Here is a 132,739-nt window from a genome sequence, read left to right as displayed (position 1 = left end):
ACCCATTTGAGGACCGATGCAGTGAAGTGCATGAATTCTCACCCACTTAGCCAACCTCGCTTCTCAAGTCTTATCACCCCTTCGAGATTGATTGTCTCTTTCGTTGAATTTTTTTGGTTGCAAGATTGCTGGACGGAGGGTGCCATCTGTCGATCGCTCGATGAGGAGGTGTGACGCAGCGCTTTCACTATTTTATAATCACAAAGAAGGCTATCACAATTTTTATACATTTACTTCGCTTGAGACGTCTTGGCACGTGAAAACACGTGATAACGCAACTTGCCTGCGTTGATATTAAAAAAAAATTGTGACGTTTCATTTCGGGAACGCGGTCTATGCGCAATCGTACGGGTACCATTTCAAAAAAATTGCCATAACAATTAGATGGACACACCTGCCGTCGTTGTCGCCGCGATGTACTGTATAAAGTGCAAGGGCAGTAACATTGTCACACCGCGCCACATGCTGTCTGCGCTTGCGGAAGCGTGCGACGGCGAGCCTTAAGCCTATTTCACAAATGTGGAAGTGCGATTTCCGCCGCATGCGACGAAAATCGCAGACGCAGACCCCCCCCCCCCCCCCCCCCCCCCCGCATCCTTCCTTTCTCGCTGGTCAGGTTGGTCAGGTCGGATTCGCTGGACAGGTTGGTCGCAGCGAGCGCTCCGATTTTCCGTCGAAATTGCGCCGAGAACGATTTCGCGGTTTGTTTCGAGGAATGGCATCACGCACCCGAGGTATCATGCGCGAGACGTGGACAGTCGAATTCGGTACGAAAGCGAAGAGAGAATAAAAAACTTGTACCGCATATTCCGTTCTCCCATCTCTATGCATTCGTAGGCACGCTACGTAGAAAATGAAGGGCATTTCTCATGTTTGATTCGCAGACCTTTCCGAGTTAATGCTACGATGTGTTCCATCCCCAGGAGACGACATGGCTTTTGGGGGTCGTCATAGTTTTGTTTGTTGAGTAGCATAGAAAAATCACGCATACAAAGCAGTTTAAATAATTGCAGCCTCGGTAAGGGCAGATGACAACACACCCAAATACCCGAAGCTTGATCGTTGTGCCGAACGCCGGGACTAGTTACATGTTTTTCTTGTAGGTTTTCAAGCGGAATTTTCTGATGCGTCTTGAAATGTTATGTTACCTCAGTAGCTTATTAGATTTGACGTCTAAAATTGGCAGACTACCGTTATTTGCTAGGATAGTATTACCTTGAATAATTCAACAGCGTCGTCAATTTGGTTTCCAATATTTCATGCACATTAAGTTGCATCTCGTTTCTGATGGAGAATCTTTTTTTTCCTGCACAGATACCAATGAACCTTGAATATGTTGCGGACTTTGCATTTTTACTGCAGCTATATGTATTACGCCCTGCTGAAGAGAAATTAACTGTACAGTTAGTAAATTATTGGCTTCCTATTCGCGGCACAGTGACAACACCGAGGGATCAATACACCTTCCGCCCAAAATATACATATATATTTCAGACCAACCCCCCTTCCCTTTTACAGACAGGCACCCATCCTAGGAAAAAATTACGCTGATCCCATCCGCTGTGGTAATCGCTTTAAGAAATCTTTACTATTTGCAAAGGTGGATGTTACGTGGCCCTAATTTTGAAGCCCAATTTTCATGTTCAGCTCGCAGACTACAGCGCGCAGACGACATTGCTACACTGCGACCTGCACGAAGTGGAAAAACCTTGGTGGCACGGTAAACGAACGACACGTGCCTGTGTTTTTATCTATGCAACTTCTGGTGCTCAGAGTAGCACGCCGCACTATATGCATGGTTAATACACATCCAAAGGCATTTCACTGCCGTCACGGGTATACCCATCTTCGGCAATACACGGAGCGTGTACTGCCTGAGCTCAGTGAGCATGCATTGCAATTGGTCCCCCTGAGTTACTAAGCAAGGCAATATCATCAGCGAATCGCCACTTACTAAGGTATTCTCCTTTAACTCTTATCCCCAATTCTTCCCAATCCAGGTTTCTGAATGCCTCCTGTAAACACGTTGTGAATAACATTGGAGAGATGGTATCTTCTGCCTGACGCCTTTCTTTATTGGTATTTTGTTGCTTTCTTTATTGAGGACTACTGTGGCTGTGGAGCCGCTATAGATATCTTTCAGTATTTTTACATACGGCTCGTGTACATCTTGATTCCATAATGCCTCCATGCAGTGGCGTAGCAACAGGGGGGGCCGGGGGGCCGTGGGCCCCGGGTGCAAGGGGCCAGTGGGGGGGGGGGGGGGGTGTCATATACGCCTGACGACACCCTTTCCGCCGGCTACACCTGGGGGGGGGGGGGGTGACAGAAGACCTATGGGCCCCGGGTGCCAGACGACCTAGCTACGCCACTGCCTCCATGACTGCTGAGGTTTCCACTGAATCAAACGCTTTATCGTCATCAATTAAAGCTATATATAAGGGTTGATTATATTCCGCACATTTGTCTATCACCTGATTGATAGTGGAATATGTTCTATTGTTGAGTAGCCTTTATGGAATCCTGCCTGGTCCTTTGGTTGACAGAAGTATAAGGTGTTCCTGATTCTACTTGCGATTACCTTAGTAAATACTTTGTAGGCAACGGACAGTAAGCTGATCGGTCTATGGCGAGTCTTTGGCGTCCCCTTTCTTATGGATTAGGAATATGTTAGCGTTCTTCCAAGATTTCGGTACGCTCGAGGTCATAAGGCATTGCGTATACAGGGTGGCCAGTTTTTCTAGAACAGCCTGCCCACCATCCTTCAACAAATCTGCTGTTACCTGATCCTTCCCAACTCCCTTCACCCTCTGCATAGCTCCCAAGGCTTTCTTTACTTCTTCCAGCGTTACTTATGGGATGTCAAATTCCCCTAGACTATTCCATCTTCCATTAACGTCGTGGGTGTCACTGGTACTGTATAAATCTGTATAGAACTACCCAGCCGCGTGAACTATCTTATCCATATTAGTAGTGATATTGCCGGCTTTGTCTCTTAACGCATACATTTGATTCTTGCCCATTCCTAGTTTCTTTACTGCTTTTAGGCTTCCTGCGTTCCTGTGAGCATGTTCAATTCTATCCATATTATACTTCCATATGTCAGCTGTCTTACGCTTGTTGGTTAATTTGGAAACTTCTGCCAGTTATATTCTAGCTTTAGGGTGAGAGGCTTTCATACATTGGCGTTTCTTGATCAGATCTTTCGTCTCCTACGATAGCTTACTGGTATCCTGTCTAGCGGAGTTACCACCGCCTGCACACTCCTTAATGAGGCCTTAAATAAGCATTATCAGCACAGATTAATAACTTTTCCGTCACCATTTGTTGAAAAATAAAACGTTCAGCCTTAATTAAATAGGTGGTAAAAACAGCACGAGCCTCTTAACCTCTCCCTCTTCCCAACCCCGCATATCGCAGAAACAAAAAAAAGATATAAGCAATAATTTTGTAGTCCCCCCCCCCCCCCGCTTTCTTGTAAGACTCCTCCTCGCGAAATTGAGGTTTTGGTTAAACCCCTGCAGCGCACCCTGCTGCACCGTCACGCAAAACTCGTGCAACACTGCGAAAAGGAGGCAAACACCCTGTTCTTATGTAGATGAAACAGTAGAAGACAACACCTTAACAAATTAAACCAATGCTGTGCAATGAGGTCAGCCAGTTTCGTCCATTCCTGTGAATATTTTCATCTTGAAAGTGTAAAGGGTTCTTGCACGTCCGCAGCTAACCAAGCTTGCAGAAAAATTCATGCTTTGCATGTTTCTAATAGTTTGCTGAGAGCATGTTCAATTCTATCCATATTATACTTCCTTATGTCAGCTGTCTTACGCTTGTTGATTAACTTGGAAACTTCTGCCAGTTCTATTCTAGCCTTAGGGTTAGAGGCTTTCATACATTGGCGTGTGAGTGATCACATCTATTTTGTGTAAACTCTAATAACGGCGTCTTCAGTGATTGCTATATTTAAAGTAATGAAGTACAATGCTACTTGCAAGAACATTTCGCGATGGGATGTAAAAAAAAATTCTGCATTTCAACTATACACAATATGCTGTTTATTGAGCCACAAGGAGCACTTTTACAATGACACTCATTGCAATTTTTACCTATATACAAGCGAGAAAAAAAACACAAATATGTTGACAACAAAACTGTCCTCTAATTTATTCACCTGCCGCTGTGGCTGTGACATCTTGCTGCTAACACAATGTGAGGGGTTGAATTGCCAGTCGTGGCAGTCTCATTTCGATGGGAGTCAAAGGTTCAAATAAAAAGCTCTTGCACTTCGTTCACGATCATTAATTAAGCCCTAAACTTCCAAAAGCGACTGCATAAGGGGGACATGCGTATGCAAAATCTAGCAAGCAATACCGCCACCAGCTGAAACCAAAGGGCACAACTGTAAAAAGCCTCTCTTCTGATAATTCAAATGTGTAAACATTCGGTGCATCAATATGTATTCTTCAACACCACTGCACAAATAAGCGTGATCAGGCATAATACGTAGTGTATCAGGTAGTTGATTTTACAGATCTGTAAATGTCAAAAGAAATGAAAGGCAAATCATGCACACAGCAGAAAATTTTTTTTTCAAGAGTTGTCGCTTCTGGCAGATGTGAGTGGACCATAAGCAGCGGAAATTTTATTATAGTGCAATGTGTAATACCACCTATTAATGAATGAAGAGAGTAAATAGGCTTTTAATACAGTATCTCATACAACTCTATTAGGAAGCACGCTGAGCAAGAAAATTCGTGGTAGAGCGCTTAAGTTCAACCGTAACGTTTTGGTAGTACAGAAATTTGCAGGTGAGAGTAGGGGGTTCATTTGGCCCACCTACACCTACGATACAGGCATACTGCAAGAAGTACTAAAGTCTGTGGAGTAGTACACTTTGTGGGAAAGCAGTCTTATACAGAAATCGGGAGCAATGCTACAAGCTCTCGACAGCATTGCAGACCTTTTTTGCCGCTGTGGCCTCTCGCTTTCTGATAAGTAAGCTAACATCGGCGTCGGCAATAAGACTACAATCAAGAACTACCCCAAATGCCACATTGTGCTTCACATGGTTGGACAAATATATCCGCAAGTCAACATCCCCAATAGATCAGCTAATGTAAAACCAAGATGGCAGAGCCAGCACGTAGGTAAAACAATTATGCCATACCTGGACACAAAGTCTACAGCTGGTGAAAGAAGAGCCTCAAAATCATTGGGGATGGACGAGTGGATACTATGGAAAATCGCAGACGCCGCACTTGTGTCCTAGGTACGGTATTGTACGGTATGGATTACCAGCAGCGCACAAAAAAGTTTACTCATCGGACACATGCATATGGGCCCTTACTGCTCTTTTCAACATTACTATGCTTGAAAACCTCTACAAAAAAGAGCAAACGAACAACCACCTAGACAGAGTAGAGGTGCAGCCTCCGCCACAAATTATTTCCTTCGGGAGCTCTGAACCGGGTCGCCAGACACTATGCCAGCCAGCATACGAGCTGCAAAGACGACAACCACTCCCTTCAGAAACACAACCTCAGGATAACCTGAACTCGACACAGAACAGGCCCATAGCGTGCAATATGGAGGTAAACATTTAGGCAAGGGGACTATATGCAACTCCCAAAGACAACGCAAAAGCTGCTAATTATGAAGACACAAACAGAGATCAGGCACTTATAGCATAGTGATGTGGCAATAACAGTGTAATAATGGTATGGCAGTGCGTAAAATTATATGCCATATAAGTGGGGACGATTCCAGGACATCCTACACCCAGAGAAGTTGAACTGAAACTGCAGTTGCCGTGCAAATGTGCTGACTCCTGCAGACTAACTCCTGACTCCTCCTGAATCCTGCATGCCTGCATGGATTGACCAGAAGCTCTTAGGGCCTCCACATATCGCACAAGATCGTCATAGAAATCGGGAGGCTGACACAAGACTTGCAAGCACATGGCAAATACATTAAATTACAGGATATGTAGCCATATAGATATTCCATGACACAAGCGGGCTCATGAGCCCGACATACCTGAGAACTGGACGAGTTGGTGTGTATTCATTGTTAACTACAGCGCAGCAGATAGACAAAGGACAAGAACGAAGCACTCTGTGTGTTCCTTTCATTCTTCTCTATTGCCTTTCTGTTGCGCTGGAATTACTGAATTCACGAGGCTGCACAACAAAAGAACGACGTCCACATACACATAAATGTTGCAAGGGCGCCTGGAATGAGGCAGTGTCAACAAAACGACGTCAAAGAGGGATGAGGACTTTGTGTTTATTGTGAAAATGAGGTTCTTTATAGAGCCTACCGGAAAAAATACCGCAATAAGGCCAGATAAAGATTTTTCGTTTGATGGAACCAACCAAACATAAATAGAAACGTTACAGAAAGTATATACAGATAAAAAATCAGTGATGGAAATAAAACAATCCATACTATTGCCAATCATCTATGCCAGCACCTTTCAATAAATACGGTCTTTTCTCCACTAATCAGAAGGGCAGCTTGTAAATGAAAGCACGCTCTTCTACTTCCGTGCGATCTGAAAAAAAGAAATAACTGAGTTTCTTGCATGGTTTGGGATCGCATGGTTGCGTGAGTGCATGGTTTTGGTATATGCACTTTGTGATCGCAATGCATTTTTCCCCTTGGACCTGCATATTTATTTTTATTTTCTCTCTTTTCTGTTTTTGATCGTGTATTTTATTTTCACAATAAACATTATAATTAGTTCGAAGTTAGCGTACCATTTTCTTACTGCTTTGAATTATACGCGCTTGCAACATTGCACAAATAAAGAAATACAATGTACCCAGAAGCACCCTAAGGGTTATTAAAGTCACTTGTTGCAGTCCGAAAAATCACCGCCAGACACTCCGTACAAATGCTTAACCAGCGAAGCTGAAAGGTGCCGCCCCGGTGTTTATCACTGTTTTAATCCCGACGGCTCATTAAACGATGGCTTAGGTAGAGGCAGCCGTTACGGAGACACTTGCTGTGGGCAACACATTTCGAATGACCACAGAACGGCACCATGAAGTGGCCACTACAGGTCATTCTAAGCATTAGCAATTGCTTACCACGTGTATGCGAGAACGTTGATGAAGTTAATGCAACGTCTTCGTAACACCCTTTCGTAAACAATAATTCATAGTTGTCACGTTCGAAGCTTACCCCCGTATTCTAGAATGTTCCGCCATTCAACACTCCACCTCTATGAAAGTTCGCGGCAGCGTCGACCATCCACAGAAATTGACATTGCGCTTCAATTAGACTCCGCGGCAGTTATTGAGAAGGGTAGTGTCTTTATCAGTCAAAAGCTGGCGATGTTCTCAACTAGGCGGAGTGGAGGAAGAACTTTGAGGTGTAAATTTTCGGAGAATATGGGGGTTAGATTCGGGGATCTTGCAATCGAGAAAAGAAATGGGACGCTGGTACATTTTTTTTTGTATTTTGATAGAAGCAGCCTTTCACAGTTTTATTATAGTAATAGTATTTTACGACTGTAGGTTTTGTCGCTGTTTGCGGAAAGCGGCAAAAATACGTATTCCCCTTCTATCATATTTTTCGGATTGAGAAGGCATTTCGAAATGATACTTTTATCCCACGATTGTTACATGATGCACTCTAAGCTTTGCTTCGCCACCGTGTGTAATCATTCAGCATTTGGACATTCTGATGCCTTAAACTTTCCTAAATCGCGTTTAGTGTAGAGTAGTCACATTGCCTTAGCAATTAAGTGTCAATAAGATCCGCTTTTATTGATTTCCATAAGTTTCACAACCGCATTCAACAGAATTATTGCAAAAATAGTTCAATTTGAGAACGTTTTTTCTTTGGGTGAGCAGGAGGCGGCTTGGGTATACAGGTTTTTAGCAATCGTGGTACTGTTGCCGTACCAATCATCATTTAAGGGTGTTTAAATGGTTGTGCAGAAAAAGCTTAGCTGTTCAAGACAAACAGCACCTAAATAGCGCTCAATATTTCACGTACAACGCACTTTTGTCCTGCTGCGTGGAAATAGCGATAACGTTAAAATAAACACATTCCCAAAAGCAGTCATGTGGTGAGGAATTTCGAGACGGTGCCCCTTTCCAATGATCGGCTTTACCGCATAGTCTGACTGATGCATTTCATGGCATGGCGCATAAATGAGCCTTACACTTTTTTAACTGTTAAACATTTAGACAGGCAAATGTCTTTCCAGCATCAAAATGAAAAAAAAAATTGTTTTGTCAGGTGCAGCTCTCATATATACGTAAGGGAATGGTCTGCAATGTTTATGCCCGTAACGAACGTGCACGAAAAAGAAAGACACCGAATACAGGGCATCTGGTTCATGCACCGTGTCTTGAGAAAGCATCTTTGGCCGCACTCACGAGCGTGAGCTCGGAGATCGAGCAGCACGCGTGTTAACTAGGAGCTGCTCCATTTCGTACTCATTCGAAGTGGCCGAAACAAAGACAGCTTTTATTGCGTGGATGGTGATTGGTTGCATTTGTAACGGCGACAACCGAGAATTCGTTTTCCACGGCTGTGTTGACGCGTGCAGCTGCGTCGTACGAGCTACGCTTCTCGCTGAGCGACAAGACGATCCGGGAGTCCTTCTCGAGCAGCGCCCTGGTCAACCCGGCGAGTGACGTGCTCGACGGGTCCCTCGTGCCTGGTGTTCCTTTCACGAAGCAGCAGGCGAAAATTGCGTTGCCGTCTGGCCTGTTCACGCAGTTACCCGATGGACAGAAAGAGGCGACCGTGTTCGCGGCCATCGTTTCCATCAACAATGAACAGCTGCGGTGGGTGCACAGTGGAAAATTAAATTTAATGTTACGTGCATGCGACTCGACAGCGGAACTTATTGGCAGCTGAAGCTTTAACAGGCAGATGATTAGAAGTGAGTTCTAGATAGACATATCAAGTCGAATTAAACTTAAGGAACGAAGCATATATATCTCGGGAATTTTCGCCACGAACAACCTGCGTTTGTGTACTCACCTCAGATTTCAGATATGTTCTCTCCAATTTTTAATAATTATTAGGCCAGGCATAAAAGGCACGGAGGCACCGGCGAAACAATGCACTGTCTACTAAAGAGAATATACGAGAACAGTAAATTCGGCTAGTTGGTGTTGTAACGTAATCACTCAAGCGCAAACAACGCAGACGAAGCGAAGACACGAAATCAGACCATTCGCTGTAAAGTAAAGAGAATTCACAAGCCTGAGCCACATGCAGCTTGAAGCGTCACTATTCTTCGGGAACGAAAGTGAGCTATGCACGAAAAGTTCGAACTCCACGTCAAAAAATTTAAAATTTAATGTGCGTTTGCGGTTGTCTTAATACGTTCATTTATTTAGTTAATTAACTTGAGGGTCCTGTAGATGACATTACCTAGGGGAGAACAGATGAAGACAAGCATCTGAATACAGAAAAAGCACAAGCGCATAAAACACACTGCACAGTACTTAACCGAACATGAAAGCACTTGGTGTTTGCGCAGGAGCATTCCAGTTGGGTACAAAAACACTAAAGAAAAGGCCTTACCAAGCTAGGAATAATATCATACTTTACCTACTATAACCCAGCAGGTTAAAAATGAAAGTGCAGAAAATAAATAATGAATACATTAGGAAACGAATGAAAGCCTACCATCTCCTAGATAGTTTTGAATGGACCGAAGGAACTGGCTCTTTCATGATGGCAACGCCGGATGGAAATTAGTTCCTCTCTGTAATCGATTGATCTAACGGTGAGCTTGAATATTTATTCGCGCTTGCAAATATCGGGCCAGCTTTATAGGAATGATCGAAGTGTGATGAGGTGTGAGGTGCTGGTATACAATATGTGGAAGGGGGCGCAAACGGGGAGTTAGTATGGAATGGTAAATTAAAGAAAATGGACGAGAGAAGTTTCTCCTCATGGCTAGCGTGTTTAGATTAAGGGGTTGTGTCAAGCGGATATACTTTGATAGCGTGAAACTCATGGTACAATCAAATTGGGTGATTTCGTCTGCACTAATTTGAGCACGTTTGCAAAGTGAGCATGGTGAGGATGCAACATAAGAGACGCATTTTACAAAAACAGGAATTTTGAAGTATGATATACGCATGGAGTTTATTACCAAGAAAAAAAACCTAGTGTCGGAGGTCCCAGCTTTTTTTAGAGGCCATAGAAGTGGTGTGCCCTATACAGGACGTCCAGTTCAGATTCGCAGTAAAAATGAGTGCGAAAACTTCGATTGCTTCCGAACTGACACCATCTATCCCATATAGTCAATTGTCATTTTTACACAATTCCCAAAGCAAAAAGAGATCTACATGTAGGACATTTACGTCCGTGTAGTTAGTTGCTGTTTTATGTACTACATAGCCGTCGGCTACAAGAAAGATTGAACAGGTTACGTTTGAACCGATATCTTTATTAGATATCGATAATTATATATTAATACATATTACATATTAGATAAAAATTGTATATATCGTGTTTCGTTTAAATATAGCTGTAATTTGCATTTGAGCATTAAACGTTTATGTTGAACCTTAACAGAACCTTTCCCAAGATATGAAGGTTGTGCGGAAGGCCTTATGGTTGTGCTCAGACCAATGAAGGTCGGGTACAAGTTATGGGGTAATAGTAGTGTGTCAGTAGCATCGTCATTCTTGAATATTTTTTTTACCGGATGATTTTATCAGCGCATTGAATAACGATTTGAAAGTAAAACTTCTAAAACACGATCGTGGAATTATCGCAGCTACAAATGCTCATGTAGTAGTGACGACAAAGAACCAGAGAGTAGAAAAACTGTGAGTCGCTCATTTATTGCTGGCAATGTCGTTCTTGAACATGAATGTGACAAACGGTAGAGCGAAGTCCCAGTCAGTGTGGTCTGAAGGGACATATTTCGCGAGCATGTCTGTGAGAGTGCGGTTGCGACGCTCCGTGACGCCATTTGTTTGCGGATGGTATGGCGGGAATAGCTTGTGCCTCGTGGCACAGGACTGCAGGATGTCCGCGATAACTTTTGATAGGAATGTCCGGCCACGGTCTGTGAGCAGTTGTCACGGAGCTCCATGTTATAAAATACCCGCCGTGGTTGCTCAGTGGCTATGGTGTTGGGCTGCTGAGCACGAGGTCGCGGGATCGAATCCCGGCTACGGCGGCCGCATTTCGATGGGGGGCGAAATGCGAAAACACCCGTGTACTTAGATTTAGGTGCACGTTAAAGAACCCCAGGTGGTCCAAATTTCCGGAGTCCTCCACTACGGCGTGCCTCATAATCAGAAAGTGGTTTGGGCACGTAAAACCCCATAATTAATTAAATTATGTTATAAAATCACGTCGCGTAGAAGAAAATCGGCGACATCTGTGGCGCACCTTGTAGGAGGCGCTCGGGTGATGGCGTAGGGCGTGGCGTAATCCGTGGCCACAGCTATTCACCTGTTCCCAGAGCTAGAAAGAAGAAAAGGGCCAAGTAATTCCAAACCAACCTGAAAAAATAGTTCCGCGGGAATGTCGAGTGGTTGGAGGTAACCAGCAGGGAGCGTCGCTGGCATCGCTTGGCGTCGCTTGCGTCGCTGGCATTTCTCACACGCAGCTACGTATTTTCGAACGGAGCGAGCAAGCCCTGACCAAAAGAAGCGTCGGCGGATCCGGTCGTAGGTACGTGACAAACCCAGGTGACTGGCAGTGGGAAGGTCGTGAAGTTCGTGGAGAACAGCCGAGCGAAGGTGTTTAGGAAAGAGAAAAGCAGAAGGCAAGGAGGTTAACCAGAATAGCATCCCGTTTCTGCTTTGGGATCACAAGGAGTAATGCAGGGTCATCGGGGTGAAGGTTGTGGCGGTAGAGTACGCCATCTTGAAGTGTGAATAAGCGAAGGGAACTTTCCGCGAGTGACGATTTCAGACGGTCAATGATGATACCGAATTATGGGCCACGACGCCGCTCGTCGACGACATGCAGCAGTGGAAAATCAGAGAGAATACAGGCGTCGGTGTCAGTATCAGACGTAGAGGTCGCGTCTTCGACTGGGTAGCAAGAGACGCAATCTGCGTCCTGGTGCTGGCGTCCCGACTTGTAAGTCACTGTGTAGGGGTACCCTTGTAGTCGGAGGGCCCAACGACCGAGCCGGCCAGTAGGATCCTTGAGCGACGAAAGCCAACAGAGCGCATGATGGTCTCTGATTACTGAGAAGGGCTTGCCATTAAATATGGGCGGAACTCTCTACCTCCAGTAGCATACTTGGTTGGCAAGCAGGTTGAGTTATCCTAATCAAAATATCATATACCTGCCAGAAGCTATCATATGACTATATCACAGGAGAAACCACAATTTTACATTTTTAAAGCAATTTTCAATTCCAAGTGACTCTCCGGCTTCTAAGACGTAAAGTGTGCACCACGGTGTACACAGTTAAAGGCCTTATTTGCTCCTTGATTTCGCTTCGGAAGGCACGAGTGGTTCTAATGAACTGGTTTCGTGAGCATGCACGTAAACGATAATGACTTCTTAAACATGGCATTCTCTTCCCCCAATGCTTCCCCTTTCTGGAACCTAAAAGGAAGCCATACTTTTAAAATTAGGTGTAAAAAGTAGATAAAAGGGAATACATGAAAATCTGTCTGCTTTACGTCGGCATTTCAAATACAGAATCACACTTGCATTCACGTGCTGCTAAATGCAAGCTATTACAGCTGTTAAATGTATGTAAGTAGCATAACCAAGCATAAGCTGTTCCTTTTTATAGTGAACGCAAGCACCGTGCTCATTGCAAGTATGTATCATGTCACTAAGCAAAGATGCAGTTTCATTGTAGCACTAGTTTTTATCACATGGGAATATCTCTTGAGAGGCCAGACAAAATGCAGTCACTTCTCACAAAACTAATCAGCTTTTTTTAAACATATTTCTAACTTTTCAATGGCACTTGCTCCTATGTGTTTGTCCTCAGAGAGCATACTTGATTTTGACTTCCCCATCAGAGACATTACATAAATATACGATGTTGTGATGACTGCCTAGAGCACGTGAGCATTTTCATCTTGGTGTGACATACTGTATTTTGCTTTTGTTGACATTTAGTCCAATGGTACAGCCAATATACCCATATTATAGTTTTTTCGTCAAAATTGCATGGCAATGTATTTTGATTACTTGGCGTGCGCTCCTTTGCACTACGTAGAGTCGCGCTGGGCTGGCTCTTTGACATCCTTGTTTCCTTGGAGCTGCCTTCTTACGCTATATAAAACGGGTGCATGAAAAATATTGCGTGCAAAAGTCAACACCAGGACATGGCGTAAAACATCAAGACAGTCAAGGTCATGGCACAAAAAGAAATTCTTAGCTCTTAGTCTTCCTATTGAAATGCACGCGAAACATATAAATGACTGCAACAGTCAACTGCTAAAATAACTTCAATTTTTAGATTTAAACAAAAAAAAAAGAAAGCACCGTCAGTTCATTCTCGTTAATCACCAAAGTTAAAATACTCCTGCTAATAAATATAATATTGGTCAATTTCAGATGTCATAAGTCTCATTATTCTAGTGTGTCGCAAACGCCACTTGTGACACATCCTAACTACGTGCCCAGCGTTCACCCCGCACCATCCCTGGTTGTGCCACTGCTCAAGCCGTAATTTAAGTATCATATGTGCAAACATGATGCTCGGTAGGGGTGAATATATGGTCCGCCACTTCAATGGATATGACTCGATGTGCCTAAAGGAAAGGGCCACAAATGTTGTTATGCACGCTGACCCAGATTTCAATACTAACAAGTAAGTTCACTGCGGCCTGCATCTAAGCTTAATAAAAGGCATGAACTTATTTTGTTTTATGAGGTGCGTAATGGAGTTCATTTTTGACATACTCGACAACTGCTGCAGTTTGAAATCTAATATTTTACATTGTTGAAGGCATGTGAAAGTTGCAATTAAACAGCAGATATTGTTTATTAGAGCAGCTCTGTTTTGTATACGACAGACGACTGGTAACACGGAGTTAAAGCAACGTTCTATTTTGATACTTTATTTCTCCACTAAAAATATTGAAGCGATAAACACATTTTGATCTGCCATGCAGTAGCAAAGCACACACATTACGCTTGTAACCCTCAGAGGAAGGGTGATTTAGCTGTTCATATGAGATAACTCTGAAACGCCAACTCATATTAGCAAATGCACTGGCATGTCCAAAACAATGAGCGTATGCAAAGCGCCCCTGCAATTGTAATTCCACACAGCAGCCGTTATATTCGATGCCGATCCATAACTCGCTCCTTGACCATTCACCGAGTTCGTAGACATAAGAACCCTTTCAGATTCGCACCGTGCTCGAAAACCGCGACAAGAGACATAAAAGCAGGCATGTAATCACACCATTTCAATACATGAGCAAAAACAGTTCAGTCTTAGGACTAAACCCCATGAGAGCGATTTAGTGCTCTCATAAATGCTCTCACGGCGACGAGCCACAAAACGGGCCCTCGCTTGAACAGATCGCTTGGTTCTAGAAGTCTAGAATTTGTCGCTCGTCTCCCAGATGTGCTATGAGCGACTAGCCAATAGCGCGAAGCCGGAACTGGATGTACATCGCTCAAACACTACCTATTGCCCCACGGAACGAGCATACAGCTGAATTTTTAGACGCGCAAGAATAAGAACCTACTGCAAGACCTTCGAAAATATTTTATGCTACTTTTTACAGTAAAATACATCAACTTAATTTACTAAAGCACGCGTAATGGTAGTTTCGACACGTATTTGCAGCCCTCATACCGCCAACACCGGGGACACGTCGCTCAATATAGTCGCTCGCACGGAGTACTTGTAGGCGATGAGCGAACGTAACAACCATCTCCATCGCATCGCTTGTAGCTGTTGCGTGCAAGATTGCTTATATAGGGTTTGTACGTTATTCAGCATAAAACATGGATTCCTCATGCGTTTTCAGTAAGTTCAAAATAACGCGCCCAATTCACCTCTCGCAGCATGCAGCTGAATGCCTGAGGCTATGTTTCTAACCAGCACTGGCGCTGCACGTAACTTCAGGGGTCGCAGATTACCCGTGGGCGAGACACCGTCAAGCGCGCGGCTTATTTATTATGAAAGCATCCCGCCAACAAAACGACGCCTTCTGTTACGTGGGTCCTTGTTTCAACAGCGTTCCGTACACAGTAGACTGCCAAACTGAATAAATTCAAACATACAAAACGCACGCTAAGCCCGCTCCGCATAGGTTTGAAACATGGGCTGGTGAACAAACCATTTTAAGCATCCTTTCGCCTCACGTCTTATTGAATATACGGTGGTCCTGGCAGCGTTTGCCATTTTCAAAGCTCTTACGGATAGCGGCAAGTGATAAAATCACTTGCAGTTATCGCGACGACTGGCTTTTTCGATTGACATCGAGAGACAGAGCGCACTTGCCTAGTCCGTCGTCAATCACGTCGGCTAAGCGCCGCGACGACTTCCTGGCGATAGCATGTCATACGCATAATGTGCACCTAAGTTAGAATTCACGTACCGTGGAGGATTTGTCGTTATATCCAACGAATGACGAGCGGCTGTCTTGTTTTCGAGACGACGCGAGATGGCTGACACACGATCTCCCTTGGATGGTCTTCACTGCTGCTTGCTGGACGCATCACCTTTCTTCTGTGCTGTGCTGTTCCGCGACGTTGAGCGCGCCCGGTGGAGCAACTACGAGTGAAAAAGTAGAGCGCTCGCACCGCGTACCTTTAAACTGTGGTTGCCCGTTCTCTTAGAAGCAAGACGGTGTGTTCTTTGCTGAGCGTGCTTGAGTGATACATCGCCATGTTCGGGGCCTGCCTCCTACAGTTGAAGCAGAACATTACACTAAGTTTTGTTTTCTATTGCCGCAAGAGTAGAACGGACATTCTACTCTCAAAAGCGCAGAGCGAAAAGCACATTTCCTTCTCTCCTTGGTGACGGAGTGAACAATGCCTTTCACTCCACTCGACATTTTGCGAGAGTAAAACAGCGCTTTGAATAGTAAATCGGGCACTTCACTCCAGCGATACCCTCTCCCTAGTTTTTAGAGTATAGGGGGCCATCCTCTTTAGCTCTTTATAGGGGGTCAAGCTCTCCAACGCTGTTCTCAGGGAATGCCACTCGTGTTGAGAGTCCGTGCAGCGCTCTGGCGGTCGGTCCAACCACTGGTGGCTAATAAGGACGTTTACAAGTGGTGGAGGTGCGGCGTACGGACTCTGGACACAAGCGGCGTTCCCTGATAACAGCGCTGGAGAGCTTGACTTACTAGAAGGTGCTTGAGAGGATGGCCCCCTATAAGGTTCTATGTCTTCGCTACACTACAAAGGAAGGTCATACGCCTTCCTTGAAAGAAAAGCCTCGCAGTTGAAGAAAAATTCGTCCTGCTCCGGGACTCGAATCTGGGACCACCGCCTTTCCAGGGCAGCCGCTCTCCCATCTGAGCTCAAAAGGCGGCTAGCAGATAGCAGGGCGAAGTCGAACTTAGGAATAACATTAAGCAAAGGCAAGAGTTTGATATAATAGTTCCGCTGAAACCTCACGTTGGAGAAAAGTAATTATTAAAGGAAAAATGTTACATCCGCCAAATCGTAACATTTGCTACAAAGGAAAGCGATACCAGTTCCTCGAAAGAATAGCCTCGCAGTTGGACAAAAATTTCCTCCTTGTACGGGACTGGAACCCGGGACCGCCGCCTTACCGGGGCAGCCGCTCTACCATCTTACCTAACCAGGCGGCAAGCAGATAGCAGGGCGAAGTCGAACTTAGGAACAACTCCAAGCAAAGGCAAGAGTTTGACATAATAGTTCCGCAGAAACCCGCAAGTTGGAGAGAAATAATTAAAAATGCAAAATGCGACATCCACCAAATCATTGCATTTGCTACAAAGAAAAGCCATACCACTTCCTTGGAAGAGAAGCCTCGCAGTTGAAGATAAATTTTCTCCTTGTACGGGACTGGAACGCGGGACCACCGTATTACCGGGGCAGCCGCTATACCATGCGAGCTGACCAGGCGGCTAGCAGATAGCAGGGCCGGTGAAGTGGAACTTATCAACTACATGAAGCAAAGGCAAGAAATGGACACAATAGCTCTGCGGAAGACCGCAAGGTGGAGAGAAATATTTAATAAAGCGAAAATTTGAAATCCACCAAATCGTAGCACTTGCTACAAAGGAAAGCTATGCGGGTTACTCGAAAGGAAAGCCTCGCAGCTGAAGGAAAATTCTTCCTGGTCCGGCATTCGAACTCGAGTTCACCATCTCTCCAGGCCAGCCATTGTATCTGAGCTAACCAGGCGACTAGTAGATACCAGGGTGAAGAAGTTATCAACAACTCGAAGCAACGGCAAGAGTTGCGGGTTTATTTCCTACCAATTGCTACGATTGTGTGTAAGTCTCATTTTCCGCTTAATTACTTCTGTCCACCTTGCGGGTTTCCGCAGAACCAGTATGTCAAAGTCTTGCCTGTGCTTTGAGTTGTTGATAAGTTTGACTTCGCTCTGCTGTCTGGTAGCCGCCTGCTTAGCGCAGATGATAGAGTGGCTGCCCTGGAAGGGCAGTGGTCCCGGTTTCGCATCCCGGACCACGACGAATGTTGCTTCAAATGCGAGGCTTTTATTTCGACTAACCCGTATGGGTTTCCTTCGTAGCGATTGGTACGATTGGGTGGATGTCTCATTTTCTCTTTATTAATGTGGTAGAAAGCGTGCAAGTTATGCCTGGCAAATTGGTTCGCATAGTATGTAGTAACAATTTTATTGCGATAACAACCATTCGGATACTCCCAGCGCATTTCTGCCGTCGTCGTCACCGTGATGTACGGTACGCCACACAGAAACGATAATAGGCGCGTGCCGTACGATGTATGTGTGAGTGGAAATCTGCTTGGTCAGCCGACGGTCGCGGCTCATTGGGGCACGCACGAGGGAAGAAGGCGGGGCGGAAGGGCGCCAGCTTCCTTCCGCTGATTACGGCGCGGCCGCACGGGCTCTGTATCTTGCAAGAAATCTATGACATGGACAAGATGTGCGCCCGCGCGGGCCTCATCTTCAAAGCCATCTGCGATGGGGACTAATTATGCGGAGTGCCGGCCTTTTCGTATGCGCTGTGCTTTCGACGCTTATTCCACGTTGCAGCGAGAGACAGCACGAAGGTCAACTCGCTCGCTGCTGCTGCCATGATTCTTCACTCCAGCGCTTCGACAGCGATTTTCCGCGGTGACCGAGTGATGTGTGTTAGTTTACCTGTGCGCCTGTGACACCGTGCTTGTTAATTTAGTTCGTGAGCGAATGTTGGCAAGTCTTGAGGGCCGATAAAACTAAGATTCTTCGTTCGTATAGCTCTTTACTAACTTCCTATCGTAATCGATGATTTGCCTTTCGGGCGATACTGTGACTTAGTTTATTTTTACTATACCCTCACACTTGATTGCTTGCTGCCATTCTCTTCTTTTTCTGTAGGTCTGCGATGTCGAACGTGGCCAATGTTACCGTGACCGTGCCGCTGCGGACGCGAACGAAGCCTAGGCCTGCGCCTCGCAAACAGACCCTGATGATCAAGTTCATAACAGAAAACTGGTGGATAGCGGTGATTGTTGTCGCCGTCTTGTTTGCCCTGGTGGTATGCGTGATACACGCGTATACATTTTACTGGAGGCGTGCTGTCGTCCAACACGCGGAATAGTTGTCATGAACCATTGCTAGACTGCGCTCGTGCAGCGAGCATGTATTACAACTTGCCTCTTCGTGGTAAACTATGAACACTACGCATGCAGAGGCTCCAACGTCATCGGGCACTAACCTTGTGCTGCCTCGGACGATCAGGCTGTTGTGAAATTCCAACACTAGTTCGACCTACCACATCTACTTGACGCATGCCGCTGGTATCCTGTTATGTCATCTTGTTATCTTTCCTGTTGGGTATCTTGATGGAAATGTGTAAATGACACGTCAGCGTTCACGTAGTGCCAGAGCCACTGATTGTGGCTCTGGATCTGGTTTTTGATTAATAAATTAATGATTTTATGGCATACAGTGCTAATAAATTCTGATTCATTATACAATTCTTTTCCTAAATATATCACTATTATTCTTAGATACTAGAAAGTATGAAATTATTGCTTAATCAATTATCAAAGAGTACAGAAGCATGCGTAAATATCTTAGCATGTAACTATATATAAAACCTCATAGGTACCTTAACTTTCCACAAGAAAATCAAGATGAACAAATAGATCAGGCAAAGACACACAATCTCTCCCACGCTATATTCACTACCTGCTTAGAAGTACTCAAGCTGTTAGAGTTCGATCACTTAGGAGTGAGGATGAAATACGATATCTTCACATACTTCGGTTTGCAGATGACATTATCCTGTTCAGCAATGTTCTTGATGATTTGTATCAAATGATGAAGGGCCTTAGCTGAGAAAGTGTAAGAGTATAGTGGAAGAATATAATTCAGAAGAAAAAGGGAATGTTCCATGGCCTGCAAGAGGACAAGAATTCTTTACTTCTTGTCAGTCTCTGCATTATGAGCGCAATACGTTTATCTGGGTCATTTACTCACAGGGGACACTCATTATGAGAAGTAAAATTACAGAATAAAATTCGATGGGAGCGCATTCGGCATGAATAGTCAAATCACTGCCGGCACCTTAACGCTGTCCTTGACAAGAAATGTGTAGAGCCATTGTATTCCACCAGAGCTAACACATGGAGTTAACATAGAAGCTTGAGACGAAGTTAGCGACTGTGCAACGAGCGATGGAATAAAAAAATGTTAGACGTAAAATTTTTTTCGGCTTTCGACATCTAACGTTTGTTATGGGCTAGCTAATGGAGGTAGCCGATATACCAGTTAATATTAAGAGGTCAAGTGCAACTCAGTAGACCAAGTAATGCGCAGAGCAGGTAACTGGCGGTCTCCTAGCGGTACAGAATGGGTCTTAAGTGAAGGGAAGCGAAAGGGAAGACGCCGAAAAATTTGGTGGTGTGAACAGAGGTGGAAATTTGCAGGCTTAATTTCGAATCAGTTGGCGAAAGAGAGGCGTTATTGGTGATCGCTGATAGAGGCCTATTGGAGATCGCAGACCTGCCAGTGAAATCGTGCTAGGTTGCGCCGAGACTTGTGGCTTGATCTGGCGCAAGAGAGGAAGCGCGCCGTCTGTCATCGCACGCAAGTCCCCCACCCCTACGAGCAGCGTAAAAGTACAGAAGCTTTGCAGTGATTAAAAGATGTGCGATGCGTGCTGAAGTGGCGAAACAAAAGTAAATGTTGCTGGGCTAGTCGGTTCATATTTCTCAATAGACCATAAATATTTATGATCACTCAGCGCAAACAAGGAAAGATGAAAGTGAACAAGGGGACCGCAAACTTTCGACCATTTATTCTATTTGGTGTTACATTCAATATATATACGCAAGCGAATGCGAAACATACCGAACAGCTCCAATAGCGCAAAACCCCAATCACAGCCGGCTATCAAAAAAATTTTTGATAGCCGGCTAAGCGCAGGTAAGCGCGAGACGTGGACGCGTACTTTCAAAAGCACTTCGTCGAAGACGAACTTCGTGCGGCGTCTAGCGCGAGCGATCGCTTCGGGTTCCGATCGTACGCCGTCAGGATGTCGCGGCCCGCATAGGTTGCAGTCCTTGAGAGAGCGCTTCGCCGGACTTTGCGCCACGTGAAACTGAGAAATACTTCGCATTGACTTAGATGGCCATCAGGGATGGTTCCTACCGTATTTTCTTAGTGCATGTGCCAAAAACGAACAAAGAGACGAACGTACCCGCCCACCACAATGTGGCTTGTATGTGGGGAACAGTCTCTTGTAATTGAAAACAACAGACGCTAAGCATATTCCTAAATGCAACGACATGCATATATATGCATGCTAAGTTTCTTCTTCAATATTTTCTTGCATTTTTTTTTCTTCCTACGAGATCGTACAGCTGGTTTCCATGAGCGCCTGTCTTATTTACTTAGCACAATTTTGGGAGTTGTGAAGACGAAATATGAAGAAAAACAGTCAAAGTGAAAAGCTCTGCGATAGTCATCTATTCCTTCTTGTGGTTGTGCCTTGGTACTCAGCATATTTATGCATAAAATGTTCAGGGAAGTTATGCTAAAGCATAATATTTCAGAATACGATACCCATTAAAAAGAAACATCAAATACGCCATCTCATGGCTGCAATATCTGGATCACAAGGGTCTGCATGCGTTTTCTTGATGTCATTTTGTTCCCTTGAAGCGTAAAGGTTTTGCATACTTCGCGCAGATGGGACCCTTTTTCCGCTAGCGCATCGGGCTACTGTTCAGAGCTAACAGGGTTCGAAACCAAGCATCGGATCAGCTTAGATCACTGAGTATGAACGAGTGTGTGCATGCATGGCGCTCATCATGGAGCCTCTATCATGCCGTGATTAGTCACTGTTTATTCGGGATGGGGTAGGCACTGCTGCTCGAAGAAACTCTTTGATGCCGACTTGGAATACTGGGTATGTGCTGTGCTGGTTTTCAATGAACCTCGTTGGTGCCAATTTAGGTCACTGGGTAAAGGCCCAGAGGTATGTGCCGCGCTTCAATTAACGTATTTGACGCCAGCTTGGGTAATTAGATATGAGGCATTGTAGAAACATCACTCTTCAACGAAATTTTTTTTACATCGACATGGGTCGCTGTAGATGCGAGACTCGATGGCGGCGCAGTTTTAAGAAACCCTTTCATGCCAATTTGGGTCGCTCAGCATGAGCTAGTAGGTGTGTGGCGATCTTGAATGAACATCTTTGACATCACCAACTTGGGTAATTAAGTATTTGCCACTGGGAATGTGTCACTCTAGAAGGAGAAAAAAGATCTCTTAAGTTTATCCGATGTTGAGCGGACCCAAACGCATGTCCAAAGGGTTCTTCAAGGACAGCAATCTGGCGCATCCGCAGGCTGTGTCACAAATGCAGTAGCTATGGGCCACCTGTCAATGAAAGCCTTGCACGCCAAAGCTTTAGCGAGCTCCACCACGAATGCACTGAGTATGGGCCGCTCATTACCGAGCCTCTTTCCAACTCGGGTCACTGAGTCTGTGCCATTGAGTATTCGGCAAACGAGCGAACAATTCTTGGTGTCCGCTTGTACCGCCGCACCATGCATTTCAGAGGCCACCCGGAAGGGCGCCGAGTGTTCCTAGGGAAGTGCTAAAGAAGAGTCTTGCTGCATTACACTCCTCATACATACAGACTTACAGTGACAAAGTTCGCAAAGACCACCGTCGCCCGCTGGTTACACTGAAGCAGAGCGTGCCGGATTACTCTCGTGATGATGTGGCAGCAGTTTACACTCAAATTGCCTGCCTTTTAGCGGAAGTTTTCAAGATCCAACAGCACCCTGAAGTACTTGCGTGTCGCCGACGTGCAGTTGAATCTGACACCACTACAACTATCAATTCCGCTGCGTCATTGTCTCTGTCACGTCCTGCTGTATCGTTCACAGAGTCGGCCAGGTCTTCTGCTCCGTTGCCGGATAACTCTACAACATCCCTTTTGCGGTTCATAGTCAGCCGGTTATCCAACCTGACATCTGTGATTTTAGAACGCCTGGACTCGTAATCAAAATAGCGGGTACAGGTGTTTGTGGTGTGCTAAAATGGAACTGTAGAGGTCTCTCCACGAAAGTGGGGGAGCGTAAATGCCGTCTACGTATGAAATAGCTCCAGGTGTGGGCCCTGTTACTACAGGAGACCAACGCCTTGCCTGCCATTCCGGGCTTGAGTGGACACGTGTCTCCTTCGATGAGTGACCGTCGCTAGCACGCAGCTGCCCCTCCAGGAAAAACGGCAGTGTATGTTGATATGCGTATCCTCAGGTCTGCCTTTTTCTATAGAAAACTGGTGTAACTCATATAAGGAGGTAGTGGCAGCAGCTGTGAAGTTACCCAAAACAAATGTTGTGGTAGTGTCATACTGCCTAAGACCAGCCGGTGGCTCTTCTTCAAGAATTAATCTGGGGTTGTGATTGAATGTCCGTCGACAGTACCCAGCGTGTCCTATATTAGTTGGTGGTGATTTCAACGCCTCTCACCCAGATTGGGGGTACTCTACTTCTAGCCCCCGAGGTTGGCGTGTGCGCACGCCTTCGCGGATGCGTTGTTTGTACTACTCAACCATCCCGATTCATAAACGTGGGCTGTGCCTCAAGCTAGACGTACAACATACGCACCGGATCTTACGTGGTGGTCGGGTCCCGGCACTCCCACTTGTCACCTGGAGCCCGACTGCTGGGGTTGTTGCCACCACCCTATCAGCATCGGCCACCATCAGTCGCAGGCCTGCCGTTTGCGCCGCAAGTGTACTGTGGTCAACTGGGACGCCTTTCACCCTGTTCTCCAAAATACCTCTGTGGACTCGTCATCACTACTTCTTGACCGCATACAAAGCGCACTCAATGAAGCTGCTATCATCTGCCGGGTAGACGTCGATCGACCAGCATCGGATATCGGCCTGCTCAACTTGTGGGCTGCTCGCAGACAAGCTGAGCTGGCAGCATCCCGAGACCCCTCTTCTGCACGCACAAGCACACACAAGACTGAATTTGCTTACTGCTAAGGCGCGAAGATATCAACGCGACCTCTCGCGGTGGCATTGTCATACGTGGTGTGAGCGGTTTTCATCCACGACATCGAATGCTTCTCTCTGACGAACGTTCCGTGCCATGGAACACGGTTTCCGCCGTCCAGACGTGGCGGCAACAGCCTGCTTGGCTGCTGGTTTGTCGGCGAATGATTTCGCCAGAGAAGCACCCCGGAAGTTTTTCCCTCAGTACGACGTGCTGCCTCAAACAGCCACTGGTGCTTCCTGGGCAGGCATTCCGGCACAGATCGACAAGTTACCATCTACAGCAGACTCCAAGGAGATTGCAAGCTCTTTGACCATGCCTGAGTTGCTTGCAGCGATAGATGGTACCAGTCGCAAGATGGCACTCGGTCCAGACTATGGGCGTTATGGGCGACGCTATGGGCGTCGAAAAGGGATCAGTCATGCTGCCATCATGGCTTCAATTGACATGCTGCATTTTCCCCCTAGAGTACGGAATTTTCTCAAATCTTTCCTTGAAGATCGACATTTTGCAATTCGCCGAAGTACTGACACCGTCGACTCATTTGTACCTCTTCACGGCGTGCCCAAGGGATCGGTATTGTCACCCACATTATTCAATATTGCATTCATCCCGCTTACGTGGCGCTTACACGATGTACCCTACATAAAGTTTTTGTACGCTGATGACATAACGTTTTGTAGCACTCATAATGACCTGCAGACTCAAGCCGCTGCCCTTCGATCAGCTTTAGATATGACATCGACTTACGCTTTTTCAGTCGGTTTTAGGTTGCCGTCAGCAAATTTGCTTATCTGTCCGTCGCCAATCGCTGGAGCCGGAGTAACTCTCTGCAACACCTATTCATCTTCATCTATCCGGAACCCCCTTTTCAGCAATATTACACTTTAAAAATTCTGGGTCTGACTGTCCACAAGTCCGGAACCGGAACCGCTTGGCTCGCCAGCACTAAAAAGCAGGTGATAGAGACGTTGGGTCTGATTGGGCGTATTGCTCCTAAAACGGGCGGCGCCCGCTCTATATTGCGCGACAGTTGGTGAAGGCGGTAGTGGAACCACGCCTTATTAAGCCCAATTTCAGCATTTGACGAGGGCACAATGGAATTGGCTTGAGGCTGTTAGTCGCGAGGCAATGAGGGTCATCACTTGCCTTCCCCGCATCTCCCTGATCGTGGCTCTCCAAGAAAATGCACAGCTGAACACTAGATTAGCTGGTGCAGCAGCGACGTGATGCTCGCAGGCTTAACACCAGCCTTCACACGTAATGTGTGCTCTCAGGGCTTACGTTTCTCGTACTGCCTTCTACCACCACCGTCGCCAGTTCTTCCTCCCTGGAGTTTTGCACAGCTGAGCGATAACAAACCAACTGATATACGCCGCCCGACATAAACTAACGCGGCGGCGTCGCTTCGTGACCGAAATATAGCTCAAGATGCCCACTTGCCGCTTGGCTCCATCGGGCTTTACGTTGATGCAAGCATTCAGGGCTGTGAAACGACCACTGCAATTTATTGCCCTTGCGCACCTGCTCTTAATAAGAGGACCCGGTTTCAAATCCAAGAGCCCGCTTCCTCCTTTTGTGCTGAGCTCCTTGCTGTTGGAGAAGCGTTGTGCTTTGTGGCCACCTTTCCCATGGACCCCACGACCCGCATCGTCATTCGCACTGATGCCTTCTAGGAAACGCGGCTTTTGCAACGCGTCAGTCGCAGCCCTGAAATATGTCAAGAGATCCATCTTCTGGCGGCACGCATCCCGCAGCTAATATATATCGAGGGGATCCCACGCGACCTAAGTTTCCGAAGCCGCGCGGATTCTGTGACCCGTCTAGCGACCTCTCCATCGTCACTGCTTCAGCTCTTTCCCCTAGATGATACCAAACTTCTTTTAACAAGGCAGGAGCACCTCCGCCACCGCACACGTGCTCTCATACCTCCGTGTGCGGCAAACCTCCTCCGCGGTCTTACCTGTGCAGAGGAGGTTGCGCGTCGGAGGACCCAAGTCGGGGATGTCCTCACTCCTGTCGTGACTCGGAAATGGCCGCACTTTCGCACGTTATATCGTAGCCCTGGGTGTCCACTTTGCAAGTCGCGAAATGCTGAAGCCGACATCCACCACCTGCTGTGGGTTTGCCCTGCACTGAAACCGGCGAGGCTCCGGCACCTCGCAGCAGTGGGACTTTCACCGCATTATCCAAGCGATTACGCTGCGTGGACTCAGGGACCTCATTATCAATATCTAATGATCTTCATTAGATCCCCAAACCATTTTTCATTCATTTAATCATTCTTATTCATCCCCATCCAATACCCCTGTATATGCCCTGAGGCATTTAACCTCACATTAAAAAAAAAACTGTGGCAATACGTTGCCTTGGTATCTTGACTCAATGCTCACGCATTGCCATCGACAGTCATCGTGAGGTGGTTTCTTCCGGAATCTTTTCACATACGCCTTTATTAGAAAAGATTAAATAAATCAAATAATTTGGGCACACCCAAATATGAAATGACAACGTTAATGCAATTTGCATTGTCCTTTCGAAAAATTCAATTATCATAACATCGTGATAGCATTGACATATCCAATTGTCTGCTTTGAATGAGTTCATGGATGCCGTTTACATAACCGTAATATCCGCCCTTGATGCAGAGCTCTTACTTTATAACTTCGGGCATCTATGTTTCTCAAACTTGCGAATTCTTTAAATTTTTTTATCAGAATGTACGCCCTCAATTGGAGTTCCGCTTCAAACAGTCATTCTAATTTAACTTTCTCTCTGAAATGCAACAAATTTCATTAAAACCGGTCCGGCGGTTATCTGAGAAAACAATTTTTGCGTGTTACTTGTATTTGAATGGGCTGCATCGAAGTTGTGCCCGAGGTTAAGCTTCCTCTTAAAGAATCATTGTGTGTGCCCCATATCATCGCATTTTGCAGTTCAGTGGGAAGCAAGTTACGAGAACCCATAGCTCCTGATATCCCAAGTGAATATTACAGGTCGCTGGTTCCCGGGTTAGCCTGGTTCTGCTGCCATGGTAAAACGAGTGCGCCAAAAGCACATTTGCACCCGTGGAGACAACGCGAGGACTGTCGAATTCTCTGTTGCCTAAGCACAAGCATGCCTCCAAAAGAAAACAACGTTCTCGATATAGAACCTTAACACGACAGAATACGAAGGTGATCAGGAAATTAAGAGAACTACAAATTTTCCCTGGAGGATTGCATCTGTCATGTCTTCAAGATCATCCTTGCGTGATGCTGCGTCATAGTCTTGCACACCGCTACGTGAAAAGGTCAGTGACCAAGTGCAGCACGTCCCTTGGAGAAAGGCAACAACTAACGGGAATTACGATGCCATATTCTCAGTTTTAAACTATGTTTATTTTTTTTCTGTTTTTCTGTTCTGCAGGAATAAATATACGCCATATCAATTTAGCCAGTAGGGTGACAGAACTGGCACAATTTCAGGCAGCATCAGTTCCAATTTGTTGCTCAACGTCGTTGCAAAAGTAAGAAAGCAAGGTGTGTACAAGTAGAAATCATTGAAGGCCTAAAAAATGAATGATTTGCATGACAAGCAACGGAAAACATTTCGTAAATAGTTTACCTGCTTCCTACGCTGTCATGCGCAGCTGAAAGCACACGAGGCGGGGCAGAGGAAAGACAGATTTCGTGTGGTGCAGCAAGTGGACAGACGGGGGAAGAAAAGGCTCAAGAACCTCGACCAACAATGTTTGTCCAATGGTCTGCGTCACTTTCCTACTGTAGAGGAAGTTGCTGCCGGAAGCAAACGAAACAGGAAGGTGCTTCGTATTTAGCCGTTTCTTGTCCACTCGTTCAACTATGCATGAATCAATGCAAGTGGAGGTGAGCAAATCGCCATATTTACAGGCACGTGCAAACGGATAAAATTAGAATCATTAGGCAGAGACGCAACCGGCACATTGTTAACAACAGCGCGAATGCAGGCCGGACGCAATGATTTTTATAGGAAGCTACGAAAGTGTTACAGCGTATTCTGCACGAGCTCAGCAACAGGTCGTTAGCCGCACGCCTCACGCAGTCCTAAAGAGCAAGAAAAATACGTTACACAGAAACGAAGCAGGTCAGCCAGAGTAGCGAAGATTACTTGAAATTCCTGACACCTTTAAACCTATTTGTTTATGCAATGCTACACTCGGCGTGTCAGTAGCAGTTCGATATATCCATACAGAGAAGAGCAAATTATTCTGAAGGTTAACCTCCCTGCCTATCTCTTATGACCTCTCTCTTTCTATCCTGAAGGAGTTGGTGGCATGAGAATGCAAGAAAAGGGGAGGGGGGGGGGAAGAGTTTCAGCAAGAAATGTAAAAGAACGACTCTTCTTACTATACCTTCACTATTTCAAAAACCCATGGCGAAGCAGCCGTGCGCATAATGTTTATTTACTCGTTTATTCATTTAGTCTAAAAGCTTATAGGCGCATTACATAAGGGTGGGAAGGACTGTACATGAAACGTGATACAGCATAAATATCGCTAAAAGTTTAAAAAAGCGCATGTATATCTATATTCATTTTTCGTCAATGCCACTGCTTTCGTTCGAGGGCGTGACAGGTGGGCAATACAGGGTTACAAGGCAAATAATCCAGAGAGTAAAGAAAGGCAAGCGTAATTACTTATACAATGAGAGAGGAACAAAAATAGCTGACGAATGAAACAAGGCAACGAAGCCATACTTAATCGTACGGCTAGGCTTTACAAAAATAATATAGGTAACTGTTCACTCAAAAGAAGAAAAAGAATAGAAAGAAATCTACATCTTCATGTATATATGAAGATATAGCCAAGTAAGAAGTTAAAATATTTGAAACCAGGCTTTAGAAATCTCATAATAGAAGAGGTGCCATACCATCATTGTACAAGCTTTACACGCGTATAGCACAAAAAAAGGAAAGCACGAAAGGAGAAGGCGGACACGAAAAACTTCAAACGCCTCGAAGTTACATTATTTCTCAATGAATGAATCGCGATTGACGTCGGGTGTAATGTTTTCTTAGGGTTTATTCCAATGGCTAATAGCAAGGAAGAGGGATGAGAATAGAAATCGGTGAAACTAAGTGCTGATCGAACTTTCAACCTATGATGCGGTGAATGGAAAACGCGATGGGTGGCTCTATGTGCAAGAGAGCTAAGGAAGACTGCCTGTGATACAGATTATGAAAACAAGATGGAAGACTAAGTAAGCAACGTTTGTTCTAGAGAAGATCAGTTTAGGGATGCTTTCTGTTTTATTATTCTTGTAGCCGGTTTCTTTAACTGTAAGGCGGACAAGGAAGTTTCTGTTTTCGTTCCTGCATGACTCGAAAATAGGCCAACGGTTCTGGTTGGGTCTCCGTCTAATGTACATAAGTACTCACTCCTTTTCTCACCGTAATCAGTTCATGCACTTTAACTCTCTTTGCCTGTTCCCTAGTCTAGAGTATTAGACTAGAACGCACCAGCTCAGGTTGACCTGTCGGCCTTACCTGTATATTAGAGACTCTTTCTCTTGTTACCGCTAGAAGACGCAACCGCTTATTGGAGTAAAGAGAAAGCCTTTAACGCTTGCTCATTTTAGTTTTGGGGGGAATATTCGAAGTAAACATTGATGGGCAACCCAACGGGGCTTGTTGACGCACCCAAAGGAGACCAAACAGTTTCGCGTGATAATGACTGTACTTAGTATAACCGTCCTTACTGGCTAGCTGACTATTTTGCAGTTGCGGAACCACAACATGTCTTGCAGTTCCAGTATCAGATTCTAGCGGTTTCAGAAGTAATTTCTTTTTCTGAAGTTAATTACCACGTTGCGTCCCTCGACGTTGCATGTTTTTGCCGGTTGCAAAGGAGCAAAGTTTGCAAAGATTACGTTACTTATCGTGTGCGGAGAGAAAATTATACCTCAATTCTTGCCCTTCGCTTAAAAGCATTATGTGTAAGAGGGCCTTATGTAGCAATTGCGAAGGCTCGACTGTAGTTAGAGTCCGGTTGCTTTGTCATAGTAGTATTCTTTATCATAATATTCGTTATTTTCGGTGCCATCAAATGCAGCTCCGCACCTTCCAAGCCAGCGTCCAACGACATATCAAGCTGACAGAAAAAAAGCGGTTGTCTCTTTCCAGAGTAAACACTGACCATTTCATCAAAGTCAAGGGTCGTCAATATCCTTGTCTTTCATAAAATAGTTCCGACTTCGACATAACTACACTACAAGACTACAAATTGCGACCGTAAATGCGAAGTCAACATATCCATTCTCAGCGGTGGACCTTTCTTGGACCGGCCCTGCTTTATGTGCCGGTAGCTCAGCGTCGAGACGCCGCTGTCAATTGTTGAATATGGCGGTTGTGCTTCACACGTCCGCGGCGTAGACGCAACGAAGTGTGATTCGTTTCCTATGGCGAAACGGGACAAACGCCCACCCAAACCCACAGGGAAATGCTACCCACGTCGAGAGAAAGGTGTCTCGCTTTGGGAAGTGTGAGGTGATAGTGTTGTATGTTCACAAAAGGCCGTGAAGACTTGCAAGACAATGAGCTTTCGGGGATACCACGTTCGCTGCTGACTGACAACATTCGTCAAATTTAGTGCTGTGATAGGACATATGTCTGAATTGGTGTGGGGACTATGTGGGAAAACATAGTGAGCTATGTAGAATAGTACGTGCATTTGTAGTTACATCTATGTAATCTTGGTTAATAAATATACGGACGAAGGCTTTCTGATTCGCTCACGTACAAGCACGAAAGAATCACTGTAACACGAAGTTTCTTAGTGTTTGTAATAATCCATTCGAAACGAAACTGCAAAACGCTGTCTATAAACTGCTGTGAGAGGGCCAGAGAAGAAAACAAATAACAAATAAACTAGATTGGTCAGACCAGGACGTGAAAGCAGAAATGCGCAGCCGCGCTCGACGTCAGCGAGATCGCATAAATGTGCAGCACACAAAATGACTTTTGCCGCGCTTTTTTTTTCAGCGCCATCACTGGAGTATGTCGGTGTGCCCAGCCCACCGTGACAGCAATGGTCGCGTGCCATAAGGATGCTTGCTCGAAAGCACGCACCGGCAAGTTTGGCGATCTCGGCCGAGATCTACGCATTCATGGCAAGGAAGAAGCACAAGCCAGTTGCCTGGCATTACCCAGCCGAGTGCAATGCAAAAGTTCTAGTTAACCGACCTGTCCGCAATCTGTATTTATCATCGATGTTCGATTTACATACGCACTGTAACCGTTACGAAGCTTCTATAATTTATTTCTTGGCCATTAGCCGCTATTAACAATGCGTATCATGACCACACCGACAGGCTTTTGCTATTCTACAAGCCGTTGCTCCAAATACAAGAACTATGAGATTATTCTCCGAGGGTTCTTTGTGTGCGCGACAAGTTTCTTTGCAAGAGGACATGTTTTGGTCAAATTACTTCTGAATTTATTTCCTGTTGACTGAGACAAGATTTCGATTTGTAGTGAAAGGATTGGTTCGGACATTCCTGACGGCCTTCTTTTTTCGATACTGGAGAAATTTTCTCAGCATCACTTGTGAGGCGTGGTTGATCCATATTGCTCTTTTGTTTACGGGTCATTTTGATATTACTCTTACCAAATGATTTTGGAACATGGCTTAATCATGTAAAGCCTCTTTACACGGCAAATTAACGATGTCTATAAAATATCCCCGCAAATGTGTCCAAGCTTCTTAAAGGGATAATGGCCTGTTTCATTATATCAACGTCACTCCCGCGCAGCTGTAGGGGGGGGGGGGGGGGGGGGGCAGGAGTGTGCCACAATCTTCTGTCGCTGGACAGACGTTATGAAACGAAACAGACGTTATTTTATGAAACAGACGTTATGAGTTCCTGCAACGTGCCCAGGGCTCCGACGGGACAGTACACAAACGTGCTCTTGAGCGGAGACATCAGCGAACCCGTCAAAATTATTAAGCGCGTAACTAACGGCCCTTGTTGTTTCAAACTGTATATCCTTAACTGTAACTGTATATTCTGGCACCCACGACAATAATGGAAGAGAGAATAGTCTAGAGGAATTCGAAATCCCACAGGTAACACCGGAAGAAGTAAAGAAAGCCTTGGGAGCTATGCAAAGGGGGAAGGCAGCTGGGGAGGATCAGGTAACAGCAGATTTGTTGAAGGATGGTAGGCAGATTGTTCTAGAGAAACTGGCCACCCTGTATACGCAATGCTTCAGGACTTCGAGCGTACCGGAATCTTGGAAAAACGCTAACATAATCCTAATCCATAAGAAAGGGGACGTCAAAGACGCCAAAATTATACACCGATCAGTTTACTGTCCGTTGCATACAAAGTATTTACTAAGGCAATTGCAAATAGTATCAGGAACACCTTAGACTTCCGTCAACCAAAGGACCAGGCAGGATTCCGTAAAGGCTACTCAACAATAGACCATATTCACACTATCAATCAGGTGATAGAAAAATGTGCGCAATATAACCAACCTTTATATATAGCTTTCATTGATTACAAGAAAGCGTTTGATTCAGTCGAAACCTCAGCAGTCATGGAGGCATTGCGGAATCAGGGTGTAGACGAGCCGTATGTAAAAATACTGAAAGATATCTATAGCGGCTCCACAGCCACCGTAGTCCTCCATAAAGAAAGCAACACAATCCCAATAAAGAAAGGCGTCAGGCAGGGAGATAAAATCTCTCCGATGCTATTCACAGCGTGTTTACAGGAGGTATTCAGAGACCTGGATTGGGAAGAATTCGGGATAAGAGTTAATGGAGAATACCTTAGTAACTTGCGATTCGCTGATGATATTGCCTTGCTTAGTAACTCAGGGGACCAACTGCAATGCATGCTCACTGACCTGGAGAGGCAAAGCCGAAGGGTGGGTCTAAAAATTAATCTGCAGAAAACTAAAGTAATGTTTAACAGTCTCGGAAGGGAACAGCAGTTTACAATAGGTAGTGAGGCACTGGAAGTGGTAAGGGAATACATCTACTTAGGGCAGGTAGTGACTGCGGATCCGGATCATGAGACGGAAATAATCAGAAGAATAAGAATGGGCTGGGGTGCGCTAGGCAGGCATTCTCAGATCATGAACAGCAGGTTGCCATTATCTCTGAAGAGAAAAGTTTATAACAGCTGTGTCTTACCAGTACTCACGTACGGGGCAGAAACCTGGAGGCTTACGAGAAGAGTTCTACTTAAATTGAGGACGACGCAACGAGCTATGGAAAGAATGATAGGTGTAACGTTAAGGGATAAGAAAAGAGCAGATTGGGTGAGGGAACAAACGCGAGTTAATGATATCTTAATTGAAATCAAGAAAACGAAATGGGCATGGGCAGGACACGTAATGAAGAGGGAAGATAACCGATGGTCATTAAGAGTTACGGAATGGATTCCAAGGGAAGGAAAGCGTAGCAGAGGGCGGCAGAAAGTTAGGTGGGCGGATGAGATTAAGAAGTTTGCAGGGACAACATGGCCACAATTAGTACATGACCAGGGTTGTTGGAGAAGTATGGGAGAGCCCTTTGCCCTGCAGTGGGCGTAACCAGGCTGCTGCTGCTGCTGATGATGATGATATCCTTCACGAAACTAGACTACTGCTTGGTTATGCGGGACACCGTAGTGCAAAGTACTGGGTTAATTTACACCACCTTGGGTCTTTTATCACGCACGTAAGTCTAAGTGGAAATCGAACAAACGATTTCGTGCTGAGCCCTAGAACCCCATGTATCAGTCAGCGAGCCACCACGGTGGTCCCTCATTGGGTACAGCGTTTTGCGGCTGAAGTCGCGGGTTTGGTTTTCAACCGTGCCAACTATATTTTCTATGAAGAATGAGTGCTAAAATGCCCGCTTACTTAGATTTACGCGCGTGATATAATACACAAAGGGGGTAAAAATTGATCCAGTGCTTACGACTATTGTATTTTTCATAACCAACTGTGCATTTTAGGAATGGTAAACCATGGAATACTATTATGATGTTTGTTTTATGCATGAATTGACACAGAAGCTGTGTGAATTATTCTTCGGTCAGAGATAGATAAATAGAATAAATGGCAGTGGCTTAGCTAAGGTTAAGCCCAGGATGCGAAGCATACTAGAGTAGAAGTACTCCCAGATACACTCGCAACTTCATCCTTTACCTCGGACTCTGTGGAGGAACGCTGCTGTTTAGCCGCGTACTGTGCACGTCGCTTGGCAAGCCGAACTTCTCGTCCTTCGGCCGTTTCCGTGGCTCTTTGTAACTTGCGCTTTGCGGTCTGACGAGCGGCCCTTTCCTTTCCCGCCATCGCGCTATACAACTGGCCTTGACGAGAGCGCGCCGCACTTTTATACAGCTGTTATGACGCCAGTGCCCTAGCGGGAGGAACGGGAGTTAGGCCGCAGCACCGGCTGTGCGACCGCAGGCGAGCGCAAGATTTGAGCCCGCTTGCAGCTGTTGTGTCGTCAGTGCCCTAGCGGGAGGAGCGGGAGTTAGGCCGCAGTACCATCTGTGCGACCGCAGGCGAGCGCACGAGCTGAGACCCGGCTATGTAGCTACGCGGCCGCAAGGGGGCGCACGAGTTGAGCCTCCACTTTTGCAGCTGTTATGACGTCATATGGTAGCTACGCGGCCGCGCGCGGCGCAGCAAGGAAGAGCGTGATTGTGCGGCTAGTATGCTTCGCATAAAACTTTATTTTCCAACGGATAGAGTGAACTACCCACCCCCCAACATGCAGGTCAGGGGGCGGGTGCCGCCGCCTCAGATGCAGGCTGGGTGGTCTTGGGCCCCAGCAGCCTCTTCAGCCAGTTGGACTAGCCGAAGCTGGAGCTCAGAGTCCGAGCTGCGCAGCATGGTCTCTCAGGTGTCTCTGCTACCTATATTGTCCGTTCACCCGGGAGAGTACGGGAATTCCCATATGTGGTCGAGGGTCTCTCTCGCCCCGCAAAGATTACACCTATCGCTCCTGGCCTCGGGGAACATGTGGTTCGCCGTAAACGGGTGCGGATATGTATAAGTTTGCAGTCTCCTCCACGCGACTGCTCGTCTGTTTAATTTCGGGTCTGGCGGGGATGCCAATCTACGATCCGATCCAATGCTGCGCGATCTCCCCACATTTTAGCAAGCGCTCTCCGCTCCCTCGGTCATTGAGGGGCCCCGTAGCGGCTCGGCGGTAGAGCTCTCGAGCCAGCTCGTGGGCCGCCTCGTTGCCAGGGACGGCTTCGTACACCGGACTCCAAATTCTTTGAATTTTTCTATTTAACTTTTTCTGGCCTAGGATTTTGGCCGCTAAGGGTGAGATTCTTCCCTTGCTAAAATTGTGTATGGCAGTTTTGCTGTTACTGATCACAAATTTCGGGTTCGTTCCAGCGTAAGCTAACGCGATCGCAATTTCCTCGGCGACTTCCATGCTCTGCCCGCGCAGAGAGGAAGCTGTCACGGGATTACCTCGGCCCCTGAAGGCCGTTGCCACCGTAAAACCGCCGCCACTTCCCGCGGCGTCTACATAGGCCACCTCATGTTTCGAAATTTCGCCGAATCTAACTTGTAATGCTTCGGATCTTTTTGACTGCTGTCTTTGTTATGTTCAGGGCGCATGTTTCTTCGCGTGGGGGGGGGGGGGATAATCAGGTTTTTTCTGACTTCCCTATGTACCTCCACCTTATGGGTGGGACCTCTATCCGGATTTATTCCAACTTTGGTTAATATGTCTCTTCCTGTCCTCGTGGTGCTAAGTCTCTCAATTTAAGAGGTTCGCACCGCTTCCGCCAGTTCTGCCCATGTGTTGTGCAACCCTACAGCCATCAGTCTGTCTGTAGATGTGCACATGGGCAGTCCCAGCGCTCTTTTTACGCATTTTCTCATTAGAGAATGAATCTTTTCTCTTTCTACCACTTTCAAATCGAGATATGGCGTTGCGTAGCTCATCTGGCTGAAGATGAACGCCTGTATTAGTTTCATCAATATTTTCTCCTTTAACCCTCAGCCTTTGCTGGCCACCCGCCAGCGTGATACTGCAGCCTCTTGACGGTCTCGCCATTTTGGCTGTGTGACTGGAGAATCAGGCCCAAGGTTCTGATTTGCTCCACTATTAATATCTCCTTACCCTGCACTTTAATTATGATCTCCGACGGTGCCTTGCACCGCAAGTGCTTCGGATTGTATATAAACAATTCTGATTACTGCGGTGAGCACGCTAGGCCTCTCTCGGCCGCCTAAATGACTGTGATGTCGGTGGCGGCCTGGAGCAGGCTTGCCGAATCACTTCTCCGGTTGACCCATAGGGTGATAGCATCCGCATATATAGTAAATTTTAATCCCTCGAGCTTTGCCAATTGCTCGGGGAGTCCCTCATAGCTACGTTGAATAGTAGGGGAGACAGGACTGATCCCTGGAGCGTACCCTTACTCCCTGGCTCAATTGTGGAGGATTCCAGTGTTTGAAACTTCATGCAGGTAGTTGTTCCCGTCAGGAAGTCTCTGATGTATCGATATGTCCTGGTACCTATACATTAATCTTGTTCAGCCCTTCCAGGACCGCCTCATGCTTTACGTTGTCGAAAGCCTTCGTGAGTTCCAGCCCCAAAATTGCTTTTGCATCTTTAGACCTTGAGTCTATTATATCATGTTTGATTTGGAGCATAACGTCCTGCGTACGCAAGTGAGGTCGGAACCCAACCATCTCATGTGGCCACCGATTGCTCTGCTCCATGAAGCCCATCAGTCTGGTCTGGACGACGTGCTCCATCAATTCCCCCCCGCATGAAGTTAATGAAATTGGCCGTAAGCTTGCCAATTGCGGAGGCCTCCCGGGTTTCGGTATTAAAATAATGCTTGCCGTATTCCACTGTTCTGGGTGCTCGCATTTATCCCAACATTCCTGCATGTACTCCATCAGATACCTAATGGAGTCATCGTCTAAGTTCCTGAGCATTTTGTTCGTTACCCCGTCAGGGCCCGGAGCCGACTTCGTTTTAAGTCTTAGAATTTTTACCCTCACTTCCGCTTCTGTGATGGGGGCGTCCAACGCCTCGTTAGGCGCTCCACCACAGTCGGAAAGTGGAGTTCGCGATGTTTCTCCCCCACGTATGTCTCAATTAATTTCTTCATGAAATAATCGTCGTTCCCTTCGAACGCGTGCCTGGCCTTTATCAATCTTATACTCTATTGAGTATTCGAGCTTTCGGAGTCCAACAAGTGCCGGAGGATGCTCCACGTCTTGGAGAGGTTCATGCTCCCCTCCATTTCGTCACACTTGTTGCCCCAATTTTGTTCGTATAATTTGAAAGTATAACCTTCGATTTGCTTATTAGGCCTCGCAATCCTCCATCTGAGGTTGCGGTTTCATTACTATTTTTTGACAGGACGCTCAATGCTTTGCTTAGCTTCCCACATGTGCAGAAGACGGCTGTCCGCAATCTCCAGGGCGTTATCCCCTTCGAGCGTTGTTGTCGTCTCTTTAAAGTCCGATTTGAGCTCTGTCGTCCATTCTTCAATGTTTTTGATGGGCCTCAGTTCCGGCGCCCTCCTGATATCTCTAAACATATCCCACTCGTAGTGGTCGCTGCCAAAATTTTGATCCGAATTAACCCGTTCTAGACCTTTTACGTTTTTCGAGAATGTCAGATCTGGAGGTGTATCCTTACTAACGCTACTGCTCACCCTCGTTGGACTTTCGGAGTCTGTGTGCAGAGTGAGCCCTAGGTCATGCGTATCTTCTCACAGCTGTTTGCCTTTCGGGCTTTGGTGCGGGTACCCCCTTTCCTGGCGATGTGCATTAAAGTCCCCCACTATGAACAGTGGCTGGTTGCTTGAAATTTCAGGTGAGCTGTATAAATTTAGAAGGAATAGACTAGAGTCCTTCTGTTTTGCAGTTAGAACTTTGACAAACACGTTCTCGATCTCTCTCGACTCTAGATCGCGTTCAATGGCCGCGATATTTCTTTTCACGAGCGTTGTCACCGAGGATTTCTTCACCTTGCCACTATGGAATGCCTGATAGCAAGACAGTTTTTTCGGGCCCCCCAGTTTCCTGGAGGGCCATTGCCAAAGGAGTCTCATTTAATAGCGGAAGATACTGTAGCAGAAACGGCCGCTTGCGCCGGAAGCCGCGACAGTTACAGTGCCGGATTTGATTTTCATTTGCGCGCCTGGCCATTTTGCAGTTGCGTGATGATCTGCTCCATATTATGTTGCCAGCCTTTCATGGCGACCTGTTTCTGAACTGCCCCGAGGACAGCTTGAATTTTGATGTTGATATGGTTCATAAATTCATTCATCTTGGCCTCTAAATATTCCAAATTTTGCACCCTTTTTTCTATAGCCTGAAAAAGGTTGGCGTCTTAAGTTTTTACGTTCCATCGGTGGCGGGAGGGACGCCTCTGTGACCATCTTATCTTCTTCTTGCGGCTGTGAACCTGCCGCTGGGGCGTCGTGTGTCTAATGGGTTGTCGCGGAGGAGGCATTGCCTACTTCTTTGGTTTCTTTAGGGTTTTGGATTTCGGGCCGTTGTGATGCGAATATTCCCGTTAATTTCCTGGTCTTGTTTATCTCTATGACTACATTTCTGGGAGGCCTTGCCTGCAAAATTCGGTCAGAGAAAATCATCGCAGGCTGACTCTCAAGCCGTATTTTCCCGCATTTCCCCCTTTATTTATTTATACCATTTCAGTATTTTCCTTTTGCTCTTCTTTCTACGAGCACCGGCTTCTGCAGCTCCTTCTATTATCTCTTTCAGAGACGGGATAGCCCACGACCACCAGCAAAACCGGTAATAGAGGGCTGCTGTGGACGCCGTTGATACGCCGGCTGAGCCGCGGGTGTTGACAAGTGATTTAAATATGGCCGCGTCCCTGGCCTTGTGCACAGCACTCCTTTATTCTTAATTCGACACCCTCGCCGCCAACACACATTCGCTCGTTTCCGTACACACCCGCCTTACTGCCCTCTCCCCTTTAGAAGAACCCCACCTATATATACTGCGGCGAGGAAAGCATATGTCGCCTTGAAGAAGACAAGTCCACTTGTCGAAACGTTGGCTCCTGCTTTCACCTTCTTTTCATTTTGCTCATCGTTTTGAATTTCCATCTCCCGCCTTCCCCGTGTTTTCTCTTGATGCATAAACGTGTGTATCTTATTTCTCTGTCTGCAGATTTATATTATGTGGTATGTCAAACAATATTTTTAAGTGCCCCTGTTTACCCAATGGTTGTTAATTGCAGTTCAACGTTTTATGTTTTGCATTTTTTTCACCATCTATTTATTAAAGACGAAAATCGTGAGGTTGTTACGTATCCTCCTTATGAAAGCGTTCAGTTTGTGCGCGCTTTATGTGAAATAAGGAAGTGAAAAGAAATTCATTAAATTACGTGCACTTGTGGCTTAGTCTAGGAAAATCGGTACGTTAAGGTTTGCTTTAGTAAAAAAATTGTGGCGCCGCTACATTCATATGTGGACGGAGAAATAGCGAAGCTGTTTAGTGGGCACACATGGGCTGCATACATTAAGAAATCGTACATTTTTTTTTTCAAACGGAGCCACACTATGCCGACACAAGCGCCGCCGCGGTCAACGCACCTCCCATGCATCGGCCGCAACCAGTGCTGCGGCAGCGCGAGCTCATCCTAGGCGCGTGACGTTATTGACACAGAAGCGCAGGCCACGTGCGCAGGCGCCATTGCCGCACTTCCTCCCCATTAGTCAAACATGATTTAAAACAAATAAAGCGCATGAAGGCCAACTTGATACACTGAATGAACTTTCTTATACATACATACATACATACATACATACATACATACATACATACACACACATACATACATACATACATACATACATACATACATACATACATACATACATACATACATACATACATACATACATACATACATACATAGTGTTTCTCTGAGAACACCGAATTTATGTAGTACTATTTTGACCAGAGATATTCAACTTATTTTTGTAGGTTGGTGGAATGCTTGCAGCGTGTTTCACCTCCGCGGTACGTCGGCCCGGTATTTCACTATCTCCCGGATAAGACCCAAGGCATTCCTGCATACGCGCCATGATACGGCCGTAAGCCGGGAAGGGTACTGCCTCCCCCCCCTCCCTGGAAACGCATGCGGGGGATGCAAACGGGGAATAGAGGTACGCAGCTTCGCAGTAAAAGAATTGGGCTCCTGATGACCTACATTTCTTGCAATCAGCATATTTAGGTGTCGTTGGCTTTATCACTGAGTGATCCCGTAGAAAACAAAGGCAGCAGCCTGGACTCCTTTAAAGGGACACTAAAGTGAAAATCGATTTTTTCTGCGTCAGTAAATTACCTTCCTACAACACCAAAAACACCAATCTTACAACGATAAGACGTTTGGTAAGCCAGGAAAAGCGCATGAACAAAATACGGGTGGCGACGCCTACTTAAGTTCCCGCACCTGGTGGCTGTGACGTCTTGTATTTTGATGGCATTTTCTAGGGCCTACTAATTATATCTAGCGGTACAGATTGACTACATTGTGTTCTAAAGGAACCAAATATTAAACATGACAAGTTTCGGGAACCTTTACTCAGCCAACGCGGCCCAAATGCGAAAACATACTTTGGAATCCCTGACGTCACGCTGACGTACCGGCGCTGGGGTTTTGGCGCGAAATTCAAATACTGGTACTTCGACCTTCATTTTCTCATCTAATAATCAAACTATTTTTTTGGAATGACTACCTGCAGGGTTCTCAAACAATACTTCATTAGTCTAAACTGATTTATTGTTTCGCTTTATTGTCCCTTTAAGGGTAATGAAAATGCTAGGGCTGCCCTGCGTGCGAGCGCTTCGGCCCGACAGCATCAGCACTCACCCAGCCAGTCATCGAGGGTTCGCATAAAATATCCATTTCATGAGAGTCGTATATCTAAAGTGTAGCGATAGCGTTGCGATAGCGATGTAGCGATTTCAGCGATAGAGTTGAGTCTACAAACTCGATGCTCTTTGTTTGTAGAGCACACGCAAGTGTCATATCTTCTCTTTGTATTACGGAAAATGCTTTTCAGTTCTGTAATAACCTCAAGTTCTGGACCCGCCATTTCAGCATCGAATGCACCGAAATGAGCAGCGTGTAAGCAACCGCTGCCTATTAAACCTCGTCAAACGAATAAACGCCGATTCCTTGTCTTGCACCAGCCACTGCTGTTTCTTTAAGTACGGTTGCTCAGCTGCCATTCGCTACTAGGTTTACTGGGGACGAGGAGAGGATCAGGGCGGCTTGCCACTTGCTTCTTCTGTTGCTGCTGAATACAACTGCCTGGCCGACGCTAAAATGGCGAAGGTACGAAAAATATATACTTTTGATAAAATAAAAGTTTTGTTACGCTAGCCAGTTACCTCTCCATGATGACCGACCAACATTCCAATATGGCTACCTTCGTCGAGAGGTTCGAGTCCTACTTGGAAAGATTTGAGCTTTACGTCTTGGCAAATAATGTGGCTGAAGATAAGAAACTAGCTGTATTCCGGACTATAGTAGGCCCTATGTGTATGAAGTATTCAAGAACCTGCTCATACCACACTAAGACGAGGTCACGGCTCTGCTGAAAGCCCACTACAGTCCCCGAAAGGCCGTGGTCACGGAGAGGTGGCGATTTAGCTGAAGAGTGTATCTTGAGCACAGACTGTAGCTGAATTTATTGTTTAATTGAAGCACCTGGCCAGAAGTGGTGAGTTTGGCGAATTTCACGAAGAAGCGCTTACAGACATGCTAGTCACTGGGCTACGCTGCGCCGACACTGAACTTGAGCTGTTTGCAGCTGAACAGCTGACATTCGAAGACACGTGCAAAATCACGGTAAATCGGGAACAAGCCTCCGCACAGACCCAGCAGATGAAGTTAGAGGAGTAGCTAGGTAGATCGCAAAGGCGCACAGGTTTTCAGCCGACTGTGCTAAGGACAGTTGTCTAATCGAGACTGCTCCCCTAGAGTGCTTTGGTTGCGGTAAATGTCATAAGCCCGAAAGTTGCCGGTGTCGCATGCACAATGCCATAATTGCGGCGAGCAGGTTCACTTGAGAAAAACGTGCATACAGAGCAGAGACAGAACGAAGGCGCTGAATGTAATCGATAGCCCGGCAGACAATTCAGACGAAGATCAAGAGACATACATTATTGTAATAAGTATGTCTCCATGCTATGTCACTTCTTGTGTTCAAAATGAAGCTGTAAGGATGCAAATAAGCACACGGGCATCCGTCACCCTCATGCCGAAGTCGATTTTCAGCACAAGTTTCTACACTTGACAGTAAATAAAGCGAATGTTTTTTGAGGACATTGACGAGGAACTGGTGCCGATCGTATGATCGATGAACGTGCTAGTCAAGTGCGGTGAACACACTGATATTTTATCTGGGCTGATAGTTCGTAGATGGCGGCGGAAGAGAGTTGTCATGTCTGATTGGTCGTAATTGGATAAGAGAGCTTAAATTGAACTGGCAAGAACTTCAAGCTCTACAGCAAAAAGATACCACGGATGGAATAAAGAAAAAAATTTGAGAACGTGTTTTCACCGCAGGTGGGGTTGATAACGGGCTGCAAAGCACAAGTTCAATTGGAAACAAACAGCAAGCCAGTATTTTGCAAAGTCTGTCCCTTGTCTTTTGCGTTGAAGTAAGCGGTGTCCGAAGAACTGGACACCGTAAAACGGACGAGAGTATTGAAAAAGATCACCAGAAGTGAATGGGCAACTCCTTTGGAGGTAATAACAAAAGAAGGAGGATAAAAAGTGCGACTGTACGGTGACTACAAGGTCACGGTGAACCCTGTGCTCGAAACGTTAACAGGCTCAATAATATTGTGTGTTCTTGACCTTGATAGTGGTTACCATGAAATAGAACCTAACGAAGATGCCAAGGCGATTTTAAATGTAACACACGCCAAGTTCTTTAATAATACCAGCGGCTCCCTTACGGCATCGCTAGTGCTCCTGCCATGTTCCAGTCGCTCGTGGACGGGCTTTTCAAAGGTATTCCAAAAGTAGGGTGCTAAATTAACGTTATCAGAGTAGGTTGTAGTGCGAATGAATATTGGCGAAATCTGGAAGAGGTATTGGCACAGTTACAAGACCACAATGTGACGCTGCACATGGAAAACACAATTCGTATGCAGTGAAGTCCGCTACCTAGGCCACGCAATTTTAGCGCAGGGAATCCGGCGACCGGATTTGAAAGTAAGGGCGATAAAGGATGCACCCTAGGTCCCGAATGGTACAAAGTTGAAGTCTTTCTTTGGAATTGTAACATTCTGCTCTAAATTCCTGTCGAACACACCAATCCTGGTTACGCCACTCTATGAGCTCCTGAAGAAGGGCAAGAGTTGGAAATGGACGGCAAGTGGGCTCTCGCGTTTCGAAAGCGAATAACTTGGTCACTTTGTTTCCGGGTACTTCCTTACTATGATCCGAAGCAGGCCTTGGTAGTAACCTCTCATGCGTCGCCGTACGCGGTCTCATACTTCCAAATGGCATAGAAAAAGTTGTTTTTCGTTTTGCGTCCACGACACTATCGCAATGTGAGCGTGGCTATACCCATATCTAACGGGAAGTGCTGGCGATAACCTTTGCCCTCAAAAAGTTTCATCGCTATCTATATGGGTGGGCATTCACGTTGTCCACGGACTATTAACCATCAATAGACATCTTATGGACACGGAAACAGGTTCGATCTTTGGCGGCTGCTCGAATGCAACGGTGCGCTTTAATTTTCGCTACTTATCGCTACAGCTTGACATATCGAAAGGGTTCTCAAATGCAAGTTGCATATGCGCTTTCCAGACCGCCTATTTGAAGTGAAACAAGCATTGATGAGGCAGATACCTTCGTGTTTTACAGCGGAGCTATTATACGTTAGGTTCAGGCAGTTTATGTGCGTAGGCAGAAAGGATGGCGGCCACCCCAGTGCTAAAAGCGCTAAAGCACCAAAAAGATCTTCTCGCCGGGTGTGCCCCAGCTGCGTTTAATCGCGAGAAGTGTCAAAACGTATTGTGATAAAAAATATTTGCAATAAAAAAAGTAAAACGAGAACAGACACCTTTTAGTATGGATTGCGGTTCGACGTCACGGGCTCTATAGGCAAGTCACGTGAACTTATTTCAATTCATTTCCAGCCGTGCAATAAGTAGGAGGCACGCGGTGAGTACTGCGGGACTACCGCGCCCCCACGAAGAACACTGTCGTGAAGAGAAGCGGGGATGTGCGCGGCGAGGGCGGTCGTCACGTAATACGGACGAAGATCGTGCCGCAAACGGCTAGTGTATGCACCTTTGGTTGGATTACACGTACGGACTCCACTCGCGTCGTAATTGTGGGAGATTTCAACATGGACGTGCCCGGCGGAAAGTGGTTCGTGGCGTTTCTACTGAAAAGGTTTGGCATTGAAAGTTGTACAAACATCAGTGTGCCCACAACACGTCATTGGTCGTGTATAGACCTCACATTGGCTAATAATATTTCCAATGTTGCCGCACAACCAGTGGCCGTATATCATAGCGATTATAAAGTGATTATCATCTTGGTGACCAAATAACAAATCTTAAAAAGGAAACAAAAAAGCTAAAAACTAGAAAAGGGTTGAGCATCCAATTTAATAAAACCACAAAAAATCGTCACTTAGCGAATTTCATTGTGGTATGTGTTTTTGGTTTTCAATCAACCTATTTATTGTGAACGTATTTATCACCACATATACAGCTCCGCTGGTCATTCACTTTCACAGTGTGAAATGGCTTTGAATTTTCTGAAACTAAGCCACTGACGGCTAAGGATGTTGCTAAAGCGAGCATGTATGACGGCACGCTCAGCAAGGATGGCCAGCACAAGTCAAAGACGCTCAACTTGTACCGTACTACAACCGACGTGCACATCCATGACTGGAAGAAAGATGCGTCACATGGGGAAGTCGCGTTATTGTGCGAACAAAGTTGCAAGACCCGTTGTTGCAAGTGTTGCACGCAGAACGCCCTGAGGCGTCACGCATGAAGATAGTCGCACGTAACCTCTTATGGTGGCCAGGCCTAGACGCACATAGCTGTAAAACGTGCGGCGTTTGCCAAGAGGTGCCAAACAGTGCTCTTCGTTTCCGCTCTTGCCATGGCCATTTCCGCCCGCTGCTTGCAGCGAGTGCATGCAGATTTTTTTTTTACTTTTAAAAAAGGACATTACTCTTGTCCGTTGACTCGTTTTCAACGTGGGTGGAAGTGTTTTCTATATGCTCAGCTACAGCAACGAATACTATTTAACGCTTGCGGAGGCTATATGCTGCTTACAGATTCCTTGAACAACTTATTTCTGATAATGGCCCACAGTTTTTATAGCAGCAGTTGCAGGACTTCCTCGATGCCTGCGGCATTTGACGCACGTACTACCTGCCATATCATCCGGAATTCAACGGGACTGCCGAAAGGTCGGTGGAAACTGTTAAGATGAGTCTTAGCAAGCAGCTGATGCGCAACAATAATTAAGGGACATAACATCATACAAATGCGCAGGAGACTGGACGACTTCTTCTTGGAGTATTGGACAACACCTGACACAGCAACAGGCAAGTGTCCGGCGGAACTTTTTCTGTAGCTACCGCCGCGCACGAAACTGTCATTCCTAAGGCCATCGTGTCGGGATGACATACAGAGCCGAGAAGCAGCGGCAAAACAGCAGCATGGCCAACGAAGATTGACTTTACATTCATTCAAAGAAGGATACTGGGTATACATGAAGACTGTCAGGCAAGGGAATGGGTTATGGAGGGAATGTCGTATGGGGCAAAACTTGTCATCCCAGTGACCTATTTGGTAGAGACACATAACGCAGTCCGTTATGTTCTTGTTGACAATTTGTGCTCGCGCAGTTGTTTCCAGCATGCAGGATTAGACACCGTGGCAGAGGGACCGGGATCGCGGATTTCGTACGTCATCGAGAGGCCCCCATTGCACTCCAGCAGGCGCATCATGAGGTGGACATGGCAGTACCTCCTCTCCCCATTGATGCAACAATCTCGGACCCGTCACCACAAGACGGGCAGTAATTGCAAGTACGAACTTCTCACAAACATGGCCTCCCAACAGCTTCTTTGCCTGCCGGATGACCGTAAAACGGCTGTCGTGTATGGAAACACCACTTACGTAGGGTTTGAGTCACCATATATATATAGGTAGCGACAACCAAAGAGCTTCGCACTCTATTACCTAGAGGCGCTGTGGTATGCATTGGAAGGCAGGTATATTGTAACTTCGGACTGGCATCGTTATCGGCGAGCCAGGACACCTTGAAGACGCGCCTGGCAAGCACCGTTGCGCCGGTCACAGTGATTCATTTTCTACTAAAACAGCACGTAAAAAGGTGTTTTAGCTTCATTCTTACGCAAGAGCATGTTATTCTTAACTATGAGAACTTGTTATTGCATATACAATTGTATGATACGTAAAAAGTATCAGCGGGCCGCTAAAGTTGGAAGACAGATCACAAGATTCTAGCTCGCTTTGAAACAGTTTGTCCTCTGTTCTTGCTTTTCTTCTCTTGATCATGCATTGTAGGTAAGTAAAGATGTAATATGCGTGAATGGAAACATTTTATGAATATAATACTTTAAGAACGCGTTATTTCTGTAGCCATATCCACGTTTTACACGAAGCTTCTTACAACACCAGCCAACAAAAGCCTCGCAGACACATATTCCATCATTCCCATGACGGCACGGCGCCCCTTAGGAAACTCGCATATACGGTGGCGCTGATTTCCCCCTAGGTGTTATAGTGAGAAACTCTATGGCGACAACCCTCAACAGACACTAGGCGGTTATGGTACGGCGTTGTCCACGCGTTGCCGCAGAGTAGCGGCAGAAGACGACCAAGGTTGTTTGCACTCTTCACATAATGGTTATGAATGGCGGTGGGCAGTTCAAATAGCGCGGCTGAGTACAGTGACCCAACCGAAGACCCCAACGTAAGTGGAGCCCTCGCCCTCTCCCCTCCCCCCCCCCCCCCCCCCCCGCAACAGAAGTTCAAAAAGGGACTGCCTTCTGCTGCTTCGCTATAGCTTCGCTAATAATTCGGCAAGCAAAAGTGGGCTGCTGCTCTGTTATCGACCCACATACCTTTTTTTTGTTGGTAGCGAGCACCACAAACGCAAATGTGAGTTCGAGACCACCAAACGCAAGTAGCCCAACCGCCATAGCTCAAACAACGACCACTTCCCATTGGTTGACTAATGAACCGGCAGCCACAGAAATTGTTTAGTAGAGTCTAGAGTAGAGGTGTGCGCCGTGTCGGTTTCGACGGGCGGCGGCGTGGTGGTCGTTTCTAGTCGGCGGCGGTGGCGTCATCGGCGCGGCGGTGGCGTCATCGGCGCGGCGCCGGCTTATTCATCGGGGGCGGCGAGCGGCCATTTTTTGTTGGCGGCGCGGCGCCGGTGGCGTGGAAACCGAAACCCCAAATTTATAAAGCAGTTTCGCTACATCGTTCTTTGGGAATTCTGGCCTTTTCATACTGAGGGACGAGATACCGATTACAGAGGTGCTGACAGTGAAAGAAATAAAAAACGTTTTTTTTTTAAGTGTTCTGCTCTTTAGCCCACATATTTAAAAAAATTTGGGCACATATCTAAAAGCGTCCATGTTCAGTGTTTGTATATTTGTTTCTCAACAAATATGCAGAGCCTTGCTGTTTCGTCGTAGCCGCAATTGTGTGTGTGTGTGTGTGTGTGTTTTTTTTTTTTTTGCTATGGCTCGGTTTACATGATATATTTTCCCATTGCGCAAAAGTCAGTGAACTCGTCTGGAATTGCTAAGCCTGCACCTACGCCCGTGACACTCCCTAGGTATGCTAACCTTGCTTCCACTTGTTCTGAATGAGATTGTAATTCTACAGTATCTCTAGGAAAAAAAAAGACCTCTGTATGACCAACTTTTCTGGGTTCAGGGCTTCAGCTGTCAAACAATCAGCAGATGTTATAATGCGCCTAAGAGCCTGGACTATAAGTGAAATCACTTGTTCTGAATATTAAGCAGCCATTTCTTATGTAAATTTTTTTATAGCGTCCTTTTTCCCTGAAGAAAAAAATCAAAGTACTTTTCTTGTACAGCAGCTGAAGATATTTTTTTTCGGGTGAGACATGGTGTGGTAGAAAACAAATCTTCTCAATTTGTAAACTTGTCATGAACAGGTTGAGTGATCGAAGTGTGAATTAGTAGAAATGTAGGCATTGCTCGGATGCACAATTATTTCACAAAAAAAATAATACGTTTTTTAACCTGCACGCCGAATCTGTTTTATAGTTCATTGCAGCTGTCGGTGAGTGAGTGAGTGAGTGAGTGAGTGAGTGAGTGAGTGAGTGAGTGAGTGAGTGAGTGAGTGAGTGAGTGAGTGAGTGAGTGAGTGAGTGAGTGAGTGAAACAACTTTATTTGGTCCACTTTAGACGCGAGCAAACAACGTCACCTGGCTAGGCCCATTCGGAGACCATCAGGTGTCGGCGTCAATTTTGTATATGAAAGCTAAAAAGAAACATCATCATGCAGTAGACATGTAAAAATAATTTTTTACACTTAATAAGGTAGAAAAACTCCTTCGGATGCAACGGCCGGAATAATGCGAAAACTTCCAACCGGCATCTTAGAACACATCAGGGCCAGAAATTTCTATCTTACTACAAGTTACATCTCTAGCATTGATGCCGCTGTCAGATATATCGCCTATCTACCCGCAACTACAGTGCCCACGACCCCTAAGCCATTATTCCGATTTTCCGAAGCCGCTGTTTCTAGAAGTTTCGGAATCCCACGTTGTGCTGACTGCTGACGACACGCATGCGCAGACGCGTGGATAGCAGGGTTGATTTCGTTTGTAATGTGTTGTTTCATTTATCCTCTACTTGATAAGATGCTATGCCTGAGACAAGCAAAATATTTAAACTAGACAACAAAAAATCTGAAATGAAGCTGGATTAACTTAAAACAGAAATATTTACACCTATTTAAATGGCGCGCCGATCTGGCCGACAATAGAGTACCGACCAAAAACAACGGCGGCGTGCCGACGCCTCGGCGCGCACCTCTATCGAGGAGGCTATGCCACAACGAACACCCTCAGACGCAAGCCGAATCGCCTTCAGACTCTCTACCAACCGTGCGCAGAAGCCAGCGTGCCTAAAAAGCACCAGACCGATATGCCTCCCTCAATTTTCGTCACGCTAGCCATTTATTGAAGGCGATCTTGGGGGAAGGAATGTGGTAAGGGCAACTGCATCACGTGCCACTACGGCATCGCGTGCACTAAGGTCCGCAGCGGATAAGGACCCACTGCCTATAATATCACGTATAAAGAATAAACGCAGATTTCTTGTCCTGAAGAGGCCATGGCTGTTTCTTTGAGTACGGCTGCTCGGCAAATTTATTTTGGAAACACATGTACAGTTGTTAGTGGGATTGATGTGCAGGCAAAGAAATGCTTGACAAAGCATGAGAACTTCTCAATCCAGGCAGCACTCCAGTTGGCACCGTCAAGAAGAAAAAAAGTAAAGAGAGAAATGAACATATCTCATTTAATCTGCAATGGCGTATAATAGAAGCATTTCACATAGGCTCGTTTCCTATGAAAAGTCATATTAATATAAACACAGCGTAACAAAGAATAGAAGTGTTACTGGTCATACGTTTATTGAAGACATCCAAATACATCTTAAATTGTTCAAAAACCAGTTCAAATTAGCACGAAGCAGCTAAACCTGCATGCTCAAATGGGGAGCCACAGCGGCCACATGTTGACATTCTGTTCCATAGTGTGAAGGAAGATGCTCTCGACAATCGTAGTAATAGCATAATTAAAATACTGGAGTCAATCCAAAATAGAGCCGCACGTTTCATATCCCGGAATTAGGACTACTAGTCTAACCTAACTCAAATAAAGATTCACCTTTCTCTTCAGCTACGAGGTAATCGTCGCGACATAGCCCAATTGCACGATAAGTTTGCCCACCACAATAATAGACGCAACCTATGCCTTGAAACGTCATCGCACACGTCCCACAGATTACTCAATCATCTTATTTTCACGCTCATCTGCAATACAACTAAAACATTTAACTCGTCTGCGGTTCCACGTGCCATTCTGTCTCTGGAACAGCCTCCACAATAAACATAGATGCAAAAACTTACCGTGAAAAATACAGGCGATCACTCAATTCGCTTAACACTGCTAACCCGTGCCGTCCTACTTACTGTTTGGTTTTCTTTTTCCTAGTTTTTCCTCACACTGTAATACATTCGGTACAAACATACAAAGTTGTGCTTTATTGTTCAGATACACAGCTGCATGACGCTAATACATTCCTGTAATTTTTAAGTTACGCACCTGACTGTTGTTCTTTTACCTTTATGATGTCATGACATTGCTACTTTTATGTGCATGTTTAATTCTGTGCGCCATTTACTCAATGCCCCATGTAAGGGCCTCTTAAGGTATCCTACAAATAAAAATACGTAAATGGAGTTAAGGAACTCTAGAATTTTGTAGGTAAATGGTAAGAGATTTTTCAAGTGTGTTTACTTCAGTAAATTGTCATCATTATATGATTGCACAGTGTGCATTTATGAAGCGTTAGCGTGTGATGCTGTCCAGTCTTTGGCTGGTGCGGTGAACCCACCACGGTAGTTCAGTGGTTTTGGCATTGCGCTGCTGAGCCCGAAGTCGCAGGCTCGATCCCGGCCACAGTGGTTGTGTTGCGACGGGACCAGAATGCGAATACGCTCATGTAACATGCTTTGCCTGCACACGAAAGGTGCCAAGGTGATCAAAATTATTCGGTAGCCCTCCAATAAAACGTGGCTCATAACTGGGTCATGAATTTCGAGCGTAAATCCCAAAGAATTTCTTTTTGCTTTTACTGAAAGAGATTAGTGTATACGAATGAAGAATAATTGCCTTTAATCTTATACTGCTCGGTGTACTTTTGCACGATGCCTTACTTCAGCTTTACAGTGAATGATGATGACGATTACATGCTGTCGAGATCAGAGACAGTCCGTCAGTGTTTCATGAAAAGCACGCGTCCACTAAAGCTTGTACTGCATGATTGCGACGATAGCAGCCAGTGCCTCATCTCACCCGCGACTCGGCCAGTATCACACTTGCGCACCAGTGTCCGTAATATGTCGCAGCAGTGGTAGCAGCAGACGGCCGGCAGACGGTCGGGTAAGCGTGGCAGACGCGTGCGCGAGGCATGTGCCGCGCCAACGGCAAGGCTAGCCGCTTGTGCGCATGAACAGCCTGCACACGTCTTCCGCTATCTGGAGGAAGCTCGGAAAACCAGCCCACAAAAGCCGTTGTGCTAGGCCTTCAAAGGCCTCTTCAATCTCGTATATGTATGATTTTTGGAGTGCATTTAGCAAGGTGGCTTTCTATGATTCCCCTCTTCACTAATCTTCACTGAGCCGACGAAAAGGGCATGAGAGGTTTTTGTTTGCTGAGCGTGGTGCATACCTACAGCATACTTATTTCTAGAACAAAAGGCAAAGTGCAGAAAATGCAAGCTGTTGTCCTCCGGTAGCTTCTTTGTGAGCGTTAGAGTTTTCATGGCATCTACAAAGGTCTTGTAGATGACTTGTGCTACTGAAGAAAGATCGTCTTCAGTTGCCTCAATGAAGACGACGTAGTTGACGTACCTGAACACTTTCTTGCCATGGACTGTTGGGATGTTCCTTTCGATGTCAGGGTCGTAGCGGGCTAGCAAGAGGTCACTCAATACAGATGCCCCCCAGAGGGGCGTCTGCGTTAGCAGACGTTTGGTGTGTTCCAACACCACGTACCCGCATACATGAGGGTGGGCCCTTCCGCGTGTAGCCGTGCGCGGCTCAGCCGTGTCTGGGAGAAGGGGGATCCTGGGGTTGAAGCCGATACTGGGTGCTCGGACCTTCAAGGTCCCCGGTAGAGGCAACACACCTCTTTGGCCTCTGTTCCACATAGACGGCGCCTCCAGACTGACCCACCTGGAGGAAATCGGCAGTCGTTGTTGTTGTTGTTGTAGCCTGTCGTCCTCAATCTTCGTCTTTCTTCCTTACATTTAATCTTTTCTTTTTTTTTTCTATAATTTACTTCCAACATTCCTGGTGGCAAAAATTAACCTTGTAGGTGAAAACCACCCTTTGTTATACGTGTGTTGTTATAGCGGGAACTTCAAGCTGACGGTTGTAGGGAGTGAGTTTCCCGGTCCTACAGCGTCGCCTTCTTGGGCTCCATGGCGGGGGGCTGACGTTCCTGCGGAAAGGATATAATTTTCATGGCTTGTGCTTTCCCCGCGTTACCCGATCGCTCGCAGAAAAGGGGGTGCACCAAAGAATTTTTCAGATTTTTGATCTCAAAACCGTGATTTTCCGCCACTATCATATGATTCACTGTAAAAAAGTTGAAGTAACAGTGAGAGCCCTCCAACCATTCCTTGTGGCGAAATGTCGGACAGATGATATAGGCCCAGTTTATAAAGTTACGAAATTGGCCAGCGGTGACCTGCTGTTGGAACTCCGCGACAAGAAGCAACACGAAAAGCTGTCAAATCTAGTCTGTTTTGGGGACATTCTACTATCACCCCACACCACGGACTGAATACCACGCATGGTGTTATTTCGGACGATGACTTGCTGGAACTCACCAACACTGAATTTCTGGAGCGTTGGAGCCACCACTGGAGGGATCAATGTCAACAGAATCATGTTGAGGCGCGATAGCAAAGAAATACCTATAAAGCAGCTTATTCTTACCTTCGGTTCAAGTTTGTGTCCCTAAACTATCGAAGCAGGCAGATCCGTGTCAGGCCATATGTGCCAAACCCCCTGAAATGTTTAAAATGCGAAAGATTTAGCCATAGTTTCCAGAAATGTCGAAGGTCGAGTGAGCTTTGATAACTTCAGCACACATAAACACCCATCTGGAACTTGCAAGAATGATCCGCGCTATGTGAACTGTGATGAGGAGCACGCTGTATACTTCCGGGTGTGCCCTAGCTGGAAAAAAGGAAAAGAAATTGTTGCAAATAAAGTGAAGGATAACATATCCTTTAAAGGGGCATGCGGGCGGGTGTCCTACCTGTCAAAGAATACCTTTGCTGATGTGGTATGTCAAGGGGCAGCGTTACAACGGCTTCTGGTGGCTGTCTGGCCCGTTCACAGCGAACTGACGGCAACGCCCAACCGACTTCTCGGCGGTTGCAGTTAACGCTGCTCCGCCATCTGGTAGAGGCCCATCAAGCTCCGGGTTGGTGGCCTCAAGGGATTCGCCTCGGGGGAGGAGGCCCTTGCGTCAAACACAGCGCTCACAAGAGCACGTGTCCAGCGCCCCGCAAGAGACAATGGACCTAACTAGTCAGACGGCACCGCCAGCGCATAGGGAGAGGCGAGATTCTACTGATTGCTCCAGAAAATTCAAACCTCGCATCACACTGCCTGGGAAGCGCCCATGAGGTAATCTTCATTTCTGAAACACACAGCAAAAACACATTTATCTTCATGGAGACACAAATACTACAATGGAATGTCAGAGGACCTCTTCATAACCTCGACAGCATTACAGAACTCCTGCACAAACACAATTCAATCTCAAACCTACACGCGGGCTTGTGCGACCATCTCTGACTTTTAATGCAATTGCTGTTGGACCACACACGTCAGCGAACTCACCACGATTTCCTTCTTTCCTTTCCTCCTCTCTCTCTCTCCCTGTTATCTTTGTTTCCCCTTTCCCATTCCCCCGGTGTAGGGTAGCCAACGGGACGTTATTCTGGTTCACCTCCCTGCCTTCTACTTATCTCTTTCCCTCCTTCCTAAACCTACACGTGTACAAACTTACTTCGGCACCATACGATCTATCGTAAATACCGTTACGAGGCAAACGCCTCGTTACACGGTGTAACAATGCTGCCAACAAGTCACCCTTTAGCCACGCCTTGAGGTAGTGCCACTTAGGGCAATTCTTTTCAGCAAGTTGTAACCGTATGTTATATATATATATATATATATATATATATATCCAACTAATCATCTCAAGAAGACAGACTTCTATAGCCTTGCTGATCAGCTTCCCGAGCCCTACATAATCGTGGGAAGTATTAACGCCCACACCACGATGTAGGGAGACTCACGACGCGACCTGAGAGGGCGAATAATAGAAAGCTTTTACTAAACTCTGGCGCATGCCTCTTCACTACAGAGGAGCCATCGTATTATTCTCTTCATCACAATTCATATTAATCAATAGACTTGTCGATTGCATTTGCTTCCCTATTTCCTGTCTGAGAATACGTTATCAAAAACACATTCAGAAATTACCAGTTTTCATTAACTTAGTAGAACAAGATGACTTCCGTCCGCATGTGTACCTAGGTGTAAACTAGCCTGCGTCGATTGGAAACTCTTTAAGCAATCGACTTTTATATCTCGAGAATTTATCAGCGTATTTAGTATAGATTACGCAGTAGCGTATTTTGCCACTTTCATCATTGACGCAGCGGAGAAATGCATTCCTCAAACAAGCGGTAGCTCGTAGAAACGACGAATTCCGTGTTGGATTGAAGACTGCATGCAGACACGCAAAAAACGAAATAAAGCATGGGTCATACTCCGTAGGTCGCCAAAATCTGATCGACTTCAAGAACATTAAATCCTAGGGCAGGCGGACGCGACGCAAGCTAGGAGAACGAGGTGGGAGAGTTTCCTTTCAAGGTATAAATTCCTACACACAGGAGGCGAATGTTTGTAATGAGCTTAAAAGCTTTAATGCGCAGAAAACACATCCATTACCCCTTGTCAACGATCAAGGGAACACCCTGAAAGATCAGGCAGACACCCTAGGGGAGCACTTTGAGCGCGTATCTAGCTCAATTAATTTTTCTAAGTCATTTCCTTGATATATAGAAATATCGGAAAGTAAGGAACTGGATTGGAAGAGCAAACAGAGTGAATCTTATAACCGTCCTGCAGCGTGCCGAGCTCTGACCCTCTCTAAACGCATACCAAAGCTGTGCACCCGGAGCTGACAGGATCGTATACGGCATGATCAAGAACTTGCACGAAGAGAAACAAATAACGCTAGTTGCACTTTTTAACACCATTTGGGCATCAGGAAACCTTCTTTGAACATGACGAGAGGTTATTATTAGTCCCAGTATTGAAACGGGTCATATATCTTTCTCCAGTTACCGCCCGATAGGGCTCACAAGTTGTCTTTGCAAGCTATTCGAGAAGATGATAAATCGTCGTATGATACATTTTCTCGCATCTTACCATATTTTTTATTCTTTTCCATGTGATTTCAGGGAAAACCGTGCCACAGCCAACCGTCTGGTACGTATGGAGTCAAACATCCGTGACACTTTCATTCACACGCACAACTTTTTTTCTGTATTTCTCGACATGAAAAAGGCGTTCGGCAAGATGTTGCACTACTGGATATCGTGACATTTGTCGGTAATGGGCACACGCTGAACCTGGCTTAATGTTATAGAAAGCCTCTCGTCTAATCGCATATTCCGTGTTGGAATTGACAATGTCTTCACCAGGCCGTTTCTCCCTGAAACGGGGATGCAGCAGGGTTGCGTACCAAGCTGTACTGTCTCTATCGCTGGAATGAATTCATTACGCTCATCAATTCCACATCCGGTATTGTGACGTAGTAGTGATGGTGAAGAAGGCAGCAAAACTGTGATTGACGAAACTAGTGGTTTATTGGGCGAACTTGGGCCCTCAAAAGCAGGCTACAATAGCGGCGAACAAAGTCGGCGATTGTCGAAAATTTGATCAGCGGGTCAAGCGCGTCAGCTTTTATAGATGAGCCGTCGAAGGCTCCAGAGTAATCGCTGGTGCCCGCGTGTCTTCCAGAAACTTCCACACAATTTTCCTCGCACATGCAATCAGATTACACAAGCTTAGGTGACAACAGCTAGCAGCAAGAACAGTCGATAACTTTCGACAAACTTCCGTTAAATGTCGGCGCGTCCCGCGCAGAGCGATATTATTTTTTAGACGGTGAAAAGCAGTAACCCGAAAAAGATATACAACAGACATGTCAATATCTTATTCAGTATACGTCGACGATGCGCAAATAGGGGCGCTATAACGTAAAACTATTGCAAACTTTTCTATTCCAATTCTGCAATCAGCCCACCGCGATTGGTCAAAAACGTTTTTGGACCACCCCCACTTCACCTGTTTGTCACGCGACGTCACAAATACCGCGACGGCTCCCCATCTGATATGACGTGTACACACTAATTATGCATAATTTGACCAAGCAAAAGAAAAATAGTCATTACTCCTTCGACTCCTTTTCGCCATTAGCCCCCCGTCTATTGGTCAAATGTTTTCGGGCTGCGCCCACTTCATCTGCCTGTGAAACGACGTCACAAAACCGCAACAACTCAAGCCGTCAAAATGACGTGTACGTATTAAAGACGCATTAATATGCCGAACAAAGCTGAATTTTCTTCTGAATAGTCGCAGGCTGCCCCGTTCCGAAAGGAATAAAAGGTGGCTGCCGCCGATCGCTCAGGCGCTGGCTACTCGGAGACTGCAGGAGAGCATGGATATCTTTGTGTATAATAAAGCTTTCTGCGTAGCCGTGTAACGTTTTCGAGCAGTTTCGGCACGTTTACGACCTCGTTCTGCCAACTCTTCTGTGCTGAGAATCCGTTTTAGCGTCATTCTTAAGCTTCCGTTGCATGCCACCGCAATTTTCTACCAGCCACCGCAAGCTAAGTAAGGGAAAGCTTCCTCTTCCTCCGATTATCGACTTTCAGTGCAGTGGCTCGGCCCCATCGAATCGCTCTCAACTTGAGCGTGCTACTCGCCTCTTGTCAGCCAATTAGGTAGGAGAAGCCGCTTAGTGTTGGCAATGTTATTCGTTTTTCAAGCAAACAAATTTGACTTCCTATGAACAAGGAGAGCATTTGATTGGTCTGTTCAGACAACCCTGCGGGTGACCGCCCGGTGCTTGCGTCGGCGGTTACGCAAATTTGACGTCAGAAGATTGGAATAAAAACATATTGGAATTGTTTTACGTCATAGGGCCCAGGTTTTAAATCATGCAAAATATCAATTTGCGAGCGACAGGTTTAGCTTAGCCTAACGTGGTGTCGAAATGGGCGAATGAAATTGAGTTGAAGTCCGTAGGAGCGCTCCTGGGTCCTTTTTATAAGAAAAAGAGGCTTGGCCCCGGATACTAATATTGAACTCGATGGATGCTGCATACCTCTGCGCACAGAGCAGAAATCTTTCGGTATCATACTTAACTCGAAACTATCATTCATACCCTACATTAGATTTATTAAGAACAAATGTATAAAAACAACGAATGTTCTGAAAGTTCCTTGGCACAAAGCATGCGGTAGTGATAAGAAGTGCCTGATAAATCTGTATCAGAGCCTGATGTAATCCCGTCTGGATTATGGCGCCATGGTGTATCAGTGTGCCCCACCGAGCGCGTTAAAGATACTGGACGCTGTTCAACATTAAGGGATCCGCCTGGCCACAAGCTCCTTCAAGACAAGCTCTACAGGTGGAATCAAAGGAGTGGTCACTTGAACTTTCAGCTTCATATTCTAGTTTTGCGTATTTCCGGAAAGAACATTCGAACCGCGAACATCGTTGTTACGTAATTGTACATGACGTGTGCTACGCTTTTTTAGTAATCGCTCCGCATTCAGAGAATCCTTTTGGCTGCGTGTGAAGAGGCTTAGTCAAGAAATGAGTGTCTCACTTCTAGAACACCGTCTGAAGACTCCAGCAAGGACGTTACCGCCGTGGCAGTGGGAGATCATAGAGTGTGAAACGTCATTTGTAGAAGCCTCGAAGCACGTTTCGCAAGAACACATTCGAATGCACTTTCTTGAACTGCAAGCGAATTACCCATGGACGGAATTTTACAAGGATGCACCAAAGTCACGTGTAGGTCTGTCCCACACCATAGTTGCACCATCATTTTTTGGAATCAGGCGTCGTACACCCAGTAACCAGCATCTTTACGGCTTATGCCTATGCGTTATTGTCGGCTGTAAAGCACATTATGCAAATAAATTTAGAGAAGGCAGTAATATTTACAAACTCATTACTGCAGTTAAGCTTTAAAGTCCCTAGAAAGCAACAGAATCCTGTAACAACTGAACTTTATTCTCTTGTGTGCACTAGCTATACAGCTGAACAACGTGTCGTGATATGCGACGTTCCTGGCTACAGAGGCATTCAAGGTAATGTGCTTGCAGATGAGCAAACTACATCCAGAGCAACGAGAACTCGCAATGCTGCCGTAGGTGTCACGGCTATAGATTTGAAACCTTTCTTGTGGGAAAACTAAGAAGATATTGGAAACACCTCTGGGATGCTAGAACGTCTAACAAGCTTCACTTAGTTAAACCGAATTTAGGCATCCGGCCATCAGCAACAAAACCACAGAAAGCTGATGTCTTCTTAAATCGGCCGAGAATAGGACATACGTACGGCACACACAGCCACTTTTTGACCGGCAATGAACCTCATATTTGTGGTAAATGTACTCAGAGGTTGACCTTCATCCATGTGTTACTCGAGTGCCAAGAAACCGACGATGAAAGAAGAAAAAACATTTCCCTTTAGTCTACAACCTTTCCCTGTGCACCCAGCAATCTTTCTTGGTGAGGAAACACTGTTCAACACGAAAATTGTATTAGTTTTTTGGGAAGAAGTCCGCTTGCTACAAGTAATCAGGCCCAAGAATTGGCACAGCGCACGCCTCCAGGCAGTCACTCTCGAAAAGCTCTGATGAGGCGGTAGTGCTACTGATATTCATATATTTTAGATGGCCTCTTCGTAGCATACCTTCTCTTTTTGTCCAACATATCATACACTACGGTCATAACATTATTTAAACATATACTTTACGTATTTCACAGCGAGGGACCTTAGGGCACTTTACAGCCACTTTACATGTACCACATGACATTGACGAGTACATCCAATCCATCACATCATTATCTGACGCTCTTTGGCCTTCCATGGCCCTAGTGCCATAAAAGCCCAGTATTAATCATCATCAGTACAGGTGCAAGGCATGAGAAAATGGCTATGCCTTCGGTTTTGAGGAAGATCTCCCTTGCAAACTGGAAACCGTGGAGCCCAGGTACAGCGCTAGCAAGTCGAGGAACCTCTCTACTCTTGTTCGCACATGTTTTGGAAGCGCCTATGCCCGTATACCTGCGGTCCCAAGTTCCTTGCGCATTCGAAGCTCGAGAAACTTGAGCTGCTCGCCCTTGTCCGGAGAACTGCATCAAAAGCAGAAGCGCACGAGGCAGCCAGGTGCATTCTTGAAGGACTCCAGGTGTTGCCAGCACTATCCAAAATAGATAGATGTGTAAACCCCGTGCAACTGGTTGCTACCATCAGGAAGCTTCTTGTATCCGACAAGGAGGTAGGCTTCACCGTCATACGTTCAAACGTTTACAAGGCAAAAGGTGAGGCCGCCATGAGAGCCGATTTTCATGAAGTTGATGTGAAGCTTCCAAGTAGGGCAAAGAAAGAAGATATGTTGTTGTGTGAAAAAGAAGGAATGGAAAAGCTTGTTGCAGTGATCAAAAGGAAATGTAGATGGAACCTTGAAACCTTTTTCTCAAAAACGCACAAGCCCGACTGCCCATTCAGAGCGATTGTGTCAGATCGAAGTGCTTGGCAGAAGCCGATTGCTATCTTCCTACACAAATGCATTGGCCTACTCGAGGGGACCGACCCTTGTTCGCCGCTCAGCAGCTGAACCTGGGTATTCGAACTTCCCCAGGACAGCCTGGTTGTTTGACCTTTTCCATCACAATGCGAAGGATCTTAATTACTCGTTGCCTCATTCACTTCTCTTTGAATTCGTAAACAAAGGCATTGAGGCATACGGGTACGCGCGCTTCCAAAACCTCTGCGGAACAAGTATAGACAGGTTCTTCGACTTGCTAGAGGTCTACCTGCGCTGCACGGTTGTCCAGTTTGCAGGGAAGATGGTCCTCCAAAACGAAGGAGTGCGCATTGGCTTATGCCTTGCGCCTGTACTGAGTAACCTGTTGCTAGCCTGCTACGACGGTGACATCGAAAAAGAACCTGCCAAAGGCCAAAGCCAAGGTATTCAAGTACGTCAACGACTACCTCGTCGTCATTGAGATGACTGAAGACGACCTTGCTTCAGTAGTACAACTCGTCTGCAAGAGCTTTGTGATAATATATATGAAATGTCTGAAGCTTACAATGGAGCTACCGGAGGACAACACCTTGCGTTTTCTCGACTGTCCCTTTTTCTTCAGGCAAGAACAGGTATGCTGGAGGCATGCACCCCGCTCAGCAAAGAAAGCATCTTGCCTTTTTTGTCGGCTCACGCAAGATTAGTGAAGAGGGGAATCGCAAAAGCCGCCTTCCTGTAATACACTGCAAAGATGATGCATACGCGAGATTTAAAAGGCCTTTGAAGGCCACGTACAGCGGCTCTTGCGGGCTGGTTTTGCGAACGTCCTCCTGAGACTCCTTGCAGTAGACATCTTAGCGCAAATGCACCGAAGGAAGAAGCAATGCAAAACGGAGATCAATACTTCGAAATGACTCTCGTTCCCGATATGCAGAAAGGTCTACCGCGACGACCCGTCAAATAAGGTTGGGACAAGAAGCATTAGGCGCCCCTCACCAGCTGCATCACTGGAAATGTTTAGGAAATACTCCTGAAGTGCGGGCGCTGCCACATTGGACAAGCGAGGCGCTGCCTCAATTATAACCTCCAGGAGCATGCCAAAGAGATAAAACAAAAATACACCAGCAATATTGCTCTGCATTGCAGGTCGTGTAAACGCCTCCCCTATTTCCGAAAAGTTACCATGATCAAAAAGCATACTGACCAGCCTGCGCGTGAAATGATTGAGGCATTTACTGTCATGCAACGTGGTCCTTCACGCATCATTTCACCATTCATCCAATTAATAAATAAGGAAATTGCGTACATGCAAATTTAGCAAATCTCCTCCCACCTGCAACCTCAAGCCACCGAAGTTTTCGCCATCGAAGTTTTCGATCTTTCTTTTCTGCCTATATAATCTGCGCTCGCGTAAATAAACATATTTGTTGGAAGTCAGCGCCTGTGTCGTGTGCTCCCTTCCGGTGTCCCGTTTTTTTCGCTGTTTGCTAACGTATGTTTTGTAGAAAAAGTTGATGTTAGTGTTGAATGAACACGAAATGTAAGATCTGTGTCACTAATTGAGCTTTAATGAAATTTTCCCAATGCCCATTTTGTCCTGTAGTGATTATGGTTATTGTCACCAAGATGGGCAATTATCCTACAATGATATCAGGATGGAAGGAGTCGTACTTCACATGACAGACGATGGTTGAGGAGTGCTGATGTGCAATCGTGATGATCATGTGAGTCTCCTTGGAAGTGCGTGTGCGAGCATGATCTCCTACCGGATAACCAAAAAAAAAAAAAAAAAAAAACTGACAAGCCCAGAGCTATCAGTTATACAAGGTAACACCATAGCACGCTTGTCCCTTTTAGTAGCCGACTCCGCACGGTAGTTGGGATATCTCACACAATGGAAATTGCCCATTAAAACAGCAAAACGATCAATTTCCAGCACATGGGTTATTATTTCAAAGTGGGTTGTACGATTCGCTTCATTAGTGAACGCATTAAGATTTACCATACCCCTCACTATGCCCTGCAAATGAAAATCGGAACAGTCTGCTCTGACTATAGAGATGATACAAGATGTTAGAATACGGCAGGTTTTTCATTAAAAAGAAAAAGCAACCAGTTGACAGACTAACAGAGGGTGATACACAGGTATGGTACTCACACAGGAAAGATTGTAGGGCATTCTCAATCATCTGATCGCTGTAAAACTTTGTCAAAGTCAAAGTTGCCTTGACAGGATAATCGACGCAACTGCACCTGCGTCTAATGGGACCTCAGCCCTCACAGGTTAAAAGTTGCTAAACTTTGCTGCTGTGTAAATGCCATGGTGAGAGATTTCAGTTTTAGTTTATTTATTTATTCATTCCTTTATTCATTCTTTTGTCATATTTCCACTACAGTTCGTAGTTATCATACACCTGCAATGGCGAAGCCTCTCACGAGATTCTACCAAGGCTTCTTGACATTGATCGTCGAGAGTCAGCGATCTTCTTGGAAGAGGTCCTTATAGGTTACAGTTCCACGTATGCTTCTCTCACGTCAACGTCAACTAGCTCTGGTGATGATTCTGATTTCCTAACTATTTACCATACCTACAACTGCGTATTCACGAAGAAGCATGTCCGCGTCTTGATTGTGATGATTTCCGTACTATGGCACATGCCCAGACGGCGGATTTGCCGAGAATGGGGCGGCACATATCGTGCCACCTGTGAAATGATCTTTCATATGACTGCCGCGTATTGATGATGAATATCATTTCCATACTATTGCGCATGCCCACAATGGGGGCATCATTCAAGTAGCGTGCGCGCGTGTTGATTATTATGAAGATGATTTCCATGAAATGGCACGTACACACAACGGGTAATTGTCCAAAAAGCGTGTGGTACATAAAAGGTCACAGCCAACTAGGTATTTCGAGACGATTGCCGCACGTTGATTATGATTATAATTTCTGTACTATGGTACATGCCCACAGCGTGGCATCCGCCAAGAAGTGGCCGGTCTGTTTAAATGAAATGAAGAAATGCAAGACAATATAAGATTTGTCGCATGGTGAAGCACGGCTGCACGACAGCGCAGGCGCGCGGCAGTTTTCTTTCCGCCAAAGACGCAGCATCGAAATGGGCAAATTTAAAGCATTTCATAATTGCTTCACGAAAGATTCGCTTCACTTAGATTCCATCATGTGTGTTGGATCTGCAGAATCTTTTCTTGCAGTTCTTCTAACAAAGAGAAGTACTAACAGAGGCGCTGTTTACTACAGCTGCATTGAAACAGGAGAATAATTTTGGCGAGTTGGTCGAACCTCAGGACGCAAAAGCAGCGCAACGTAGCGAGCTGCGGGGAGAACATTAGTGCTAATTCCGCACTGGGATGTTCAGCGCTGTTTTGAGGTCGCCAAAGTCAACTTACTCACCCAAATATTTTTGTCGGCACCAGCTGGATTGCTATATAGTCACTGACTTGGCAACCAATCGATAAAAATTAATCAAATTGTTTTATTTATTTCACATTTCAAATTAGAAATGGATGCTAGAGAAAAAAAACTGCCCTAAATATCTTGACTAGGTCTCAGCAAGCGTGATGAGGCAGTAGCTTCAATATAGTGTCATTGTCATAGCTATGCAAAAGAACGTAAAGGCCTCGCATCAAGAATAAAAAAAATGAATATTTTACAAAGTTTCAGATTAATCAGGCACTTGTGAACATTTGTTCTCGCTAAAGCAGACAATGATGACGAAACTATCAATAAAATACAGAAAAAAATCAGAACAGAACGATAACAAAGGATACAGTTTTTAGAAGGTACTGCGATGATGCAATATTCAATCTATACACAATAATTTTAGTAAAAAAATTGAGAATGAAAAATAAAATTTGAATCTAAGAAAAAAGCAGCCAAAGAAAGATGCACCCAGGAAACACACAAGAAGAAAGGAAAGAGGCTTTCTCCAGCGTCTTTCTTGTCTTGTATGTTTCTTGTGTGCGTCTTTCTCTGGCTGTTTTTTTTTTTCTTAAATACAATGCACCGACCATCTCAACAACGTGTTGTACGGGAACATTGAAATCGTATTAAGAATACTCGAAGAGGGTATTAGCTTTTGAAACACATAAAATATTTGGAGGAGACTCAAACTTAAGCCTTTAAGAGTGGAGTGTGATGGCATTAAAATATCACAGACTGGTTCTCACGCTTCCCGGCAACTGCAGCATATGTAACCGCAATGTTTTCCTGGAAACGCAGGCGAGGAATGCTGTGCACGAAGGTGAGCTTACTGATTATTTTCTTTTTGTTCCACCCCCACCCCCCCTCCACGGCGGGCACCGCAGATGCGCGGGGCGCGCAGCTCCTGCTAAGAGAGACCTCAAACTGCAGGCGTGAAAGGGGTCTGTGCTTTAATTTCCGCGTAACAGAACCATGTTTTCTCGTATATTCAGATTACGATGCTGCGCTATCCTGTACGGAGTTTGTCTGTAAGCCGTACTTTACTTTTTTTTTTGACGCATTTTACTTTCAGAAATTTAGTTGAGTAATGGCTCTGCACCACGCGGAGGGCCTGCGTGGATCGGGGTACATGGTTCGGGATGATTATTTTGTTGCGGGCAACATCGCCGACGCCGACGCCAGTATTCCTACGACGCGGGTCCCTTAACGCTTTCGCGATAATATGTGAAACGAATTGCTCATCAGCAAAGTGTTGGCTTGGTTTAACTAATGATTATTGATCAGTGTTGGCACACTAACTTAATATAAAGGGTAAACTGTGTGCTTAGATCTGCAATTTATAAGCTGCGCTGAAACGTGGGAGGAAACATGTAGGATCACTTCTGTTGTTAACACGTTTGCTGCGAAATTTCAGTGGTGCGAATCTGGTTTGAAATAGATGCAATAGGCTACAATAGATGAGAAGCGGAAGGAACGTAAAATACGAAATTCATACATACAGGTTACAGGAACAATGGTCTCCTCAATATGGTCTCCTCATCAAAATTACCTCATCGAACTCCTGGAGAGCATCCAGAATAGAGCGAGCCGTTTCATTTCTAAAAATTATAGTAACCAGTCAAGTGTAACCCAAATAAAAATCGATCTTTCGTTGCAACCACTAACTACTCGCCGTGATATTTCCCTTCTATTATTATTTCATAGATTTGTTCACACAGTTGGCCTAACATTATCAAACCTGAAGAAAGCATCCTCGACGTCACAACGACTGAACAATCAGTTCAGCTACACCCGAATTTATGGCAACACGCATGCTTTTAATTTTTCAGCTTTGCCTCGTGCGGTCCGCTTATGGAACGCACTGCCAGATACCATTGCATGCCAAACTAAACACACTGCATTTCGCAATCTACTAACCAATCAATATGCCGTTTCAACCGTCTAAACACGTCATGTCTTTTCTAATTTTCTTGCATTTTTTCTGCAATGTTAAAGAATTTCAGTGCTCCCATTTTTTTTTTTTTTACAATACTGTATAACTGTTTTACTGTATAACTGTAACTATACTGTATACTGTATACTGTATAACTATAACAATACTGTTTTACTGTATAACATGCAAAAACGTTTACGATGTTATTATGCTATTATGTTATTGTTTACCATTTATTGTTATTGCTCTACATATTGTATTTGCTAACGTATTAATTTTCCATGTTCTGTTGCTGATGTTTATTTCTTTCCCGACTCCATACTAATATGTTACCGTATTTCCCCCCTTACACTATGCCTTCTCGAAGGCCTGTAAGGTACATGTAAATAAATAAATAAATAAATAAATAAATAGTGCATGATCCGAAGGCATATTCTGCATTTGAGAAGTAGGGAAGATTCCCTGTGTAACGAAGTAGTAGTTGTCCATACTACACTGCAGTAAGATGTGATTCAAAGAGTTGTGGTGTATATGAAGTGGTATGCGAAATGGAAGAAAAGCACGATGGCCCAATATCTGTCCTGTAGTGCAGATCAACACTTTTTTCGAATCTTACTATCGTGAGCATCCCAGCTAACGCCAGACCTATATGTGACACTAGGTATGTTGTGTTCATCCACTTATTCTTGTTCTTCCAACCATGCAAGAGAGCATTGCATAAATTAAAAAAAAAAATGATATTTTTTGGTGTTACCTGCCAATCAACGATCTCATTATGAGGCACGCCGTAGTGGGGGACTCCGGCTTAATTTCGTCCACCTGGGGTTCTTTAACGTGTACCCAATGCACGATATACGGGCGTTCTTGTATTTCGGCCTCATCTAAATGCAGCCGCAGCGCCCGGGACACTATCCCGCGATCTCATGCTTAGCAGCGCAACGCCGTATCCGCTATGCCACCGCGGCGGGTGTTATTTCAATTGGGAAGTTTGTTTTTCGCTCAGAACCACGCAGCTTTATTTATTAGCGCATTGATTTGTAACGCATTAGAACGAGATGAAGTCAGTTAAGTCGGTTATCACATTTTACTGTCCAGTCATCTGTGCGCGGACCAGAAAGCTGGACTGTAACTTCATCCTTAATAAAATGTGTTGGGTCGGTATTGACAATATAATAAATTATAGTATTATAGTATAGTATAATTATTATTAATATTCATTGTTATTATTTTTTTATTAATCATGTATGGTTATTAGTACGAAAATGTGGAGCAGGCTCTTTCAAGCTATGCCGGGACGCACCCCGCGCTTGCACGAGAGCCAAAGGGCGTCAACCTCTGGCGAGAGCAACTCACTCGGCACAGCGAGAGTTGTCAGCGTGGAAAACGAGCGCGCCAGCAGCGGCCGAGTTGCGACGGCGAACCGCGCGAGTCGCAGTCCGTTGGCTCAAACGGGGCGGCCGATGTCATCTGGTCTGAGCAGCGAAGCGCGGCCCTTCCGCCCGCTCCATCGGAGCGGAGACGCCACCCGACGACCAGCGGTTCCGATGGCCCGTCCATCACTCGCGGTGGTCAGCGGGCGTCCGAAAGCGAGGACTGTTTTGGCGGCGGGGGAAACCCCGCTAGCGGCGGGCGCCCGGGGGGAGGACACGCTTGGTGGGAGTCGCACTCGCCTCTCTGCCGAGAGTTCGAGAAGGAGGGCCCGGGGTAGGCGTGTTCGACGGCCGCGAAAAAGCGGGCCAACGTCGTCGCGGGGCGTGTGTTGCGGGGGCGCCTAAAAAGAGGGGGCCTCTCGCCACTGGAAGCGACCGCTTGCGCAAAGTGCGAGCCATTTGCGAACGCGATCTCTCCCTCGTCGCCAGGTGCCTCCGGCAACAAGGATTTTGGGAGTACGCGAAAGATTGCTCTCGGAGTTCCAGGTGAGGACACGTGTTGGGCTCATCATTCCATGTAAAATTGTGATATTAGGCTGCCTAATGGCTTCGCGGAACAACCTGAGTGATCCACCGCATTTGTTATCATTTACGAGATATCCAAATGACGCATTCTTAGTGTCCCATTTTGAGCGAGTGTGGTCAGAAGCCTCTTAAATTAATTATAGTAGGGTTTCTTATGTGGAAGCAAAACTGACTTCCAATAATGTACCTTTAAAAAGAGCAATTGGATGTACTGTAGCGTTTCATAATATTACTCCTTTCTGGCAGCGTTATTCTGAGATGGTTTTTCTTCACAGCAGGAAGCCGGGCAGCTTCCAAAAATTTCGAACAAAGAAGGGACGTGTATAAAAGAACGAGTGCACGAATAACGTTGTAAAATAAAGGGGTAATCGTTCATTGCAAAGCCACATTTTATGATTCAAGAGTTGAATGTCCTACCGGAACTATAGGGGAAATCCCACAGGACTGCACATTTCGGAGCATATGCTTTGTAATACTGATTTCTTTTGAACTACACTACTCTTTGTCTTCACTCCAGCGCACAGTTTCTCACACAGCTGCGTTTCTTTACTTTCGTAATTTACTGGACAGCGTGATAGCGCACTCTCCTATAGAACTGAATTAACAAAGAAATTCGCAGTCTATGCGGCCCAGTTGTATGGTCAATTGTTTATACTCTCTGTCCATGCCAAAGCTGAATATGAAAATAAAGGACTTTGGTGGAGATGACACTTGCTTTCTTCAGAAGAACACAATTCTACAAGTCCAAAACGTCTTCATGGCAATGTTTGCGTACAAAGGTCTACCACACTCTTATTGATGGAGTTCGTTCGGCATAAGCCCATGGTGATTGCTCCAGTGATGTGCACTAGTAAATACTATGGCTTTCTGTTGTTTAGCAATATTCGGTGAAGCGGTCTTTACACATGCGCACTGTCGTGTTTTAGCGACATGTGTGAGAGTCGAGCTAGTTTTTGCATGACCTCATCCAATAGGGTATGGGAGTAAATACAACACGTAAATTAACAGAAGATGACCGAACGAAGCTACAAAGCAATATAAACCTCTTAACCAGAAAAATGAATTTTAGCCCTTCAACTGTGCCAATAAATATATAAGAAAAAGATCTCGCCCAATCATCTGTTTTTCCGGCAACGAAAGAAACAAATAGTAATAATGAATTCTTGGATTTTGCATGCAAAAATACGATCTGATTACGAGGCACGCAAATATCGGAGTGTCCCTTATCAATTTCGACCACTTGGGTTTCTTTAGCATGCACCCAATCCACAGTACCCGAACGAAATGCAGCCTCCGTAGCTGGTATTGCACCCGCAACCTCAAGCTCAGCATCGCAGCGCCATAGCTATTGAGGTCACCATGGCAGACAGCGAAGCTGTAGAAACAGTAATGTTTGAAACATATCTGATAGATCTATGTTAAACACGGCAATGTCACTGTTCGCCGATGTTTGCATGAAGCATAGTTTTTGTGGCACTGAATTAAAGCGCTTTCTTTTATTTGTCTACCTCTGCTTTCTTCTTAGTTTTGGTTGCGCAGTCGACTGTTCGTAAATAACGCTCGCGTAAACGGAAGCACTGTATAAGTGGTATGGGGTGTCGTAATTTCTATGGCCACTCACGGGTGCAAAAGTTGACAACATTGGTTAAACAGAACTGCAAGAAAGCAGCATGAGGCAGACACCTTATAAAGCAATTCAATTCATAATAGGCTGAGGCCCCTGCTCCATGAATTCCTCCTTGCTGGTGCGCTGCGAAGACTTACTTTCGTTAGCTTGCGTTATGACAGTAAAAAGGGAAAGGGCAATCGCATATTTTTTGTGATAGTTGCAATACCTGAGGTTATCGAAGTTCGTGAACGTGTCGACGTGAAAAAAGAAAGCGTCTAGTCACCACGCATGTGTAGGAACTGCATGGCGCGTGGTACGATATGAGACGAAGCTGGAAGAGCAGTGATTTAAATTTTTTTAGCGTTACCTCGAACCTGACGGCGCCGTGGAATCCACCAGAAACGTTCCAGAAACTAGCGCGTAATATTTTAACTGTAGAGCTTGCGGAATTCGGAGTAGAACACAGTCGCACCATTTTGTTTTTGCACCCAATTAGGTCCGACAGCCGCATTAAAAGGCAGCGGACTTCGCGCCGTTTGAAAATCATTGTCAAAAAGACGAGCAACTTTCCTCCCCTTTACATAGTCCTATATTAGAGTGCTTCATTCGGATGGAAAAGTGATTCAGCGCATAATTTCTATGGTCGGGATTGCTGTAACCTAATGCGAGGTGATAGAAGTTCATGATGTACAAATCAAACAAAAACTAAAAGCAGTGCAGTGCAGCGGAGACATTCAATACATTCTAAAATTCAACTCCTTATTCAAGAACTTTTCGAGGTGGAGATTTCTGTCAACTGACTGTATTCGGGAAGTGCATTTAAAACTATATGGATAAGTATGAATGGCCGAGAACGCCTGGTTGCAGATACGTCTTGTAATTCAATATTGTACGATTCAAAAGAGACCTAACAACCCGAAGGAATCTTCTAGAATTTTTCATGAGGGTGCTGATGAAACCTCGTTAGGCTTAACAACCGAAACTTTCAGGGACCTGAAAACCTCGTGCGCTATTGACAGAGGGACAATGAAATAATATTTTTTTAATATTTTATTGATGTGTAATTGAAGGAGAGGTTTGGCGCCTTAATTGCGCCTTAAATGGCACCAATGGCACCGTTTCTTCGCAGGGCAAGAAAAACTAAGAGCACGTAAAGATTGAGACAAAGATAAAAAGCATTCGCGAATTCCCGCGTAAAGGCAGAAGAAGCCGCAGAAAGGAGTAAATGAACAGTAAGAGGCACAGTTCTGTAAACACAGGAGAGTTCAAAAGTGCACGCACATAAGTTCAAACTTTTTCAAATGAGGTGGCTGATGAACCAAGATTTATCGGCATGAAAAGACACAAACAGCACATACTACGTACAGATGTGTGTTATAAATATACAGACGTAAGCTAACAATATACGATCTAAGCCATTATAAATTGATATTGACGTCATGCATGAACATTTAATATTACCATAATATTTTTGTATGTTCCAAGAACATCCTGTCTTGTGAATATTGTGTATCTTTAGAGGTAATGGAAGCCTTCCTTGCAAATGGATGGACGAAAGCTTCTAGGTCAGAGGGATGATATTTCCAGTAGCAGTACTGAACGAGCGCTTTTGACAACGAGGTATTCCAAGTTCTTTGCACAAACTGGTTGGGTGTGTATGGAGTAAGATAAACGTATCAGTAGTAAAAACAATTGCTCATTACATTTATTTAGGCAACCTTATCAAATAAATACATAGAATCCTTCGCGTAAAACCAGAAGGACATGAGGTCGTTTTTTCGGTAAGCTAGAGCAGGTATGCCTCGTTGACATTCTTGTTTCAGTAAAGTAGCCCCATATTGCTCTATTTTGGCGGTACGAATAACTTTCGAAAGCAATTTCTGCAAAGATGTCTGATACATGCCTCCGTACAGTGACGCGTTTTGTGAATTGCTGAAAAAGGAATATGAATCGTTGCTCATTAAAACATCATTAGAATAATTTTCAGAGTTTTGGTATGTATTTCAGAAGGATCTCCATGGTTGGCGGGATATAATTTCAGTAATTACTACACATATATTTGGCATGGGTTAACTAATTTCCGTGAGTATTGCAGAAAATGGTGCGCCGCGTAGCGCAGTCGCAGCTTTGGATTTTAAGCCAAACTGCCGTTCTCTCCTTTGCTATGGTCTGTTTTCCCGTCTGTCCTCGCAGGTCACAGGATGACATCAAAATTGCTCTAACGGTGCACAAAGTGCAGTTTTGTCGGCAGGGAACACATTACGTGTAATGTTGCTTCGACTGAATGCATTTGAACAAGTTAGGTGTATTCTGTTTTTTTAAGAGATTACTTACCTGCATATAACCTAATGCAATTTATTGCGTTAATGAAAAAGCAGTAGTAGCATTGGTGTTTTTATTGAAGCGTTAAGTACTCACTGGTGATCACTCTTGTCTTTAATAATAACTCAATGGAAAATGCCTCATTGCTAGCTTTAGACTACTGCGAATGACACAGATAAGCAGATTACGATAGCGCGTATATCAATGAGGAAATCGCGAAAATATGGTGTTCTTCTTGAAGCACTGATGATACATGTTTTTCTTTTGGCGTCGGGCCTTGGCGGTAGAGGGGCGCAAGGTTAAGGTTGGGTTACGAGTGACGTCGTAGAAGAGGGCTACAACTAATTTCTGACCAGATGTCGATCTTTAACGTGCACCGAATGCCAAATGAACGGCCGCTTTAGCATTGCATCTCGATTAGGAATGCGACCGCCGTGGGGGGGGATTGGACCCGCGCCCCCATGCTCAGCAGCGGAGAGCTACTTGCGTGATTAGGAGGAATAAAATATTGCGCGCCAAATTCGACATTTCAGAGAGACGAAGACGAACGGCACAAAGCGCTTGCTGTGTTCGTCTCCTTTGTGGTGTGTAAATTTTGCGCAAAGGCTGCTTATTTCTAAAGATTAGTGAAGTACGGGTAAAATGCATTGGGCGTCACATGGTACGCTGCACAACAGAACGCTATTTTGTGCCATAGCCGTAGCCTGAGTCATAGCTTTGCCAAGAGAAAATTGGAGGGCGTTATTGCAAAACAATCTTGTATGATGTTTGAAGAACACTGATCTTGAATTCCACAAGCAACGTTATTATCACTTCTTTTTTGCTATAATGTGGTATTGTCACTATACAAAAACAACACTGCCTCTTTCGCTTAAAACATCTCTATACCACAGTCTTACATCCTGTATTTTAGTGTAGTTTTCATGTTTGCAACATCCGCTCTTCAAGCGCCATGCATATGAGAAAAGTAGGCAATTCCGGGACCATTCTGTTTACCTTAAGTATGCGCAATCTGTACGACATTGTATTGCAATGAAAACAGTTCACGAATAAGAATAAATGCAGTTAGGGGCACCTGATGTTTAAAAAAAAAAAAAAAAAAAAAAAACAAGCAATCACTGAGCTGATTCTTCTCAAACAGCTTTTTGAAAGAACAGTCTTCCAAAAGGCTTACAATTTCTCCCCCACAACGTTAGAGCATGCTGCGGCATTTAATATTTTAATCATGTTGCAGTGATGCTTTTTAGGAATTTTCCTCTGCGTATTAAGTGAATAAGACAGAAACCTGAAGACATGTTTTAGGTTACTTTTTAAGTTGCACTACAATAGGCGGGCATAATAATTCTTATAAACATATTTCATTCAGAGCACTTATTGCGTGAGAGTTTGCTTGCCTGGGCATTGTTATTGATATTGTTTAACTGTCGGCTATCAAATCGACATTTTTATATGCTTAAGGTGGTATTTTTCTGAAACGGGCACAGCGCAATAAAGACAAGGATACGACAGAGTGGCACGCACACAGCGCTGTGTAGGCACTGTGTGGAGGCGCAACAAGTGTCCCACAGCGAGCGCCTATCCAAGACCCGCCCGGGCAGACACGTGCTCGAAAAGCTCGACATCACATACCACCCCCAGCATGGCATCAAAGTAGAAATTCCAAGAACCATACGCGAGAATCTATACGCACCCCCATTGCCTCGCAACATGCACCCCCAACCCCACACAGGGAGACGTAAAGCCAGGGCACAACACATGAACCAAAGTTACTCCAACAACAAGGAGGCGTTCTTTACCGACGCAGCCCGTTATCGAGACAGGAAGAGTTTCGTGGCGGCAGTTACCAGCCGCCGAGGCAACCACCTCACGAGCGTCACCGCGAACACGGCACATGCCGAAGCGGCAGAGGAAGCGGCCATAGCACTGACCCTCACACAAACCAAAGCAACATACGTGATCTGCGATTCGCAAACGGCAATTCGCAATTTTGCAAATGGGCGCATCTCGCAAGAGGCGCATCACCTACTCCAGCGACATCCCGTACGCCAGGGAGAGGCCGACTTCGATAACCGAAGGTATTTGCTATGAATCCCGGCACACACTGGATTGAGCACCCCCAACGAAGCGGCTCACCGCGTTGCTCGAGGCCTCACTCGCCGAGCATCATCGGAGGAAGAGCCCCTGCGGAGTACTGCAAAGGTCTGGGCGTGAGAGAATCGTATGACCAGTTTCCACGACATCACGACACACTATCAGTTACGCGTATACCCATTCAATCACGCTAGGTTAGATAGGACGCAAACAGTACACTTCAGACAATTACAAACGGATTCTTACACAAACCCCAGACTCATGCACGCCATGTATCCAGACATATACACTACAAACAGATGCACATCATGTCGCGAGGTTGCCACACTTAATCACATGTTATGGAAATGTCAACACTTAACAAACAAGTCGGGCAGTACCGACCCCTCCGTCTCTTCCACCGCCAGCTTCCGCTCGCGCTGGAATACCGCACTGCTCAGCTCGAGCCTGACAGCACAACTCTGGGCCGTCCAGCGAGCCGAGGAAGCCGCTTCGAGACAAGGTCGCGGAACCGCGTCCGCGGCGGGTGCCCAGACCCACTAAAAAGACGCCGGACTCAAATCTTACTGATTTGAAAGTAAAGTTTACTCTCTCTCTCTCTCTCTAGCTAGATTACGCTGAGAGACTTGTAAAGGTGTATTTTCAGAAAGCTTGTGTGGCATCCTCACCCATGTGCTAATTTGGCGGTGACTTTTCTTTTCATTCTGCCACTGGTGCTAACCCCTAGGGAAATCATTAAAGCAATGATTATTAAATTCTAGGGTTTAACGTGGTATAATCAGGGTATGATTATGAGGCACGCTGTAGTGGGGGATTCCGGAAATCTTCATCACTTGGAGATCTTTAATATGCTCCCGGAAATACATTTCAGCAGAATCGTTCCACGAGACGGATTCATTTCTTGCAATCTAACCATTCTTCCTTCCTTTGTGAGCCTCTTTTCCGGGACATTGTTATAAGGGTGCCTGTTCTGCCATTGGACAATTCCTTATTGTTCAAAAGCAGTATTTTTCCTAAGCTCTGAGTAAAATATGATATTCTTCAGTTTTCTGGCAATTTCTGAAAGGCTTTAACGTTTTTCTTATACTCAGCTAAATGCATATTTATAATTCCATCCAACTCTTCGTGAATTCCCCATCGTGGATATGCGGCACCGACGAGCGGACAACAAAGCACTAAAATGACAGTGTTATTCTCACAGTGAATGAGCTTAGAGTCGGATGAAATTGCTGACGGTTGGCTCTTCTCTGTCTTTTAATACTTTTTATATACTGATTAAGCTACGAAGAAATTGTTTCATAGCAAGATATTAGAAGCAACCCGCGGACTGATGGCTGGACCATAGTGTGGCGTATAATAAAGATGTGATATTCAAATAATTTGAAAGCATTACTTGTGGAATTACTTGTCAATCTAACGGAACCATACTCTGCCTGTTCTCACATAGTGGTATACTGCTGGGATTCAACTGTGTACTGCAGTGTCGGATGACCTGATTTTTGCCTCTTTCAGTGAAGATTGACTGCTTTGAGTTGTTTGCTCTCGGTGCAAGACGTAGGAGAGAGTGTCAGTGGTCACCGTTCCTAGCCTCCCCTCACTATACTTGTCTCATTAGCGCTTCGGAGGCTATTGGGCGCCCCATGAGACCGTCGGCGTTGTTCACGGTACGTGTTTGCATTGAAATGTTCAAAGCTGTATTGATAAACTTAGCGCCAGGGCAGACACCGTATATCTTTTATCTGCGTATTTATACGCATTGTGTCCCCAAAATAGTTTCCGTCGGGTATTTTACAGGGGCGCAAGAACGCTAAAACGGATTGTGGGGATATTCACAGGCTACGACAGACAATGAATGGGTTACTACGGATGCGGCAGGAAATTTGCAAACTGATTTTCGTTCAAAGGAAAAAGCTCTTTGATTTAGGCTGTTCCATAGACAGACACTCAAGTAGAGGCAACATTGACGTTATTTTATTATATTTGCCGTTAGATTAGCAAGAGCTAACTTACGTAGTAAATAAATATTTTATGCTTGATGAGGGATTATGAATTCCAAATTCGTTCCCTAGAAAGTCTTGCGAAGTGTTAGAAACCATTCTAATCACGACAATACGACACGGAGACATGCAAATGCCAATTTTTTTATTTTCTATATAACGCTGTCATAAAAGGGCGATCACATTCCCGAATAAAGGAAACATGAAATCACCCACGCCTTGTGCTTTTAGGAATATTCAGAAAAGGCACACGTTTCCACAAGAAGGATTAAGAAAAAGGGTCCAAGTCCCACCGCTGCGTTTTAGTTCCTTTTACCTTTTCTTCGACCTGCCAACGCAAGTCATGTTGCAAGCAAACTCAAAATCACAGCCAAAATAAATACAAAATTCACGAAACTGCGGGGTTGGTAAGAAACCAAAGCAGCATGAAATGCTTCAACGCGCACTCAAATATGCGACCTTGTCGTCACGCATTGAGTATTGAAACGCTGTGGGAGTCCCTACACAGCGAAAATAGCAATGAAATCCAAAAATGCTACACGGGAGCCGCCGACACGGCGCCCTTCGTCTACGACGACACACCGGCGTTCCCCTGTGGGGCAGGCCGGTTGGGAAAGTGGGCCAGGAGCCACTTTCGTCGGGGCGCTCAAGGCCTTGAACCGCGGCAGTTCCGGTGGCTCAGGGGGTCACGAGAGCTGCATGGGCGGCATTCGCTTACGTGGCTCCAAATGCGTTCGGCGGTCCCGTCACACCCAGACGTCTCTCCTCTTCCTCGTGTGCCTTGAATGCGTAAACGTGCGCTTTTGATTAGCCCACTGATAAGCATTTCGATAGCAAGATAGTGGATTCTTTTTTGTGTGTGCGGATCACGGCGCATACAAAGAAAGGGAACGATTGATACCGGACAAGCTTTTTCCTTTTTTTCCGCGCATGCTCGAGGGCCAGGTGGTCCCTTTTATGGATGTCCTAGACAGAAACTAGACACGGACAAAGTTGATTCATGGGAGAGGTCCACATCTACGCCTAACAATATTCTAGATAAGTAAAATCGGAGAGATACTTCGCGACATCCAATTCAGATTTTGAGAAATATTTCTTTGATACCCCTATAAAGTTAGTCGTGAGTTCTCCCCTGGTCGTTCATTTTTATTGTGCTGTTTTTTTTTTTATTCCGAAGACTACATGATCCACATTTACCGGTCCGGTAGAGTATGTTCGTCCTAATCGTGTTCCCATTTCTTCGAATGAATGAATGAACAAATTTATTTCTTCTGCTTAGAATGGAAAAGAAGCAGAAGCAAATAGCCGCGTGGTCTGAGGAAGGCTATTGCTCTTATAATTCGGCACGCAGGCCGCACTGTTGCAAACAAATCACATAGACAAGCCAAACATAAACAAGGGCCGCGATACAGAACCAAATTTTCGTTAAAGAACACATATGCAAAATGACTGAATACCCCTGAACACACTCAAGGTACCTTTTAAATGTAGGTACAGTTTTAATTTGAAAAATAAAACGTAGAAAGAAAATGGGGGAGGGAGAAACTCACTATTCATAATACGGCTTCATTAACAAAAACTCAATATTCTTCGAATAGGAAAGTATTAATATGATTTAATTGAACGCTTCATGATGTCGTCGTCATAATTATGTAGCGATTTAGTAGTGAAGATACATGTACCTTCTAACTGACAGGTTGGATTCCATAACTGGTTCTTATTTTTGGAGTTTCCATATTGTGTCAATGTAGTTGCAGTGCAGTTTGGCGGGTATAGATTCTCAATAGACGGTGATTTATTTTCTGTAATGTGTTGCATTAGCTTGCAGTAAAACACTTGTTTTATTTTTCACATAGAATATAAAAATGGTTTTTTAGTAATGCCAATTTATTATAGTGTTTGCGAAGCTGTGCCTCTTAATGAATAGGTTAACTCAGTGTTATTACGTGAGTACTATAAGGAGCATTTCAGCCGTATGGAAACAAATGCATTCAGTCTATATCAGCAGCAAAGAGTTGTACTTTGTTCTATAGAAAGTTTGTCGATGTGTGTTCCCGCCCAAATCTTCTTGAAACCACGATCAGAGAAACTTTGACATTTTACATGCTCTATCATCGTATATTCAAAAGGAATAGCTGCATTGCAATTGCGCAATTTATTAGTATGAGCAAATATATATTTTGTTTCGAAGCACCTTGTATTTAGCTTATGATGTAACCAGCAAGAGAGTTTCTTCGGATAACTGATAACCTTTAATTCAAGCTATACTGTTGTTGTAGCTGTAAAGAATATGTTATTATCGTATGCACACATAACTGCGGTTGTTCGAGGTGGAGTGGATGTTCTACATCTACGCCACCGCAGCAGCTGCAGGTGCAGCGGTGGCGTAGAGGTAGATCATCCGCCTCGCGTGCAAGGGGACCATGGCGCGAATCCCGGTGCCGCGCAATTTTCCACCGGATTAAAAAAAATCCGCGTGTTAATGAAATCGCATAAACAGGCGTGTAGTGCGGCCAGATCCCGGTTTACCAGAACCGGTAACGCACTCCCTCACCAGAGCAGGATTGCCCACCCTGGATCAGTACTTGGCCACAACCGCCTATATAAATACAACAATCAAACCCTAGCCCTCAGTCCCAGCAGCTGCGAAGCAACTGACCACGGCGGCGGTCAGACCTGCGCCGCAGCAGAGGGTGGTGGAACCCCTGGTTCCGGACAGGCCGCCTTTGGAATCTGAACCTGGCAACGTTTAACGCTAGAACGTTATCTAGTGAGACGGGTCTAGCAGTTCTATAGGAGGAATTAGAGGGAAGTAAATGGGATATAATTAGGGCTCAGTGAAGTTAGGAGGCCAAAAGAAGCATATACAGTGCTAAAAAGCGGGCACGTCCTGTGCTGCCGGGGCTTAGCGGAGAGACGAGAACTAGCAGTCGGATTTCTGATTAGAAAGTATATAGCTGGTAACATACCGGAACTCTATAGCATTAACGAGAGGGGGGCAGGTCTATTGTGAAACTTAATAAGAGGTACAAATTGAAGGTCGTTCAGGTCTACGCCCCTACATCCAGTCATGATGACCAGGAAGTCGAAAGCTTCTATGAAGACGTGGAATCGGCGATGAGTAAAGCGAAAAGAATGTACACCATACTGATGGACGACTTCAATGCAAGGGCATTGGTAGGCCAGGGTAGGGTAAACGTGACCTTGTCCCCGGCTCCAGTGTGGGAGAAGACACGGAAGAAATGTCACTTGTGGACAGTAGTAGACGCAGAAATATCGAGTATCTGCGTTGCCTATGACGCTCACCTCCTTCATGGCAGAATGGCAACTGTACATTTCGATGTCTCTTATCTCCTCTAATATTCAACCAATTTGAAAAATGCTCCTGGTAAGATGCTCCCTAGATGGCGCTCAAAAACTTACACTGTGTGAACAAAATCTGCATTTCGGCCTGGTAAGGGGCCTTTAAAAAGTGGGAAAGGGTTGCAGAGGCCGTTCTGTCGTCGAACATACGCCACTGCAGATTGCATGTAAAATTTTCCATACACCAGCAAATTTAACGGCAACGCATGTTGAAGTGGTCCTCCAACTCGTCCAAGAATCAACCTTAGCCAGGTAATTTCCAAGGTTATACAATTATGCAGGGGAGTACGATGTGGGAACCACTGGGGAAGACACCGGGATCAGAGATGACGGCTGGGTACAAATATTGCTATCAGCGATAATTCCAATATGCATAGCATTAGGCTACGCAAGTTTCGCTAAATTTCAATCCCTCACTCTCACAGCGCGGCCGTGTTGCCACGTTTTTTTTTCTTTCTATCTTACGTGAGAACGCCTTCTTGATCTCGGGCCACAGATTTCTGAACGTCGCAGCTCGTTCGAGAAAGACGGATCCTTCGATGAGTTGGTAGCTGCGCTGGAGAATTATTGTAGTATGTTATGTGCACAATGGTCATTGCGAGTGCAGCTCGCCGATTCTGTCAAGCAGGCAAAAGTTTCAGCCGAACATGAGCAGAGCTACTGGATTCGATTGGCGCCAACGGCGCTTGCTGAGACTGATGCAGCCCAGTTTTTATTGCAAGTAGTAATCTTTGGATCTTTGGATACTACAAGCACTTTTCGTTCTGCTGGCCTCTTAACCAAAATATGGGCCGGTCCCGAATATAGCGCAGTATAAAAATGTCGGCAGAACTGCTATAAAGGCACTATCCAATAAAAAAAAAAAGACCCCTTTAAAATTTCTTTGAGGCTCTGCGAAATAGAGCCCGGCTCACAGGAGTTCTACAAAACTAGCAGGCTGGTGCATTAGCGCAATTTGCAATGAATAACCGCGGGGAGTGGGAATTGTTTGGCAGTGTTCAAACACACCGGCGCGCTATGCGTCTCGGAGGCCACGTGTGGAATTAGAAGGCGTGGTGCGAGACGTCACAGTTGATCCAGAGTAAAAAAAAAAAAACAAAAAAACCGAAGGAAATGTTCCTACCAACGTGGCAGCAGGAAAATATGAAATCACAATACAGCTAATCAATCAGCTAGGTACAAACAGCAACGCACAGGGGACTAGTGTCACAGAGCAAGTTATTAAAACAAAGAAAATTGCAACAGAGTGGTCTGAAAGCAGGGTGAACCCTGTTTACAAATGTAAATGGGATAAGGATAAGACAGCTTGTACAGGTAGGCTGGTAAGACTAACCTGTACAATCTGTCAGTATGGGTGATAATGACAAAACAAGCCATAAAATTGAAGCTTTTGAAGTGAGTAGAGAAACCTAATATGCTTAGGGAACTATATAATAGAGTAAGACCAAGCTTTCGATTAGCGGATAAATTATTTGTACTGATTCAGTACACAGAGATTTTGATAAGCAAGAATCAGGACCTCTTCTATCAGCTTCAGACATCCTCATGCCGATGCTCCCTCCGACGTTGGATTTGATTTTGCTTGTATAGTTCTTTTTTTTTAACTTCGCGAAACTGCCACCATATAACATGTCGCCACAACCTCCCCTATCACTTCGCTCTCAATCGCTGTTTACGCATGATTTGCTTGTTGTGTGTGTGCATTAGGCACTCGCCGTTGTGAGATCGTTTCGTGATAGTTTCATCAATTATCGACTGCGCAGCGAAAGGCACCATTAGGGTACGGTAATGGTGCATCGCCATTACCGTACTCCTCGAAGATACCTGCTCATGTGTCACGTCAACCGAGAAATTGAAAGAAATGCAGCCTTTGATCAGAAATATTGTATTTGTGGTGGGGTATATCGTGCAGGTAAATATACTTGGGCCAAGAATAACAGGTCTAGAGGTCTGAAAATTCTTGAAAAGAAAACAGTAGCATGATGGGGTAATGTAAGCGAAAGGCGGCAAGAATGCGTGCCCTTTTCAGAGTGAAAACACCACGAAAAGAACGTGTGTTTGTTTCCTCAAGATTTCAAGTGGCAGAGTTTCTGAATTAGTCATTCTAAATGGAACTTGAATGCCACTATGCGACGTTCCCGTGGTGAGCAGTGGTCGCAAGAGCAGCCTAACTAAGTTTGGTTTGTCTCCTAACGCTTTTTTTGAAGCATCTCTAAGCCAACGCACCAGCAGAACGTGGGGTAGCGGCGGGTGCGAGCTTCGCCAAATACGCGGCATTGCCAGCAAAGCTCCGTCAACACTCCCACGGTGACCGTAATCATGAGAACTAACGGTGCTACTGGACGTTTTGAAAATATTGCAGGCGCAAATAGTCACCGTGGCAACGTAGCAATACATACAGACTAGCAGCTATGTTGCGAACGTTCGCCCTTTGGAGATCGCTATTAGCAGACCCGGACACGCAAAAAAAGATAATAAAAATAAAACCGCTTCTTCTAGTTGTTTCCATATCCTACTGTTGACAGGGTCATAACGGTATTATCGAAACACGACTTCGAGCAGCGTAAACTAACAGGGCATGAATGTAAGCGACTTACCTGGCCAACCGTGCAGGTGGTTTGTGTATGTTCTGTTAATTCGCGCTACGGAAACTCGGCTTTTAAGGTCAATATACCAACCAATTATTTTTGCTGCAGGCAACGATAATAGTATATGTGGGACGTCGCTGGAGTAAATGGTGCAAGAAAAGGAATTTAAGGTTTGCATTCTCCAGGCCATGCTCTAAACATTATTTTCCTTAGTTCGTTGTCGTTACCCGCGCGTTCCGACTGGCCGCGTTTGCACGGGGGCGAAATTCAAAGCGCTCGTGCACTTAGATTTAGGCGAAGAGGTGCACAATATTCTGCAGTGCTCAGCAACGGAGTTGCTCATAGCCAAAGAGTTGCTTTGAGACGTCAAGTCGCGCGAATGAGTCAATGGACGCGAAAAACAAGCGGAAACGTGCGGGCACCAGTGTGCCAGCACCGTCGTAGACGACGTCGCGTCGTGTGCTATGGGGGTTAGTTCTGGCGGCACATTCGGCCACGCGAGTGTTTCAGGCCCATGCACCCCCGTAGGGATGTCGTCGGTTAGCTGGTCGTAAATCTATAGAACGGTAGTGGCCAGATTTTGCATTATGCAGGTATGTTAGTACAACCTAGTGCGAATTGTTTTTGAAGGTGGGAAGTGCAAATAACAACTGTATGTTCGATGTGTACTGACGCACGTATTCCCTCTGTCTACGTTGTTGTTCACGCTTTTTGGCACGGGCGTAGATGCACGACGGGAAAGCAGTGAATTAGGGTTTCATTTTTCTTGCATCCATAATGGACAAATGGAGGGTGCGATAGAAGGTCCCTGGGCTGATGCAAGCGGACGACACATTTCTGCTAGCGGGCAATGCGAGATGTCGACAGGGACTTGCCAATACAGCTGGGGGCGAAATGCGATGTATAGGTCCTAATGTCAAATCTGAGTAACCGGCAATTAGGATATTTAATGAAGAGACGAGTGATGACGTGGGTAATCGAACAGCAACTTATATCCGCTTTAGTCAAGCAACATAAACACTTGAATGTATACACAAGCGAAGGAAAGACCTTCTGAAACATCAACCAAGATCCTCTAAGGAGGAAGGGCGAACTAAAAGCAGCGTTAATGAAACAGAGAACTAGGGTGGTTGCTTGAGCTAGTTGGTAATTCATGATCAAAATTAACGTACAGCGCGAAGGACAAGGACTGCGATAGACGACATACGGAGCGCTGAGAGAAAGGGCCCATTGTTCTAGAAATGAAGTGAACTAGGGTGGTTGTTTGAGCTTGTTGGTAAATCATGATCAAAAATAACGTACAACGTGAAGGACAAGGACTGCGATAGACGACATACACAGCGCCGTGTATGTCGTCTATCGCAGTACTTGTCCTTCGCGCTGTACGTTATTTTTGATCAGAAACAGAGAACTTTAGAGCAAGTTTATCGCGTGTCCCAGCTAACGTTAACCAAGCTGTTCAAGAAAAATGATTGCAGAACACGGCGCAAGTGCAATTTAAACATCTATAGTGTGTGGTAGACAGAGGCCAGACGATTAAACACCGTAAGTTTTGAAATTGTATCTTGCATCATATCGACACGTACGCCTAGTCATCGTTTTCTACGCGACTGTTTTGTCTCGCTAACAACTTAATGTTATCGCCTAGCGCAAGACGCGCCTGCCTTATTTGGAACTTCCTCAAATGTTATCGTTAATTCTTTGTGTTCTGTATGTTCTTGCCGAGCTTTCTATAATCAGATTGTATACGCGACACGAATTGTCTAGCAGCCTTGGAAGGTGCGCGGGCCCCAGCGCTTACCATGGAACATTCGACGAGTCATGCATAAAAGCCGACGTGCTTGGCGCTTATCAGGTTACGACGATCACTGACTGTGCCCGCCGCCATTGTTGCGCTTCGAGTGTTACTTGCTTTTGTGCGCACAGGTTCGCCTAACGAACAGTTAATTTCCTGATTCACACTTTTGCTACTCCGTTCTTTTCCTTCATACAAGGGGACGCTAACTTTGAAATCTTTTTTTTTTCTTTGAACAGCTTGGCTGACATCATAACGGCTGATTGCTAAATGCTCAAAATTGGGAAACGCCACTCCACACAAGGAGAGACACTTAGAAAGGTCAACCGCAGACTACAAACTGGTTTATTGTGACGGTTCAGTCAACAAATGGTTACAAATGGTTCTGCAGCACCCAAAGCTGCAAAAAAAAACCAGTTGGTAGTCTGCGCTCGATATTTCTATCTGTACTTTTTTGCGTCCTGTACTGCTCCCCAATATTGCGCATATAGCAAGAGGTCATATGAATGAACCAACTAGCCCCTCAGGACATTCTGATTGACACGCTATATATGAGGTGGTGCGACGCACTTAAGAGGGAGTAATGGTTGCAGCTCTAACGTTCGCAAATTCAATTTTTTGCTCAACATCAGACCTCTTGTCTTCGTTGGAAGTTGACCAAAGGTCGGTGGGAATTATCGTGGGTATAGGGCGCCCGAGGTATCACCCCAGATCAGGCAATAGGGGGTTCCAAAGCTCGGGCCTTTCTTGAAGTCGGAGAAGCGCCGAGCAAAGTTAATAATTAGCATAGTTGAACAAAAGTGGCAAAGGGACAGGGCATAAGCTAGAAAAACAAAACCCACTACACCGCTTTCCCGCTTTCGACCTTTCCGTTTGTCGCCTTGCGCAACTGTGCTAACTGTGTCGAACCAACTAGCCCACTAGGGAATTTTCCTTTTTTACGAGCAACTTTAGTGTTGCAGAAATGTACCGAAACAAGGATGGAAACAAATGTATCCCGAAAATGCCGACACATCTGGCGCACTATAACGTAAAGCTACTCCCAACTTTCCTATTCGACTGCTGCAATCAGCCCGCCCCAATTGCTGAAAAACTTTTTGTGACCACCCCAATTGGCTGTCTGTCACGCGACGTCATGAAACCGCGACAGCTCCCCATCTGATATGGTACGTACACACTGATTGTGCCCAATTAGACCAAACAAAAGAAAAAATTACTATATTCTATTCGACGCCTTCTCGCCATTAGTCCTCTGCAGTTGGTCAAAACTTTTCGGGCTGCGTCCATTTCGCCTGTTCGTAACGCGAAGTCGTGAACTTGAGAAAACTGACCGCGCCAAAGTGACGCGTACGCGTTAAATATGCATCAATATGCTGACTAAAACTGGTTCTTCTTCTGAATAGGCGGAGACTGCCCCGTTCCGATAGGAATAGAGAATGGCTGCCGCCGATCGCCCAGGCATTGGCAACTGGAATCCGCCAGAGAGAACCAGTTTATTTGCGTATAATATTCTTTTTTTTTTTTTGCGTGGCCGTATAACGTTATCGAGCACTTTCGGCACCTTATATACGACCTCGCTCTGCCAACTCTTCTTTGCTGTGGATCCGGTTTCGCGGAATTCTTAGCCTTCCGTAGCATGCCGCCGCAATTTTCGACCAGCCACATCAAGCTAAGTAACGGAAAGCAGACAAATCGCAGACGCCGGCACCAACCTCTTTATCCGGTTATCGATTTTGAGTGCATTGGCTCAGCCCCATCGAATTCCTCTCCACTTGAATGTGCTCCTCGCCTCTTGTTAACCAATTAGATAAGACAAGCCGTCCAATGTACGCAATTTATGTTATTAGTTTTTAAAGTAAACAAAAGTGACCTCCTATGAACAAAGAGAGCGTTTGATTGGTCTGTTCAGAAAACCATGCGGGTCACCGCCCGATGCTTGCGTCGGCGGTTACGTAAGTTTCAGGTCATGAGATTGAAATAAAGTCTTATTGGAATAGTTTTACATTATATGCCGCTGCACCTCGAAAGCAGGCTCACGGAATCAAGGATGAGGTCAAAAATGTTGGCAATGAAGGTAGGTTAATGTAAGGACGACTACGGGGAGTAAGCACTGAGAACAAATGTGTCGCTAAAATGCAAGAAATATCTGCACCTAGAAAGCAGAGTCACTGAATCGAGAATGAGATGAAGAGTCAGCACAATGCGTTGGCGGGCTAGTTGGTTCGAATCCATGAATACTTTGTTTAGCGCAAAACGACAGAGACAAGAAAGACGACAGGACAAGGCGCTACTCTCGTTATCGAGAGTTATCGGAAGCTTTTTTCATTCAGTCATTGGGGTCACAGTGCATTAGTGTGCCTTCCTTAACCTTGTACAGCGCTGAATTTGGTTTTTTGGATTCTGTCGCATGAGTGCGCTCTTGGGATCGGATGTTGGTGGCTCCACCGCATGGTGCTCACTGCGCATGTTCCTCTGGTTTGAGCGGTCTATAAAGGAGTGACGCAATAAAATGATGTCAGTTGAGAGTAGCGCCTTGTCCTGTCGTCTTTCTTGTCTCTGTCGTTTTGCGCTAAACAAAGTATTCGAGATGAAGAGTGTTGGCCACTAAGTACAGGGTAATACAGCGTAGTGCAGTCTAAATAGATAACCTGGAGTCAAGAAAAAGAAAGTAAGATAAATACGGCAAATTGGTTGCCAAGGATGGAAACAAAAATGGCGACGGATATTTAGAAATTCAGCAAGAAAAAATCAGGGGCCAAATTGCCAAAGTTCTTCATTCGTAAGTGCTGCTTTTTATTGACTGATAACCTTCGCTAATAATATGTGCTACATCACTACTGGCTGGCAGGAAAACATTTAGCGTAAGAAGGTCTTGTGATACGGGACCAGGAAGGGAAATCTGTACAACACCAAGGGCAGTGCACAAACCCTGTAGGCTAGGCTACAGTGGGGAAAAATAAAAGCAGAATTAAAAATGAGAAGGAGGAGAGAAGTTCTCATTTTTCACGAGTATACACGCAGTGAAGCATCCACAGCCTAGTCGATCACGATGTCTCATATATGCTGGTGCATCCCAAGAACCGAAGCAGTGCTTTTGTGGCTTTGTAAATCGCATTCATGAGGCCGCATTCCCCAATATATTTTCTGCGAAAAGACTGTCGTATTAGTGCCCTAACGTAGTCCTAAGATTGATCCTCTCATCTTCGTATAACGAACGGTCACAAAAAGGTTGTTTTGTTTCTTCTACACCGCATGTGCTGCAATTGGCACTGTACGTCATTGCAATGAAGAAACAAAGAAATCAAGAAAAATAGGGCAAAATGCAACTTTATGCATGTTTTACTACAACTATCATTAGCTCAAGCAGGCTCGGTGAATATATGTCGCTACTCTGGGTCACAGGGGATGCCCCAAGAATGTTGATGGCCATACTAATGACGACACTTGAGAGAAACGCCCGGCTGCAGTACAGAGTCCACACACACCAGGACGCAAATGGTGCAATTCCGGAGGCCGCTTCATGGACTTGGCGGCGGCGCTGCCAGATGACGCAGCGTGATAGACGGAAGCCTGACAGAGAAGCTCGGTTGCAGTACACGCCTCATACATGAAGCGTGCCGGCTATTCACATATTGGGATAGTCATCGTAGATGAGTTCTCCACGAATTGTATCATTTGTTTTGTTTTGCATGAGTTCAAGAATATGTGCCTTAGTTTACTGCTCTAGCGTGCACATTTCGCTACTGAATTTTATTTGTCGTCATTTGATTGTCACCCACGCTTGCATGCCTTTGCACGAAGCTAACGATTGTCATGTGCTTGTGGCTCCGCCACAGCTTCAATATGCTGTATTTTCGATTGACCTACAGCTAGACCGAACTAGTGGCCAAGACTAGAAACAATTAGCTATTTGATGGATTACTTGCACCAAAAAGTTAAACTGAACGTAATGATACGTAATGATACATTCACGCAACCAAACATCCCTGATTGGGCTGAAAAAGTCTGGAATGTGGTGGTGGACCTACAAGATGCATTTACGGTGTCCCGACCGGAACCGTATTCTGGCTTCAGGGGCTAGGCAGCGTACGCGGTGGCGAGATATGGTTGCCGTATTGTATTCGGATCCAATTTGTAACTACGCAAATTGTCTTCGTAAATGTCCTCGCCATCCAAGGCTACCAGCGATTCTAGCCGCTGTTCTCAGCGGCAAGAATTCCCACCTCTGCACATCGTATTTGGCGGTGTTTCTGTGTGCTGTCGAATTTGTGCGCTTACTAGTGAAAACGTTGTGGCGGTTATTGCACTGCCACCTTAATTTTTTAGGAATGTTCCCTTGGGTTAACGAGTTTTACTTTGTGTTTGCACTGGTTTGTGAATCGTCTTTTCCCTGGCCTCTTGTGTTAATAAAGTATTAATGAAATGAGTAATGACGCCAAATGCAAGAAATACTTACACTATGCACGGCAGAAACAGTTAAAGAATGTGCATAAAGCTCTTGGCGGTGATGGGCTTCATTGACCGAGTCCAAACTACATGCTGCCATAATACAGCGCCCTACCAAACTCAGTCCACAACAAAGAGATGAAATTTTGTGCCGCCTCGTAGCTCAATTTTGCTCACGGGCACCACAATCTGTGAATGATGGGCAGGTAACGCTTATGCCTCAGGAGCTCCAAAAAGAACGCAAACCAGAACGCACTATCTGAAGTAATTTCACTCGCTGTTATAGAAGAATACTCTTCCTTTTTTGTTGTTTTCCCAATGTATGGGCCCTATAACGTAAAGCTATACCAATATGTTTCTATTAAAATCTCCTGACGTCAGATTTGCGTAACCACCGACGCAAGCACCGGGCGGTCAACCGCAGGGTTGTCTGAACAGACTAATCAAACGCTCTCCTCGCTCATAGGAGGTCATTTTTGTTTGCTTGAAAAACAAATAACGTTGCCTAAACTGAGCAGCTTGTCGTATCTAATTTGCTAACAAGAGGCGAGGAGAACACTCAAGTGGAGAGGGATTCACTGGGGCAGAGCCAGTGCACTGAAAATCGATAACCGGATGAAGAGGGTGGTGCCAGCGTGTGCGATTGGTCGGCTTTCCCTTACTTAGCTTGTGGTGGCTGGTCGAAAATCACGGCGGCATGCAACGGAAGCTTAAGAATGACGCTAAAACTGACCCTCATCAACGAAGAGTTGGCAGAATGAGGTGGTAAACGTGCCGAAAGGGCTCGAAAACGTTACACGGCCACGCAAGAAGCTTTATTATACGCAAATACACCCATGCTCTCCGGCAGATGCAAGTAACCAGCGTCTCAGCGATCGGCGGCCGCCATCCTTTATTCCTTTCGGAACGGGGCAGCCTGCGGCTATTCCGAAGAAAATTCAGTTTTGTTCGGCATATTAATGCATCTTTATCGCGTACACGTCAGTTTGACGCGGTGAGTTTGTGCGGTTTTGTGACGATGCGTGACAGGCAGGTGAAGTGGGTGCAGCCCGAAAACTTTTTACCAATAGCCGAGGGCTAATGGCGAAAAGAGGTCGAATCAGAAATAACTATTTTTCTTTTTTCTGTCAAATCATGCATAATCAGTGTGTACAGATCATATCAGATGGGGAGGTATCGCGGTTTTCGTGACGTCGCTTGACAGACAGGTGAAGTGGGCGTGGTCGAAAATAAGTTTTTGACCAATCGTGGAGGGCTGATAGCAGAATTGGAATAGAAAAGTTTGGAACAGTTTTACGTTATAGCGCCCTATGTCTCTGGACAGTAAGCATATGTGACCTCATAAACAATGCCTTCATTTTTTCTCTCTTGTGAGATAGCCCATCGGTGGCGGGGTAGCTTATTGAAATTAATTGTTAGTTTTCGGGTAGATTTCAGGACTTGTTTGTTCATTATGCGGCTGATGATCTCGCGTGCACATTCTATCATAAATAAAGGAATGTAGATTCTGAGAACTGCAGCCTGCTATTCATTGAACTTTTCAGCCGGTGGTTTGCAATATGAAGCGATTCTGATCAAAATTTCTTAACGAGCTCCCCGATCGCTTTTGTTTTTCTCTATACCGACGAGGAAACGAATGAATGAGAGCTATGCTACAAAAACGAATGAACTAGAGTGAAAATTTAACGTCCTGAACGTTGATGGAAGTTTTAGGCACGTGAGTGAAGCTATGTGTTGAAAAAGAACTGTCATCTTCTTCGAGAGCAAAGTTTAGTATTAAATAAGGAAATAAGTGATAGTGCAGCAGCGCGCTGGCAGAGAAGGACCAAATAAATCAGACCATGTCCCGATGTTATTTTCAGTATCAGTTGTTAAGGACCATACACAAAGGCCGATTGGCGCACAAGGAAGCATTAGCGTATTTGCTCCCTTCAAGCACAGTAAACAAAAAACATGCGTCGCCAGTCATTCATCAAAATATCTAAAACTTTATTTGTGCTTGCGGAAAAGTAGAATGGTTTCAATAGAAGGAATAATTTTGAAAATTAGGATGCGTAACCATGTCTAATTATTGGAAGAATACGGCCAGAAATTTGAATGGCACTTAGTGCACGAACGTGCGACGACAAATAAAGGGTGTTTCAGCGAACACTTTCAAAATTAAAAGAGAATGCTTGCAGGAGATAACACAATTTTAGTCCTTGAGCTGGTCCAGTAAAAAGGCGGATATTACACGCGTAAAAAATTGAAGCGCATAATTGACTAGCTAACAAAAATTCACTAATTAAGTTTTTAACTGATTACCTTATGGCACATATGACATTTACAAATTTGAATGGGTGAGACTGCAAGGCATATCCACTTGAAAAGAATTGTTTGTATGGCATCATTCACGAGATATACACCGTCAAACTTGCGGTAAAAATGTACTGTCGTTCCACTTACTTTTTTTAAGAAAACAGGTTATGCACTGAAGCACAAAAGTAACTGGAAATCCAATGAACTCCACAAAGACAGGGAATTAACATCTCGAAACTAGTGCGATCCTCAAAATTTGTTCGAAGTATATCCGCCTTGCAAACTCCCCGTCTCGAACTTGAAAATTTGTATATGTGCCATAAAGCAATTAGTTAGAAGCATAAATAGTGAATGTTTCTTAATTAATCGATTATGCATGTCGATTTTTTTTCAAAGTAATGTCCCCCTCTTCAAGTAGGTTATCTCAAGGATTAGAGTTGTGCAATATGCCACAGGCAATTTAAAAATAAAATGGAAAATGTTCACTGAAACAACGCTTTATATGTATCAAACGCGCCTACACTGTATGGTAACACGAAGGAGGGTCCCCTATTATACAATGATGATGCCGTGTGGTTGGTTATCTTGATGCTCTTTCGAAACCGTCTTTGATGCCGCATCTGCAGAAACGTACTCGTACAGAGGCTTACACGCGAAGCTCCAACACAAAGGGCGGAAAACCCCATCTTCCACGCACAACTGCATTCATCGCTGACTGAAGTTTACATTCCTTCATTTTTCTTTATTTGCAGGCCTGGCAGACGAAATACTCTTTTTGAAGATGCCAGTTAACGGAGGCCTCAACGTATGCGATCGCTGACCTGAACAGCGGTTCCGGAATAACGTAAGTTGTGCCTCAGCCCAGACACGACAGGGGAAGCACTGCTGTGGTCATCCGCGCCTGGGGGCTGTTACGCGTGAAACTTTCCGCCCGTGAATCGAGGGTGCCGGGTGAGGGACCGGAGGCGCCTAGTGATGCGCGTAGCATCGCTAGACGGCCACGGAGGAGAGAAAGACAGTGGAACCGCTGCCTTTAATAACGCGATTGCGTGTCCAAGGGCGCCGCGTTGCGTGAAATTCAAAAAGTAGCGGGAGACAAAAGTGCGTGGCAAAACGGCAGTAGAATTGGAGTCTCCACGTGGCAAAGCATTCGTCGTTGCAAGGCCGGGTCACGCATGGGCATGCGAATAAAGTGGCGTCTGCAAGAGTGACAAGAGCCAAGACTGTAAAGAAGTTAAATTCTGTTGTGTTACGCGCCAAAGCCACGATATAATTATGAAGAGCGCCGTAGTGGGCAGCTCCGTAGAAACTGCGTTTCTTTAACATGCAACCACTGCGCGGTGCGCGGGCGTTTAACGCATTTCATCGCCATCGAAATGCGGCCGCCGCGGCAGGCATTGCATTCCGCGCTCTCCCGCGTAGCAGCGCCACATCAGAGCAGATACGCCGCCACGGCGGGTACTGCAATGACACAGCATTTTGCTTTAGCTCTCAACCCGCATAAAACTACTAACATTTGGCGCGAGAGGGAGCTGGGCAACGTCACACATAACGGCGGTAAACGAAACGAGCTAGACTTGAAAGCTGTGAAGTCTCTGCATATATTATTTAACTTTTATACCAGCTACCCGTTATCATGCAATGGATTCTCAACGAGAAGGTTTGAGGGACGCATTAGCTATCGAATTGCATGAAGGATACCAGATTAACACTGTAAATCTTAAGCCAGCAATATGTAAAGGTTAATAATTCAGCAATCACGCCTTGTTGGAACGTGCCGCATTAACGTGCTCAAAATTTAGTTATAGCAAGCGCACGCACCTGGCAAATACAAACGTCGTCGTTATTCATAAGATAACGAAAATTAGTTAGCTTTACTGCAGGCTATCCACGTTGCTGAACTTCCTGTTGTCAGTTCTCCCATTATTATTTCTTCTGTGCGGGTGCGTACGCACGCCAATGTAGTTTTTTCGCTTTCCCTACGCACAAGGTTGAGTTTGAGGTCGGTAAGGTTCGTAAGGTGAGTTAAGGTTCATGAAACGACATTTTTGTGATAGATTATTCTAAGGCACGTGACGGCAATTACCAAATCGCCGATCGCTATTGATTCCGTTCGACAGGACACGCTGTAAACGGCTAAAATTATGTTTCAAATTTTGGCAGGTGAGACGACACTTCTGTGTACAAGTCGTGGTGGCCTTTCAACGGCACAGTATAGTTACGCGTAGTTACATTACAAACTTTGAGTCCTGCTCTAATCTGATTCGCAATTGGCACTTGAAGTATAATGAGTGACTTCGTTTTCCTTACAGTCACTAGGCCGTGTAACGTAAAACTATTCCAGTATGCTTTTATTCCAATCTCCTGACGTCAAATTTGCGTAACCGCCGACGCAAGCATCGGGCGGTGACCCGCAGGGTTGTCTGAACAGACCTATCAAACAGTCTCCTCGTTCATAGGAGGTCACTTTTGTTTGCTTGAAAAACGAATAACATTGCCTACACTGAGCGGCTTGTCTTATCTAATTGGCTTACAAGAGGCACGCTCAAGTGGAGAGGGATTTGATAGGGCCGAGTCAGTGCGCTGAAAATCGATAACCGGATGAAGAGGGTGGTGCCGGCGTCTGCGATTGGCCCGCTTTCCCTTACTTAGCTTGCGGTGGCTGGTCGATAATCGCGGCGGCATGCACCGGAAGCCTAAGAATGACGCTAAAACGGATCCTCAGCAAAGAAGAGTTGGCAGAACGAAGTCGTAAATGTGCCGAAAGTGCTTGAAAACATTAAACGGCCCCGCAGAAAGGTTTATTATACGCAAATAAACCCATGCTCTCCGGCAGGTGCGAGTAACCAGTACCTGAGTGATCCGCGGCCGCCATCTTTTATTCCTTTCAGAGCAGGGATGCCTGCGGCTGCACAGAAGAAAATTCAGTTTTGTTCGGCATATTAATGCATCTTTAACTTGTACACGTCACCACTTTGACGCCGCGAGTTTTTGCGGTTTTGTGACGTCGCGTCACAGGCAGTGGAAGTCGGTGCAGCCCCAAAACTTTTCACCAATGGCAGAGGGCTAATGGCAAAAAGGCGTCGAATTAGAAAAAAAAAAACTATTTTTCTTTACACTACAAGGGGTGTACTGTAGCGCGACTAAAAGACGGGGAAATAGAAGACACACAAGGACACACACGCAACCCTCGCAACCCTCGCAAGACATGCAACCTTCGTGTAGTTTGCACATCCAACAAATTTCATATTTATTAAAGAACTTCTATCAAGAATTCTTCCTTCACTATCGTCTGGGAATTCACGTGACACTATCAGCTAAAATTCTCACGCGCAGTAGTGAGTAAATTAAAATAATCTGATTCAATGTTCTCTTTATGCGACAGATAAGAAATATTAAAAAGTGATTGATCTATCAGCAAAGCTTTAGCACACTTCTGGGCTCCCAAATTGTCGCTGGTTATTGGAGCGTTGCATGTGCCAATGAAAAGGCCTTTTCACTTAAGAAGTAGCTTGTTATCAAGCTGGATACAACTCAAATTAAGATAAAAGCTAAGAATTGAAGGAAAGTTAATTGAAACACCTGAAAATTCTGGAATGCACTTGATCCAGATTCATTTATAAATATTAGTATCAGGTCATGCGGGAGACAGCTAACACTACAAATTCTTGACGTCAATCAAAAATAGACGAACAGATGTTGGAACATCAATCCAGTACATTTCGAGAACGCCAAATTAGGAAATATTCAAGTTCTACCTGCTCTTAGATTTTTGTGCTAAAATAGTGAGACATACTTCCTCCAAGTAGCGTCGTTTCAAAATATTTCACAAAAAGCATATTTACTTTGTGTATTTCAGGCTAAAAAAAGACGCCAGGCAAGCCTTCTTGGCACCAGATATGGATTTGACAACGCGATTAAAAAGAAAAATCTGACGACTCCTTAACACTTGTTATTAGTTGCGAATGCGAAAGCGTTATTGCACAATCGAACGCGGCTGAGCGGTCCTTACAGTTATTAACTCGTCACGGCCAATCAAGCCCGTTGAGACACTTCGCGCGTTTTGATTTGACCGCCCCGAGGCGCAGTTAGAACGCGATCGAGAGCTTGCGCGGCAAGAAACTTGGGGATTACCCAGAATTCGGGAGAGCTAGAGCGAGGGTGACGTGGCGTAGCAGCGATGCTCTCCCCCCTCACGCAACACGTGGTGCGCTACAGCGGCTGTAGGTGGACCCTTTCCCTTGATCTGCTCCGTCGAGGCGCGCTAGTCGTAGCCAACGGGAATGTAGCTGCCGTTGCGCTGCTATTGATGAAAGGCGGCGGGTTTTTCGCTCAACGGGCCATTTGAAGCGTTGGCATGAAAATTGAATTTCCGCCTGAGCACTTTTCATTTCGCACCTTATATATCGAATCGGATCGGAAAACGTTTATTGGGCTCTAGAAAAGAGATCTTCGCGGCTTCAGACGGCCTCTTCCATCTTCTTATGGATTCTTCTGTCTGCAATCACAGGGTTGGTGCCCTAGTCCAAGGCTCCACTGAGTATGGCCAACCAGCGAGCTCGCTCTACTAGGCGCTTTTGGCAGTTCAAGCTTACGCTGGAAAGCCTACTCTCCCACTGTGCAGCACTCGGGTTTTTAATTTTATAGATAGTTGGGGACTCAATATTTTGACAGGCCCATGATATGTGGTATAGATCTGGTTTCTCTCCGCACCATGGGCACTTAGCCTCATACTGTGTAGGGAAAATTTTATTGAGAAGGTTTAGATTCGGGAAAGTACCCGTCTGCAGTTGTCGCCATGCAACAGCATCCTCTCTGCTTAGATCCTTATCTGGGAGTGGATACTTCAGTCTGACCCCTTTATAACAATTTAGGATAACTGAGTAGCCCATGGGGACTGGATCGGTTACCTCAAGGCTGGATGTGTCGGACGCCCGGTTGGTATGCCCTCGAGCTATCCTATCCGCATCTTGGTTCGCTGTTATGCCAGTGTGCCCTGGTACCCAGATTATGGTATGCTGAACTTTGTTTCCCGGGTCGCATGAGCAGAGTGTGTGGCGTACTCTGCGCCCAATTCTGCCGTTTGTATAATTACGGCATGCTGCTTGAGAATCTGTTATTATTGTCAGGGACCTGCCTTATATATATACCATGCCGCAAGACTTCCTGCGCACGATTGAGTGTAGGCCCGCATTACATGCCTGTTTTGGTGCAGGCGTAGTTCCTGCGCGTTCTGGACTTCCACTTTGAATGGAACAATGTAAAAGACGTGAAAAGCGAGTGGGAACAGACGCAAAGGGAGTTCTCTGTGTGTGTGTATGTCCCGTTTGTCTCGCTTGTCCCGTTCTTCACGCTGTTCCCTTCATAGGTGTTCCCTTCCCAACTAGCTCGGATTCAGACCTTACTGCACTGCAGGCGAACAAGAGGCCATTGCCTCAATGTCACGTGATGCGAAAAATTGCAATTCTTGCAATCCCGCTGCACAGGGGAATTTCGTGTTAGACCCTTCAGGTGTTGGGCCCAAAATCGTAAAGGCCCAGTAGCACATAAAAAACCAAGGCACTGGTGAAAATATTCCTGCCTAATACTTTGCACTTTCATCTTGAGACACTTGTGCTGGGCCTTTACTACCAGTTTAGATAGTATAGGCGAAGTGTTTTAGTTAAAAAGCGAGTGCTGGTGTGGGTGTTGGCGGCCGGTGTCCGCGCACCATCACGTAGCGGGTTTACTTGTTACATTGTTTCGGACAATGTCTTACATCAGCCATATTCTTCAAGTGACTGAATGAAGGCTTTCCAACTATGCTTGACAATCAATAGTTGATTTTCAGACATCGAGTGCTTTTCTAGAGCATTCACGCATCGAGTGCACATTTGCAAGTTTGACAAAACTCTGTGGAGAATTGAAAATGCCAATTACGTTGTGGTGTAGTACGCTTTTACGCCTTTAAAGATGCAATAATTGAGTGAGAACTACAATATGAATGGACAAAATTATTTGACATTTGAAGGAAATATACTTCTTCCTTCATTGCCTGGATTGAGCTTCATTCCTTGTGCTTACTGCCACTTTCTTGTTACATCTGGTAGACATTGTTATTTTTATGAGAGCTTGCGTATCTGTGTTCACGTGGATTTGCGTGATTAACGCTGGGAACAAGTTGGCAAGTGCATGGCTGCACCATAGGCTAGTGTGCTTATCTGATTTTGTGCTCTTTATCGATATCGTCTAACTCATCTGCCCCACATGGTTTCCCAACAGGTGAGAAGTTTAGCACGTTACCAGAGCGGAGGTGTTGCAAGGAGAAAGCCATGCGCCTGGCCCTCATTCTTCTGACGCTCCTCCTAGCGACGGACGCTGTGTTGCTTCCCATCACCATCAAGATTATCGTTCCCAAATTCATAAAGCCCTTTCGTCTGGGAATACCATTAACGGCACTCTTCACCTTCAAGGCGGTCAAGTATGCCAAGGCAAGATGAATTGAGATTCATTTGCTCTGCTCTTCCCTGTTTTCTGTTAGATGTATTTACTCTTATACAGTTTTATACCCACATCGAGTTATCCGTTTATATAGGCCGGGGTCCTTTTTGTCACTTCTTCAGTCTATTCACAACAGTTTATGCGAACACGAAGTCTGATCAGAAGAAGTATATAGAAGAGCCTTTTTCTTAGTAAGGCCTGAGGAGAACGTCTTCCTGGAAATATTTCTGTGCATAGCTTTTTTTAATTTCTGACAAAAATCCTGACCGCGACAGGAGTCTCACTGGGAGAATATTTATATATATATAGTTATTCATTTATTTATTCATACCTCAAATGCCCTACTTGGGGTTTTACTTGACGGGGGGCATATCTAGGTCATATGTTCAATGAATGCCTCGAACGATGAACGACTGGAGTGGTGCACCGCTTCCGCAGGTCAACGATTCCCTTCTTTCGCTGTTTGAACGAAGGAAGAGAACACATGAGCGGCGGTGCGAGCTAGAGGGGGATAAACAGGCTTTGAATGGCTGTGACGGGATGAAGTACGATGTGCAGGCGTGATGGTCTGGTGAAGCAGCGAGTGATTAAACTTGCAAAAGAGACATAGTGTTGCTGATTTGCGCTGGTGCTCGAGGGTTGGAAGTTTCAGCGATGTCTTAAGTTTAGTGACGCTAGTGTGGTCAGTATAATCGGAGTGAATAAACCTTGGTGCGCGATTCTGCATGAATTCCAGAGCTGTTGCGAGGTCAGATTGATGTGAGTCCCATACTGCGCATGCCTATTCCAGTTTGGGACGAACAAGTGTAAAATATGCTAGTAGTTTTTCTTAAGGGCGAACAAGAATTAGATTATGGTGCAGGCAGCGTAGAACACGATTTGCATCACCGCTAATGCTGCAGATGTGTGAGGACCAACCGAGGTTACTGGACAAGTTAATACCTAAATACTTATAAGAAGTCAGAGCACATATTTCATAACCGGCGATAACGTAATTAGTTGAAATAAATCCTTGGACGTGCTGGAAAGTTAGCAGCGTCATTTTTTTGACGTTGAGAGACATTAGCCTGTTATTTTACGTTAAGGTCGGACTGGACAGCAAGATAATCAGCGTCGTTAGTAATAAGACGATAGATTGCGCAATCATCAGCAAACAAACGAATTTTTGAAGAACAACCTGTCAGAAAGTCGTTAATATATATTAAGAAGAGTAGTGTTCCCAGGACAGTGCCTCGCGGCCCGCTGGAGATAACGGGTGATAAATTAAACGAGCATTGATTAGCGTAAATGAACTGTCGATGGTTAGTCAGAAAGTTGAGTATCCATTCGAGAACACAAGGGTAAAGATTAAGACGCGATATCTTTAGAAAGAACCGTTCATGAGGAACATTCTCGAAAGCCTTGTGGAAATCTAGGAGGAGGGCACCTATAGAAACGTTTTGATCAAGATGTGAGCTGATGTCATCAACGAAGAGAGCTTCCTGAGTCTCGCAGGACATGCCTTCCTGAAAACCATGTTGATTAGGATTCAAAAAGTTAGCGGATGTTAGACACATTACAATGCGCGAATAAATTATATGCTCCATTTGTTTGGAAGAAACACTAGTAAGGATAAATGTGGCACGATGACGAGGATCCTTCTTTTGGTACTGGAGTTATCTTACCTATTTTCCAGTATTGTGGCACTACTCCAGATGATAATGATTGCTGTAAGACATGACAGTAAAATATACTACAGATGTGCGCAGTGTTCTTAAAGGGACACTAAAGTGAAAAATGATTTCTTCTGCATCAGTAAATTACCGTTCTACAACGCCAAAAACACCACTCTTACAACGATAAGACGTTTCGTAAGCCAGAAAAAGCGCAAGAACGAAATACGGGTGGCGACGCCTACTTAAGTTACCGCACCTGGGGGCTGTGACGTCTTGGAATTTGATGGCATCTTCTAGGGCCTACTAATTATATATAGCCGTACAGATTGATTACATTGTGTTCTAAAGGAACCAAATATTAAACATGGCAAGTTTCGTGAACCTTTATTCAGCCAGCGCGGCCCAAATGCGAAAACATACTTCCGAATCCCTGACGTCACACTGACGTACCGGCGCTGGGGTTTCGGCACGAAATTCAAATACTGATGCTTGGACCTTCATTTTCTCATCTAAAAATCAAACTATTTTTTTTAAATGACAGCCTGTAGGGTTCTCAAACAATGCTTCATTAGTCTAAATTGATTTATTCTTTCGCTTTAGTGTCCCTTTAATCATCTTCAAATTGATTCCATCAGTGCCGGACGAGGATGTTAATTTGAGGGATTATGGTTGTTTGGTGATACCGTGTTGTTCAAGTGTTATGCCTGGCATGGTTGAATGGTCGAGGTAAGGACACTCTGGGAGGTCACTGTTAGGCACAGAAGTGAACACGGAAGACAAGACAGAGTTTAGCACTTAGATGTCTTATGGTCAGGAGCATGGGTATTCTCGTAGACATATAATAATTATGTTTTATAGTTATTTTGGTTAATGTATTTCCCGAATTGGGGATTGCTTTGCGGCGTGCTATGGTGCGTTGTCGAGTAAACGGTTCGTTTACCTGTTGCAGCTAAAGAATCAAGCGCCTTTGCAGTGGCGTGATATTTTTCCCAGCGGGAGTGGTATCGGAATGTTTGGCTTTACGAAATAATCTTTTCTTTTTATTGGTTAGTCGTTTTAATATTTTGTTGAACCATGGGCACGAAGGTTGCTCGGTTAAGGTGAAAGTTGGTATGTAACACTAAAGAAAGTTTACACCCTTTGGGGTGTATATTTGCCACACAACAATAATCGTCATCTGTCTTGCCCACATTCATTTTCCTGAAAACACTGCGCTCGTTACTTTCCTGTCGAAAATGCTCTGTAATGCTGATAACGCGCATGCCGTTCGTGACTTGGAAGTACCGGGCTGGCAGCGTTAAAGAAAGGAAATGCGGGCAGGACAGATGACGATTATCGTTGTGTGGCAAATGTGCATCCCAAAAGGTGCAAATGTTTTTAGAGTGAAGTCTCAGCGTGGTTCGATTATTTCATTCTTAAAGATCGTCCAGTTGGTGACTACTGCGCGCTTCGGGAAATCTATAGTGTACCAGCTGCACAACTCAGTTAGTGCATTGCTAATACTGATGTAATAACCTTTAGCGTAAAATATTACTTTATTTTTTTATTTTCTTGCTCTGAGGAAGTCACCTGGATAATTCTGTATGCAGTACTGACTGATCACTTAGTTCTTGTAGGTATGTTACTGAAGTAACACTGTCGGGATAGGATGGTAAAAAAAGGTCGGGCACGTCAGAACACCTCGTTTTTTCGCGTTGGAGTAGATACTAGCTGCGTGAAACCAACAGTGAGCCATCAGTTAGGGAAAATTACTTTCGAGGTTATTCTTAGACAGCATTATGGCTGGTTCGGAGCATGTTATAGCCGGATGTTTAAAGTCACCTAACAGGAGTAGTTACGCATGACTGAATGATATCGTAACAGATTGCAGCACCTCGTGGAAGGGAATAGTGATGGAAGCATCTGCGTCGCGGGGTCCATAGCATACACCGATAATAATTTGTTGGTATGAAGAACAGCACAAAACGAATACCATTTCAAGAGGTAAACTGATATCGAGAATGGAGCAACAAAAGGCTGTGACGGGCAGTCATCATGATACCTCCTCCGCGTATGCCTACATGATAATGCCTAAAGATGTCGAAATCAGGGAGAAATTAATTAAACTCTCAGTTATCAACGGTTGAATTCAGCCACGTTTCTGTTAATACGAGAAGCTTAAGATCAGAACAATCAATGAGGCTTCAGGGTGCTTCGCGTTTGGGCAGCAAGCTTCTTATGTTAGTATAAACAACTGATACAGAGATGCTGGTTGGCTTTGCGGTATTGTGTCATGGTACCTATGGATTTGATATCACTCTACTTATAGCGTTATCGTCCTTGTAAGTTCTGTTCTCCAAGAATAATTTATCGTACGGAAGTTTAAAACGTTTCTGTTGGGACTTTTCGGACTCGATTAGTTGCTTATGTGCGTACCGAGTGTTATATGAGTAGCCTTCTGATATGCTTTAACTGGACCCTATTATTTGCTTAGCATTTGGAACAATGCGTGGTGTTACTTTGAAATGTGCTAATTTGGCAATTATAGGGTTGTTCGTATTAGTGCGGTATTTGCGAATTCTATTAGCGCGCTCGGTATCTAAGGGGTCTAATTTGATGTTAAGCTTAGAAGTTGAAAGTTCCGCAATCTTCTTTTACTGATCTTGCCATGTTTCCCACTCAATGTCAGCTACGCCAAAGAACACAAGGTTAGAATAACAAGCCCTATCTTCTGAATCACTTAGCTATGATGATATGCGGGAAATGGCTTTTGTATTTATATGGATAACTGTCTTGACGCAACTAATTTCTTTCTTCAGTGTAGTTATGGAGGAAACATCGTCTTCAATTTTTGTCAGATGCCTCTTATTGTCGCCAAAACAATTTTATCGCTCTGCAATATTTTGGTTCGAATTGATTTCATTTCGCTTAGGAGAGACGCCTGACCTGATCTTATTTACTCCAGTGCTGCAATTATGTCGGAGTATGCCTGCGTAGAACTTGAACGGGTACTGGGGCCAGGATTCGATTCTACGTCGCTAGACATTGCGAGAAGTTGTGGGATGATGGACGTGCAGTCGCGAACTATAGTAATGTAGCAGCGCGGGCTTGGCAACACTAGCAAAGTGGCATAGCGGGAAAAACGCTCATAAATAGTGTAATGGCTTTTTACCTGTCAGACGGAAAGGCGTCGCGCGTCAGTGAACCGCATTTTCGGAGTGCTGCCAAGCCAACTGATGAGAGCGAGGGGGTGACGTATGTTATGCGTGAAGGTTGATGTCTGAGCCGATGCTTCGGCTGACGCAGAGTAGCATGAAGACGATAAATGCATTTGATTTCCGTTCAAGGGCGGGGCGGCGCCATATTCAACGGCGGTTGTTTCGTTTTCGGGGCACTGGAGGGTAGACGAGGTTGGCCCGTCTGTAGTGCTAGCGCGCCGGGGTAGGGCGGGCCCACAACTCGAGCGACGGCATAGATCAGGCTGCAGACGTAAGGCTGTACATAGTGTTGGTCACGATTGGTACTTCCTGACAGACGATTTAGGAGGCTCCCCCAGGCAGGTGCATCCAGCAAGCCCGCAAGCCAACACACCATAAGGTGGGCCTGCCCGAAGACATTGTGGTTACTGCAAGAGAACAGCAGCTGCCAACGGGAAAGCAAAAAAACTGTGAGCGCCTCAGTGGCGGAGGGCTGCCACGGACTCTCAGCACAAGTAGCGTTTCCCTAGCAAGAGCGCTCAAGAGAACGACTCAATAGAAAGCGCTGGAGGGGACCACCCACTATACCGTTCCAATCCTCCTCTGCAATTACCCCCGGGAATGAAAAGGGAGCCACCCGGTGACCTAGGAGCTCGTCACTGTGAGTGGGTCATAGTAAGTCTTGAGGCGTTCGACGTTGACAATGTCTCGTTCACGACAGCGCATGTCGGAAGACTGTAGAAGGGGTTCGATCATAAAGTTGACGGGGGATGCGCGTTCGGTGACATGGTAGGGCCCTCCATACTTCTGTCGTTGTTTTGACAAGAGACCAGGTGCAGCGGAGGGAACCGAGAGCCATATAAGGAAGGAAGATGGGCGCAGAATTGGTGTCACAACGAGTGCTCTTCTGGCACTCTTGGTCATTGGAGGTCATTGGATCGCGGCACTCTTCAAGAAGTCTTGCCGGGGCAGAAATGGGAGCACATTCAGATGTATCGGGCCGGTATGGTAGAATTGTGTCGATGGTGTGCGACGGGTGCCCACCGTACAGTAAGAAAAAGGGTGAAAAGTCGCTGGTACTCTGAGTAGTGGCCACGCGTAGGTCACGAAGGCCAGAAAGACGTCGCAATTTGTGTGGTCGGAGGTGACGTACATGGCAAGTATGTCCGCCAGCATACGGCTCAAGCGTTTCGTAAGGCCATTGGTTTGAGGATGGTACACCGTAGTTGTACGATGAACGACGTGGTAGTCTTCAAGAATGGCTTCAACTACTTCAGAGAGGAAGACACGTCCGCGATCACTGAGCAGTTCCTAAGGTAGCCCATGACGCAGGATGAATCGAAGAAGCTGGAAGGAGGCAACATCGCTCGCTGTAGCTGCCTGGAGGGCGGTAGTTTCGGCGCATCGCGCGAGGTGGTCGACTGCCACAACGGCCCAGCGGTTTCCAGCTGATGTCAGGGAAGGGGCCCCCTCAGATTGATGCCGGTAGCACAAGGCAAAGGTTGAAAAGGGCTGGTAAGAAGCGGGGTGAAGATTTCTAAACGTAGCTGTACATCTGTTGCCAGTAGTACTGACGTAGAAGGAGCTGGTACGTTTTGAAAACTCCTGAATGTTCACACTGTGGATCGGCGAGGAAAGCTACGCATATCTGGGAACGCAGACTGCGAGGTACTGCTAATGAGCACTGGCACCCACAGGGGTTATAATTGCGTCGATGAAGCTTGACCACGCAACATGCGAGTGGTTAGTTGTGCTGATGAACAAGCAACCAAGTGTATAAGAGCGGCAATGCAAGGGTTCTTGCGCTGCTCAGAAGCGATGGTGGCAAGGTCGAGCGAAGAAACGGTAAACTGAGACAGTGAGCAGCAGGCATTCTTTCAGGTAAGGAAGAGCGCGACAGGGCATCAGCGTTAGAATGCTGGCATTCGCTTCGGTACAGCCCGCGGATATTGTAGTCCTGCAGGCAAAGTGTCCATCGGGCAAGACGCCCTGAGGGATCTTTCAAGGACGACAGCCAGCATAGTGCATAGTGGTCCGTGACTACATCAAATAAAGTCGGGACTTAGAGCCTAGATGATCACAGTGTAATCGGTTTCAGCTTTCGTAACTTACGACTTGCATAAGCCACGACAAAATCAGGAAACCCTTGGTTGCGCTGGGCAAGCACAGCGCCGAAGACAGCACCGCTGGCATCTGTATGCACCTCGGTAGGGACTGCCGGATCGTAATGGCGCAATTATAGGCGGCTACGTAAGCAAATGACCGAGCTTTGTCAATGTCTCATCGCACTCGGACGACCACGCGCCTCCACGACTTGTAAACGCGTTTATTAGTCACCGGCGTTTGAGACCGACCGTAGGAGAAAACTATCCACTAGAAAGCACTGCAGAGGACCAGCCACAATACCGTTCCAATTCTTCTCTAAAATATTTATTTATTTATTTATTTAGGAATTTATTTATTTATTTTGGTGCATTTAGTTTTTTCTATTGCTCTTTTTCCGGTATTTGTTCGTTGGGGGTTCGTTGTGCGGCTCAGCTTTAATGCCAGTGGAAGCTAAGCGCTTACTTTCCTAATGCTTACAACGAGTCCACATAGGGTGAGCGTGTTTAATGCTTTAATAACGTTCAACAAGACCTCAAGGACATCTTGTAGTGTGTAAGCTCTAAATTCTTGTAAATAACGCGGTTTCACTCGCTCGTATCAGTAAATGTAAAGCAATAGTGGCGGTATTACATTTGCTAGCAGGCATACATTATAATAACTTTGCACACTAAAAAAAGAAAGCGTGGTTGTTTTGTTATTTGTTGTTTTTCGAAGTACATATTGATAAGCTGCTAAAGTGGAATTCTGGAATATGAACAGTTGGTGGCCATCAATCCGCACCGCCGTAACCGGTGCTGAAAAAGTGTTTTCTGGGACCATAATCACGGATGAATATGAGTTTTAGTATGAGATCACATGCGCAAGTCTAAACATCACCATAATGACCATAATACCTTTCTGGCCAACTTTATGTACCAAAAGGCTTGCAAACTGTGATGTTGTTGTTGCAAACTGGGATTAAAGCGGTAAAACTTAATGCATCAAGAATTCATTTTTATTTTTTTGCTGGAAGGATACCAGCAGGGTGTAGTTGCAAAGAGCCTTCAACTTATGGCCGCCCTCCTCAAACGATGGATAAGAGCATTAGAATCATTTCCTGTCGGGCCTGCCTTTATTTTTTTCATATCGTGAAGATGGTTAAAATATATCGTCAGACCTCATGAATCGTGTCATTTGAAGCGCGGTTTAGTGCGTATGCATTGTGAATGCAATAATTTGTACGCATTGTGAACGTATGAAGAAGCACCGATGACAATACGGAATGAGTAGTTTATCGGACTGTTGTATATAGCAGTCCGATAAAGAGAGAGATGGTTAGAGGTCTGTTATATCTCTTTTTTTTTTTGTCCCGTCGCTGACTGCATTGAGATGAGTGAGTTTATTTCTTTGATTCAGAAATGGGCTATAGTGGACTTGTACCTCTGCTGCGATATAGAAGGTATGGTGGTCAAGTGATCAGACTGGATGAAGTATGCGGAATTTTCGCGAGCTTATGAAATCGTAAATAAATGCTAAAACCATATAAGATAAATAAGCTGCTGATATGTGGAGATCATCCATGTATTTAAAGTTCTCTAAAACCAGTCATACTTATCTTACCCTATTTGGATGACTACAGGTTTGGAAGCGCCGGCGACTACCACTGGATATATGACGTCGCAGGCACATTGATTTTCTGTTGGAAATGTCGTTATTGGCAATTGCACTTAACGTTCCTTTGTGACCATAGCCGTGGTGCGGTGGCGCTGTGTTAATTTTTTTTCTTGGCGGGGGGGGGGGGGGGGGTGAGAAGATTGCTTTTGGCAACTAAATATCAATCGAATGGCACACACCCTAATTTATCTTTTCACTTCTAGATCGCTAAGTACTTTGTGGCCTACACGAAATACTAGCTAACACTTGAATTTCACTGCCCTCGGAATGCGCTCGGCAACATGCTGTCCACGACAATAACGACTGGATAATGTAAACGTTTGTTTAGGTATCACATCATTGCAGGGCACGGGTGCTCACACTGCATAATATTTTCCATGTTGTGACCAGCGGCAGCCACTACACAAGATTTATTTATGCTTTCTTCGTGCCCTATGTACGACAAGATGGGGACATAAAACGATGACAAACCAGCGGTGCTCACCGTGCGTTTGTTCGTCTTTTACTCTCGCCGTCCTTTCGTACGTAGCGTAAGAAGAAATTATGAACAGCCATAAACACGGCTCTTTCATGACCCTTTTAAGCTTTATTTGCAAGATCAACGCATACAAGCAATCCAGCTTCTTCCCACCTTCTTGCGCACCCAAGAAAATCCCACATTGGCAGAGCCAGGATATCTTGCGTCCATTACAGGATGAATACCGCTCACAGAGGGTTCAGACTGCCTATTCATGTGCCTACAAATTGCGTAACTGCCTCAGACTAATATGGTCTCTGCCCTCGTTGTTTGTGTGTCCGATCCCTTGGCACCCATTCGCTTGCTTTAATGTCGCCGGTTCTTTGCTCTCTGCTTCACATTATCTGAACAACTTCATTTTGTTCTTATAACCACTACAAGAATTCGAGTACACCCCTTTTCTCTCCTGCAGATACTGCCGTCTATCGGTCTCTTAACGTACCACTTTTGACTCTTGTTCCGTGTTGTTCTGCCCGGTGCATAGCTTCTCACGAAGATTTTTGCTTATTCTTCAAGTTTCCTCTTACATGTTAGTACTAGTAGGACGCATTTATTGCACGCAATTCTACTCAAAGATAGTGGAAATTTGCCCAAAATTATTTGAGAAAGGTCTGCGATGCGCACTCCAACACATTTTCGTTCACATAGAAATTTTGTTTGTGTCACTCGTGTTGCCCTGTTTCTTCTAGTTATAGACACTTGTGTTCTTGCACAAAGTAAATACCTATCATAAAAGCTTATTCGCTAACCTGGCATTGAACGATACTTAAGGTTACCACATCAGTGACCTCAAACGTGCCCTTACGCATGTCTAGTTAACTTCAATCATTATTTGCAAGTAATCTGTCCCCTTTATTAACACGACAACGTGACGTGCGAACCACAGGCTAAAATAAAATCAAGTGGGTTTATTCAAATTAGGTTGCTAAACACACGTGGTAGAGCTGAAAAAAAAGCAGCAGTTTAACAGCTTCGGGAGGCGCATACCTATTGAAATCAGTGGTCGTCATTGGCACTGTAACACGTGTATTGAAGTACAATAATAAACCTTCATAGATAGCCAAGCATGACTGAAATGAGACCACAGGAAAATAACAACGCAAGACATATATATACCTACACACACACACACACACACACACACACACACACACACACACACACACACACACACACACACACACACACACATATATATATATATATATATATATATATATATATATATATATATATATATATGTATATATATATATATATATATATATATATATATATATATATATATATATATATATATATATATATATATATATATATATACACATATATATACACGAACGAACACAAATCAGCATAACATAAAGTTAGCGTATACATTTCAACAAGGGTACTGCTTGTCGATGAAATAAACCTTTACCCGCTACCTGACAGTACTTCATGAGCAAATGAAACCCATAAGCTAGGCAGAGCTGTTACCTTTGAAGGTGACACTTCGGGGAGAACACATCTCTTTCATTGTGTTGCTGCATAGAGCAACATCCTTTTTTAGAATACACTGGACAGAATTTATAGGTTTGTTTCTGCTTCTTTCAAGCTTAGCTTGCGACCCGCTCACAAGATAGCAATATACAATTGTTGTACGGAATATGCAGAATATATCGGTGGGTAATAACGACGCGGTTTCTTTTATATATGCCAGGTATATTTTCTTGTACACTAAAGGAATATACTGTATGTCTGAGAACACGGCTGTTTGCTATAGTAATTAGCTTTTGTGCAGATGAAACAAAAAGGAGATTATACTAATACAATCTTACTTGCTTGATAGATAGTATGGGTATCTTTACTGCTGACACTACCGATTCAAAAAGCTTGAATACAGAAATACCTACAATACTTTATGGGCCCTTGTTAAGGTGAAAGCGGATTCTTGGTTAGCTATGCTTCTGGGGCCAGGGAATCTGGTAAGGAAGGGGGCCGTATGCAGGACTGAAGGCCGGCATTATATACTAAGTACGGTCAAGAACGAGTAGCTTCGCTTACGTAGCATTGTTAGCGAAAATCGAAACTTGCGACGAGAAAGTTGAGCTCACACCCCGTCGCTCGCACCCCTTTTTTCGTAAATAGAGCCAACTGCTGCACCGGAACGTCTTGGCACCGGCTGTCGTCCTATTTAGCATGTTGGTGCCCAAAGCCGCTTTCTATCGGGACCTGTCCGACCTATGGGGTCCGAGAAGAATGGACGCCCTGTTCCCGAGCCAATGGGCGCAACCCTACAGCCAAGAGGCACTCGGATTCGAACTACCAGTGCAGGATAGCATTGTGGCCATGGTCCCATTCATTGGTGAGCGCTCTTAGTAGTAACGGTAGAAATTTAAAGCCGAATACGTGCATGGTTCCGTAACATTTAGCCAAGACAAACTATATCGCGGTGATGACAAGTAATGTCATGAAATATGAAAACGAGTGTAATGACAATGATAAGAGAAGTGCACTGGCCCTAAAGTAATATTTTGGTTCAGCATTATTATAGCCCTATAAGTGTTTCCCTCTACAGCTTTGATCGCTACATCGCTGCCATTTTGCATCGCTGATTGCCGGCGCTTATACCGAGAAAATATAGAAAATCAGGGTCGATATTGTCCGTAAGCATGAAACCTCAGTTCTGAAGACGGGCTGAATAAAATAATAACGCAAACTTGGTGCAAAATAACATAGATATTGGTACGAACTCGTGACTATTTCGCACATAAAAGCGCATTTTTCATCTAATCAATCACTTCACAACTGCGAAACGTGACTCGTGTTGTAGTGCTTGGAACCTCTCAAAAATGTCACGCTTTGTCTAAGGCATTCTTCGTGTCGCTATATGCAGATCAAATACAAAAGAGTCCATATATAACGGACGTTACTTCGAGCGTTTAGGGAGAATTTCTCATATATACCCAAGTCCTTTGTAACAGCAGTGTACAGCTCAGTGAAGATCTGCAATCAGCGGGGCACATTTTAGTGTTCATTATAATAATAACGTCACGAGTTGTTTGGGCCTTTCTAACGTGTGAAATAGGGGTGGAATAATAGATGAATTAACACTGCCACGGTCGTAACGCCTTCCCGTAGTAGTCTTCCTATACAACATTGACCTTTGATCAACTTTGATCTTTGATATTTCATCTACTAGTCGTCTTATTCTATGCGGACGTCTTAAGCAGTACTATAATAGAATGAAATTATTATTAGGATATTTGGGACATATTGAGCAAGCATTGGCATACAGTGTCTTAGCTAAGCTAATGGAAGATAATGGAAAGCCTGCGTTCATTTCCAATGCGCCCATTTTTTATAAAAGTCACAAGAATGGTTGGCGAAGAGCCAAATTTTCGCAGATACTGATCGCTTGCGGCCATCATCTTTCATGCCTCTTGAAAATTTTTCTCTAGCTACGCTGACGAATTTGCCGTACTGATGTGTTCCGTGGCAGCTCTTAAATGCGGGATTATTATTACTATGTTTGCGGCACCAGGCTTCTGACTAAGAAAACACCCCTATGAGAATAAGACGAGGACTATGAACCCGATAGTGTCCGTCTATATCTCTGTGTTCCAGCCTGCATTACATGATGGCAACAGGTTTGTTGAGTCGTTGCATCCTAAATACTTGCTGCAGTTCTAAATGTTTACTATCTGGCCCTCTAAATGGAGTGAGAATTCCTAATACAGATATAATATGGCCCCTAAATAAAATCAACGTCCTCTGTGCTTAGCAAAATAATGTGAGGTTTAATGTCGCGAAGCTTCACAGTGTGTTATAACAATACTGTATGCCTACAGAATAATGTTGGCCTCCTGGGGTTCTTGAACGTGCAATCAAATAATAGTAAACGAGCATTATTTCAATCTGCTCTACTCGAAATGCAGCCGCACGGCAAGGAATCGAACCTGCGTCATTGTGCTCAAGAGCAAAGCACGTGGCCATACAGCCATTGCACCACGGCGGAGTGTTTAAGGGTTCATTAACCAACGTGGTAAACCTTGTAGTATATGTAATAATGCATATTGTAACGTAAGCTGGTTTCTGTTTTCACCTTACAAACTTCAAAATGAGCTGGAGTGCCTGATATACCCTACACACTCGGGTAAGGGCCGCAACCGTGCAGGAGTCAAACGATAAACTTGAAAGCCAAATTTGAATAAATAAATAAACGAATAAATAAAATGCTTGCAGAACAGTCTTAAAACACTTATGTGGGATGTACAGTGTCGTTGGACGTAGTGGTATTGTCGTTTAACCTATCGTTAAATGTTTGAAAGTATAAATAGCTTTTTTGTTATAAAATGTCCACGGGAATTATGCACGGCCGCCAGATTGGAAAAACTGCTCGACCTCGTGTAAGGTCCAGCATTGTCAAATTTCGCTAGAAAACGTGCGACCCTTATAAGTATGGTATTGGAGCGTATATATATATATTCCTCCATTCAAATATGTATTCGAATGAAAGACGCAGTGGCATGACTAGGAAAAGCTCCTGGCATTATTACATCCTAATATGTAAGTAGTATTATATGGACCACGAAATAATTAATTATACCAAACGGGCCATCTAAAAAAGAAAATGAGACATGCAGTGCTGAGAGGAGAGATCCACGAAAGCAAGATCCGTGGACATAGCAAAACATTTGCCAACCAGTCCAATTGAGTATGTTGCCCTCTCGGCTGTATGCAGTATATGGGCTGCCCTAGTTTCAACAACATTCAATTAGGAACGGTAGGATGACACGCCCTCTTAATAATATGTGTATTTGCGGCACGAAGTTGTAGTGTTCTGGCTGCGTTATAACAGAATTTCCGTGAGTATTAAAACACTGCTGCTAACTTTCCTGCTGCGTTATAAGAGCTTTCCTGCTGCAATAACACAGCAGGAAAGTAAAGAATAAGTGCCATAAATACGCTCGTTCTTTTATGGACGTGCCCTCTCGACTTCTTTTAACTCATACTTGTTGAAATTCCAACGAATTTTTGACATACCCTTTTAAATATGATGTTCAATAAGTTAAGCTGCTGTATTGCGATTAAGTTCGACAAATGGCAGCAGGGGCAATGTCCGAAATCCTCCTTATGAGCTCCGTACAGTTGCCTGGGCAATTTAGGACACAGCTGAAGTATACTGCGCAATTTTTCTTTAAATTATTCGCGCCCCTCAGTCCATTTTCGATCGTCTCAGTGGAAGTGATGACGAGAAAGACCTTCTGTCAATTTTAAATGCGTAAGCATTTGTGCGCTTACCTAAAGGAAAAACTTTCCGTTCGTCCGTCATGTAAGACGATCCCTTTCAAGATAGAGCCCACGGCAGTGAGCCACTTTACCTTCGTGCTGCTTATCGCTTCAATGCAGAAGAAGCGGCGAGAACACAGCGCTCACGGAGCTCTCAGCACATGCCGCACACTGCTCGTTGCGCAAAACGCATTCAAGAAACGGACCCGTGCGCCTCTCTTCGGTGCCAAGTAAGCGGCGAGAACACAGCGTTCCAAGCTATCAGCAGTCGGTACTCTCTCACGGTATTGCGAAATACTTTCGAGATGAGGTCTGCGGTGCCGAGCCATAATGGTTCATAATCGTTCATAATTGTTCGACGCGGATGGATAAGGCGCCAAAGAGCGATAACGGCTTGTAATGATCGGAACGACATCACTGCAGTTGTCGCCGCCACCTTCAGTACTTTTGCTTAAGTTATCAATGCACCTTGTCCCACCATCTACACCAGTTGGTGTAGCCGCAGCGCTGTCATTTGTGCTGGCCGCATCGTTTCGTAACGCTGATAATGACACCGGGATGCGTGGAGATGAGCAAGTTGCGCAATGCGTACGCATACTTAGACACCTCGGAGTGAAGGTTCTGCGTGATTTTTTTTAGAAATGCGTAGCCAGGTATAAGCCGAGCTATCCAAACACGTTCTCATATTCCAGCTAGTGCATTATCACATGCAGGACCTTACAAAGGCATACAGAGCCCCCGATGACGACATTCACGGACGCCTGCATATGATCAACCCAGTCGGCAAATTCTGTTCGCCCCCAAAGGTTACGCGGAGCAAAACATCATTGCTAGACAGGATTCGGCTGGGCGTTGCTTTCACCCGTCGCTACGCGCACCTCTTCGGCCAGTCGAACCGCCCTGACTGTGAACACTGCTAGACACCTGAAACGCTGGAACGCATATTGTGCGATTGCCCAGCATATATGCTGGAACGAAGGATGTTCGAAAGATCGCTTGCCAGCGTTAGCAGACAACCACTGTCGGAGGACGCTCTCCTCGGCCAGTAGCCCGACACTGCAACTTAGATGTGGGCAACTAAAGTGCTGTTAAAATTTCTGCACGACACCAAGCTAGACGAGCGGGTCCAGCAGCGCAACTGTCTTATATACATACGCACTCACCACTTCTGTTATCATCATCATCCATTCCAGTACTTTCGCTCCCCTTCCCTCTTCCCCAGTGCCGAGTAGCAGACTACAGCGCACTAGCTCAGGTCGACCTCTCTGTCTTTCCTGTCGTTAAATTCTATCGATCTATATACAGGCACGACTACGGCTTTAATTTGTTACACTCCGGTGGCAGCGAGTTGGACTTGTTCTTCATCCCAATCGTGAGGCGCTGTAGAAAAAAAAAAGCTGCTCCAAACTTTTCTATTCCAATTCTGCGATCGGCCCTCATGGATTGGTTAAAAAATTTTCGGGCCACTCCCATTGAGCCTGTCTGTCTCGCAATGTCAAGAGAACCGCGAAAACTGCACATATCTGATACGATATGTGCACACTGATTATGCGTGATTAGAACGAGCGACATAAAAATTATAATTTCTGATTCGAAGCCTTTTTCGCCACTAGCGAAAAAAGCATCATTTGACCAATTGCTATTGGTCAAACATTTTCGGGCTGCGCCAACGTCGCCTGTCTGTCACGCGACGTCACAAAACCGAGAAAGCTCACCGTGTCAAAGTGATGTGTACGCATTGAAGACGCATTACTATGCCGAAAAAACACTTCATTTTTTTTTCTGAATAGCCGGACACTGCCCCGTTCAGAAAGGAATAGAAGATGGCTGCCCGCCGATCGTTCTGGCACTGGCTACTCGGAGCTGCTGGGAAGCATGAATTTATTTGCGGAAAATAAGTAATTTTGCGCGGCAGTATAACGTAATCTAGGCCTATCGGCACGTATACGACATGGCTGTGCCAATTATTCTTTAGTGAGGATCAGTTTTTGCGATATTTTTAACCTTTAGTTGCACGCCACCGCGATTTTCGACCAGCCATCGCAAGCTAAATAAAGGGAAGCGCGCGCAGACGCCGGTACCACCCTACTGATATCTAGTTTCACTGTGCTGGCTCGGCCCCATTGAAACTCTCTGCAATCGAGCGTGCTCCTCGCGTCTTGTCAGCCAATTAGATAACAAAAACTTCTGAATGTAGGCAATGAAATTCGCTTTGAAACCAAGACTAGTGACATCCCACATACGAGAAGCGCATTTGATTGGGATTTTCAAGCAACGCTGCGGGTTACCGCCTGATGCTTGCGTTGGTGGGTACGTAAATTTGACGGCAAGAGATTGGAATAAAAACAGGTCAGAATAGTTTTGCGTTAAAGAGCCCCTGGCTACGTTTTTAATTGGCACGCTATGCAATGCACGTTCCACAAAAACAGTGCTTCCTCAGTACCACAATTGAAGCGTACAAGTCATGTCGCTGAAGGTTGCAGTACTGGGCTTTATTTGGTATTCATGTATTTATTTATTTGTTTCTTTGCTTATTTATTTCCTTTGCATTTTGCTTCCTTCCCAAATAATTACGGTACGGGACGCCACATTCAAAATTTCAACAACCGCTATGAAAAAATATGTCATGGCCTATCAATCAACAGTATATGAGTTTTGTTGGAAAAATTCTGTAGCCGCGCACGTAATACACGAAAAGGGAGGTATAGATTGGACGAGCTTGAGGGTGTTAAACTTGAAGAAATATTGAGTTCTGTCTGCCTGCTCACCTTAGAAACGGGAATTGGGTTCTTAGTATACGAGGAAATATTGGATCACGTAGGCTGCGAACGTACCAGGACATAAAATCCAGACAACGTTTTATTGATTTCAAACACCTTCTGTAGGCGAAGCTTTGAAGAGAAGAGCGGAATTACAATCAAAATTGCAACAAAGTTAAGAAAGCTGCGAGTGAATAAGCAGTCGTCATGAAAACCGAAAGAAAGCGCTAGCGCAAATAAATTGTTGCTGATGACATCGCAGTAAACAGAAGTATCACCAAGTGACTAAAAGCATACCAGAAAACGAACAAAGTAACAGCGGTATTTCAGATGCATACATATCTCTCCAGTGCCTGACCCTTGTGGCTACATGATAAATCTAAATAAAGGGTTGCTTCTAGAACTAAGAATGCTGACCTAATGGAAACGTGGAAGGTAAAGAAAAACCAGTAAATGTAACAGGCGCCACTGCTGCTTCAAGTTCCATGCCGTGTTGCTGGAGCTTATACCAATTGGAAACTTGCCCTGTTAAACATGCTTATTGCAGAAAAATTATTTAGTGGGCCAACTTGAGTGAAAAAGGCAGCCAAAATGTAATTACTACTTTATTTCTGATTTAATAAATTTCGATGCATTTGTATAATTAGATATGAAATGCAATGTATACAATGTGAAATTTGCTTTTTTATTGCTAAATCAGCTACTCCCTCCTTTCTTAAATTCACCTAATATACATTCTTTTAACTGTTCCTACAGCCCACCGATTTAGTCTGTGTGTATGCATTCTAATGCCCTTATGTAATGTTCTGTCGCTAATGCAAGCATTCGCTTTCACAAAAGCCATAACACTTTATATTTATCATTCGAGCTGTTATCATGTGGAGTTTAATGGGACTTGCAAGCTACTGCGCGAGGCTTTTTTCCCTTACATCCACTTTCTTTCGTAACAACAATAAAACAATATCTTAATTCAATTTTTCAAACGATGCGATGCAAATGGTTGAATCGCAATGGAAAAGCGGTTGCAGGAAACATAACAGTGCAGTGCTACTCGCAACACCATCAAAGGGAAGCCGTTCTGCGCAGCAAAGATTCTACGCTTGCGGAAATGGCGGCCGTATTTGGCGCAATTCTTTATAGTTGCCTAGTATCCATAGGCAACGCTGCAGTAAATATGTTGTTTGAAGAAGGTCAGGCGACGATATTCATCTTATTGGTATGCTGCAAATAAAAAAATGGAATGCTGCCATTGAGCACTTTTCGCTAGCCTACTTGCATAGGCACTACGTGTATTAAACAGATAACATTTGTCTGCTCGTTCATAATTTGTCACCGACTACCACCGCCGGCATTTAGATTAATGCGCGAGCACATGACTGGCGCAGCCGCCAGTAGCCCGAAGCGCCGGCCTGTGTGTCAGAGTCGTCGATGATGATGATGATGATGATGATGATGACGATGACGACTGATGCTTTCCTATGGTGTTGATGGAAACGTCTTATCTAAATAAATGGAACTGCGTGAGACTTTGTGTGCGAGAGGTAGTCGCCAATAGACGGTGCGAGATACTTCTGCTACCATATTTTCTGCTACTTGTTACTACGTTGAGGCTGCTCTATCTTGTGCTGACTTATATTTCACGGTATTGGTATAGACGTCATCTGTAGCGCCGAATTGGCGTGTGCAGCTGTTACTGTGAGTTTCAGGTATGCAATGCCAAGTGGCAAGCATACACGACTGACCAACACGTTCTGCAGAAACCACACGGCTCGAATTCTTAGTCTCGGTGTGCCCCATTGCTTGTTTGTGCTATGCGAAGGCTGCATTGCCCACTATCCACGTTGGTGTTACCATCAACGAGACAGTCGTGGAGCCGAGGTTAATATGCTTACTGTAAAACATGATTTGCAAATATTCAATGACCGACCATATGTATTTGTGGAACGAATGCAAGTTCATTCCACCATCCACCTTAGGTATCAATGAGAGATAGTGCGCCTGGGCAGCTCTTGAGGCTCTGCGCCTGTGGACGCTGCACTTGTAGGATGGCACAGGGCTCTAAAAAACTCGTAGACTGGACATTGCATAACTGCGATCAAGGAGCCATACAACGGCACACGAAACAGCTTTTTTCCCAAGAGCTTGATAGCCATATGTCGTTCAGTGCACGCTGCAAGTAGATTTGGAATAATGTGGCACATTCGAATCTCTCCGCACTTGCGAAGTCCGTAGGAACCGAACTGCTGAGTTGGGCGTATATCAACTGGCTAGTCACTGGAATTTCGGAGGGAAGCATTACCAGATCTTTTCATCTCTCCAATGTCGAGGTATATATAAGAAACAGCGACCGCTCTTCTGTGGCAAGTCAGAGTACCTTAATTTGTTGCTATAGTCTTCCTTACTAGACTGATGAGCCAAACTTTACTCTTGTCAGACTGCCTTAGGAAAAGGCGGTGCTATGTACCAAGCCTTAGGGAACATCGATAGCGCTTTTTATGAGACTCTATTGAAAAAATATAACGATGTGTGGCGAACCTGTCTGACTCCTAATTATGGCGAATCATCCGTGGTGGTGCCAATTTAAAAGATCAGGTGACCTACAAGAAACATTCGAGTCTTACCGGCCTATATTATAAACTTCAGATGTCATCACCATAACGAGACAAGCGGTCCTGTTTCGTCTATATGACATAATGGAGAAGCTGAATTTCTTTCCTGATGTCATCAGTGGCTTTCGTTGCCATGGTTCAGCACTGGACAGCATTGCCGGGCTCGTGTCATCGTTCATGGTTGCTCGATTGAAGCTCTAATCCACATATATTTAGGGACATAAATCAAGCTTTCGGCTCGGTTCCACATAAAGCGATCGTTTGCGCTCTTATGATGACTAAAATTTCGGGTCACCGGTCACACTCCGTGAGCAATTTTCTATCGGAACGCGCAATGAAAGTGCGCGTTCGAGGAGTAATAAGTGAAACTTCCGCTTTGATTCGCGGCGTCCCGCAAGCCAGTGCCTTCGTCAGTCCTATTTAACTGCATTTTTGGCTGGCTCCTAAGTCGTTTGCCTCAGGAATGTGTCTTTCCAATAGGCATAGCAATCTATGTTGATGACATCGCTATATGCATCAACGTCCCTTCGCATATTGGCCCTCGCTTTGTCGCAAGACCACAGAGAACTCTGAATGCGACTTCATAATACTTGGGAGACAGTGGCTTGGAAATTTCACTTGACAAGTCGGCTGCAATTGCTCACCATCCTAGACAACACCCCCGTCGAGAATGCTTCGACTGTATCTGTATGAGAGGGCGGTAATCTGAATGCGACATAAGTTTTTGACTTAACTGCCAATGATCGCATCCTTTGGGGGCCCTACCTTTAAATTATTAGAATGCAAATCGTACTACCTCCTCAAGCATGGAGCCGGTTTGACTGCTACAGGTGCCGGCTTCGACAAGACGACGGTTCCGCAGGTCTATCAGTCATGTTTATTTTCTGGCGTGGTGTATAGATTGCCAGTTCTAAACGCGCTGCCTAGCCTAATGGTTCAACTACAACGAGATAAACGCATTACCCTCCGACTTACTTATGCTTTCGTTGCCTCGTGAAATGCAACCTTTTGCATTACTCACTGAAACCCACCAGTCACCTTTCAGGCTATGTAGTCAAGAGTTCGACGAAAGTTCGTCTGGTCAGGTAACATGATGATGAAGAAATTGCGGCCACTGACCAAGTCAAGATGAAAAAACACACAGAGACGTTTCGGGACCCGTACGGATTCCTTGATCACACTAAAAGAGGGCAAGAGCCGCAAGTCGTTTTTCAGGCTGCAAGCAGAAAAGAGCACTGAACATAACATCAAGAATCACCATTGCGCATCGGATGGTTAAGCACTTTTTAATCAGCTGATTCAGCCCCCATTCTCTCTCATGGGGAACATGGTGGCATTGTTTAAAAAAATTATTGGGTTTAACGTGCCAAAACCACTTTGTGGTTACGAGGCACGCCGTACTGGAAGACTCCGGAAATTTCGACCACCTGGGGTCCTTTAACGTGCACTTAAATCTAAGTACAGAGGTATTTTCGCCCACATCGAAATGCACCCGCCGTGGCCGAGATTTAATTCCGGGGCCTCGTGCTCAGCAGCCCAACACCATAGCCACTGAGCAACCACGGCGGGTGTCAGCATTGTTTAAAACCATTCCCAAATTGCTATTTCCGAAATACAGGCGTTGAAAATGAAAGCGCACGAAAACACTGTTAAAGTTACTGCATAAGGTCGGTAATCTAGGAAAAAGGACATGGTTGATGCTTCTTTCGTAGCAGTCGGTAGAACACGATAGCGAAAATGTGTGTTCACAGAAGCTGTTGCATGTTTGCTTCGGGAACTTACGGTCCGCGGCAGCGACAGGCAGGCCGGCGACCGTGCTGCAGGTTTGCTTAGCGCGAAGCGTCCTGCTGCGGAGTCGCTTCGACGACCTTACGTGCATTTTGGTCCGACTTCGTAGGGTCTTGGACAGCCAGTTGAGTTACGACGCGTTCAGCTTAAGGAATGCGAGTGGCAGAGTCCGCATCTTGCCCCGCAAACGCGCGAAGGCGTTCTGCTTCACGCTGGCGTTTCTCTCGCCGGACTAACACGAGTTTCGCCCATCGACGTCGTTGCCTTTCTTCGCTGCTTAGTACAGTAGTTTCTTAGTTAGTGCCATTGCAAGCGAAGCAGAAGGCGGCGTGCAAGCATTGCTGATGTATGTTGAAGCTGCACTCCGTAGGCTATGAGGCATCACAGCATAATATGACCTGCAAGACAAAGCACGTGCGGAAACTGCGTCGTCACCTCAACAGAAGGCTTACAGCGCCTACACCAGGCGTTACCACGTTGGAGCCTCCGCGGCGCTGAGACTACGGAAGCGCTCGCTGTCGACGCTCGTTAATGTCATGTTGCAGTACTTCGCTTCACCGCTCCTAGGTGGCGGCGTCATCCTTGTCAAGAGATACCATATTTTACATGCTCGCGCTGAGGTCACATCCGCTACAGGAAGTTGATGGTGGATCCCTGCATAAAATGATTTCACACTAAAAATATTCAAATGAAAGCAATTCCGCAGGAGAGGCCCGAGAGCTTCGTAAGCGTACTTGGCAAAGTTGTTGACGTTCTCGGTGAGACCATAAAAAAAAAAAACAGCACGTCAAATCCTGCCCCCGAGTTCCGTGGGGAAATGCTGACTCTGATCCAAACATAGTTGTGGTTTTCAATAGCCGGACGCAGTCTTTAATGACGCCAGGAGGCACATGACAGTATAACTGACATCGTATATTCTTCGGACTAGGCTGTCTACATAAACAAGCACCTTTCCAAGCAGCTCAAGAAGCATTTAGGCATGACCATTGCTAAGACAGAAATAAGTAAACCGGCGTTTCGCATGGGTGAAGAACAAAAAAAATTTCGCACGTTAAAGGGGCACATCACCTGTACTGCGTACATCGTGTGAATCAGGGTTTGAAAAATGCAACGTGCCACCATCGTTAGCTAAATGCAGCGCTTTTTATTTTCTTTCCTTTCCCGACCATCTTATCTTTTGCCTATATGTAAATGGATACATCCGGTGACATTGTAACGCCATATGGTTGCAGCTACTTAAGCGTTTGCACTTCGATGTGCAATCTCAAAGGAACAAGTGTGATAATCTTACCACGTTTTTAAGCAAGTTTTCTTTTCAATTTAGCGTGATTATGGTAACTGCGATTTCGTGCAGGCAGGAGAGTGAGGTGTGTCACCTGCCTGTATACCAGTCTTTCTTTCTGAACAGACCTTCCTGATGTGGCAGCGACATGTTGCAGATAGTATCGAATGAGTTGTCTGGCACCGTGATGTCTGAGTTCTCTAATATCCCACCAGATTACGAAGTGTTAAGCTTGCAGTTTAAAAATACGCTTTTGTGGTTATGTATTGTCCACCTGATAGAAATATCAATAACTTTATTTATTTCCTTGAAAGGGTACTCAATTTTGTCTGTTTAAACGAATGAACTGTGCCATTAACCGCGATTTCGATGTTAATCTCTTACAATGCACTACCTAATCCCAAGAACTGCAACTACTCATTCGTTCTTTTTACTGTAGGAATGTTATCACAGCGTCTAAGTGTGTAAGTAATCCACCTGAAACTCTACACGATGTATTCACCACAAACTGTTCAGAAGATACCACCAAATGGGGAGTGATTGTGGCTGACATGGGCGATCCATTTCCAATATATAATTATTCTTCAAGGTTCGTCGAGCTTCAAAATCAATGCGCCAGTCTCAGTGATTTGTTTTCCAGTAAAACAATTACAAAACACTAGACGCTTTTAGAGAAATAATTAATAATACTTATTGGTGCTCTGTGCTTCTACGTGAGGACGCTGACAATGCATATGCTACACTCATACGCGCTCTTATTAAGCATGTGACAACTGCTTTAAACCCAAATTAATAAAAAAGGCAACTCGAATATCGGCACCGTGGTTTAATGACGAATCCCTTAGAATGATCTATGGGGAGGATTCATTGTACCATTGAGTTAGCATACTAACTCCAGAAGAAAAGCTGGCCGAAAGAAGAGGCAACCGCAAAGGCTTCGCCATGTTGCTATGGCTCATTTTCATATCGCTATGCGTATTTAGATTATTATGCAAAAACAGTGGCTTATTATGCAAAAAAAAGCATTTACACATAGCAGCTATATTTGGATAACATTTAGAATTCGTTCTGTATATCTTTCAGAAAGGCCGGATGACTATTTATAAATTTTTGATCTAGAATTTACGGCGCCCGAAAGGAAGCGCTTGCAGGCGCCTGAAATAGATGGCGCCACCATGCTGACACCGCATCTACGTGGCGCAAGACAAGGCGAAAAACGCAAGACCCGGTGAAAAGGTTTCTTCCCGTTATGGCTTCCGAAGCAGTGACTCATAAGTTCGAGAGCAGCTCCCATCACGAAGAGACCATAACATACGGTAAGTGCGTAGCAGAACTCGAGCTCATCATCCGCAAGCACGAAAGGCGCTTGAACTCACGCGGTGGATGGACCAGAAAAAGCTGGTGGGACGGAGAAGTGCAAGCTCTTCTGGAGGCCAGACGGAGAGCCAACCGTCAGCACCGTCACACTGCGAAACTGACCGACGACGCAGCGTCCCAGGCAGCGTGAAAAATTACCCCCGAGCAAAGTACGAAATGCAGACCGTCACACAGCGTAAGAACGCCGAGGGCGAGTGCAGACTGCTGGCCCTTCGGAAGGAGGGTGATAGTACAGGGACTAAGTTTTGGACATACCTGTCGTCCCTCGACAGCAAACCAAAGTAGCGCCCGATACGGGACGCAGTAACCGGCGGCAAAGCTGATTACCCACACAGCCTGTTATCTGGCCATCTGGAGCCGCTGTACGGAATGCCACTCGGGACACAGGCGGCCAATTGCAGCCCCATACCCAGCTGTTGCACGGAAACTGCACCTTACCGTCTGGACTGGAAGGCGTCACGGCTGGCTGTGGATAAGGCGGTAGGTGTCATCAGCGCGCGCACCGCCCGCGGTCTAGATAACATCTCTGCCGGCATTGCGAAAACCCTAGGCGCGCGGTCAAGAGAGCAGCTAGCGGATATTTTCACTGGCAACCTCAAAGGGGACTCAATCCCAGAAGATTGGCTTCGTGGCAGCGTGAGACTGATCCCGAATAGAGGACGTGACGCAGGCCTGCTCTGCGACTACCGAGCTGGCACGGTCTCGTCTGTGATATACAGAGTCTTCGCCAAGGTTTTGAAAACATGGATGAGTGCCTAGGCTGAGGCCAACAGCCATCTAACAGAGCTGCAGAATGGATGCCGGAAGGATTGACTGCTTAAAGATAATTTGTTTGCTTTGACCCAGTTTGTGGAAATAGGCCGCAAAGAAGCGCGTGCTCTTGTCTGCTGCTTTTTGGATGTTTCCAAAGTGTACGACAGCGTCCCACGTGCCGAGCTGCTACAGTGCCTGAGTCGCAAGCTTGGATCAATATTCTCCAGCGCCTGTACAAAAGGCAGTCACAACTATGTGCGGCGCCGCTCGGTCGGGGTCTCCGTGACCCGGGGGCTAAAACAGGGATGTCATTTTTTCCCTCTCCTCTACATGCTGTATGTGTCCCAAGTTGAACGCCAGCTGCTTGGGACACATACAGCATGTAGAGGAGTCCCAAGTGGAACGCCAATTGGGTCTTGGGTTCACCCTTGGGTACGTTGACGGGGGGATGAGAGGTTGCTGGGTATTACCTGGGCATGACATTGTACTCATGGCGGGAAGTGCTGCAGATATTCAGACACAGATGAACAGCTGCACGTACAATATGGCGGCTTCGGGCCTTTCATTTAACGCCAATAAGTGTACAGTGTTGCACCTTTCCGACCCGGCCGTACTTTATATCGACCCTTCACGCTTCACGGAGGCCGGGCTGTTGAACGGGCGACCGAGTATAGGTATCTGGGCGTCAATCTCTGCTCAAAGCCTGACTGCACTGCTACCCAAGAAGATCACCTGCACAGAGCGTGAAGGTTGGCCGCCAGTGTTCTACGTCGGCGGCGTATGTGGGGCTTCAACCGCTACATCATGGTTCGCGAGCTCTTGAAGCAGGTACACGTCCCTGCCCTAACCTTTTCCAACGCCCTCGTTTGCCTGCCGTCGCCGACTCGAGAGTGCCTGGAGCGAGGCCAGCGGGCCGTCGGTCACCTGGGAACGGGCTCCCATGGGAAAGTCGCCAATGGGGCCGTCCAGGGAGACCTTGGCTGGTCAAGCGTTGATGCACGCGAGGCTAGTAGCAAGACATCGTATGATGGGCGACTGCGGATGATAGAGAAGCATCAGTGGGCACGCAAGATGTTTGACTACATCATTGCCAATGGCTTGAGAACAAGGTGGATGTAGCACCTGCAACAACTGCGCCGGAAGTTACGTTTTTTGTTGTTGCCCTGAACAAGGCGGCAAGCAGTCGGTGTGCCAACACGAAACAGAAATGTTGCGAATGGCCATGGACACGAAGCCTACGCTGCAGCTGTACAGGGAATGCAAGAGAGACATCCACCGGGATGACTTTTACTACAGCAGCACTGGTAGCAGTGTGTTGTTTGAGGCGCGGGCCGGCGCGCTCAGAACGCTGGAATATCGCCACCACTACGACCCGAGCATAGCCAGCACAACCTGTAGGGCATGCGGCGAGTAGGACTCGAGCATTCAACACGTAGTGCTACGGTGCAAAAACCCTTCCACTTTTCCGCCAGAAGACGCCGCCTTATCCCGTGCGCTGGGATTTCGACCAGCCGACGATGCCACATCAGGTAACGGAGACGAAGGGCTATTGGCTGCGGTGAGCGTGACGAAAAGACGGCTCTCCCAGTGGTGGACCCTAGTGGGCTGCTTGTTAGCCGACTCTTTCTTTTTTCTTTTAACAACGTTGCTTTTCTCTCCTTGCTTTTCCCTTTCTTTCATTATTTTTTTGCTTTCTTTTTTTTTTGGCCTGAGTAAGTTGGAATACTACTTGCCCGTTACAAAGGGTATGGCCCGAAGTTCAGTTCAGTTCAGCCTCGTGATTGCGTTAATTTCGTGTCTCGTCAAAACCATGTGTCGTCGTCTGCGCCTGCGCGCTTTCACGGTGTAATATGATCGCGGCGCCACTGCGGTTGCCCATTTAAATGCCTGGACGCTATGGAGAGCCTGCCCTCTAAAGTTGGTTCTAATAATTCTGTGCAATGTACCAGAAGTGTTTCACAGCGAGGAACCCTGATGGTTTTGCAATCTTCACGAAATACGGAAACTATGTTACAAAATGTATCAGAAATGCTGAAATGCTCCATCATATGAAAACCTCTTTCAAGAACTAATTACTCGAAACTCTCTTTAATGCCGCGAAATTATTATGCTTTTGCATTCCGATGTCTGCAATAGCGCTGACTTTGAACTCGTCGTTAATAAGCAACGCCAAGAGGCGAAGAAATAGCAAATGTATTTATTGATTATTTCACCAGTCTAGAAAAAAGCACTCACGACTCAGCAGCAACCAACTTTTGGACACACGCAACGGACATGCACCTTTTCTTAAGCCTAAAGATCGACATGAAGTTTACACGATATTGCAGTCATCAAAAAATAGTAAAGCGCATGATGTTAACGGGCTCCAAATAAGACCTATTAAGTTCGTGTTTGAACTCTTACCACCCATACTTATTCATATTTCAAAACTATAAGTGTCAACATGAATAACTCCCCCCCCCCAAAAAAAAATGCTGCGCGCAAAAATTAAGCTTATTGAAGTCCGCTGACAAAAGTATTCTATCGAAGTACAAGCCAGTCTGAGTACTGCCTGTCCTATTCAACGGATTAGAAAAAAATATATTTACAGAACAATAATGCCATTTTCTGTAAAGTGTTCCATCATATCAAATAAACGATTTGGTTTTCGTGCTGGAATGTCATCTGAATTGGCCCTACTAACCTAAAACGTTTCATTTTAAATGGGTTTGAAATAAGCAACAAACTTTAGGAATTCTCGTGGACTATTTTAAAGCATTTGATAGGCTAATCATCAAACTGCCCTTACTAAACTACATTGTTAGGGGTTTCGAGGCATTTCTTTCAAACGTTTGCATTCTAAACTTAACCACAGAACACAACTCGATTCAATCTCATCAGAAGATTCACGTATCGGGGGAAATTACTCAGAGAATTTCCCAGAGAAGTTTACTTTGACCAGTATGGTTGTTAATTTAAATTGACGACATTGTCAACATTTCCTAATAGTGTGAACTTTATCATTGATGCGGACGACACCATCCTTCTTTTTCAGTCTTGTAATATTGGCGGTCTCTCGTTCTTAGCAAATTACACACTGAAACAATGGGCCGAATGGAGCAAGGTAAATGCTCTCAAATTAAATACAACAAACGCAAAAGCTGCCAGGCTTGCACTACCCTCAAAATATCTCATAGAAGATATATTGTTGCTGGTTGGCTCTGAAGTAACTGAAGTTTTTCCTAACGTCAAATCTTTGGGAGGTACAGTTTATAAAAAAATTATTGTGGAAGGAACATGCTGAACTTATTGCGTCCTGTTTAGCCAAGGCTTGCGGCGTGCTTTGTATATTCCGTGAGACGATAACATCTAAAGTCAAGCTCATTATTTACAATGCACTATTCTAATTTGTTTTAACGTATTGCCACCTTATGTGGGGTACCACGTCAAAGAGCAATATCAGTAAATTATTTCTGCTACTGAAAAACGCTTTTCGTCATATAGCAAACGTCCCATTAGATGCACTTACATCTGAGCTATGTTCGGCATATAATGTTATGTGTCAACAAAATTTATATGAGGTTGACCTTGCCCTAAATACTGGAGGTATTTAAGGTATAGCAATGAAGCTTTCTCACGATTGTGCAACCTAATAGAACCAACAGATATATGACACACCATTAGGGAAAAGAAGAGGTGGCTGCTACCACTTACCCGTACTAATTAACCAACCAATCCTTTAACCAATCGCGTTCCATCTTTACGAATTATACTACACGAAATGGTGTCGAGATAAGTTATATTACTTGGAAAACAATACGAAACTACCTAATTCAAATAAAGTAATTTATTTTCATAACATTTCTTTACCTATAAGAAGTCGCTACTTCCTTCATTTGTGTGGTTTTGTTTTTCAATGTTGTTTTCAGTATACATGGACACTAGTGTTCGTGTGCAAGTATGCATGGAATAAATATTTTTTACTAACATGTGTAACAATTTCCAAATAGGATTGACCTCCCGGACAATTCTAGACACTTTTATTTGCTGTTTGTGTTTTCACATGTAAATATAATGTCTATATGATAAATTTCTAACCTCTTGCAAGCGGAAATACTTATGTGTGTCTATTATATTCTGTATACACATACATGCCATTTGTACTGACTAAACACAATGTTTTGTAACACACTGATTGTATATTTTCCCTTACACGTTTCTCTTACACACTGTACACACCAAAGCGTACACGCTTTATTTTTTACTCGTCATGAATAGGCGCAAGAACCTTCTCAAGCTGGAAACAAGGACCTTTTAGTTTTTATTCTGCTGTTGTCATTCAATTGTGATTATGCTACTACCACTGTCATGCCATCGTTGTCATTTCGTCCGCATCACTTATACGCTATTATGCATCCTTTCTGATACTGTCGTCTTCATGCCGCATCAGTCGTTTCATCGCGGTCTAATACCACTCCTTCATCGGGTTGTCGTCATACCACCGTCGTCACGCCATTGTCGCCATACACTCGTCATGTCATTGCCCTCATGCCGTCATCGCGTTGTCGTCGTTATTCGATCGCTGTTATTCAGGAATCTATTACACCTCATTTTCGTCATGCCGTTGCCGTTAGAGGCCTTTGCCATTCGATCAGTGTGCTTCCTTCGCCATTTCATCATCACCGCGTGAGCGCCATACCGTCGTCGTCATGACTCCATGCTGATGGGCGACCTTGGCAGGCGAATGCCACAACAGATGGGACAATATCGGAGCATGTCGCATATACCGGAATCGACGAAGGCTTAAAATTACCGCTACACGTGTTAAATAAACGCGACTTCAAACAATGGTTTGTCGCTACATTGCTCGATTTATACTATTCGCATTACGCTCGACAGACATCGAGAGATGAGTTCTGTCGTAATTATAGCGGAGCTCACCGACTGATTTTGCTCCGAGGAACGTAACAGCAGAGTTACGCACATCGAATGTTGGCATTCTCTCTGACTCTCGCTCTGCCCTTAACCGAGATAGAGAAGTGAAGCTGATCGCCCTGTTGAACGTAAGATCATTGAGTCTACCAGCAGAATTATGTCTCGTTAGACATTGGATATCGTCGCCCGTGGGTGTCGCCTGTAATGAAGAGACCGAGGGACTCACTTCCACTTATGCTCACAACGAATACGACTTCCCTGAAATGTTTTGTTGGATTGACAATGCTCCTCTGTGAATTCTTCAATACCTCCTCAAGCATAATTCAGAGCATCATGTTACGAATAGATCGTTTTCTCGCCATGTGTGAGATCGAGACTAGGCTCGTCGTGCTAGGGAATTATTCCTGAAGCTAAGGGTTGGCTTTGTCGGGGTGTCTAAACGTTTGTACAGTTAATGACGGGTGGGCAGTCTCTCGCCTGTGTCTTGTGGTTTGTGCGAAATACTTGAGGCACCTTATGTTAAAGTTTGCTACTTTCCTTGGACAGCGCAAGTCTCCACTGGGCACGATAGCGTGCTTGGGTTGGATTGTACGACGTTTGACTATTGCCTCTATTCCATGGTTGTGTTTCTCGACACGACCATACTCAACCCGCCTTGTTTGTTTTCCTACAAGAAACTTACCTGGCTTTGCGTTTGTATAGCAATTTTTTTGGTGCGAGGAACAAAGCTTCTTGCTTTTTTAGCGTTCTATTTTTTTTGTAGTTAGTTCTGCCTGCGTGTTTCCTATTTCCTGTTCCCGTGTTTCTATTTTTGTTATTCGTTGTTTCGCTTTAGTCTATGCATGGGGCCTACTAGCTTGTTCTTTTTGTTCCTTCGTTACTTCTTATACATATCTTCAAATTTTAATGTGAAAGCATCAAGGGGCCCATTGAGCGAAATAGTCGACGTCTGTAGTGGCGAAACCGCGCATGAGTTTCCATTGGCTGCGCCGCCACGTCACGATCGTGCCTTGGTGGAGCAGATCGGGCCAAATGGTGTTGCATGAGGTGAGAGGGTATCGCCGCGACGCCACGTCACCAGGGCGCCTCGATGGAGCGGATACGGTGAAGCGATGCCGCGGGGCGATGCTAGTTGTCGTCGGCGAGCCGGTCGAGCGAGGCGTGCGTGCGGATGCCACTGTCTCCCTCTCGGAAGCTGGCACGCGATCCATATCTCTTGTTCACCAACACTGAAATTAGCTGCTTCGAGCGTCTGCCGACCTTGGTGGCCACTGCTGCTTCCTCGGTTTCTCGTCGCGCAGGACGTCAGTGGCCTGCGGCGTTGGCCCCACAGTCTGCTGCTATTTGCTGAAACGGGCAGTACGTGTCGCCACGGTACATTAGTCGCCTCGCAAAGCTCGAAGAACTGCTCAGCGACGTTCAATTGGACATTAATGCTTTCACATTCACAACTCATTCGGAATGCTTAGGTGTCTCGTTTCTTTTTTGTCAGTTCCCTTTTCTTTTAAAGAGTAGGCAGGGTTTGCGCCATTTTGGTTGTAAGTACGAGCCTGCGATAGTTTAGCCCTCCTCTCTTCCATGTTTTCCCCCCCAATACCACTATTCATTCGCTCGACAGCTGACTAGCTTAAGTTCCCATCAGCTATGAGCCCCACCGCTTATTGAAAGTCGTCATTCTCTCCAGTTCTGGTGGGGTGTATGTCTTTGCATTCCGTTGCTTAGTCCTGAGTGGTCAGCAAAGTATTTATATTGTAAAAATATTACTCCACCTGTACCAAATAATTGCGCCAATATATATTCTTGAGCTCAAGCAGGAAGCTGGGATCTCGAAAACAAGGCCCTGGCGTTTCTATTATCGCCACAATTTTCTTTCGTGATTTCTTGCTTGCATCACAAAGGTAGAGACACAATAAAGCATGCTGCACCTATCGACAACAAACTGAAATGCCCAACGGCCACCTTTTAGCCACTGCAGTTACATGTTTATTCGAAACAGATACGGTATGCCAATGTGGTGTTCTGCCTTGTACCTAACAATCAACACTCCCAGCGCTCTCACATTCGGGCTACGATGAGCAGCTGCAGTTATATGAACACGGATGCCCAATTGACAGTGTTCGATCTTCGTGGCCGGCGGGCTGAATATAAATACACACTTTTGTTCCATCACGTTTGCAGCTGGCCTTCCTGACGAGCCTGTTCCGCAAAAAACGGGACCTGTCGGCCCCGGCAACGAAGCCGCGCACGGTGACTCTGCGCCATGACGAAGCCGATGCGCACATCGAGCAGCTCTTCGAGGTTCTCGAGGCTAACGACCCCAGTGACTGCTTTAAACGCGCCATCTGCCAGCTCGAAGCGGCAAAGCACCAGCGGACCCTAAGTGACCTCGAGCAATTCTTCGTTGGACTGTTCGGGTGAGGAACCTCATAATTTATGAATCACTCGCAACTAACTGTATTCTCAGAAAAGCTGCACATTAGGTAGCGGTTCAACACATACGCAAATCAAGTCACCTGAAACGCTCATGGAATTGTACTAGAAAAGGGGATTCCCAGAAACTGTCTAATCTAATAATGATTAAAAATACTCGTACTCGCCCCCACGTAGAACCACAGACGTATCACAGATACACACCTCGCTTTCCTTTTTAATATAGCATGCTTTCATTATCTCACGTGCCAGGCCATCCATACTCTTAGTGAGAATGCGAACCCCTCTCGCGTGCAGGAATCACAATGCACGAGCAAGTGGGCTGAAAGTTTCTGTTTTTGCGGAAAGCTCGCGTTCTCTAACTTTTTCATTTAGGTATCGATCTGTATGACCGATATAAACCTAATAAAATAAAATAAATAAATAAATAATATAAACCTAATAAAATAAAATAAAGAAATAATAAGGGAACGTAAAGAAAGGTAGGAACAACTTAAGCGGTTGAATAATGTAGCACTATGACCTGCATATACGGCATGGACAATCACACACGTACATAAATAGAAGTGCAGCCCCACGGACATGCCGACGCTAACGGTGACGACCACGGTGAAAATTCGCTGGGAGTGTCCGTATATTTGCCATCGCAATGAAACACTAAGCAAATACGATTTCTCGTAAGTGTACTTACAATTTCTACAAGACCAGTCAGCATTAATTATGTATTTCGATTGGCTTGCAGGCAACGGCCCCACCTTCCAGACCCATCAAAGTCCAGGCTTTCCAGCTTCCCATTCCAGTACGCCGCCTTCATCGGGCACGCATCGCGCAGTGCCCGAACGTGTAGCGAGACTTACGGCCGCTGTCGGCTGAGACCAGGAGAGTTGATCGAGATGTACGCTGCCCGGGGCCAACCCAAACTTAGCGTCCAAGGTTCTAGTGCTGCGCTGTCGATCCTGCCGGCTAACGCTCCTCGAGGCACAGCAGCAAGCGCGCCAAGCATTCTGGGAGTCAGGGACAACGCGAAGAAAAACGCAGTGAATGTTGCCATGGCGTCACCGTACCACGGTTTGAACAAAGGATCTTCGGGATATGACATGCTCAAGAGTATGCTCAAGGATGTTCTAATGGGCCGGAAGTCCTTCAAGCGGCCGTCCTCATCTCAAGACGACGAGAGTAGGGCACTAATCACAATTCAGTTTTCTGGTCGGTAAATCGCCATGGCTAGACATCTTGAACGCACACGTGGATGCGGTGGTGTTTAAATGCAGAAAAGTGCATGGTGTGCAAACTGCATTGTGGAGCTCGAAAAGGCCATGTACCTTTTGATGAGGTGGACATCTCATCAGTGCTAGAGTTCCAATACCTCGATCTAGTTATCTCGTAGTTCCTCTAAATCCTAATTACGAGCCTGTCCTGCTTGTTCTATACTCCATGATTGTGCGCAGTTATTTCACAGAATGACCGAGGACAGCGGAGGGGGAAAATAAGTGATGCATTGGTTGTGTTTTTTTTTTTTTTGCATTGGTTGTGGTATTACAGGACGTTACAGGCTGCCCAGCGCCGTAGCCGCCGCCGTGCTATCCCTGGTTTGACGACGCTTTCACGGCCGAGCACGTTGAGTGTTTGAGGTGGCAGAACGGCAGAAGAGTACTACGATTAGCATATGACCCCAACAGCATGAGCGAGAAGCTTAGGCGCTGGTGCGTCGGCGAGCGCAGTCTTCCCGCGAGCCGAGTGTTCGAGGTGACGTGTTCTGCGGACTATCGTAGGCACGGATCCGAGAAGGAGCGGAATGAACATCATCAAGGAACATTCGCTTTCAGGCAAGCACGCGTGCTCACTGCCGCTGGCGTTCTGACCGAGAGTGGTAGCATGGTGTTCTAGTAAACTTAATTTACGTTTGTCCTTGGGTGGGCGACGGCCCCCATGTTTAGTCAGTACCTTTGTGGGAGTTGGAGAGCAATATTTTTAGGGAATGTACTGCATCAGGATGGTGGTCAGGCCTTATGAATAGGAATGGTCTTCCACGAAAAACCGAAGAAAAATAACAATAGTGTGCGAAGGAAAAACCCACCAACAATTCAAGTTCCTTTCAAAATAGTAGCTTCTTTCTTAGGGTAAATTAATATTTAAATATGTTGTAAATATGGAATTGTAAACTGCGTGTTGTCAGAATTCTTGAATGAACATTACGATGCGCAGAAAGGCGCTTCTCGTTACACAGAGTTAACGCTTCAACGAAGTGACGAGTTTTTCAAGCCAGCAACTCCTTTCCTTAGAACCTTTTACACAGCTCGCTATACCCCACTTGCAATGCTCAGGGAGAATAATCAGCTGCTAAGTAAGGTAAGTCCAATTGATGAAAAAAGGCTGCTCATGAGTCGACCTCAAAGAATGTTCCTTGTGAGATCGTCGCGTCTGCTTCTGGTTGATTGTAACCTAACAATGCAGGCTAAACCGGACGCTTCACCTTCCCCTTCCATACTTATGCAGCGAGTTTCGTGTATTAGAACTTCAACATTATTCATATGAAGTCCTAATGCATGCAAGTTCTGAATGAAGGACACGAACGACAATTCTGAAGTTGCAGAGCGCCTAATTATATAAAGAAGTCTAAGCGCACGCGCCAGCGGGATGTGTAAAGTGATATACAATGCTTGATAAAAATGTGCCTCATTGAGTGTAAAACATTAGTCTCAAGTGTCTCACATTTCTGCAGTTTTCTAAGGAGTTATACGTGCACACTCGACGCATTATTTAACCACACGTTGCCTGAAGGAGCGCATCCCACCGTTGAACTCAAAACTACATTTCTGTTGTGGTTACTCACAAGGACATATATAGCGTACAATATGGGAATCTGAAGCACGCGGGTAAGGTTTTCACCTCTCTTACTCCATTTATTTGGTAAACACGATATTACAGCTGTCGCACTAGTTGGAGACGATGTGCTCTTTCCCATGCTTTTTTTTTAATGGGTTCCCCTCAAATGCTGTCACGTGTAGTATTTATGATATGGGAAACCATTTCTCTTTTAAGGAAATCGCGCAAAAGACGGAACAAGGTGATTGGCAAAGATGCAGAGCATTGCCACTCGCGTTGTGCCATCTTGTGCGCTGTTTCGTTCAAAGATGTGGCCTTACCCACAAGATCGGTTTGAGACCATACTGTAGAGCACTAGGTCACGACAATAGTGACGCGAGGTTGTGAAGCTACGTGGAAGAGGATGATTTCCGCCCGGCGCCCTGCTTGACTTGCTTGTCGATAGATGATTTGAATAGCAAGTACGTCTTGGTACCTTTTTATTTGTTTTGTTGCAACGTAGTTGCAAAAGCAGTTGACATATGTGTTGCGGTTGGGTCACATTGCAATGTGTGGAACTTTTGTTACCTTTTTCAGGAAGATGGACATTTTTTTTTGTAGTAATTTACGTCATACAAGGCCTGGTTGGGTTGTCCAGCGTTTCATTCTGTAATTTCTTGCGCTAAGACCGACCACCTAACTGAATGCTTTTTTCCTCTGATATTATTGTGGCTAACTTCATGAGAAATGAATTTAGGTATATGTTTATGTTTTTGAGCAATATCATATTGAAGAAATGGGCAAGTTGAAAGGTATCCGTGATAGAACTGTGCTTCAGCGTGCTTTTCCACATTAGAAAGGAGGCATGATTAGAAACCGGAGCTTCGAGAGAAGAAATTTCAATTCGGTTTGGGCTAAGGAGCAACGCGCTCCAATATTTTTCCGGTTCGTTTCCTGTTTGCAGAATGAAAAAAAAAAAAGAACTACACTATGGCTGTTCGGGACTCTGTTCGCAGCACGGGTACATCATCCTCAGCTTTTTAGGTGGTTTCGAGACTACACGGCAGACACAGATTATTGAATTACACAAGTGCCAAAATTTTTGGCGTGAAACTGCGAAGATGGACACAGCGGCCCCGGTGGGACAAGAGCTGATGTGTTTGCATCAATATTTACAAATAAATTTAAAGTTATGCAGATAACATTTATACAAACCAACTTGCATGCTAGGTAGTGGAATCGCTTCATCATCGGGCCAACGAGAGTGCTCACTGACTCGTGCACCACGGTAGGTGCCGCTCACAATCTCGATAAAAAAAAATAAAACACCTTTTGATTTAAAGAATGTGGCACTTTTTCAACCAGGCGTAGTTATTTTGTTTAAACTAGGCCTATTTCGAGCGTTTAAGCCGTAATGTGGCGCATTTCAACGAGAAGCAGGTATGAATGCCCCGCAGTCCTTTATTTTGAAAGATTTTTATTACAGTTTTGGCTTCAGTTCTCAAAGACAGATAGTGTTTCGCACGTGAACCCTTGAAAACTAGCCCTGCTAAAGCAACAGAGCCTGCATTATCGAATCGCAGAAACTTAACTCTAAGCCAACTGGTCCAGCTCAAGTTCTTGTTAATCGTAGACGCGTTTCATGTAGAGCTTTAGATGAAGTCACGTGGTCTTTCACACAAGTTGCACCCTTTGACAGCATTCTGGGCCGAAGAAGTAAGGAGAAACTACCGAGACGAAGTGCGCGCAAGTGTGAATGCTCCTCTAACACCTCACACTTTCTTTCGGGTTGTTTCAGGCAGTGGGCAGATAGAACATAAACATCTTATTTTGAAAAGAAAACGGAGAAATTCCGGCTGCAGCGGCTGCATCTCGATGGGGCCGAAATGCAAAAAAACACCCGTGTCCGGTGCATATGGGGCACATTAAACAACCCCAGATGGTAAAAATTACTCTGGAGTCCCCCATAACGGCGTGCCACATAATCA

General features: G+C 45.2%; 1 protein-coding gene and 1 long non-coding RNA gene across 2 annotated transcripts; both read left to right on the top strand.

Annotated features, from left to right (window-relative positions):
• The first annotated feature begins 66,543 nt into the window (after positions 1-66,543).
• On the top strand, positions 66,544-95,637 carry LOC129382354 (uncharacterized). The gene is made up of 3 exons (XR_008610432.2): positions 66,544-66,625; positions 89,926-90,017; positions 95,435-95,637. It is a non-coding gene; the product is annotated as an uncharacterized lncRNA (long non-coding RNA).
• A 6,080-nt stretch (positions 95,638-101,717) lies between these two features.
• LOC126522237 (uncharacterized) lies at positions 101,718-132,096 on the top strand. Its single transcript, XM_055066288.1, has 4 exons — positions 101,718-101,800; positions 106,891-107,107; positions 127,695-127,930; positions 128,689-132,096. The coding sequence occupies exons 1-4, from the start codon at positions 101,718-101,720 to the stop codon at positions 129,158-129,160; spliced, it is 1,008 nt and encodes a 335-aa protein (XP_054922263.1). The 3' UTR covers positions 129,161-132,096.
• Positions 132,097-132,739: the final 643 nt, after the last annotated feature.

The sequence above is a fragment of the Dermacentor andersoni genome, chromosome 6 (assembly GCF_023375885.2).
Source record: "Dermacentor andersoni chromosome 6, qqDerAnde1_hic_scaffold, whole genome shotgun sequence".
Lineage (NCBI taxonomy): Eukaryota > Metazoa > Arthropoda > Arachnida > Ixodida > Ixodidae > Dermacentor > Dermacentor andersoni.
This window is presented reverse-complemented; position numbering and strand designations above follow the sequence as displayed.

Bases quoted from the DNA above. Each gene is read 5' to 3' on its own strand.
- LOC126522237 (XM_055066288.1), top strand. From the start codon at position 101,718: ATGAACGACGTGGTAGTCTTCAAGAATGGCTTCAACTACTTCAGAGAG. The intron at 101,801-106,890 runs GTAGCCCATGAC...TTTCGTAAATAG, and splicing joins ATCACTGAGCAGTTCCTAAG to AGCCAACTGCTGCACCGGAA. The intron at 107,108-127,694 runs GTGAGCGCTCTT...TCACGTTTGCAG, and splicing joins GGCCATGGTCCCATTCATTG to CTGGCCTTCCTGACGAGCCT.